This window comes from Balearica regulorum, chromosome Z, assembly GCF_011004875.1.
Source record: "Balearica regulorum gibbericeps isolate bBalReg1 chromosome Z, bBalReg1.pri, whole genome shotgun sequence".
Taxonomy (NCBI): Eukaryota; Metazoa; Chordata; class Aves; order Gruiformes; family Gruidae; genus Balearica; species Balearica regulorum.
The window spans coordinates 72,466,934-72,582,432 of NC_046220.1; the positions used below are offsets into that span (position 1 = coordinate 72,466,934).

Sequence of the window (115,499 nt, forward strand, 5' to 3'; positions counted from 1 at the left end):
TTATGTAAAAGTATCATTATGTACAGGAGAACTTCAGGAAATTTCTTGGCTTTAACAATGCAGATGCTGAGATTGCAGTTTGGCCCAATGGATTGAATAGAAATGTGCAAGTGTTCATAAAAAAGACTGCTAGTTTTGGTTTTTATCTTACATGCACTTGTTCTAGTAGGAAAAGGATTCCTAAGATCTGGCTCTGTCTTGTGTGACAAGGAGCAGCAAGAGCAGGCCACCCTACAAAGTAGGACAAACCAAGAGCAACCACAATACACACTGTGCCCTCACCAGAGCACAGGTCCATCACAGCACAACAGGCTGGGCAGAATAAGGCTGCTGCTAACTGGTTCTATCAACAGCTCCACATGCAGGGAGGTGGTGAATGAAGTCCAGGTTCCATCCAGGGAGTCTAGTCAGAAGCAGCAGGAGACGGAACCAGACAGATCTGTAAACCAGGCTACAGCATATGTGCAAGAGTGATCTAGAAGGTAGAGCTGAAGGTAGGTACACTAACAACAGAGCTCAGGTAGGGAGTGAAAGACTCCAAAGCTCCAGGTCTGAGCTTGCATGGAGCTCCTGGGCCTTTGGCAAAGGGTGGAAGTTGCAGCTGGGGCTGCTCAGAGCAATTGAGACCTATTGGTACACTCACAGTCCTGACAGCGTGGTCTTGGACGAATTTCTTAGTGCCAGATTTTTGAGCTGTTTCATCCAGTTCCTACCTCCTTCAAAATTAGAATTGAATGAGCTGTTTAAATGTCTTTAGAAACCTGGCTGTAAGTGTAAATGACACTTAGCTGTTAGACACCCAAGAAGCTTTCAAGCACATCTCTGAGGTCAGTAAGGCCATTTATTTAGTTGGCAAATGTTTGTACTGCATTTTAGCTTTAATCCCTCTGTCTCTTAGCTTTGTTGTCTTTAAGATAATGTTCTCATGAGGATTAATTAGTTCACATCTGTATTGCATGCAAGAGCAAAACTTTCTACAAACTGCAAATTGTTATGCTGAGGGTTATGTTACATGCCAATCCTAACATTAGAATATACATTCATACCATATAGGCTGAAAGATAGAAGAGATCCAGTAGAACCTATTCATACTTCTCCACCTCCATGTGCTTGTGCTTTGATCAGTTTGTTCTGCACTAACAAGCATGTGGAAAGTCAAAACCAGAGAAGTTTCCTTATAGTGCTTCAGTAGGTAAGATAGAGGAGCAATGGCAAGGAAGCATGAACCTCAGATGTGTGAAGTTTGACAGATCTGTAGGGGTTTTGTAGTAAATAGTCTGAAACCTTATGGTGCCTCATGAACCATCCAAGAGAGCCAGAACAGAGGACATGAGAGCACAAGTATGAAATGAGGCTGAGTTCAGATTGAATGCACTTTGTAATGGATAGGGACTGGTCTTCAATGTCCAGGGGACAGAATCTATTGCACTATTGATCTTGCAAATTCCAAATGCCATCATCTCCTTTGACTTGAGAATTGCAGCTGAGACATTTGGCAGGGCATCGAGGGCATCTGTGGGAGAAGAGGAGGAGATTGTCATACTTTAAAGTAAAAATGCTAGGGAATACAGATCAACCTCTAAATGCATTCCTTGATGTCTACATCTAGCAAGTACTATGCACCTATTTGTAATTTTCAAGGCTCATTTTGGATTTTTAACAGTTCAGCTATGTGGCTGTAGATCTGAGTTACTAATTTTGTCGCAGAGCTATCTTTGGAAGCTGAGCCATTACTAGCTGATTGCTATAGCAGTATGTTGAGCCAAATTTACCCTGACATGACTGCTTTGCTAAGGGCAGCCACACAGGTCTGTTTATGGGATATCCAGACAGCAATTCACATCCTCCCAGTGCCGAACAGTTTCTATTTCAGGTCTGTGTATTAACGCTTGGCTCACCACTGCATTACTCCACATTTATGCTGGTAGAACTCCTTTGGACCAGTTGGTATAAAACTGGAAGAACACAATGATAAAACAGACTTCCTATTGTAATTGTCAGGACACTAAGACTACTTCCCCAAGATAAGGATGAGCAGACATATCCTCTTCCAATTTGCTGCCTCAGCATGTATTTCTTCACTTGTTGTTTTGGATCCTTGAAGCTTTTAAGTATTTGCTGTATGTTTCTGAGCACCCCTATTGGGTTACTCTGATTTTTTTTTTCCCCACAGAAAACAGGCATTAAGTGGTCCTTTTCCCAGCAATAATAATCTCATTTACTATAAATTATTTTATTTGTATTACCTTGGAGACACCCTAATGCTTTTACATAATAAAAGAACCATTTATTTCCAAATATTTTAAAGATTGTTTTAAATGTTTTTTCTCATTTTTAAAGTGGAAGTCATTGAAATTGATGGGAAAATAATTACTATTACAAAAAATATATATTTATATACAAGTGTATGTGTAACTTCATGTGAAGGGAAAGAACCAAGGACACACCTATTTCTTAAACATATAAAGGAAAATATGAACTTTGTGTAGATAACTAAAATGAAAAGTATATGAAACAAGTAATCTATGCTGGAATGAGCTTTCCATTGACATTTACATTGAAGTTTACAGCTGTCTGCATGAAAGAGATGTCTGATAATAAGGCAGTTATTCGAAATCAGACTTGCACCAGCATGACTTTGATTTTTAGGCAAGTCTAGCTAAAAGGAAGAAACTTTAAACCCCAGTTTTAGAGGAAGGGTGAGGTAATGGTAAAGGCTAAGAATTTGCATAATCCTTCTTACATAATCTGCACAACAGAGCAGTCAGGTAGGGCTGTTCAGTGTACACTGGCAAGGTACCACAGCAGCCTAAAAATAAAGAAAAATAATTTTGGTTTCCTAGTATTTATGGAATATGTTCCAGATATGGAATTACTCTGTGACCCTCTAAAGGTCCCCAGTGTACCTTCTGGAGACCTGAACCAGCCAGCCCAGTCCAGCCCCATGGTTCCCAGTGAGGGAGCTGGGACCTGCTTTGGCAGCTTGTGCCAGGGTGGGATTTCCAGGGTGTGCCTCTAAATAAGCCTTCCTCTCCAGCTACATACATGACAGCCAGGAGGTGGAAAGGATTTAGCACTGTCCCATTAGCACTTCTTAAATCCAGGTCAAGTGTAGAGCAGACGCAAATATTCCTTCTCCAGAAAGACCCTGTGGCCAGTGGCTGTGTGATGGGAAACAGCACGCCCAGCTAATAGACCAGGCTGCAGGGGGCCTGTGGGACATCATATGGAAAAGGTGGATTGTGTAGCACGGAGATGCTGAGCAGGGTCTGGGCCAAAGGTGTTAATGCTTTTATGTAAATGCCACAATTTTTATTTCTGATTATTTATTTTTGTTCCTTGTAGCTGCCTTCAGTTCAAGGCTTAGGTTTAATATCTAGGAGAGAGCATGGTAAATGTGTGCAAATAAGCGCATACAGGTGTGAGTGTGTGAAAAAGATTATTGATCCTGTTCAGCAAATATACTTTATTCCCATCTGGCAGGAATGAAAAGCTACCACAGACAGAGATCAGTGGATTTGATGCCCTGGGTGTGCAGAACTTTTTTGGGCCATTCCTAATTCAAGGACACTGTCCCACTGGTGGCAGTCAGACCTCTTCCTGTGTCAAGGGTGTCGTGGTTTTACCCCAGCGGGCAGCTGAGCACCACGCAGCCGCTCGTTCACTCCCTCCCCATCAGGATGGGGGAGAGAATTGGAAGAGTTAAAGTGAGAAAACTCGTGGGTTGAGATAAAGACAGTTTAACAAGTAAAGCAAAAGCTGCGCGCACAAGCAAAGCAAAGCAAGGAATTCATTCACCACTTCCCACGGGCAGGCAGGTGTTCAGCCATCTCCAGGAAAGCAGGGCTCCATCACACGTAACGGTGACTTGGGAAGACAAACGCCATTGCTCCGAACGCCGCCCCCCCCGCCCCAAGCTCCTTATAAACTGAGCATGACGTCATATAGTACGGAATATCCCTTTGGTCAGTTTGGGTCACCTGTCCTGTCTATGTCTCCTCCCAACTTCTTGTCCACCCCCAGCCATCCCGCTGGCAGGGCAGTGCAAGAAGCAGAAAAGGCCTTGGCCCCGTGTAAACACTGCTCAACAGTAAGTCCATAGAACAAAAACATCTCTATATTATCAATGCTGTCTCCAGCACAAATCCAAAACGTATCCCCACACTAGCTACTATGAAGAAAATCAATCCTCTCAGCTGAAACCAGGACAAAGGGCTAGCAAAATTGAAGTCAGAGTTACAAATCAACGTTTACCCTGTGGGTCATGGTACACATTACAGATCAGTATTGAATCATGCTATCAAAAAACCTGCTTTTTCTGAACTGGCAGTAAGGCTTAAAGAATAATTAGTAAAAGGTCAAGATTGCCCAGGTTGTAATGGTTTTTCTTTGGTCAGGCTACCTTCCCATGACTTTGATGCTTGTTTCCTATGAACATTTGATCACTTGTGTCTTATGGAAGCAGTTGTCAGCATTTATATTTGTTATTGTTCTCAGGTATGATGACACTGGCTATTTTTTAAACAATTGTGTGTGTATTTAGAGTGTTCTGTTACACTTGTAAAGCTAAACATACCATACGAATTATAAATAATTACTGGTATAGTTTGTCGTCCTACATACTTAGAGCAGATGTGCATTTTTCAGGTTAACCAACGTGATTTTGTGTTAGAGAAAGTACATACAAAAAGTAATCAGGAATAGTTTTAACTGGGACTGAAGTGGGACTGAAGGATTTTTATCTGTCACTGGATCAGTTTCACAAATGCTCAGTGTGAATGACTGATGTTCAGCAACTGTACAGGCACATGAAATAGCAGTGGAGACGCTCTTCTCTAGGAACATGCAGTACACAAAAAATAGAATCTCTTCTACTTAGCCAGCAGTAGATACTGCAGATGCCTATAGTGGGCTTTTTTACTTTATTGAGTGCTGTCAAAATCGGGTGCAAATCTTTACATTGAATATACACACTGCACGGAAGCTACAGTTAACAAGAAGGGCCCTATTGATTTTTCCGGTAAGAATTCTATTTTTTTTTATTCTTAGCTCTCTGAGATCCAAGTTATTAGCTATCAGTAGAGGTTGCAGGATGTTTGAACTCTGCTTTTTAGTGGCAAGAAAGTGAGATTAATGGGAGTTCTAGTGTCTCTCTGCTGACAAGAAGCCCATTTCCATTTTTGCTTTTAAAGGAAAGTGCTGCATTTCTCGTAATTTGCAGGAAAGCCATCAGCTAGATATAAAGAAAAGAATATATATTCAACCTCCCTTCTGAGATACAACGTCCTGGTTGTCACATTTACTGGCAAATGAGCATGCAAAAAGCACTGCACTGCTGCGTTTGTTTAGCAGTTAAGGGCAGACTTTAGTATATTGCGACTTCATAAACTGCCCACTCCACCCCCTCAGTCAATTAACGCACATGACTTTGCATTCTCCTCCTGGGCTTCTGTCTTGCATGGTTTTCCTCTGTCTGCTGCAGATAGTTTCACAGAAACCAGTGCTGAAACAGGGTCAACCCCTGTGTCCTTTGTCAAACAGCTTTTCCCCAGTGAAGCGCCTTTGGGACCTGTGGGCTGTGGGGAGTGAAACACTGTACAAACCATTCTCTGCCTTCACTGGTTTCTGTGCACAGAACTGTAACACAGACTTGTATTTGCCCTGAAAGCTTGTCTGGCACCTTTTCATTGATTGTGCAATCGTTAATTTCCTCCTTTTCTTTTCCCAATCCACATGTACCAGCACTGATAAGAGGCTGCGCAAAGCCTTTTAGCATATGTGGTTTCTGTAATGTAGTGTTTAACTCCTAGGCTCCTGTAGTTCATAAAATCATAGAATATCTCAAGTTGGAAGGGACTCTCATTGAGTCCAACAACTGTGCCCTCGCCGGACTACCTAAAACTAAATTATTTCACTAAGAGCATTGTCCAGATGCTTTCTTGTGAAGCATAGAGGAGTTCCTAAAAGCTGGTATCTTGTAAGCCATTCTTGGACTGCCACACCTAGGTTGTCCAAAAACGGCTTGCAATATATTACTTAGACTCTTCAGCTGTAGTTTTTATGCCAGTCCTGATCAGACAGCATTAAATAAATTCCATTGTTTTTCTCTGTGGAGAGCAAGAAAGAACTGACTGAGGAGGAAGATAGTGAAACCAACAATGTAAGGATTTTCCCCTCTTCAGCTAGTGCCAGGGGGCATTTTGGTAACAGTATCTCCTCCTCTAATCCTCCAGCTTTTTGAGTAATAATCAGTTTGGAAGACTTAGACCTGGCAAATTTAAAAAATGAAAATGTTTGTTGAAAAGATACTTCTCAGATTTTGTTTGTTTGTTTTTTAGTTTGGTTTTGATCAGAAAATTATGTTCTGCTCTGTTCTGCTGGAAGGCAGGGTAGAGCACACTCTATCTAGTCTAGGCACTTCTATAGGAAGGCAAGATTCCTATGCTCTGAATAAATGCACTGTGATTTCTGTCTCATTATACCTGTTTCTCACCTGTTTCTAGCTGCACAGGTGTCTTCAGTGACGAACACTCTGTCATAGATTGCTGCTCTGTTCAAAGCCAGAGGCAGCTGAAAGGAAGCAGGCCCACTCTACTGTCATCCTGATGTACATGAGAAAAAGTAAGTGGGCAAATTTAAGCTTTTATGAGATCTCCTAAGACAGAGAAAAAGAGAAGCAAGTGGTAGCACAGCTGTTACTGTGGAGGTAGGCAACAGCAAATGTCTGCCAAGCAGTGCTTCTGAGGTCCACAAAATAGTCTTAACTCTAGCCCAAAGATGGCCAGGCAATCTAAGCTGCATGCTTTTCTGGGGAAAACAAGGATTTTCAACTTTTGACTGCTGTGGAGCTGGGAAGAAGGAAACATTGAATTTGAGGATATTGGGATAGATGGAAAAAGAAGGGATCTGATGATGAAGACATTTTTATAGGAACTGAAAAGGTGGAGTGGAAGGGAAGGACATGTTTGTTAGGAAGTCAATAAGCTTTGATCAGGTTAATTAAGGCTTATTGGTGCACTCATGGCCCTAACAGCCCTCTAGAAATATTATGGTAGTAGTGGTGAGTGCTGCTGAGGAGAAAGGAGACGTGTGAGACTGTTGCAGCAGTGAAGGCAAAGGGTGAGTTGTGAAGAAGGAAAGCGATGCATTTGCTGTAGAAGGCAGGCAGTAGGAGGACAAGGGGAGATCTGGAGAGAAGACATAACCTCATGCTGAGAGCTTGCAATCTTTAGTTGCTCAACTTGTTATAAAAAAGCATCAGTGAAATACTAAATGAAACACCACCATAACGTTTACGGCTGTTCCACACTGGACATCTTATTTGCCTGACTTTGGTCTGAAAAGCTTATCCCTCTTCTGTGCCAGGAGATGCTGCAGAAATACAATGTTTAGTACGATGATCAAGGTCTGAAGTAAAGTCAATGTTTTCTGATTTTGTGTCATTGAGAGAGCAACACACAAGTTGAAAAACAAAGCCATGTTCAGCCAAGTTTCCTTATTTCCATACACGTTTTCCACAGTCACTCTCTGCACTAATTTTAGCCCTGTAAAACAATGGGAGGAAAAATGTACATGACGGAGTATTGTATGAGGCAGTAAGGAGACTTTTGCAGCCCCCCCCCCCAGCTTCTGAGTCACAAACTGGATGTCCAAATTTGCCATTCTTTAGAATCCCCTTCTTTGTTCGAGTATAGCTTCCCTGACACTGCCTGAGCCTGCAATATTACTTTCTCCTATGACAGTGTTATTGCTACCACCTGATAAATCCCCGTGGCTTAATATATCTACGTAATCTGCTTAACATCAGTTTTGATACATTGTTCTAAAGCACCTCTTACTGCATCTCTTACTGCAGTCACCGTTACTCAGAGAGTAAAGTGGTCTCAGACTACCCCAACTTCTGGACTATTTTAACTTTCCTGTTATAATTGAAGAGGTATAACCCAGGCTCTTCTGGCTTTATTTATAGTAGTTATAGTGGTGCACTTCCTTCCTTGGGGAAAAGACACATACACTGGCAAAAGAGTTACTTTGCTGTCACTGCCTTCACCGGTTGCTGGAATTCAATAGCTTTACTGATTTTAAACTGGCACGACTATGGCTTTAGACCTAGGGTCAACCTCAGTGAAAAGCAGCTAATTTGAACTACCTTGCTTCTTGTGTGGGCAGAGCATACACAGACAGCTACAGTTATCCTGCAGAAACTTGTTTTGTCTATCTAGGGACACCTCTGGGGTGTCTGCCAGCACAGTCGTCAGAGAGGTGTGTGATGTTTTTTCCCCACACTCTTAACCAGCATGTCTCTGCCAGTAAAACTTCCAAGTTTAGACTGGCTGAAGTGTGAATGCAGCTGTATCATTAAGGCTTGTTTCTGTATTAGAAGAGGACAATGTTGTACCATTGTAAGTAGCTTTATCATCACACTTATATTAGGGGCTATAACAGCATAAGCACTTTGGTACAAGTGAGAATTAGGCCAGTTATCTATCACACACCCTGCTGCTGATGAAAGGGACCAGTTACAACCAGCTCTGAACCTCTGAGGAAAAACTGCAGGATTTGCGGACTGAGACAAGTTCATATATCTCTGGAGAGATTCAGTGTCATGCAGTTGCAGTGATGGTTTTGGAAATAAGTATGGGAGCCAAGTGCTAAAAATCCAACAATTGCCATAGCAACCTGATGGGTCACTGCATTCGTGGCTGGTGGCATCACCCTTGTTTGCAGGGTTTGTTGGGCTGGCCAAGGCTTTTTGGTCTTGATACTTCATTCGGTTCTTAATGAGATACAATTCTATGATCTCTTCAAAGGTTTTCTTAAGTTGCAGACAAGGCTACACCTAGATTTCATGCATTTTATTTTTAATAAGATTATTCAAGAGAAAAAATGCTGAGCTGACAAAACACTGGAACGTACGAACAGCATGACAGGATGAAGAGACATGCATTAACATGCTTGCTAATGAAGCTATGGCCCTGTCATGTCCAGCTGTGTAATCATAATACCTTTTCATGTTATGTCCCTTATCATTTGTTGAAGGACACATCATGTATGTGCTTTTTATGCAGACTGTGAGGAATTGCAAGGTATGTTACTAGACATTCTATGTACCCTGCTGTTGAGTGGGAAATGTTTTCTCCATTTTCTGGGGAATTCCAGAAGTACAATTTAAGAATTGTTTCCATCACAAAACAGAGTTGAAAGTAACCTGCAAATATCTTCCAGGGACCAGAATTGCCTGAGATTTGCCTTCACCTGAGAACATCTAGCCCTTCAGCTTGGAGAGTTTTCTGTCAAGGACATCCCTTTGTACTTAGGTTGGTTTCAGTAAGACGTGGAGATGCTGAAGGAGGCAACATATCTGTGTGCATCAGCACTCGCATGAGAGGGTGCATAGAAAGAAGGTACTTGCAGCAGTAGTACCTGACTGCCCTCAGAAGAAAGATTTCTAAGCCTCTTGTAGTACCTAATGTATAGACTGCAGAGATGATGTCTCTGCTACTACCTGAGACACCCCACCCTTCGCTGTGTGTACACAAAAGATTGCAATGCTTTTCTTACCTTTTAATAGCGTTGTGAGGAATCATCCATTCCTCTTATATAAATGCTTTGCAACATGCCAGTGCAGGGTCCTGGAAAATGTTAAAAATTTATTGACTCTTGTCTCTCTCAAGCAGTAGTAAACTGTTTTGGATGGACAATAGCAGGGTTTAAAGGCAAAGATTGCCATTGAGCTGAACTGACAAAACTTCTGCCATAGTCCAGGATGAAGCCAGACACAATCCTGTGTGGATTGTAAGCCTGCAGGCTCCCACCTCAGCACCCCAGGGCAGGCTGTGAGGTGGCCAGGCATGTTCTTGCTTTGCTCACAGAACTAACATAAAACAACTCTATCAGGAGAGTTAAAGCAAAGTGAGAAGCTGAAATGGATTTGCTAGTATTTCAGTTGGGGTGTTTGCTGGTTTTGATTATTTTTATAAGAAAAATATGACAGTCTAGTTCTTCTTTAGATAGACCAAAAACAAATGATGAAGCCTCCAGGACTTTTTCTCAGAACAGAAACTGTGTCCAGCATGTACAACAGACTAGGCAAGTTGTCTCTGGATGGCTTTTTTCATGAATTCAAGAGCAAAATTCTGCTCTGTCTTACATAAGTTTGCTTCAGAGGCAGAGACCCTCCAGTTCTTCCTAGGCTTTGGTAAATGCATGCAGTAGCAGAACACCCTGTGTTTCTGGTACTGTCTCTGGCACTCAGGTGGGTCTCAGCTCAAGCACATGCTGATAGTCCATCAGTAAAAAAAGGCAGTTAACAAGGCAAGCTCCCATGCCTCCCTCTTCCTCTCCAGGCCTTTGCACACATGGCTCTTTTCAGAGGAGCAGCGTTTGAGAGATCATGTTGTTCCATCTCTTTGAACCTCAGTGTTCTGTATGTCCTTGGAAACCTTCTTTTCTTCATTGCACACAGCTTCCAACGCATTTCCATCAACACATTTGGTGGAGGAATCTGCTCTTTGAGTCTCAGTAAATATCACCTATCTGAACTTTCAAGATGAGTATATGTTTAATCTCAAGTTCTCCAGTCAGCTTGTCTACCCTAAACCCATTTCTCAGGGGATGAAGTGCAAAAAGCAGCAGCTAGTTTCTGTAAATGTCTGGAATTGGTCCGAGGAATTTGGTAAAATTTGGGGGATTTGAATATAAAGGGTACAGTGTGTTTTCTGCTTTTGATTTTTCTGCCTCTGCATTCATCTATAATTTGTGGAATCACAGTTAAGTCATGTTATGCCACTGACATTTTTGTATGGTGTAATCATTCCTGATTGCTGTCTCTGCCCTTTGCTAGCTGGTTTCTGTCTGCAGTACAGCTCTCTTGAGAGACCACAATTAAAAAAAAAAAAAAAGAGAGAGTACCAGCAAGGCACTTTATTTTCATCTCTGAATGTTTGAGTACAACAGGTCTCTCATGCAAAATGAAGCCAAATGAAATGCTGAGATAAGTTAATATGCCACCTTGTCATCTCTCTTACCAATTTCTTCCAAAGCAACAGGAACTTGCTCTCATCAGCAAGTCTTAAGAAGCATTGGTTGCTGGAAGGGAAGCAGTCCACATTCTAGTAAGGCATGTGCCTCACCATGAAGGGAAATAAGGCATGATTCACATGAAATCTGTCCTGTTTCTGCATTGTACTATGTGAACCTCTCTTGACCTTCTGGCAGACCCTAGCACGTGTACCTTGCTGTTTCTATTTATTCTCAGCATGCCTGGGTGGACAGGTTGTGAATAAGGCCTGTCCACCCATACAGACAGTGCATTCCGCCAGTTCTGCCCTGCACTGGCCTCAAACAGTGCAGCAAGGAAACTGCTTTCTGAACAAGCTATTGCTCATAGGGTGAATGAAAGGCAGTGTTGTGGCCTGGTGTTGGAAATGTCAGTTGAGGCTAGCTGGCTGGGAAATGTCAGGAAGCTTCCTCTACTCTGGCCATATGCCCACAGTCTCCACCGCATGGTACTCCCTGTCCAGATACCTGCATCTTCAGGTCAGGAAATCTGTAGATGATACCATCCTAGAGCCAAAAGTGTTTGTTACTTTGGAGGCATTGCTTAGAACATAAGAACAATGTTCCAGTAAGGTTTTTACAAAGGCATCCACTTCTGTGTCACTGGCATATTGTCTCAGGAAGCATTTAACTCCAGATCAGTTTTAATGATTACTACAGCATATCTGGCTCTGAGAGGACGAAATGTAGTGCATGAAGTCTTTTCATTCAGATTCTACAAAACGGTGAGCCGTGTATGAGATCTTTTCAAATATACTTTTAAACAAACACATTCTGGCCAAATTAGTGATACTAACTTCAGCCAAATGTCTGCTAGATTCTTCCTGAGGGTAACCATCTCTTCAGTCTCAGCTCGTTTAATCCGACAAGCCATTAGCTGGTGCATTTGTGAGACAGGACTGTGAGCAGTGATGAGAGAGGATTCACTGACAGCTTACTGTCGGTATCTTACAGGCACTGGCTATACTTACGATCTTATGCAAATCATTAATACAGAAACAGGGAGTCAAAGGTGCTGGAGTTCACTATCACAGAACATTTCCCAGCAGCTTTCTGCATGGGTGTTGTATCATTTTAGTTCTTCCTATCCTCCTTCCAGTGCTACGATCGTGGTCCATAAAACAAAAGTGTATTTGAAAAGCATTAGTTTCCAAGCATAAATATCAATATCTACAAGCAAAGAAACAAGTAAAATGGAACAAACTGAAGTAAAAAATGAACATGCAAAGTTTAGGCTAATTTTCATTAGTCAGAATCTTATGGCAGCTCTTCCCCATATGTGTTTTGGATCATTTGTTTTATGAAAAATGTGAGATGTCTCTTCATGAGCTTATTTCAAGATATATTTTTTATATGAATGCTCTATATTCTTTAAATTTAGCTTTTGGAGGTTTCTAGCCACTTTAATTTCTTCTTGTAAACTATAATATCTTGCATCCCCACTCAGCTCTATTATCTGTACAAGAAAGCAATAGGAACGAGTCTTTTACAGAATGTGTTATGTAAATCAATCCCATGAAATTTGAACATACTGTCAGTCTTTTGTGTATGCTTGTGCCTATTACCACACACAAATTCTAGGGTTATGCAAAAAATTTTACTGGCAATTTAGGCCCTTACATTTGAAAATCTGATCTTGACTATATCTGTGCATTAGGTCCCATTTGTAGAAACTATGACATCTAATTGGCCTCTGCAAATTTTTTCAATTAATAGAATTCAAGTCTGGATGGGACCATGGTAATTATTTAATCTGATATTTTGCAGAAGACTGACTGATATATAGAGCTTTCCACGACCAGGGAGAATTTATTTTGATTCATGCAGTTAAGGAAGAAGGATAAACGCTCGTCCTTGCAGTTGAACTATACCCTATTTTTCAGAAAACACATCAGTGTAAAGACTACAAGAGTGAAATTTGTCTTACATGATTTGAGCTTTAGTCTTTGGTGTCTGTGTTGGTTCCCTTTCCAGTCAACAGAGAAACAGGCACACAGGCTGACATGTCTAAGCATGATGGGCTCTGTCACCTCCAAGAGCCATCTCTCTCTCCCCACTGACTCTAGAGTGGACCTAGGCAATTAGTTGAGGACAGACTTTCATAAGCAATAATAGTAAAGTAAATGCGACACCAAGTGCTAGTATGGAGATATACCATCAGCTCTCTGATAACTAATATTACATATCACACTTTATTTTTAATTTTTTCAAAGTGTAGCTTCCCACCACAAACACATGTTTGGACTGCTGATAGATTAAGTTGCCAGTTAGGTAAATGAGAATGCTCCTCCTTGTGGTATATCCTACAAGACAATGACCCCATGGAGTTTCCAATGTCTTTCACAAACTTAGATCGATTTCTTTTTAATCTCCATTAATAAGCCAGATTTTTCAGGCCATGAGTCATCTCTGCTAAAATGCAAAGAATCAGAAAATAATCCTGCAAAGAGACCCTTGGAGGTTGTTTGGTCCCTCTCCTTTTCCCAGGGTAAGTTCAGGTCCTTCCTCAGGACAGAACATTTGTCATTCCTAACAGATATTTGCATAGCCTGGTCTTAACAGCCTCCAAAGGTGAAAATTCCACCTTTGGATTCTGTAACCAAGCCATGCTAGAGCTTCACTGTTTTTCTTAGAAGAAAATTTTCATTAAGATTTAAGCTTCATCATTGCAGCTGCAATTTAGAGACCATTATTACCAGCGTTGTAGTCTTCCACTCTCTGGGTATGGAACAGTAGTGGTTTTCTCAACAACATATATGGAAAAAACTTTGCTTTTCCCATCTACCCTTGTTTCACAGAAATGCAAAGAAGCATGAGTATTTGATCTCTTTTTTGTTGGGGTTTTTTTTAACCTCTGTGTGGAACATATGTGTTACCTGACAATCAAACTGCTAACATAATTCCTTGTTAATTTTATACTGATGAGAAACTGGGGTATATACACAGGTGAAACCATTCTCCTAACTTTGGGATACTAAGCATAGACAAAGCATGACTAATGGTTCTTACTAAAAAAGAGCACGCTCAAAATGTAATCACCAGACTAAGTACAGAGACAAAAGGCATAGCTGTAGGAGAAGCATTCTGCTGGTGGGTTCAAGTCTAATTTCTCCAGATTAGAAAAAAGCATCAGACTGTAGCAGCTGACAGGCTATTGTTCTTTCCAGATACAGAATCTGCTGAGACAGGAGGGTGAGGAGATGGGTAGTTAAGTTTTAACTTGCATGCAAAGCACTGCCAGAACAAACAAGCTTTCTGGATCATTTCCTAACAAGGAATCAGGGATATCATTTTACTTCAGGGATGTATTAACGACAGAAGACTGCTGAACTAATGATCTCTGTGTCATACAAAATGCCACAAGCTTCCAGAGTTGAAACTATCCAGTGAAAATTATGGTCCTGTTCAGCAGCGAAAATGCTTGACTGTAGTCAGCTAAGGTGCACTTACACTATTTGGCTTTTCTTTCTGCTGCTGTGTGTGATGTAATTGGAAATCACCACTGTTTTATAGGGATTTAGGTCAGAATCCTTTCCACTGTGCCCCTTCTGAGTGGTTTAGCAGCTGCTAGTGCATACAGAAGAATATAATATCTCCTCAAGTCCTCCATTTTTTTTGTTAAGAAAAAATCTTCTTATAGTTATAAATCTGCAAGTTCTCCCATTCCTTCAACCTTTAGCCTGCATGCATACTGGCATGGCACAAAGTCTTCTAGACCAATGCCAGACACCCTGTGTGTGCATCATAGAAACACATGACCTAAAGAGAGATGGTACTTGCTATAACTGGAAGCATCTTGGAGTATACCTGTATGTCAATAAATATGGGATACTTGTAACAATTCCCAAGTAGGACTCTACCTTCTTGATGCTCAGTTTAAATCTGAATGAGAGCCTGAAATGAGAGTGCTGACTGTAAATGCTACTGTGAAGTATCCCATTGTTTAATTATTTGGAGACTCAAACCAGACATGCTAGAAAGAACAAAGGAACAAGGGTTAAAAGCTGTACACATACAAAACCTGCTTTCAAATTCTTTCAACTTTAGAGAAAAATAAAATAGTCTTTCATTGCATTTTTTTTCCTTCTCAGTCCTCATTTTCTTCTCTGTTTGTCCATGCTGCAGTGTTACTTATGGTGCTTCTGTCATGGAGAGTCTGTTTGATTACCAGGGTTATGGCTGAATACCTTCATAACCCCCTTCTTTAGAGCATGTGGTGAAAACAGAGCATGCAATAGCTGTGACCATTTGTAATGTCTCTATTTCTGAAACAGTTCTTGGCTGGAGCCTCCATTCAAATATTTGCTGGTTGAAGAGCCCTCTTGTGTGATGCAAGGCTGATCAATCATGAACAGTAATACAACAGATAAGCTCAATACACTGAAAATAATGGTAGGGTCCAAGAACAGTGTTATAAGTGCATGGTGAAAAAAAAATTTCTTTTGCTACTGAAAATGAATTGTCTTCCAATAATGTCAGTATGAGAGTGAGTGAAGGCTGATGAGAAGGCAGAGACAGCAGCAGTGAGTAAAGCTGCAGTACAAAAATAGTTAAGGAAAAATTAGGTAACACCTTTATTACATTAAAATTACATTATAATTTCATTATATAAATAATTATATTACACACATTTTAAATACTATACATGTTATACCTAAAATATACATATTATATATAAAATATCATACTAACAGATGATGGATTTAGGAAGAACTGTCTCCTCATACATACAGATTCAGGAGTAACAGACCGAATTACTCAGCTAATCTTCAAGACTGTGGCTACTGAGACTGGATCTTGTCAGTCCCCTGGGTGTACCCATAGGCCTTAATTGCCAGGACCCCACCTGTGGCCTCCACCCACACCCTGCCCTTGGAGCCGAGTGCCTCTTTAACCTCGTGTCAGGGATTTAGTCCCTGATGGAGCTATGTTGCAGGAATACTCACTCCAACTCAGCCACAGCCCAGCCTAGCAGCATATCCCATTGATCTTGATCCGCAGATTGACTTCCTTACTTGTTCTCAGACCTGTCTTGTCCCTGTGGATCTGCTCCCTGAGCTGTGTCTCACCTGATCCTGGTCCTGACCTGTGGATTTACTTCCTGGCTTGACCTCAGACCCACCATATCACCATGAACTCACCTCATAATTGGGACCCTTTGTTGAACTTGGCTACCATCTCTGAGTCTGTCCTGCTCACCTTGCTTGGGCAGTGTGGGGTCTGGGCTCTGGCTGATGAGGCCCCTGCCCTGCCACCCATTTATTGTGCTTGGCTTCTGGCTCCCCTTCCCTTTGGGAGCAGCCAGCCCTCACAGTGCCCTGAAAAAATCTATCCAAAGCACTGTTACCACTGTAACTTCTCCAAATGACTCTGTTCAGATTACAGGAAAGCTCAAAATATCTATGCTACATTTCAAAGACCCTCTGAAAGGACGTGATTGCAATCTCTTTTCTGCGTAAAGTACTGTACAGACTTTATTGTGGAATATTTTAATGCTTTGTAATGCATTAAAATACTCCAGCACAGAATACTTCCGTATTCTTATTAACTCGTATGGAGCTAAAACCAGTGCATCTTAACTCTTGGGCTGAGTACTCTGCTAGGAGGTATGAAAATGGCAAATCTGTTTCCCAAAATGGTTTTACATAGACTTGATATATCAGCTCAGTGGAACTAGCTTAGCTCGCTATGTTATGTTGTGCAAACTTGACATCCCAGGTCTTCCATATTACTAACAGATCAGTATTTTAGTGTGAAGATCTCTCTACTCAGTCATATTAACACATGTGTTTACCAAAGGCAGTTGTATGGAGGACTTGCTTGCTTAGATGTATATTCTTTGCTAACAGATCTGATGTAGAGTGTTGCACATGAACAAGAACTTCATGAGGTGGAGAGCAACCTGCATAGATCCTCATGAAGCGTGAATCATGACTGAGTGATCCTCATTCACTCCTCATGAAAGTTTCATTCATTTCTTCCAAAGAATGTAACTTTAGAAACAAATTTGCCTCTGTTCAGGTTAAAAGTTAGATCTATTAATGGTAAAAGATTTCCAAAGCCTCCTGCAAGAAAGGAAAGTCAAATAGTTGAAGTAGAGGCCTGAACAAAACAAAATCCAGTTTATAATTTTTTTTAGGAAGGAATGAAAGAATCATTTTTATTAGATCTCAGACAAACTCTAGGACTGGTGACAGTTTGTAGTGTTTTGTTTTTCAAAAATAAAATGGGTTTCATTACAGTCTATGCCATTCTTCTACAATCTATGCTTCAAGTTTCATGGAACAACAATTAGACAATGGAAGGACCCAAATAAATGTGTCCAATTTTTATATATACACATCCTTTGCCCATATTTGGCATTATTAAAGAAGTAACTGGTACCTAAATACCTAAAGATATTGATAAGTTTTAAATTTTGCAGAGATTAATAGCCTTATCTTTTTTCTTCTTTTTTTTTTCCCCTCCCAAATATATAACTCTATGTGTGCCTGTATGTACAGTAATGCAGGCCCATTTTTACAGTCAGAATCCTACAGCTGTAGTTGTTCCTACATCTGTGATACCAAGAACTATGCTGGCAGGATGGCACAAGTTTCTCAAATGAGAAGGGGGAGATGAAACTGATGGCCATCTACTGGCAAGTGGTTGAGCAAACTACTGTCCGTACTTGAAAAAAGAAATTATGATACAGAAACATGACAATATAGTTAATCTCCTTGAACAGGGAGAGCAAAAGCTTGCCTGTTCCGTGAATAGTGTCTGACTATACTGGGAATACTCGGGTTTGACTCTGAAAGCTGTGGCTTCAGCAAGCACAAAGTGATCACAAAATAAATAAAGAAATGAAAATACACACATTCCCACACACGCAAGCAGAACAGGGAAAAATAGAAAGGGATAAACACTGAGTTCAGTTTATTTACTTGGTTGTGAATGAAAGTCAGTGTCATGGCGAAGAACAACATGGGCCTTGGATTGTTTTTCAAATAGGTGAGGTAGTCTTTCGGGTAGAACTAGAAGAGAAGTCGTGGTTTGAGACAATGTGCCTCAAGAAATGAGCCAGACTTTCAGAGTGCTTGTGCCTTATTTAAGTCAAGTCTTACTTAAGCCTGAAGGCTTAATTAAGTCCTTATTTTACGGGCATTACTGGAGACTTCTAAATTTAAGTATTTGGGTCTAGTAATTATCCAAAGTCATTTAAGTCAATAGCAGTTTCATGGACTTCAGTGAACTTGAGATCATGTCCTTAATGAGAGTATTTAGTTGCTGTGTACATATACACAATAAATACACAATATATACATGATGCAAGTATTTCTACAGAATAAAGCTATATATTACATACAGCTTTTCCCTGTTTACTAACGATTAGTAGAGAGGGTTAAGCACGCCACATCTCTTCCCCCCCCCCCCCCCCCCCCCTTAAGGCAATCTATTTCAGATATGAACAATCACGTTTTTGCAAGTTAACTATTACACAGTGAGTTATTAACTTTAAACACCCTTCACTCTCTACCCTATGTGGTAGAGACATTTTAGTTTGGGGCAACTCCTCTTTCATGAGCGAGTCTTTCTGCCAAGTTATTACCTCAGATGGGATTTATGTTGTAGTTGAATGTTTATACAGAGATTTCTCCTCCTCACACAACAAAGGGCTACTGGAGAGCTCAGATGCCCAGCATATGGCAAAGGCAAGAAGGCAGTCTTGTGCTTGATAAAACCAAAAAGAAAAAACTCTCCAAAAAGAATAGAGAAAAGAAAACCAAATGGTGAATTGTAATCCTGTCTCCTGTGGCGTCCTCCATTCCTGCTGCTTCCAGCAAAAGCAGAGATCTCTTGACACCTTGCAGAAGCTCAGGAACACCTGGCTGGCTCTAGAGGGTAAGTCTAAACTTGTCTATGAGTTCACTAGAAAAGCACTAGCATGTTTTTCTCTTTCCACCTGATTTTTCTTTTCAGTTTACCTAGAGAGGCTCTGGTCAATGCTGTTTCTCAGAAATTCCACCAAACAAATGCTGATATGCTTGGCTTGCAACTTAAAGTGCCAAGTTAAGCAGCTGTCCTGAAGGTCTTGGGCTCCCTTGGGTGCCTGAGGTTTCTATGTCCTAGCAAAAAGAATAGAGAAGATGACATAAATACACACTCCTTTATTTTTCTCTTTTCACTGCTTTGCTGGTCTGGGGACAGCATGTACTAGCTAACAAGTTCTGCGCTGTGCTATTGTTATCCTAAATTGGTACTCTTTGGTCAGACAATTAGATCAGGCAATTAGAGGGCTCTGTTGTTAGGCTCCCTTTTAACGTGTATTTAGATTATGGGCAGCCTAAAAAGACTACTGTGGGTGTCTGGCTAGAGCCATACAATAGGGTTCGGAGCTACTCAGTCAAATTCACTTTCCCCACCCCAGCCAGGAAAAATATTAGGGTATCTAAGCGAGAGGAAAGTGAGGGGTTTCTCACTAAGCTGTAGTCAAACTATTAAGGAGCATTGTCTATGAATGAACTTAGGGAAGGCTGAGAATTCTTACAGAAGAAAATTGCTCTGGCCCGAAAAAAAAAAGGTGTGAGCAAAAAACCTTTCAGATGTTGGCTTCCTTCCCACTCCCACTGGAGTAAGTGAGAATGCCTGAAATTGATTTCAAAGGGAAAAAAAACATGCCAGCATTTGCACAGAAATGCTATTTTTTGTATACTTCAATATGCGGGACCAAAGTTCTGGCCCTTCTGTAGCTTATGTAATGGAGTAACCTCCAAGGAAAGGGAAAATTGGCTGCTATATAGATGTGGAAACATTCATTAATCACTGGATCAGCACTCTAAACATTTCCTGTTTATATCCAGAGTGACACTTCTTTAAATGATATTGCCAGCTCCAATTTGGCATCAAAGTCTTATTTTGTAAAAACAAGCTGTTATCAAATTTAACAGAAATGGAACAGTTTCCATGAAGAAAGGGATTCTGAATGGCCTTTGGTTCAGATCTTGTTTCAGAAAACAAACTTTCTTTAAAAGTTTTGATCCAGTCATCTCAGACTGAAAAACTGAAAGGAATCTGGCTGGAAAAAAAAAAAAAAAAGTTTGTAGTTGTCCTGTATTGTCCACATCATGAGAAAAACAAAAATGAATTATTATAGAGATTTCCAATTGCCTGGCTCAGGTCATGGTAAATGAGCCTCTGATGGATGTGTTTCTAAAAAGAAACTGCAGTTGTACTGCTCGCACACCCAGAAACGTCCACTCTGATTCTTGCTGTTTGTCACTCATGCTTCCAGAATTGCCATGATCAACAGTTGTCTCTCCGCCTCTCTCTCTTTCCCCTCCTCAGACCTAAACTTACCTACGTTTTCTCTTCAGGACCCAAGACCACTGCATGAGAATCTAGACAGCTTTTGCAGGGACGGAAGGAATTGGGGAAAGGAAAAAAGCAGCTGAAAGCCAAACCTCCTAATATTCCATTTCTATCAGTTGCCTTCAGCATGGCAAGGCCAGGCTTCTCAGGCTGAATGTATGCTAGGGAATTCCTATACTAGGAAACAAAAAGGATTCTTTGGCACTGAGTTTAACTGGCGCAGAATAGCTGTGTCCATGCTCTTAAGCTCTTTTGCCCTCCAAAATGAGTTGGCTGTATCCAGACTACCAGCTGGGACTGATTCCTGGAAGCATGCCTGGGAATTGTTTGGGAGAGCCCTACTTGGCCTTGGCCAAAGCCATACCCCACCGTTCGACTGCTAAAGCAGTCGAACGGTGAAGGCAGTTGATTGTCAATGTGCACACAAGTTTCCTGGCACTATATAGTTTACTAGTATAAACATAACCTTATTGTCCCCTGGACTGTAACCACTATGGACACTATACTGGAAGAAAAAGTGCAATAAAAGTTTAACATTCTGAGTGCCAGTATCTCTGTGTGGCAATCAGAATTTCACCTTGACACTCTGACGTATCTACTCTTCCCCCTACATCTACCTAGCCAGGGAAGGACCTATATGGTAGGATGTTAGGGGAGGTGGGAGGAGGCAAGCTCTGTATTCCCTAGCGCATGCATGGCTTATAAAGGAAGAGGGAAAGGTTGTTTTCAACAAAGATAGTGAAGCAATGCATCCAGACTTCAAATTTTTCCCTTGCCTGTGTGTCTGAGCCATCACATCAATGCATGAAAACACTGTTCTCAAATGTCAAACTCCCATATCTCTCACCCCTTGGAAAATAGATGGGTGAGTAATTCACCTGAGACAAGGTTGGTTAAAATATAGTAAATACCAGAACACTGTGTCTGTTCCTACTTCTTATCTGGTCTGCTGTTTCAGCACATGAAAGAAACAGGGTTTAATGGCATATAAACTTCTGATGGAAGTGTGAGTCTCTTGTCATATTTTGTGTGAAGCAATTGTGATTTTCTGTCTTTGGTTTGCAAGGCAAAATCTCTTTAGCAGTCTCAACAGAAAATTATTCTTGATGCTTCAGTGTCTTGGCATTTCTAAATCAAGTCAGATGATACATTTCAAGAAGGAAGGTTGTAGTTTAACCCAAGCAAATTCAGTTCAGTGTAAGAGAAACTGTTTGAAGTTCAGTGGGTTGTATCAAAAGAGACTACAGAATAACTTAATCTAGTAATCATCTGTTAAGTGGTTTTAAGTTCAGGTCCCAGGATATTGCCAGCAGAGGAACTGTAAAACTTTGGCTTTCTGTTTAGGCTGTCCTGACATACATTACCCACAACAAAGCATTCGGCCTTTGCCTCTACAACACTGCCTTGTTCCGTGGCAGGGCCAGGAATGCAGGAATGTGGCTCCCAGCCAAGCTGGTGGGGACAGAATTCCCTCGACCTGGAGTATTTCAGCTCTCTCCACGTCTGCATCTTTTGTTCGGCACTTTATGCCATTTGTAGTGCGTGCTTCTCTGTGCTGCCCACAGCTGCTGTTCTCCCTCCTGCATCTGCCGTTCTCACACTCCCAGCCTGGGTGGCCGTGCTGGGTTTGAGCATTGTGGGCTAGCCAGGATGTGGCTACTGAAAGGGCAAACGTGGGGAAGGCCAGAGCTTGGCTATATGTACATAATATCAAGTCAGTCAATGTTCACAGGCTGAGAATACCACAGTGTTTGAGCTAAGGAAAGCTCTTTGTTTGCTTTTCCTTGCACTAGCGACTGGGTTGCTTCAGCCTACTAGAAGACTCTTTCTTTTATGCTCTGTGAACCTGACCCATCACAAATCAATTACAGAAAGCCTATAGGTTCTTCCTTCCTGCTCCTGCCAGGAAGGGCAGCTGAGAATAATTCTTGATGAATAAACTTGATAATTCCCAGAGGACTGTATTCAGTGAGCTCAAAGTTTTTCCTTCTGCTTCAAACTCTAACTAAAAGAGAGAGATGTGTTTCAGGTGAGGTATTGGTGGTAGAACAGGGCTTTTATACTTTGTCTTCACCAGTGGGCAATTCCTGACTGAATCTCTGATGTGCTCTGTAACTTTGCAAAGCACCGTCACCCAGGGTCCTCTCAGGAGGTGAAGTCTGCTGAGCATCATATGACTGCAAAGTAGCAGGGCTCCAGACTCTTGCTGATACAGAGATGGGGTTTTACGTCACAGTTCTCCCTGGAGTCTGAATGTACCAATTTCTGGGAAGTTTAGGGTTAAAGAAGTGAGTGGTTTATGCTGTTGTAAAGACAGGAACTATTGTGAATTTCTTCTGCGGCTCTGGGTCCAGATGTTAATGTTGACTGGGGCCCACCTCTCATTCTAAACTCAGTGGTAGTCTACAGAGGGATGAAATTAATCAACAAGGATTTAAATTACATCTTTTTCCAAAGCCTGTTTATACTCTGTGCTTTAATCATACTTTCATTGGGCCAGCAAATAATAACATTGTAATAACATTGTGCCAGATAAGCCACTTCAAAAACAGGAAGAAGTAGAAATTACAAACGCTGAACTGGCAGAGAAGATGACCACTAGAGATTGCCCAAATGGTGCCGCAGTGTCTGCAGACGTTTCAGGGAGACAATAGGAGACAATACAAGGGGGTAGAAACTGGTTCTGGAGGCAGAGTGTTTGTTCAGGGGATGGAGGATCACAGCCTCTGAGATGTGTATTTGATGTGCCTTATTGAAAGACATGTCTTAAAAAGTATTTAAGTATCTAAAGAGTAACTTTGGTATCTGTGGGATTTCAGATGGGAGCTGAGGATGTAGGTGCTTTTGAGATCTTCTTAGTCACCATTCTGCTGCTTTAAATACTATAAGAGTCTGGCTTTTTGAGACTGGTTTCTCAAAAGCACTTGGCTTCACTGAGGGATGAAACAATCAAACTTGAGGGATGCCCAAGACTGTGTAAGCATTGAGTAGCCTTCACTCCCATTCACACGGGTGGGGGTATGGAGATCCTGTCCTCTGCCTCATGGCCCGTTACTTAAAATCCCTAGGCCCAAAGGTAAGCTTTGACCTACATGAGATTGCTCCAATAAGTGATGGTTTGTTGCCAGCTTTTTAATTTCCTTTCCACCTTGCAAGAGTGTTGTGATACATAATTTGAGTTTGCAAATTGCTCTGGCAGGAAAGCACTCTGACAAGCAATATGTTGTGTACTGCAGAGTTTGGTTTTAGTCCAAAGACACAGAAAGGCAGTAGGAAGGAGGCCAGAATTTTATTTAATCCTCTGTATTTCTGAATCCATGCAGAATGCAGCTAGATGGGCCCAGAAATCTCCATATGTTGGACAACCTGTGAATATGCTTAGTTGCTGGTTTTTTAAACTGTATTGGAATTTTTCTCATGCCATTGTCTCTTGCAGGTCCAACACATTTAGCATCTGCAGTCTGAGAGAGGAGCAGCAGTGAAGTTCAGGCTGAATAATGCAGATTGAAGAGATGCCTCTAGGTATCAAGGGTGGCTAAGACCTAGCACCTTCACTTCTTTAGATATGTGTGACTGCAACAAGTGGAGTAATTCACAAGGCATGGGAAAGGATACTTAGTTCACTGTAGTGTGTATAGTGGGGGAGATAAGAATGTTTGTGCAAGAAAAATACACAGCAAACACAGCAGTGTCTACAGCAAACAACCTCTGACTCACTATATGGTTATTAGCTAACAACTTCAAATTTCCTCTTAGTTAAAGGGAGAACGTTAAAAGTTTGGAGTTTGTACATTTAACGGGGCTTACAAGGTGTGCTTAAACTGCTTATGGAGCATGGATATCCAAGGACTGGCTGCTTTTTATGCTAATTCAAACACTTGGTGCTGCTTTGATTTTGTGGTTAGCCAGTCCCAACTATTAAATGCAAGGAGAGAGCTGCTGCTAGCAGTTGAATCTTCTGCTATTCGCTAGCTGGCAGGATGATGGAGGGCTTGGGCAAGAGAAGGAAACCTGGTGTGTTGGGCAAGAGAAGGAAGCCTGATCTGTTGCCTTTCTTCTCAGCTTTGAAGAGCCCACATGATTTGTAGCACATATCATGGTCACTTTATAAAGAGAAATTTTCTTTGACAGGAAGATCAGAGATGAGTGGGCTTATACATGGGAACCAATACATACAGACATGTATATTATCATGGAATTAAAGTGTGTGTGTATACACATATGCATGTGTGTGTGCATATGCACACACATAAAAGCAACAGTGTGACAATGTCTTTGCAAGGAAAAGCAGGGAGGAATTCATAGCTATCTACAATACAGATGTCTACAGCTGAGCTAGTCACTCCACACTTCCTCACAGCCAGTGGTGAGAAACAGGCACTTAGCAGAGCACAGTTCATCTTATCATCTAAAATTAATTACATTTTTTAAAGGCTGGTTTCCTCCATTATCTGTAAAGTAGCATAGGGCAACATCTTCAGCTGCAGAGATCCATGTTGCAGAGCTATAATGTGAAGTGAGATGAATCCCACTTTTCCTGTCTGAGCTCTCCAGAGTATTCCACGTACACTTTACCATATTACATGTTGCTTACAAAGCTTTTTGTGTGACCTGAGTGTCCACTTGCCAAAAGCCAATGACTAAACCTGACCTGAATCCACCCGAGAATTATAACGGATTTCTGCACACAACCGCCCCAGTATTTATTACAGTGCGTAGTAGTTTCTCAAATGCACTCTTCAGTCTAAGAGATCTTCAGTTTTTGGAGGCTTCTTTTTTGAATTAAGTTTGTTTATTGATCTAGATTATAACATGATCGCACAAACAGTACTGTTAGCACAATAAAAAGAGCTCTGTGCCATGGCATGGGGCAATGGACAAGAATCTCTTAAGCCAATATTTCTGCTAAAAATTGTTAGGACAGAAAGTGTGAAGGACTAGTTTGGCACACAGTTGTTACAAGCTGAATGAGTTTACTTCATCAGTAAAATAAGTAGAGTAGGTACTTGTCTCCTGCATAAACACCTGGCTAGAATGATAGATGTCACTCCCCAGGAGGAGTTAAATAAACTGTGTGATGTAAATGTTCACATTTCAGTAGCATCTACACTGACCACAGTTTTGCATGACATAAGGTGCATCTCTGAGATGCTTAGGACAGTTCAGGTCCAAATTATGTGGAGAAAATATCAGATGACACCAGCCTGGTAATACGTCTTTTGCTTATTCATGCATAACGATGTAGGTGGAACACAGGGATTTCCTGAGGTATACACAGATTCACCCTACCTAGCTTCAGATGCTGAGATGCCCAAGTCAGAAGTCTAGCTGTCTTAACTCACTGTGGAGTTAGTGTGGAGAGAGAAAGGGGCATCCCCAGAGATCGATTCAGATTCAGATTTAAATTGCTCTCCATAGGTGCCTCTCTTCACTGACTATAGAAGGATATAATAGATAGAATAACTAATCACCAGATGTAGGTGCTCCATTTAAATGGATGAAGGTAGGTGCTATTTCTGTCAGCTGCTTAGAAGTCACTGTATGGCATTCATAGGTTCCACAGCAAGTCCAGATTCAGATCTGCGTTTGGTATGTCAAGGGAAGAGCATGTTTTTCCCTAGTTACTCAAGCACAGATTTATCAGTCAGCAGCATGTTGCTGTGTTTGCTGATAATCTCAAGATCTCTTTCCTGAGAGTGCTGACAGAGGGGTACGTGGTGTAGATTTGCAGGCTGTCCTAGCTAGAGAGAACAGTACTTACAAACAATTCATTAACTACACTTGCATTAGGTACTTACACAGCGGATGTTTACTGGCTGTCTTGGCTGGAGTTGTAATAGCAAGTGGTTGCCAGGAGGCAGGAATGGATTAATCCTAAAGAGAAAGGAAGGAGAGAGAATCAGCTTTTCAAAGGGAAAAGTTTTTGTCCCTTTAAAAAGAGTCACCTGCAAGTACTCTGTCATCTGAAAAAAGCCTATGACATCCAGTTAACCAGATCAAACCTGCTGCAGGTGCTAGGGAAAATTTGAAGGTGTGGCACTTGGTATTCATAGATCAAACCTGCAGGATGCTACTTTCATGCCTTTAGTTTTGATGGCACAGTTGAAAAAAACAAAACAAAACAAAACAAAACAAAACAAAACAAAACAAAACCAAAAGAACCTGTCCTGGCTAACATTGCAAAGAATGAACATCTACTAGACTGACTTGTGAAACATGATATGTTGGCAGGATTTAATGCATTGGACCTAGGAACATGTTTTCCATTTTGATAAATCCTATAACCAGTTTCAATCAAAAGGTTAAGCTATCCTATTTGGAAACACGTACCATGTTTTCTCTGTTATTCTTGGAAATTTTGTAAAGAGCATTTACAATGAAGAAGTAGGTGAACTTTCTGCAAAATAGTCTTTTCAAAGCAAGAATATTCTCAGAGGCAATTTTGTGACATGGCGGGGGAGGCCGTTGAGGGTTTTTTTTGGGGGGGGTGCAGGGTATTTGGTGGGGTTTGGGAGAAGTATGTTGGTTGGTTAGTTTTTTAAAGGGATTCTACAGTGTTGGAGAGTAGACCACTCCATCAGGGGTTGGAAGGCACTTTAATCCTCCCTTCCACTGTTGAAATGAATTAAAAGGGAATTCTAGAAACCCTACCTCTTTCAGCATGTTTGTGATGGGAAGCAGGACTTCACTGACCTCATAGGGTGCTCTTTGCTATTGCTGAAAATAAAAAAGCCTTGTGCAATAGTTGGTAGAACCTGCATGCAGCTACTGGAGAGAGTTCAGAGAAGGACCACTAAGGTGATTAATGGATTAGAGCATCCCTTCTCTGAGGAAAGGCTGAGAGAGCTGGGGCTGTTCAGCCTAGAGAAGAGAAGGCTCTGCGGGGATCTCATCAATGTGTCTGAAGGCAGGCTGTAAAGAAGATGTAGCCAGGCTTTTTCCAGAGATGCCCAGTGACAGGACCAGAGCCAATAGGCACAAACAGAAACATGGGAGGTTCCAACAGGAAACACTTTACCATTTTACTGTGAAGGTGACTGAGCACAGGAACAGGTTCCCCAGAGACGTGGTGGAGTCTCCAATCTTGGAGACTTTAACAGCCATCTGGACGTGGTCCTGGGCAACTGATGACCTGCTTGAGCAGGGGGGTTGGACCAGATGACCTCCAGAGGTCCCTTCCAACCCCTACCATTCTGAGATTCTGTATATGCAGGCCTGGAGAGCATCTATGGATTTGTGGTTGTCAAAGCTCAAGGCAAGGAAGCTGCCCCTGCACATGTAAGAGGACGTTAACGAGGAAGAGATCACTTCCAGCTTATCTTCGGATGTCACTGTCCTCGCAAACAGTTGAGGAATTAACACACACAGTAGCACTAACACTCGCAGGACGTGGGGTCTGTGCACCAAGCTGAGCCACATGCCTCCTGGGCAAGAGGAATAGCTGAGAAAAATTGTTTCACTGTTACCGATGCTTGTTTGCATACCCTTGAATTAGCTTGCTTTGGCTTCTTTCCAACACCAGTACCCAGCTGCCAGCAACCTGGTTTGGGTTCGGCTCTGTCGATCTTTTGTTTACTTTTTATTTTAAATGTCATAGACCCAGAAGGTTAAAAAAGCAAGGGAGAAAACAAGTTTAATAATAAGAATGAATAAAAGTTAAGTAGATTTTCTTTCATATGTGGGATGTGGATGTTCATAACCAAGGGTGTTTGGTAAACACCTGGTCTATATTCTCCTTCTACATCATGCTTGAGAGAAACCCCATGCATGTAGGTTGCTCCTCCTTCTCAAAAGAGACAGTCTGTGATCCAGGACACATAGCACTAAGGAGTCCTGCTGGCTTTTGTGAGTGACCCTAGATCCTTTCCATAGCCTTTCCCTTGCAAATTCATCAGATAAAATAATAAGCCATAATTGTGCCTATTTAATATGAAAAAATAGTTTTCATAAAGCTTTCAAGTAAGTTGACATTCTATTTGTTTAGACTCAACAGGAGAAAAGAGATTATGTGAAAATTACCTAGGCCTAAATAATTTTTGGGATTTTGGGAACACCCTGGTATGAGGGTGTAACAGTCTTTTTACTGAGCAGAAGCAGAATAAAAATGGTGGAAGACCTCAGATATTTATGGGTGAAATAACCTCCAGGTGCTGAACCCAAACAGTCCTGGAAAAACACAACTCTGCTTTCATGGTCAGTTGCTCTCAGAGTTACAGTTTTCGTGCTCCTTGATCATATCTATATCCTTTGCTACAACAGGATCTTTTCAGCATGATACACAGCCCACGTTGTATTCAAAGACCTTCCCAAGCAGTTGCAGCAGGGTTCCCTAATATGGAAAGTGTGTTTTAAGAGTGGGCAGAAAATGAAAATGTTATGCGGTCCAGAGTCCTCTGTTTTCAAACCTAATCTTGTTGATATATATATAATGTGCCAAATCTGGTCCCTCTGTATGAACTGAGAACTGTAAAGTTACTATGATTTGTGTAGGGTAAATGCTTCCTGTTGGCATTTTAAAGAATACAGTGGTAGGCTTAAAATAATGCACCAGCCCAAGAAGTTCTTTAAATAGCACAGGAAATGTGATGAACTCTGAGTCCACCAGTGACAACACAGGAAAAGGAAAGCCAGCGATCAGATAAGACTTTGGTAGCAGGAATGATGGTGGGATAATTTATTCCTCCAGAGGTTATTGCATGTTTGATACAGGTAAACTCTCACTAATAAAGAGGATATTCTACCATGATGGGTTATATTGTCCTAATTATGGAGCTGTTTCTGTGGTAACAGAGAAACCACATTTACCTTGGTTTTGATGGCTTACTGCATGTATATCCTTAATAGTACACTTCCAGAGAAATAAGCAGAAAGCGAACAGTGATTTGTAGAAAACGGACAACACAGGAACATTGTTTGTCCTGCTGCCTAGCTTGAACACACTGGCAAAATACAAGTTGGTAAGAAGATAATTCTGGCTACTGTTTAAAGAAATTTCCCTTATAAACTCAGAGCTTTGAGCTCCAATGTCCTTGATATGCTGGACAGAAAAACTTGCTATCAGACAACACAATTACTTATAGTTTTAATTATAGTCCTACAACTAGAACAGTATTCCACATTGGGGGGGGAAGCCTTATTCTTATTATTGATACATTGTTGCTATTAACAATTACTGCAGAGTCCAGCTCCCTCCCCTTTGTCTGTTGATTTATGTGGGTGTTGCCTCACAGAATTAGTTGATAATCTCATTATAGCTAATCCTGTTTGCTCCTTCTACAAAACAATCTTGCCATGACTGGCAGAGCTCCCTTTTGTTCCTATTTCTCTTTCTCCTCAGTTATTTCAAAGATATTCTCTAAAAAGCATGGACTTTCAGAGTGAATGCTTATCCTGTTTACTGGCCATAATTCCACCCTATTCGCCTCCCCGCCCTCTCCCTTTCAATAAATATTTTCTTTGAGCTAAACAGTGTACAAATATTAGCTGTAGCTCCTTCATGTTCATTTCACATAATTGCACTATTCTGAAGAAATTAAAGCTTCTCAAATTACGTTTGGGGTTTACATTATTTTTTATGCCTTTAAAAAGTGGTGTCCCTTACAAGGTTTCTTTATGGGCAACAAAGTAAAGAAGACTCAAAGCTGCAATTGCCTACATATATTTTTGGTACTTGGATACTAAGTTGCTTAATAAGGTAGATTCACTTAAGCCAGGATATTTCTAAAGCATAACTAATCACGAGTATATTTTTGGTGACTAGCAGCTCTTAATGAGGTTACTAAAAGCATGTAAAGTTGTTAAGGTGAATACAAGAATTAGGAGCATGCGCACAGTAAGCATAACTCTAAACAGCAGTTGTAAAGCAAGGTGAGAACCATAACCACATCTACCTATTTACCTTGTTATGTGCTAACTGCATTCAACTATAGCATTCCTGGCTTGATGATGATTTGCACAGATATGCTTCATATTTTTTGTTTTCCTTATTTAGCGCTTGTGAGAGGTGCTAAGGAAAATGAAGACTTTGTGCTTATTTATATGACCTAGACAGTGAATAAACCCATTTCCTGAGTTTGTTTTAATCAAATAATCCTATTCGGAAAGGATTACTTTCAGAAGTACTTCAGTACACCCTATTTAGCACAATAGGTTTTGGAGATAAAGAAGGGTCACAAATTTCTTAATAGTACCTTTTATACAGTTCCAACAGGTTTAATATAGTTAGTTACACTGTAGTTCTTTATCATTAGTTGTGATAGAATTGCTACACTAAATGGGTCAAGAATTGTAGGGGAAAGTAATGTCTCATTTTGATTCAGCCTGGGAAAAGCAGATAAGCTTTTTGGGCATGTAATTGAGTTGAACTTTTGGACCAAGAAGTACACAATAAGACTATTTACGGCCTTAACACTACATACATCTTAGTTTTATTGTGCATGAGAAAACAATTTCAGCATAGTTACACAAGCTGCAGTTCCATCATCTTCTAGTATCCAATATCTCAAGACTGTCTGCCCAGAACTGCCACACAAGGCAATAAGCATTGTTCATTCCCTATAATTATTTTGCATTCAACAACACCTTGAGGCTTTGATCAGGATCCATTAAACAGACAATCATCAACACCAGCAACGTTTTCTGTCTAAATAGGAAAGATCACCCGATTATGACAATGCAGAATCTCACTGAAGGAGAAGGGAAAATGTCTCAGCACAGCCTCTAAAGTCACAGCAATTAAATTTATGAGGACAATTAAGTGCCTATATATTAGGGTCCATATTTCAGTACCATATTACCAATAAGAACTTCTACAGCAGAGTCAGTTGCATGTAGCTGTCTAGCTGCTTAAAATCTTTGACTTCCTGCCTTTAATATTTCTGAGCCTTCTACCATTAGGCATTAGCCTCTGCATTGGGCTTCACTCAAACGTCAGGCAGCAAGAGGAGGTGCCTGTAAATGGAAGAATTGGTTTACATCCTTACTCCAAATTGTTTAAAGAAGAAAGAATTTAAATCTATTCCTGCCATCCCCCAGCTGAGCACCCTTGTCAATGCCTTCTAAAGTGCATATTTTAGACTAGTAGATATTTTATACTGTTCAAGTTTTTCTACTTCTCATAAAATGCTGAAATACCTGCTTGGAGCAGGTACAGGAATCCCAGTGCTCCAGAATTGTGTCCTAAGCATCGAGAGACAGAAGCAGTTCTCTTTTTCTTGCCCAAAGACTATTTCAATAATTTGTGTGGAGAGAGATAATTTCTACAGGAGGAATGGAAGAAAATTACCCCATTTGACATAGGAAAAAACTGCTCTCAGATTTGAACCAGAGGAGATCCCAGGTCACAGTCTAGGTGCTTTAATTAACTGGCTACTAAATTATTAATGGAGACCATATTTTCATGACAGCAGCTGATCTGGAAACAAATGGATCCAGCTGAGATACTGATGAGCAGAAATAGGAGGTACACACACACAGACTCTCCCATCATGTCATAGGAAACATGTCCCACTAAATGGTACCAGTGTGGGAGAGAAGGAGGCTTCCTTACCAGCCCAGTAAATACACATCCTCTTATTGTTTCCTCTTGGGCATGTCTAAGCAGCTCCAGTACTCCTGGCTCTGCGTGTTGGCTTCTGGACCTCCAGTTCTTAGGTCTGCCACAGGCAAAAGATGTTGGGTGTTCAACCAAAGCCTGTTATTTCTGTCTAGATGAAGAAGGAGTTACACATTCTCAGTGATGAGTGTTGTAGTATTCAGCATCAGTGATGTCCTCAAAGATTTACAGCTGTGGAGGTATGTAAAACTGAGCCCAGATCCATTTTCCATGCTAGTGTCTTGTTCTTTACAAGGTCTCTTTTCCTCTACTCATCTGTTGCCCTATGGAAATTATTAAACTAGAGGTGACAGATTTGCAATCAAGTATCTTCTGTGGTGATATTACAGTATAATAATTTACAATAAGAATCCATTAGAAATGCATCTATTAAAATGACATAGGAAGTGTCCCAAGTACTTACCTGTTTCAGAATTTTCCTTGGTTTCACTGGTTTCTCTCCTTTAAAATCTGAGAGCTTTTGTAGTGCAGAACGTTAGCAAAGCATATTCCCTGGGTACTTCATGATGTTGGCCTGTGAGGTAAAGGCTTTTTCAGACAGCTGCTCTGCCTTCTGCTGCCCTTCTTGCTAATCCTAGCCTGTTTACCTCATCTCTGTTTACTTTTACCTGCAGGAGTCTTGCAAAACTCTGCACAGTTGGGCAGTTCAGGGACAGAGCCAAGGAAACATGCGAATATCCTCTCCAATTCAAGCCTGGGAGACAAATACAGAGAGTCACTCTCCATGTGCATCTTTGAGGTATAACTTGGTTCAGGCTACTGAGTGCTCTGTAGGAGGACTTCGTAAAATCTTCTGTATCTCACAGGACCATTATCAGTTTTGAGATAATGATGCAGCAGGGCATTTCGGAATAAAGCTATGTTTTAATTCTACTCTCAAATCCATCTGTGTTCAACAAAGAAACTAAATATCCACTCACATTAAAACTTGCTTATATAATTTGCTGAATCAATCCTTTACAGGTGGTCTGCTTTTTCTTCAATGCTTCACTTCCTACTTCATTGTAGCTGTGATCCTAGCATCTCAACAGTGGGAAAGTATGGCTATGCCCTAGTATTACAAACAATGGAATTTGAGATAAACACATTCTGAGGAGAAATTCTAAGTCACAGTTTCCTTTTAATAGTCAAATTAGACCTGCAGTGGCAATACCACCCTGCAGATACACATAGTTAGTCATAGACATATAGACAGATATCCAGAGAAAGGGCATTCATGCTGGTTTTACTTAAAAGGACACGTAGGGGTTTTTTGCTTTACAGGAATTCCCGCAGACTTCTAGACGCGACATTGATGAGAGCATGCTGTCTCTTGCCTAAACAATTTCAATTGATTTTATTAAGAAAAAGGAATCTTGGAATAACATCTGCTGTAAAAGACAATATCTCTCTTTCTTATTCTGACATAATAAGTGCTGACAGAAAAGAGCATAGAAGTATATCTTCTGTAAGATGTCTCAAAGTCTCTGACAGCTGCATTCAGTGCTGTGTCTGGGCTCTAATTTTCAAAGGAGTGCAAGGACATAGGTACTCAAATTCTGTGTGAGTTGGGGCCTTTGTTTTTTAGGTGCCTTTGAAGTTTAGACTTACTGTTTGCTGCAAGAAATACTCTTTGCTGCCTGGTAATACTTACCAGACATACAAGGAAGTTTGATACCCAGGCCAGGAGTACTCCAAACTATGGTGCAGCAAATATAGAATGACATGGACATGATAGCCTTGTTAATAAATTTTATGAAATCCATGCTGGTTTACTCAGACAAGGCAATCAAGAGCTTAATGGTAATAAACTTGATGGTGAGTGGTGCCATAGCCATGGAAAGAGAGGTATCATTCCCAGGTGGTCCTTAAGGGCTCTACCAAGTGGAGGAAAAGATGCACAAGGCTACTTCTGCTTCTTAAGAAGGAGTATCACTGTTTATTGTGGCAGCAAAAGTGCTGGAAGAAGGTCAAGGAGGATGAGATTGTGTCTCTCTATATCTCCACTGATATATTATCAGTCCACTGAAATTATATTGTCAACTTCTCTAAGCTTTGATGGCAAAACCAAGCAAACTGGCTGTATCTTGAGCTAGTGAAACGTCCAGTACATTAGGAATAAACAAATGTGTCCACAGCAAAGAAATACCTAACATAAAAGATTAATTCTGTGCTGATTGTGATAATAGTCTTCAAGAATCTTGCAAAGTGTGGCACCAAAATAGTGGTGGATCTCTGCAATACAAAAGTAGAAAAGGAAGATGTGGAAGACAGTGAGAGGAGTCTAATAATTATCATGTAACAATTAACAATGACATGAGATTAACTGTGTTTGTCACAGTTAAGGATACAGTTGAACAGCACAGAAAGTTTCTTAATAAAAATGTTCTCAAGCATATTCCTTTATCTACAAAGGTGGTTCCTGGTAATCAAATTTCATATTTTCTCTCAATATGGAAGCAAAAGATTGGAAGCATAAGAGCTGATCATAGAGTGACAGCACAAAAGTGATAAGAAAATTCAGTAGACAAGTTACAGCCATAACACAGCATCCTGGAGGTATCTGAAAGACAGGCTGGAATATGTGGCAATTAAAACCAAGCTTCAGGAGATATCATGACTGAACAAAAGAAGATAATTTAGAAGAATTCTAAGTATAAGGAACAAGGTATCACTGAACAGCTCATGGAAGAGTAACTGGAGACAGACATGCAACAGTGAGAATGTAACTTCCAAGCTCATCTCGTGCTACGAGTGACAAGACCAAAAAGAGACCTAACGGACCATGCAGAGTTTGTATGATTTTGCAGACCAAATGGAGCAAGAGGAAAATGCAAATAATGTGGGAGGATTTTATGAGAGCTACAACACATGGAGACAAGAAGATCAACTGTGAGTGTGATAAAGAACAGAATTCAAGAATACAATTATGGACAGAGGGAGGGAATATTGGGAATTTTAGAACTGAATTATTGAAACTGGAGAGATGATGGAAAGGACTTTGTAGGATGGTGGGATAAGATAACTACACAAACTGACTTTGTTGGACTGAAAATAGTATTTCTCCAGCATTTTTTAAAGTATAATGAAATAGACAGTAGTAAGTATCACAAAACTTCTTGCTCATTACAATTCATAAATTCCCATTTGTGACTTTTTATATACTCATCCCTTGCACAGAAGAGATAACAGCTGAATAGCAATGTGGTTTCTGGAAAATAAAGAGTAGACAGAAAGATTGACTTTTGATGTCTTCTTAAGGTGTCCTGGGAATCATGGCACAATTACAAAATTTGCTGGAGGAACTGAAATTAGATGATCTTCACCAGTTCTTCTGACGTTACTAATGATTTTGGTGCCTACAGAAGAAAGAAAATAAGGTACAAAGGATAACTGGAGACTTCAAGGAGGTAGAAAGAAAATTGGACTTGAGATAAATAAAGATAAGACCAACTACTGACTTTAATCTGACAAGAGGATTTTAGACAAGGTCCTCTAGCAGCTGATAATTGGAGATACCAAAACTTTTGTAGCTGAAGAAGCTCAGAGCATTGACAATCAGAATATCAGTGAGAACACTGATATTAATGCCAGTCTTAGGAGATAAATGAAGTAGCAATGTTTGTTCCTTTATTTTAAAATCAGAAGACCAGAGTTTAGGACATACCAGATCATTGTAATACATTATGTTTTACATAGAAGTCACACCTTACTAAAAAAGACAAAGAAAGAAACTAAGTAACTTCAGAAATAAAATACTGCTCAAGGATGTGTGAGTAAGAACTAATTAGGAATGATGGGGGAGTCAATAAAGAACATGAATAGCGATTCAGTGGGTAAAGTGTGTGGTTAGAATGACACACGACAGACCAAGAAGCATCTGGGGAAAGCCCTTCCACTGCTGCTTGAGGCTGGTCAATCAAAATGAAGCCAAGTGGAAACAGTAAGTTGAAATGATGTTCTTAACACATGTGACCAGCAACACAAAAAAATGTGCCCTAACAGAAGGAGTTGGGGGCAAATTGAGGAGCCATGAGTCATCGTGATCTCTACAGCCATGAAGAGGGGAAGGAAGCAAGTACACAGGAACGAAATGGACCACCAGCAGAGAGAGTTGTGCTTTGCAGGCGTAGCCACATGCAATAAGAGACAGCCGTGTAACAGACAAGTACACTGTGATTATGGTCTGCCCAAGGGTGAGCAAACCAAGTTGTAAGCCATATCACCATTTACATCGTTCCTGAGTTTACTCATCTAGATCTCAAAACAAACAAAAGATGAGCCTCATATTTTAAGAGGTTCTACTTCAGCTTGAACAGAAGTTTGAACATATTCCCTGAGTCCAAAAAGATGTGGGGAATGTCCAGCTGCTGCTAATGCCAGTGCCTCTGAGGTGAAAGTGAGCTGGGTTGTAGGTGCTTACAATGCACGCTGTACTGCTGGGCTAGCCACACACAATATTGAAAGGAATAACAAAAATTGGCATGTAGCTTACTGCTCATTTGTAATACGCTGCAGAAGCTGTGCAAGAAGCTAATTTGCCCAGAATTATCAAGCAGGTTGTGGATTTCAAGATATTTAATTGCCATTATGAAAGAAAAATCTTTGCCACTTATTTTCTGGAGACTCTATCTTTTTGCCTAAGTATTTGAAAATGCACTACTGCATAGTGAAAAATCATGCTCCTGCTTCTTGCATTTAAAACATTATCCCTGGAGCCAAATGATACCTCTGTAGCAATTTGAACTATTAGCGAAGCAGTTACGTTGTAATTTTTCTAATACAGCAAGGCCACATTCTTGAAATCAGGACAAACAGAGGTTTTTTTCCTTGAAGAGCATGTGTAAGTTTTGGACGTTCATGTGTGAGGATGCTTCCCAAGGTGCCTAAAGCAGGTGCTTATTTTATTTCTTGTCTGCTCCAATGCAGCTAACCACCAGTGATTCCCAGACTCTTCATTCTGTATGATTTCATGGAACTGCAAAGAAAGTCTCATGGTTGGGCTTGGAAATCTAGAGAAGGCTATTTCCCTCCTATAAGTGATTTTATAACAGAATTATTTTTAACTAGCAGTTTTCTTCTATCTACAATTGAAAACAGAAATAAAAGATACACTTGTGCCTTCTGGGAAGAGTCAGTGGCACAGAGATAAAAGAAATTATTTTACAAATATCTTCCAGATTTTAAGGCTGAGTGCATCAAATGTGACCATACAAGCCAAACTGAATTTGAAGCTAAATCTGTATTTTAAGAATACAAAAACAACTTGGGGTGAGTCACTGGGGAGGCAAAAGTAACCACAAAGTTTGTGCACAGTCTATACAGTGAGCTTGACATAGTTTCTGAAACCTTTAATTTCTGTTGGTTTAGGGGAACTAAACACATCCTTTAAACAAAATGCCGTGTTTTTGCAAAGTTTATGCTACGTTACTGAGGACATTAACTCTTCAGTGCTGTAATGTCAGCGAATGTGGGAAGGATACTACTGAAAACTTGCACATAGGTCGCCTTGGAAATGGATGTCTGAACTACAGGCCTGCAAAATATTAGCTGAAGAGAAGGAATTTTTTAATCTTTTTTCCTACTGGAGAGAATCCAGCGGAGGGCTACAAGGATGTTGAGGGGACTGGAGCATCTCTTGTATGAGGAAAGGCTGAGAGAGCTGGGGCTGTTCAGTCTGGAGAAGAGAAGCCTGAGAGGGGATCTGATCAACGCTTATAAATAAAGGGTGGATGTCTCGAGGAAGGGGCCAGACTCTTTCCAGTGGTGCCCAGTGACAGGACAAGGGGCAACAGGCACAAACTGGAACACAGGAAGTTCCATCTGAACATGAGGAAAAATTTCTTCACTTTGAGGGTGATAGAGCACTGGGACAGGCTGCCCAGAGAGGTTGTGGAGTCTCCTTCTCTGGAGATATTCAAAACCTGCCTGGATGTGATCCTGTGCAACCTGCTCTAGGTGATCCTGCTCTAGCAGAGGGTTGGGCTAGATGATCTCCAGAGGTCCCTTCCAACCCCCATCATTCTGGGATTCTGGGATACTGGGCTTTGCCTGAGCCGTGAGTGCACTATCCCCTCTCTTCAGAAGGGGAATGAAAGTCTTTCACACATATTACTTCATAAGTGGAAAGCCTGTATAAACTTTTGTCAACAACTCACCAAGACTGTGTCAACTTGAACTTAAGTTTCAGTGTTTTTTATTGGGATTATTCAGAGTATATCCTATATTTTCAGTGCCATAAGTACTTAAAAGTATAAGTGCGTCTCTGTCTTGTGTAGACTGAAAAAGAAATAGTTACCTAAAGTGTCCTACACATTTGGCTCAATGAAACTGCATGTACGAGGTAGGTAATTCCTAAAGCAGTGTGTATGACAGGGGCAATAGATGTCTTTTTCACCCTTTCTGTGAAAGCTAAGTCACTCTGTAGAAAGACTTCAAGTCTCATCAAGCAAGAAAAAGACTGAATTAGTGCCTGAAGTGCAATAATTGAGGCACTTTCATGGACTAATGGAAACCTGGGTTCTTGTACTGCTTAAAGAACTACTTATGTAAAACAGTGACTGGATTCAGTGCCAGCACAGTCCTTGCAGCAGGGCTTAGAATTCAGATCTCGCTTCTCTTACAAGTACCCAACTTAACACATTTAAAATGTCATTCTCATCATCTCCCCCTATTTTAGTAGGTATTGGGACAAATCTGTCTCATTCATGTTTTGCATTGGCTATCTTTAGGAATCTTTTGCAATGAGAACACTGACCTAAGGCAGTTCCTTGCACTCAGAGCTGAGAGAATCAGTTATGAAAACTAAATGCTCAAGGGCGAGGCCATGTCTGACTTTGAAAGAAGTAGATATTGGAAGCCAGGCTTTCCAAAAACTCATTCAAAGCCTCTTCTAGGCTCAGGTCTGTTTATCTCAGTAGGCATGGGAAAATAGCTCACAGCATCTGGAACAGAGTAATTTCCTGCAAACTAATATTCAAAATTGTAAACCTACACTCATGTATTGTTACTACATGTACGACCCTCTTGCTTATAAAGTTCTGCGAGTTAAGGATAAGACTGAGAGAAAATGATACAGATGCTGTTTAGAGTACAGGAGGAAATATGCTGAAATAGGTCATTATTTGGCTATTATCTATGTAATGCAGGGGCCAAAAATGTTGAAAACAGATTATTTCTCCCTGTGTATATTGAGGAAGAAAAGGTTACCCAAGGTTTTCTATGCATTTGGCTCAAGGATGCTGCAATACAAGAACATGTGATTTGTTAGGGAAATCCTATGTGACTCTTCTACCGAAGCTAACCAAGTAAACAAGAAGTGAGCTGGAACTTTCTGTACAAGGACTTTTACTGGAATCGTTCGGAAGCTTTTGAATATACTCAGGCTTCCTCGGGAGGTTCCCTCTGTGTTAGAACTGTTGCTGCAGGCATCATCTCTCAAACAAATGAACTTTGAACAACTTAACATTTTGGATTTCAGAAAAGGGTTTTCACCCCTTTAGAAGTTCAGGGTCATGTCATCATAGTGGTTTCTATGTAAGTTGATAGACTTTTACAAAATATGCTCTATCCTGACTATTTTTTAAAGGAAAGAAATAGCATAACCTTCATTTAATAAACTTTTGACCATAACAATCTTGCTGATAATCCTCATGCACAATATGAGTATCTTTATAAGGCCAGGTCATCTTTTTGCATACCTCCATATGTGGCTTTTCAGACATTCAAGCTGGCATCTGTCTCTGTCATTAAGTCTAAAATGAATCAAAATTTCCTATCTTATTCTAAGCCTTCATCTATGAAAACCACCAGTGTAGTTCTTTTCTTGACTCCAATGAAAAGCATATGGGCATCACTGAATGCTGAAAGCTCAAGTCTATCATAATCAAATTATGTTTCTCAGGAGAAGTCAATGTCAAAGTGTTCTTAAAAATTCGCAAGCAGAAGACATAAAGGGTATGATTATTGCTGAAGAAGTTTTAACTGACCAAAGCACCTCAGCTCATTCTTATAAATGATTTTTAGCCCTCATTCTGCACTGACATTTCCAGAGGTACATCAAGATCTACACAGTTTCTGTAACAGAATATGGACATTAATTTATTATTATTATTATTATTATTATTATTATTATTATTATTAAATATATTTTCCTTACTCTGATATGAAAGTGGTTGTATTCAGAATTTGGTGATGGGGCATTTGGGTGTATTTGCCCCTCTTTTGTTCCCTGTTTCTTCCCACTTGTTTTTCTTGTGCAAGCATTTCCACATTATTTCAGAGGAAGGATCTCAACTCAGAACTGTTGGCTTGTGCTTGAAGAAACAAGCATGAATAGTGGGCGTCCATAACCTCTAAAATTCATCTCCTCTATCTTTACTGACTATTTGACTATGCCGGTTGGGCTATGCTCAGTGACAAAAACACAGTAATATTTTATGCCAAAATTTGGGAACCAGTGGGTTTGCAAAGCCGTGTCCATTGTCCTCAGACTAATCCTCCACCTTTCCACCTCAACCACTAGAGCCCCATGCTTTCCATTAGTTTCCTCTACAGAAATCATCTGTGAAAATTATTTCTCATGCCATATACACTGACAATTCTAAATTGAGTGAAGAATAAAAAAAAACAACCCAAAGTTCTTCAAATCTGCATGCTTATACAAGATTTACTTGTAGATGAAGACTGGACACTGTTTGTGTATTTAAGTTTTCAGGTTGGTTGCCTGCTCTTTAGGCTGTAGAAGGATAAAAGTAAAACATCACTTTGTACTTTGAGCAACTGTTCAGTGTTCAGTAGTTATACTTTGTATACTATCATTTTGGGTAGTTTTGTATGAGCCTTCCAAGCAATATTGCCTCTCCTGCCCCCCATTTCATTTGAGCAACTAAGAAAATGCAGGCTGTAGTAGATGATTCCCATTCAGAGAATGCAATAGTGATAGACTCAGACCTCTTGTGATGTATTCTACTTTACTTGCAAGGAACCTAGTAAGCCTGTATCCCTGGGTACACCTGACTCTAAGAGGTGGAAACTCTTACACTGCTTGTAATTCCCTGTTTCTTTCAGCCAGCACTCCCGGGAGCTCTCATCTAACTCTCTCAGGTGCTTGTGGTAGGTGCTTCTGCAGTGACATCTGGTATTTCCATGCTACTTTCTCTTCCTGCTCATTCCTTTGTCAGTTGGCTATATGGACCTTCACAAATATATACCAGAAGACTCCTCCTAACAAACCTTTAGGGTACAGAAAATATATCTTAATTGAAACCACTTCCTGCTGGTTTTTTACAATGTAACAGTAGACTCACACTTTTCCTGGACAATTTTTTGTTTCAGTTGTGTTATTCTGAAGTGGTGGAAAACTGGATAAATACGTTAAGGATGCTAGAACACCTCAAGACAGTCCTGTGACTTCACCTGGAAATGAGGAACACAGTCTTTTATATGGCTTTTGCAAATCTGTGAGATCGGTGTAGAGATTCCAAATTCTTGTCATCAAACCCATGTCATTAGGATCACACTCCCAAGAGCACTGGGGAGGCAGATACTGCTGATACGTAAGGCAGCTCTACGCACTTTCTTTTCTCTAGGTCTGGATCTGCACATCCTCTCTTGCTTTTGACAAGCCATCAACACCACAGGTTTGCCGGTAATACAAAAATAGTGTAATGAAGGTCCTCTTCTGCTCATGGAATATCACAGATTCTTCATTATCTAAGTAATTGTGGATTATTTTAAATGTTATAGATTCCTTCTTTTGAACTGATTAGGCTCAAATAGAAGATATTGACGCTCACAAAAACCATAGACTGGAAAGGTAAAATTTGTGGAATATATTCCCTTGAGAGAGTTAATTAATTGTTGCCTGTGAGTTTTGTAAAACCAAACTGAATACTTGTATAATAATAAAGCAAAAGAATACAGAAAATGTACCAGCCTGGAACTAAAGGAAAGATAACTTTTGTAATTAAAGGAACATGTGCAATTTAGATAGGCATTGTACACAGATTGGTCAGCAATTAATACTAATGTATCAAGATTATTTAGGAGCTACCCAATGTTGTTTCTTGTTCATCTAAAAAAGAGGATTTCATGCATAAAATCCTTCCTCAAGAAACACCAAAATGCATTGATCTTGAAACTTGTAAAGATTAGTCAGTGTTGCATTCATTTCAAAAGTAAAATTGCAAAATCACAAATTATGTGTTAATTACATTTGTTCACAAGAGCAAACATTAACACACATCTGTTAAACATTAATTGGCTTTTAGGAATAAAATTATGGGGGAAGAATGAGTCATAGTGGTAAAGTATCAATCTTTCTAACGATAATGTCACTAAAGTCATCCTCTCTGCTCCATTCATCTTTTTCAGGAACAGCTTTGTGAGGGCATAGGTCATATGGTAGAGAGTTCAATTTTTTTTTTTTACTAAAACTGACAGCAATGGTTTGCATTGACTTGATCTGCTCCTGCATGTGTCAAAGACAAGGGATTCATAGTCATTGTGCCTAGCCAGGTTTGATATTAAACATTACTGCTAATAAATATGGAGCTGTTTTATGTCCCTTAATAAAATTTAACAGTTATGTAGCTTTATCTTTCAAAACTGCTGGAAGCTGCAAATGACTAGCTAAACACAAAGATAACCTTTCCTCTCTAATCTTTAGAGTCCCATGCTTCCCATTTGTTTCCAGCACAGAGATTTCCTGTGAAAGTTATTTCTCTGTACAGTGCTGCAATTAGAGGAGAAAATATAAGGTGTCTCTAGGAGGATGTTTAGTGGGTTGGTTCTGCAGCCTGTGGTTTATCTCAAAAGGTAGGAGTAGCATCACATGTGGTCAGTGACTGCTGCAGTATGAAATGAGGGCTAGTTCTCTGGAAATTTCTGCGACACTTGGGGCCACAGAGGGTAGCCCTCTGTAAGAGACTGCAGGAGTAGCCCTTTAACAAGCTTCAGAATAATAAAAGGAAAGACCAATGGGAGGGGGAAGGGAGAACATAAAAGAAAAAAACACCAAACCAACCAAAAAAACCAGCCAAAACACAGAGAGAGGCAAGAGCATTTGCAGAGCTGTAGCAAGACATTTGTTTGGCGTTTGAGGTAACACTGTCCCTCACTTTTTCTTCTTAAACTGAAATGCTTGCTTCTGTTTCAGTCTGAGACTGTGCTGAGCAGTTCCCACTGAAAGCAGAACTTAATCTTGTTCTTCCTCTTATCAGCTGTGGGAACCCATCCCACAGGTGAACTGGTACAAATTCTCCCCGAAGCCTTTGGTACACTCCCTCTTTCTGGAGCTGGAGCCAGCTGCACTATAGGACAGACTTCACATCCATGTGCAATAATAACAGCCAGCCTGCAGTGTCTCTGGCAAGAACTTCTTGCAAAAAAAACCCCAATGATTTATGCAACCACTGTCATCTGTGGAGAACATAAGGTTGTCTCCTAATTCCGGAATCTCGCTCTGGAGTTGTGGGCATGGAAGCAGTGAGATGCCTGCTTTGGTATCACTGCAGGACAGGGTTGGTCTGTACTTCCAGCTCAAAACAGTATAATCAGCCCTTACTTCCTCAGAGTCACCTTTTCTCACTGCTGCTGAGCTTTGTTTGGCATGTACCAATGGCTACTGTAGATCCTGCCTCCTCCAGATGTGGAAGGTTTTGGGGAAGTTTTTACCACTTGGAACTTAAAGAAAAACCTGTTACTGGCACAGCTTATGTTATACTGTAGAAGGAGTGGAAACTTCAGCAAGTCTTTCTGTCGGGGCTCTCTTGTGTGGGTTTCTCTGTGGGAGGAATTGGGCCATTCTGGAATAACTTGACACAAGGACTTGTGTTCCTCTGAAGTCCGGGAAAGTGGTAGGATTGCACAAGACGGGTCAAGGTTACTGCCTGTAATAAGGGACAGGGTGAATCACAGTGGGACTGTCATGGGTAAATACAAGTTCTGTCCCAACTTCCTCAGCAAGCCTAACTGTTCTGTGCAAAAAATACATGGCTTTCGCACCTGAATACTCAAAAAATGTATGCCCTGGAGCAGGGACCAGAAGTTTTCACTTCCCCCTCCCTACCCAGGCTCTATTGTTTGCACAATCACTTTCACTTCTGCTCCAGCCTCTTCTGCCTCTGTAGCTTGACTTTTGTTTTTTTGAGGGATGTCCATGCTTCAAAAGCAGAGTGGACAGTGCCCTCTAGCCTAATGAGGTGGTCAGAGCACCCTATGGACATGGGAAACATCCTCTGCAGCACCCTCGCACATTGCACCCAAGTTCTTCCACTTCCCAAACAAGTCTTTAGCCACCTTTGTAGTTGGAGGTGATGTTTTCACTGACATATGATGGCATCTGTTGTTTCTCCCATGTGGCTTCGGAGAGAGAAAATCTCGTGTGTTTAAATCCAAGAGGGTTTCAGGCCACAAACGCCAGCTGGGGAGGCCCGAGGATTGTGAGTGGGTAGCACAAGATGTAACACAAAAGATCAGTGTTAATGCCATCATCTCCAAAGCCAGGAGAGACTCTATCTAAATGTGACTTCACACAGTGTGTATATTCTACATCTTAAAGCTCAAGATTTTCAAAGATTCTTCCTTAGCGTCAGTCTTGCTAATTACAGGCATGAGAAGGAAGACTACATGTAAGGCCAGGGGTCTGGAACAAGGCATGTTGGAAGTGCTGCCTGTTGGCACATATCAAAAGAGAGAAGACAACAAAACCTCAGCTTACAGAGCTGTGTAGGAAAGCAAAACTGAGAAAAGAGATGAGACAACAGGAATTTCCTTTTAGCTAGAACATGTGCCCTGTGCTCAGCACTTTGCTTCCTGTGAGCCTTTTCCCCTCTTCACTAGATGCCTGTATGGATTTGTAATTATATATTTTCGGTTCAGCAAAGAGTGTGTCTGGGCTTCGATTTTTTGAGTGCTCAATTTTTCTTTAAATGAAGGAGGACTAGCAGCCTAACCAAAGTGCGAGGAACATTAAAATGCTGAGTGCTGCAGTGCCCATAACTTACGCATGATCAGCTCCAGGCTGCACTCCACAGCAGTGCCATGCATAAAACACGGAAGAGGTGCAGACTGAAGAGGCATTCAGCACTTGGGAACTTGCAACAGCCAGCATGACAAAACCAAACACCTTTACTGGGGCTTCACTGAAGTACCTCTAAAATTGGAATTAGGAGCCTAATAAAGGCTTCCTGGATGTTCTCCTGAAAGCCAGGTACTCCTCCCAGGCAATGTAGTTTCCATGTTCCAGTGTATACCCAAATAACTTGGTGCTAGAGGTTTGCGGAGGATGAGCATTGCTCTCGTGCTGAGATGCGGGCTCACAAAGAGCAGAGTCCAGACGATCTTTGCAATTAGGGACACAGCGCTGCTCCCTCAACTGTCACCATGTTGCTTCTGACAATGGACAAAAGGCAAGTTCCCTTTTTTCTTCAGGTTCCTACTCTCACTCCATCCTGGCTATTGTGAGTGTGCTTGGGTCCCTGGCCATGCCTGAAATACTCCTATCTAGTGGCTAAGGCACATAGCTGAAGGCTGAACTCACCACGTCTCCCAGGCTAAGGACAGCCTAGAGCCCAGGACTGTGGTTTCACACAGGGCAGGAGTGCTCCTTCAACTTTTGCCCCTGGCTGTTTATTTCAGCCCTATAGCCCTTCAGGATTTGCCCTTGGCTGTTTATTCTTACCTCCTACCAGCCTTCCAGTGGCTTGATATTTGTTTTCAGTGTAATTCACAGCAGGGGAACTATTCAGTTAAAAAATACCTTGAGGGGAGGTTAATTAAGGAAAAAAAAAAAAAAAGAAAAGTAATTGTTTCCTTGATCTGTCTTACTGTGTGGATGTGTGCAAAGATTTATGCTAACACAATGCAGTAGAGGATTATAAAAGAAGCAACACAATGGATGCTCAAGTTCATACTGCTGGCAGAAAAAGTACCTGTCAAACCCTAATCTAGGCCAACACACGTGTTAACAAACCCTGTGCCTCATGCACTCACAGTATCTGTCTTCAGAACGTGCTTTGCAGCCTCCCTGGTGAGCTGTGCTTCAGAGCAGGGAGCACTGAACAGAGCCAAGTGTGAATGTGGATCAGTTTTAGCTCAGTGCTGACAAATGGGGTTCTATAACACAGGGATTCTGCATCTCAGGTGACCCAAGTGGAGAAGGAAATTGCCTAGACATCCAGCTTGGCAAAGATGGGGAACAAGACAGAGCATGCTCAGTCGCACAATTTTCAACATGTATGTACATTTCTGGTGTCTCCAGTGCTGTCCACACATGTTCTAAGAAGTGTTTTACAGCAAATAGTTTTCTGCCTGAAGAAGCTTAATCTTACAGCCCTGATGCTTCAACAAATCATTCCTTGAGTGGGCAGCATCCTTTACTAGGGATGTGCAGAGGCAGATTGAGATCACCGTCAATCTGCAAACTAGTGAAAGCAAAGGTGCTTGTCACACCAGAAGGGAGGATGTGAGGATGTACGCAGATACGTAATTAAGTGGGTACTAGGTTAGGATTCTATGTCATTGGTAGAGATGTTTTTGTACAAAAATAAACACACAACAGGGGACAAAAATAGGTCCACATTGATGGAAACTCCTGGAATGGATACAGAATTTGCCACAATATTTAACCTAATGCAAACAATTGCCTGCTTTTATGAAAGCATCTTTCAACCTGACTTTCAAATATGCTTCTTTACTAGCATCAAAATTTCTGGTTTATGTGCAAATACAGACCTTTTATTAGCCTGCAAGAACTGCGGTTAACCAGGACAACTGAGACACACCAAACAAAAATATTTCTAAAGTCAGGCTAAGAAAGAAAAAAGTTGCTTCCAAGAAGTGGATTTTGCCATTGTGTCCTCCAAGACCACACCTTAAGACATCTTATTTGCACATTATTTAATAATATCCCAAGCTCTGAAGCACTCTGTTAAACAGTATTGAAACCCACATCTGAAAAATAACATGGAAAGGCTGACAGAAGGAATGCCATGAACCTTGTAAATACAGAACTTCATATGCTCCTGAAAAGCATTTGTTACATATCTCCACCTGCTCTTCGGCTGAGCTGTCTTTCTCTCACTACTTTTATGCTGATGCATAGAAATTTGGTTCCAAGCAGTGAACTGCTTACAGCTCAGTCCAATGATAGCATGGGAGAAGGTGTATTTATTTCCCTGGATACGGTTCAGCAGCGGGGAGAGAGGGTGTTTCTGCATGGAAACTTTGTGCAGGGAGAATTTTGAAAATTCTAAACAATTATTCAGCATTCACTGAAGCTGGCAGCTCAGCTGAGTTACATGAATACTGGTTGAATGGCTCCTGTTGATGTAGAGATCAGCTCTGGAGTGCATGCAAAGTTCATAACAGCTTAGGGTGCTTCAAATTCATCAGACATGTTCAGGCCATGGACTGAAGCACAGAAAATCTGATGCATCAACTTACTAAGCTTTGTAGTACAGTGGACATATCTTTGTGGTATTTCATAGAAATAGAGACAGCATGGCAATATCTAGGTGATAAATTGGTGAGCAGAAAGGTATGACTGACGGGAATGGCACTGCATGGGAAACAGTGCCAACACCACAGTGACAAGAATTGCTACATAAGAAGCATAGTTAAAAGTTGCACAGAGCAAGGCAGTATGTTTGAATGTGATACACTGACGCTGGGGAGCCAACGGAGGGCCTTGGAATATTAAGAGTATATGAGTGTCTGAGATGTTCTCAGTATCTTCTATTTGCAGATTTCCATGCTTCTCTGGCTATTACAAATCTAAATTAGCTTCTGACTCTCATAAATCCTCTTTTTCATGGTGTAATTAGGCTTTCCACTACTGTGCAAAGTAAGCCTCTTCAATTTCATATCCTTAAATCAGACCTAGTTCTAGGACTGGTTCCACCAACCTTTCCATAGTTAGTAAGATTGTTACTATTTGTTGGTGTTTCTTCAGAATATATATTTAGCTTCATTTTTTTTCTGAGAACTATGCTGTATCTTATTTCACTGACCTAAAGACTGACCTCTCATGTTACTGTATGGAAATCAGCAATGGGACACATCCAACATGATGATTAAGCATGTGCTGAACTTCACACTGCCAGTATAATCAACTGCAGGATGGCGCAAATGTTTAGGTTGGGAAGCACGCCTCCAACTGCTAATCAGTTTACAGCATGTAAGTTGTTTTAGCAGAGGAACTTCAGCAGTAGGTCCCTTCTCAGGCATTTGTTCACTCTAGCTACTGTAGACATTTCTAACTGAAGTATTAAGACTCATCTGAAGGAAGTATGAATGGAAATGCTGGCATGTGGAAGCATCAGAAGATACACTAAAGCAAGGGTGAACAGAACGAGCATTAATGGACATGATGGACATGTACGACAGCAGTCAAATCAAGGAATGGTTAGGAGTGTGTTGTTTATATCAAGACCACAGGACAAGACCAAAAGTTCAGTCCTCTTGCTCTGATAAAGCCATAGCATAGGCAACTCATCACCCTCAAAACCATGCTTTGATAACATGGTCTCAGATAACACATTCCCAAAAGGACGATAGACAGTAGCCAGAAAGATGGCAGAATGAAGGAATAAGGTATTGGGCAGAAACTTTTCCAAAGGTTCCTGGAGGCTAAGGCAAGCAAGGGTCAAGCATCACAACTGTTTGACTCAGGAAGATATAAAAGACGTGTTCCAAAAAATTGCATGTTGTTGCCAGTCAAGACAGACCCAATGTACTTAGTGAGGACTCCACAATTGCTGCCCCTTATCCTCTGTCCTACATAACAAATGACCCTGGCCAGACCACTTGGACACAAAGACCTTGACACTTGGCAGTGTGTGGCAATGAGATCCACCTGCCAGCATCTCTGTACTGCGCAGAAGAAGCTTCACCTTCACTGCTGACCGTAAGGGTCTTATTACTGGTAGTGAATCCAGTATTTCCACACCATGTATTTTTCAGGCATCTGAGATATAGATGTTTTTCCAGTGAAAGGAATGCAAGTGCCTCCAATTTAATTGGTTTTGGCAAGTAGTGTTCTTTCCATTTCTTTTTAAATTCATTGCACCATCTAAGTTAGTGCAGGTCAGTAGATCAAAGACCTTCATTGCTTCTCCCTGCAAACCCAAAAACCACAATAGACCGTATGGCTTTCCTGCAGAAAGGGGAGACCAGGGACTATCTTGAAGCCCTTTAGCAATATATTGCCAACATGTCACTGGGTTTACAGGCATAGGTCCCTAATGATGAAGAACATTCTCAGTTGGGCAATGTGGTCTAGTGGAGGGTGTCCCTGGCCATGGCAGGGGGGTTGGAACTATATGATCTTTTAGGTCCCTTCCAACCCAAACCATTCTATGATTCTATGATTCTATTTGAAAAATATTAATTACAAGGCGTTTATTTCTCTGGAGTCAGTGTACTCATTTCCAAGAATAGCTCTGTGCCAGCTTGACAGCACAGGGATGCTTCCACTGAGATCTCATAGGAAAGAGCTGTTGCTTTGTGGGTGCACCAAAACACATGCACTATCCACAGTACTTGAGGTTATTTTGGCATGAACAGAGCCTACTCCTGCTCTTATCACAGCCAGTATGAGTTTTGTTATTGGCTTTCCTGAATACATTCAGTCAGACCCAAGTTTGCTTTGTTGGTTGTATTACATAACTATTTTTTTTTTAAGAAAATAGGAATAGATATTCCATAAAAGGAATCATTGGCAGACCTTTGGTGGCAATATTATATATTTACAATCTCTGGTGTTTGTAAACGCTGGTAGAAGTACTGCCTCTCACGCTTCTGTTAAACTGTATGGTTTGTAAAATGTGCGCACAGCTTCTCAGCAAAGGAAATTCTTTAATATTCTTTATTGACTGGAGGAAAGTGGGTGCCAAATACAACTGTGAAATGGGAAACAATGCACAAAGGAAAAGTTCCAGAACATCAACACATCCGTTCGTTTTCTCTGCCATAAATAACCAACACACCCTTAAATACAAGACTAAATGGCTCCAGGAAATTCTCATTAATGAAAACGTCCTAGCTGGGCTTCTCACTTTCATTTGGAATTTACATGCCCCAAGAAGTTTTATCTGACCTAGACTGCAGATATGCTGTTCACTAAGTAATAGTAAGCACTGAGATAAACTAAGATAAACTAAAACTAGCCTGCTATCTGGAGAGACTTAAACCCTCCTCTCTCACTGGCCCAAGTATTAATGTTGAAAGGCACAGCCCTGCTGCTGCTAAAATCAATGACAAAACCCTACACTAAGTATATAAAGACACAATGTGTGTTCCAGCATCTGTCCCTCAGTTTTCTGGAAACTAGAGAGAGATAAGGCAGGAAACTAAATAAATGGCCTGCATATACCTACTACATGTAGATAAGGTTAGTTATAAAATATAGCAGCTATGACATTTTACAGGGCAGGTCTGATGATGAGACAGGATGCATAGATAGCATATTTTCTGCAGATAAGAAGTAGTAGATCAGTCCTTTTTCTAGGGGATATTTATGTTAAAATTAGCATGTTTCACTGTATAAAAAAAGAGATAACTGATACCAACCATCTGTAGCTTTATCACCTTGAATATAGAGACTTGTCTTAAATAGAATCAGATCTAGAAAGTTTCTTAACTTCCAATGGAGTCATTAAAAATTGAGTCATTAATACAATATAAGAACCTTAAAATAACTTCAGAAACTACCCCTACCTCTGATTTCTCCTGGCAGCTTCTTCTAATTTCACAATCACATTTTTCTGCTTAAAAAAAACCCATCCACCCCTTTTTCCCCAGTTCCTCTATGGAATCTCTGTGAATTACAGGGAAGTTGCCTTGCTAATTAAAGAGAAAATAGTAAAAATTACTATTGCTTGATGTCATCATACAGAAAATGAGCCAGATCTTCTGCAATTACTCATGGTAGACACAGTACCATGTACATGGTACAGGGCTTCCTGACAAGTGAGATGCCTATGAGCCTTCACTAAAGGCGAAATAACATAACCTGCAGAAAAGAAAGGCGGTACAATTTCATTTTACATTTTCAATGCCTTTCAAAGAAAGTTGCTTTGTTGCTTTCATGGATGGAAGTCTGTCATCTAAGGCACAGGTAGAAGCTGCATCCTTCTCAGCCTTGGATGCAGACCCAGGGGAGGGCACCAGGCTCCAATTAATGAGGTCTGGAAACAGAGGCAATCCTCCCTTGGATGGGTCACGTATGATGAAATGACCACTATCTTCCCAAGACTTCTGGTGCTATGGATATTCATAGAATCATAGAATCATAGAATCATAGAATGGTTTGGGTTGGAAGGGACCTCAAAGATCATCTAGTTTCAACTCCCCTGCCATGGGCAGGGACACCCTCCACTAGACCACGCTGCCCAAAGCCCCATCCAACCTGACCTTGAACACTTCCAGGGAGGGGGCATCCACAGCTTCTCTGGGCAACCTGTGCCAGTGCCTCACCACTCTCACAGTAAAGAATTTCTTTCTAACATTTAATCTAAACTGAGCCTCCTTCAGCTTAAGGCCATTACCCCTTGTCCTGTCACTCCATGCTCTTGTAAACAGTCCCTCTCCAGATTTCCTGTAGGCCCCTTCAGGTACTGGTAAGCCGCAATTGGATCTCCCTGGAGCCTTCTTTCCTCCAGGCTGAACAATCCCAACTCTCTCAGCCTGTCCTCACAGGAGAGGTGCTCCAGCCCTCTGATCAGCTTCATGGACCTGCTCTGGACTCTCTCCAACAGCTCCATGTCTCTATTGTACTGGGGCCCCAATCTCATTGTGGTTTGGCTGCTGTTGCATGGAAAGAGGGCAGGGAGGGCTTCTGGGCTAGAATGGGAATAGGGAAGTAAATTCAAAAATGGTCTTAGGCAGGTGACATACCAAACCTCTTGATGCCTGGAGTGAAGTCTAGACCTCAGAATTAGGAATCCAGCAGACCTTCCCACTGGGGAGAGATTTGGGACTGTGAAGAGCTGACTGATGTGCTGGAAAGGTAACTGTTTAAACTTGCTAGATAGAAGACCCCTAAGAGAACTCAAAATCTGCCCGTCCTTGGAGTTATGAATGTTTCAAAGCGCATCAGGAGAAGACATAATCTTCTGCTTGGGATTCACAGCCCAGGGCTTCTCTTCATATGCTGTTTAAAAACCCCTCTTCTTTCCCAAGAATGATATGTGTATAAGGATACTCAATCCTTCCTCTTGAGAAGGTGACACAGGTCAACGGACAGACAACTGTCTCAGGATACAAGGCCTAAAGTCAAGCGTGCTCTTGAGTCAGAAGAGATCTGAACTCATGTTCAGATGCATGACCTAACCACAAGGTTCATGCATCTCTTGCTGGCCTGCTGAAGCTTCAATTCTCTGCACAAGCAAAAACACTGGAGAGGGGAGGAAACAGTGGAAGATTTCTTCTCTACAAAATAGCTTGTATTCACTTAACTTGAGCAGGGAATGTGCAGGCTGGCAGGAGACTCTGGCTTTGGGGACCTGAGATCATCTACTCAGCCAAGGTGGGACACAAGTCTGGACCAGAACCTCCATACAAGTATTTGCAGTTCTATATCATCTAGGTTTTGAGAAAAACAATCTACAGCAACTCGGAAAACTTCTGTAGGAAAATGTAGGCAGAAAAATGCAAGGAAAACCCAGTAGTCACTTTTTCTCCCTGTTCTGCTGTAGATTACTGGAGAACAAGAGAGGACCACAAGCTTGCCAACTCTTCTGATTTTATGGGCCTCGTGGTATATGTTTTTTTTAATTGCCTGACTCTTGAGACTGTGGGATTGTGAGGTTTTCAAGTTTTAATTTAAAAGAGAGGCTGGCATGTAGCTGTTGTGGCTTCAAAGAAATGTTGGAGGTCAAGTCCCAGACCTCAAAAGCAAGAGGCAAATACAAAGATAAAATGAATCAAGAATCTTCTGGGTTTGTAGGACCAGGCCCACCACTTCAAACCCTGAAGGGCTCACAGCATTGGATATCCAATATACATTTCTAAGAAGGATACTTGACCGTGTCATGGAGACAACCTGAAATGATCAGATCAGATCCATGACTTCATCCACCCCCACAGCACACTCTTAACAGCCCACTGGGGACTCAGCGAAACCACTGGCTACTTCAATATCTGCAACAACTTACTCCCGGCAACAGAACTAGAGGATGTCAGCCTGAAATCCCCAATAGCTTCGGCCCCATAAAACCAGGACTGCCTACCGGCAGCGCGCCGCCGACCGAACGCGGCCCCAGTAGCATGACCCGGCCGGGCCCGGCGGAGGGAGACGGCGGTGCTCGGGAGCTGGGCCGTGGATGGTGGCGGCGCCGGGCGGTGCCGGGCGGTGCGCGGCGCAGGCTCCTCCCGCAGGCAGCCCGCCAGGCCCTCTGCTCCATCCCTCTCTCCCTCCCTCCTTCCCTCCCTCCCGCCCCGGCTCCATCCCTCCTTCCTGTCGGCGCTACGCACTGCTGCCCGCCGGAGCTGGGCCGCCCAGGACCGTGCCGCGGGCAGCCCCGGAACACCCCGCGGCATGAGGCTGCCGCAGGGCACGGCGAGGCGGCGGAGGGTGAGTGCCGGGCCCCGGGCCGGACGGCTTCTCCCGGCGGCGGCCCCGCGATGGGGCTCCGCTCGCACCTGGGAGGGGGCGGCCCGAGGGGCGCGGTGGTAGATGCCCCCTCCATCCCTCCCTCTGCCCGCCCCGGGGAGGTACCGGCGAGGAGGGGCGAAGGGGGGCTTGATAGCCCAGCCACGGCCCCGCCGGGCCGCGAGGGGTTTCCGAGCCCCCCCGCCCCCCCCCGCCTCCCGCCTGCCTCCCCGCTTTCCTGCTGCCGCGGGCGCTGCGGCTCGGGGCTCGGCCGCGGGTGGGGGACAGGTGGCGGCGGCTCCGGGGGCGCGGCGGGGTCGCATCGCAGCCGGCGCGGGCGCAGACCGCGGCAGCCTCCCCCGGGGGTACGGGCGAGAGACCGGCGGCTCCTCTCTGCCGCTGCCCGGAGCCTGCGGTTTAAATAGAGGCTGTGTTTTGTCAACAGCTCATTCTGCTGGCCGGCAGGTTGGTTCAAGGACTGAACTGCGGGTAAATAATATTTATGCCTCTTTTTGTGCTTTTAAATTGATTTCTTTTTTAAAAAAATAAGTAGCACCCTTCCAGAAAAGGGAAGCTTGGGAGGAGAATCCAGAGCCCCTTCTGCGGTTGGGGAGCATCCAGACCTGCTGGGCACCTCACTGCACGGTGGCTACGCAGGGACACCATTGCAGTGGCAGCTTGCTGTGTCTGTTTTGAGTGATTGAGTTTCTAATGTGTTTAGAAATTGTGTTTAAAAAAGATCTCGCTGAGCCTCTAAGGTAGTTCTGGAAAGAACGTCATTCCCTTGTTAAAATTCATCTTGTGTAAGTAAATTTGAACAGGGCACGAGTGTTGCTTGGGTGGGAATTGGTGCTGTAAGTGGTTTGTTTGGTTAATTGTAATCACTGGTGGATGCCTGTGAACTTTGTTATAGATGGGAGTAAAGCTTTGTATAGATATTATAATCATCTGGTGCTGGGGAGAGTGAGGTTGTGAGCTTGTTGCGTAGGAATTGTCACTGTGATTCTTTTCTACAGACTTTCACACTTAAAATCTCCGTTGCAAAAATAGTCAAATATTCATGTTCCGTAATCAAGCTGGCTGTGTCCTGTCAAATTCTCTTCAGGGAAGCATGGGCATTGGGTAGCTTTCTGCTATCTTTGAAACCTAGCTTGTTACCTAAGTAAGGCAATGTGACTTGCATTTGACATCTCACCTGGAAGTCCGTTCTGCCTTTTTTCCTTACTGTATAAGAATTCTTTAAATTCTTCTTAAACCCTTAGTTCGACTCTACAGCATGGATCCAGACTGTTAATCAGACTTAGCAGGTTTAGTAGCTGTGCGGGAGATTAAAGTCTATGTCATGCCATGTTCCCTCTCAAATCATCATGTGGCAATGCCTGCTGAGACAGTATGTTGTATAATGTAGATCCATCCATCAGTGCACATGTGCTTTATATATAAAGCTTTGTATATCCTGTAGGGAAGAATGCATGAATGCCTTGATTTGCAAAAAGTCTGTGCTTGTTCTTAACTTCTCAACCATTTAATGCTGTGTGGCTTTGCTGATAAAGATAAGCTTTGATTTCTGTGTGGTTTTGGTGATAAAGATAAGCATGCGCATAGAAGTTGCCTGGATTTGGCCCCAGTATGTATCAAGATCAAAACAAAAATTATGTTTGATGAGGGGAAGGATTAGGATGTGGAAGAGACAGAAGCAAACACAGGGAGTGGATCCACAGAATAAGTAGTGCTTCATCTGCAGTTAGTTGGTACTGCTTGGCACAGGTTACCTGTCGTTAGCTGGATGCTGCAGGTTACTTCTGAGTGGTCTGCTGAAGTTACAAAGAAAAGTCAGTCTAGTGTCAGTAGGTGCAGGGCTATGTATGTAACCTGGAAAATGTTGCAGAAGTCCATAAATGGAAGAGCTTAAAAATCTTGGAGCTGGTTTGGAGTATAGCTTTCAGGCAGTCAGTAGATCACCTGATTTTTTTTTTTTATTTTGCTTTCTGCTTACTTAGCCTTTGTATTCTTTCAGCTTATTAATGTTTCACCTATTCAAACTTATCAGCGTTATTAAGTGATAACAATTTCCATTGTGCACTGTCCAAACATACCGCTTTAGTCACTATAGAGCAACCAGTGGCAGGCACTATCTGAGAGTTAGATTGTGCAAAATCCCTTTACAGGTGTGCTGAGGAAAGGGAGAGACTTAACCTTTAGTTGAGGGCATTCTCACAGACTTGTCAAAGGCAAGTCAGGAATACATGGGAACAGCCATATGGGTGGAGATGGTCTCCAAAAGAAAGAAACTTATTTTCACAGGTGGCAAAGCTGCTGCTGCTACTTTAGCAGGGAATGCATGCGGCTTTAATTTTTAAGTGCTATGGCTGTAAGGTCACATCTGTTTCAACATCATGCAGCTCAGAGCTTTAGTAAATGCTCAAAAAAAATCTGAATTTATTAATATCCATAGGTAATGCAGGAACAGAGTCTGTAAATCTATTAGAAACAGCTCTCTTGGAGCATGAGAATTAGATTGTTTAATTCAGTGGGTGACTGACAGCAAGTTTTGTGCCTTATGAGAAGATGTATTTAAACTCTGTATGTTAGTAAGAATTCCACCTGAAAGATGAAACAGTACCTCAAGAAGAAAGTGTCTGGCAGTCTTAAACAATCTAGATGTTTATAAATACTGAATCTACTTTGCAGAGTGCAGTGCATCACCAGGCTGATGCAGATGTATTATATTTTTCTGCAAATGACCCAGTAGATGATATGACCAGATAAATGAGGTTCTTTTCCACTTTCGCTGTGTGCTAGTGCTCAGAGGAATGCAGAAGATGCTAAATTCAGCAGTTCCTTTTCTGTTGATACATTTGTTAGATGAAAACAAAAATTATCTGATACAGTTTTAAATGATAGTTTATATTATCTTGTAAAGAACGTAGATGAGCTGTTGAAAGGCAGCTTTTGGATAATGGAAGGGAAAACAGAAAAAAGAAATCAGGAAGCTTCTTGGCTTTAGTTTTGTTGCATTTTCAGTAATACATACTGATCTAGGACACAGTTATAATAGAAACACTGGGATCTTAGATTTGGACTGATGTTGAAATATAAGAGATAATTCAAGTGAAGGGATGTTAATTAGCAATAGAAGAAAAGATCTGATGAGCGAGGTTTAAAGATAAGTGGAAGGATTGATAACTCAAACAACACACTGGTGGGGCCAAGAAGTCTTTGAGAGGGAACACTGTTTTTCTGAGTTAGACATTGATTCACATGCAGGGAGACAGGGAGAACTGGTATGAAAGTCAATTTTACTCCTGTTACCACAACTAGTTAGCATTAGTTGAAATTATTCATGTTTTGGTGCATCTTTTCCCCTGAGATTTAGTTATGGCTCCTTTTTGACTGTTAGGCGTCAAATTTCAGTCTAAAAATAAGAAAAATAAATTACTTCTAGATAAGGCTTGAGAGGTGCCTGTGCTCTATGCCCCAAAGCTGGTTGATGAATTTCAGTCCATAAACAGTTTAATGTAAAAGATATAAATAATCCTTGGGAACAGGACCTGGAGCCCGTGGTCCCTCACTTCCATTGAGTGCCCTCTCACAAGGACACGGAGTCCTGCTCCGAGTCAGTGGTTACTTAAGCTGCAGAGTGAAATGCCATCCTCAGAAAGTCTGGAGAGAAAGTCTCCATCCTGACTTGTCTGTTACTTCAAGTAGTCCCTGGAGTGGTTGGAGATGTTTCCCATACCCCAGCAAGTGCTGCAATGGCTGGGCTGCCTCAGAAAAGGGAGCACCGCTGCTGTTTTCTTTTTCTGACTGTGTCTTTAAACAGAAGCAATGGCTTCTGCTTTTTGTGGGGAACCTGATTCTATGATTCTGCGCACATTTTATCAGCAGACACAGGCAGGGAATAATTGCTTTGTGAATCTTGAGTGTCTAAGCATCAGGCGAGTGTTGTGGCCCTGTCAAAGATGAGACTGTGCATCTGTGCATGCCGATGCCTACAAAATTTATCATCACCTCTCTCTTCCTTTTTTTTCCCTCCCCCCCCCCCCCCCCCCCCCCCCCCCGATACTTAGCTGCAGCTAAATGGGATTTTGGAGCATGTTTCTTTCAGGTTTAAGCATCAAAAGGTAAGTTTTTGTAGGTGTTTAAATGTCTCCAGGGATCATCTTCCAGAATCTTATGGATCTCTTCCAGAGTCATTAGCACGGCAATGATGGGGGCCATATAAATTCCTAGATGGCCAGAGCTGTTTTCTTACCTGCCTTTGAGGGACTGAGGGGCAGCTAGGATACCAATCACCAGCAGACACAGAGGTTCCCATGTTCTTTGCCTTCCTTACTGACTTACAAAGTAGCAGATGGTAATTGGAATTAATGATATCTGGAGGTTCTGATCTGTTACTGAGAAGGATATCCAGGCACTGGTTTTCACACGCACCATCATTTTTTGCCGATCATTGCAGTCCTCCCTCCCCTGGAAAATTTGCAGCCCCTAAATTTGCAGACTGTGGGAGCCCTCCTGTTGTGTGAAGGTCCATGTGCTTCCTACAAGCATCAGAAACTCTCAGCAGGGGTTTTTGCCACTTTGCTGCTGTCTGCCTTTCCCTGCTGCCGTCTCTTGGAATCACTCCTAGTAGCAGGTTTCACTGCAAGCAGAAAGTGCTTAAACTAAAAATAACTCCTAACCCATCGGTATGAATGTTGATCAGGGTGTAAGGTTTTGAAGGGCATATGTCTCCCCTCCTTTCCATGCACTGTCTGGAGCTGGTATTGGAGTGAGGTCAAAGACTGTTGCTACAACAGAAGCAGCTTTGCCTTATCCCACAGGCAGAGAACTGCTGAGTTGTCAGCTGTTGAGTCCAAATTATGCCTTTTACCTCAGGGAGCACAAGTTATAAAAGCACGTGTCATGGAAACAAGGACAGCACTGTAGCAATTCCCTGCTCCTTCTGCCTTACTTCCTACCCTGCCAAAAATCAGACCCAAAAATCAGCAGAGAATGGGCAGCATGTGTTGCCAGCTTGGTATTAGGGGAGCACTTGGAAGCAGGATGGCTTCCCCCTCTCTTGGACCGTGTCTTGTCAGGGAGCAGTCTCTCCTTTCTTACTTGTAAACCCAGCAATTTAGGGACAGCTTCCTGCAAAACCAAGAAGTGCAGCCTTTCAGCCAGGCTTGCCCTCCTGAAATTTCCTGAAGGTAGATAAAGTAGTGGGATTTTTTTGGGTGGCTTTTATGCTGCATCATTTTCCTCGCCAGCCAAATAGTTTCACCAATACGGTAACATTGGTTAGAGAATTACTATGGGGTTTTGATTTTTTTGGGGGGGCTGCTTCTATATTGATAAGCAACATTATACCAGCGTTCTCTGCCAGTATAGCTTACTGCATTTTGATCATCAGTCAAAGATGATCAAAAAGTCAAAAGATCACTTTCTTTTGGAATATAGATATATTCCTAAAATAGGGGTGTATGTTTGTGTTTCCTGTATACCAATAGTTACACCAGTAATAGCTTTGTAATATTGACTGAACCTTGATAGCTTCATATCAAGGTAGCCTGGAAGTTTGTAGTGCATAATCATGAAATTTAAATAGAATTATAGAATCATAGAATGATTTGGGTTGGAAGGGACCTCAAAGATCATCTAGTTCCAACCCCCCTGCCATGGACAGGGACACCCTTCATTAGACCATGTTGCCCAAAGCCCCATCCAACCTGGCCTTGAACACTTCCAGGGAGGGGGCACCCACAGCTTCTCTGGGCAACCTGTTCCAGTGCCTCACCACCCTCACAGGGAAGAATTTCTTTCTAACATCTAATCTAAATCGACCCTCCTTTGGCTTAAACCCATTACCCCTTGTCCTGTCACTCCATGCTCTTGTAAACAGTCCCTCTCCAGATTTCCTGTAGGCCCCTTCAGGTACTGGAAGGCTGCTCTCAGGTCTCCCCGGAGCCTTCTCTTCTCCAGGCTGAACAATCCCAACTCTCTCAGCCTGTCCTCATAATAGAGGTGCTCCAGCCCTCTGATCAGCTTCATGGCCTCCTCTGGACTCGCTCCAACAGCTCCATGTCTCTCCTGTACTGGGGCCCCCACAGCTGGACTCGGTTTTCCAGGTGGGGTCTCATGAGAGTGGAGCAGAGGTGGAGAATCACCTCCCTCGACCTGCTGGTCACACTGCTTTTGATGCAGCCCAGGACATGGTTGGCTTTCTGGGCTGCAGGTGTGCATTACTGGCTTATGTTGAGCTTCTCATCAACCAACACCTCCAAGTCTTCTCAGGGCTGCTTTCAATTCATTCTCTGCCCAGCCTGTAGTTGTGCTTGGGATTGCCCTGACCCATGTGCAGGACCTTGCACTTGACCTTGTTGAACTTCAACAATAAAGCAATGTATTTGTACAATTTTTAAGGTGATAAACACGGTCTGAAAACTATGCTGGAATGCTTCTTATGCATGTATAATTTTGTCATCATTGCACAAGTTGCTTAAAGGTGTAATAAAAGTACAAGTAACAGGGGTGATTGAAGGTGGTTTACATTGTCAGTATGGCTCAGAAATGGTCCGTGTTCTACTTCTGGCCCTCAGCCATCCATCTAAACTAGTTTTGCTCCCTGAATAAATTAATTACTTCCCTCCAAGAGGAAATGCAGGCTCAGCTGACTAGATAGCATGGTTAAACATTTGTTCTGGATGGTGTGGATATGGTCTATGGCAAGCTTGGTTAGCATGGTGAGCAGAGCAAGCCAGTTCTATCCCAGCTAGCTTTATGCCCTTGAATGCCCCCTGCATTGTGCCCTTGGGCATGCCACACATTTCAGCCTAAAGCTTTAAAAGCTACTTTCTCTTCATTTGAAGCGCTTTGAATGTAGAAGCACAGAAAAAGCTGGTTTGGAGCTAGATGGTGACCTGGGCCACTTGCTGCAAAGTGATCTATTCCAGACTTGGACATGTTGGTCCCAAACAATGCAAAGGCGAACCTGTCTGCAGCATTTAGGGTAGGGGTGACGACACCTCCATGTTGCAGTCCACCAGGGTGGTTTGAGCATCTGATATTTATGCTTTCTGTAACTTTACAAGCTGCATTTCAAATTACTTGCATATTTTAGAGTTGCACAGAATATCCCACATGTCTTGGAGAGCCCAGAGGAGAGGGAGATTTGGTCAAGTGGGAAATGAGGCATGGCTCTGCTCATTGTGGGTCTGGCCTGGGCAGGCGGTTGCCTTGTGGGGCAACTATCTGGTGTAATCTGGTAGCCCTTCTCCCTTCCAAGCAGGACTTACAATGTGTTCACCCAGAAGCTCTTGTGCCAAGACAGCAATGCTTCTCATCATGTGATGTAACCCTGTTTGTATGGCTGACTACGGATTTGCCCTTCTTGAACTGAGTGATCTAATGGCCTCTCTTAACTATAAAATCAGTGAGGACAGAGCTTCAAAATATCTTTCTCAAATAATTGGTCTTAATATTACTGCAGGGCAAAAATGCTGCTTAAATCAAATGAACTTCAGAAGAAAATTATAGTAGTCAGTATTATAGGTGGGGCTTCTGCAGACTCTGAAGCCCAAAGGTGAATGTAAGTTATAAGTATTCCAACTACAACTAATTTTCACGATATTTCATGTTTTGGATCAAGTTCAGCACTTGCAGCAAAAGAGATGTTTGACCTCTGAGGTTTTACAGCTACTCTGGGGCTAAAACCAAGGAGATAAGCTTTTAATGTTTAATCCTAGGCAGAGAGAGAGCAGGGGAGAGAGAAAAAAACAAAACAAAAATGTGATTTATTTATATTTTAGACTTCAGTGTTGCCTTGAGTTACATGCAACAGGCTACTATGTGTGTGAGATGCACATAAATGTCAAACTCTCTTACTTCTGCTAGGGTTTCTGCTGGTTCTCAGGATAATAATATCTGTTCCCTGGAGTCTACCTGTTCCTCTTCCTTTTCCCCTCTTTCCCCCTGCTCCATATTCTTTCAAAGGTCATGGCTATGAGAAGTCTTTAGTGTACAGGTCTCCAGGCACGTAACTCATCATTCATCTGCTAGAACAGTATTGTCATGATTCCCAATATAGAACAGCCTTCTGCTCCAAATTAAATGTGATTGGCCTGTTTCTTTTTCAAAATGCTGGAAATTTTTGAAAGAAGATATTTTTGACCAAATACTGCTTCATGTTTCAAATGACAGGATCAGTCTGGATGTAAATCCAGCAAGCTGTCATGTGACCCTTATTTTAAATCTTACCTCAAAATCTGTAGTTTGTGCCCTGTATATTGTCTTCCTTTACCATTAAAATGCTTATTAATGTGAGATCTCTGCAAGATTTATGCTAATCTTGTTGGATGTTGGTATAATGTGAACCGAAGACTTTAATCTGGGAAGATTTGTATTGAGCCCCTATTTACAATTTTTTTAGGAATGCATCCAATCTTATTTTTTATTTCAATTAGTTTACCCCATCCTTGAAGAGCTTTGCCAATACTTAATTAGCTTTACTTTTCACAATGTGCATTTTTCAGTGGAGGTGTACCACGTGGCATTGACTCTTGTATCTCACCTATTGTGGGTTAGGTTTAAATCCTTTCTCTGTAGGTAATTGAGAACTGTGATCAAGTAACCTTATTGAACTAAATAGTTGCATTGTTTTAGGCTTTGCAACAACAGACAATCTCTCAGACTCAAATTGCCCTAAGTAATCATTTGATCCTGTGTATAAATCAACTTTGTACTGGATTAAACCATTTCCACTGGTAATGAATGGCTAGTTTTGTGCTGTTGGATCCAGTACTTTTGTAAGGTAACCTCATCCGTACAGAATAAGTTGTGAGGACTTTTATTTTCAGTCACTTTTATTTATGTATTTATTTGCTTGAGCTGTGATAACTGATACTTTGAAAATTGAATGTTTTCCGGTTGCTTCCCCATATTTCAACAAATGAGTGGTGCAGCTGCTGTTAATATGGCAAGAACGTATCCTTGAAAATGTTAGAGTCTTGTCTATTATCCTATTTGTTATTCTGCTGTATGCATGCTTTCTAATCAGTAGGTAACTGGGTTGGAGTTTGAGCAGTGATTACTGCAGACAGAAATGGGAGCAAGCACTCAGCATTACAATAGCTGCCCGTAGAATTAGGTCACTAACAGGCTTTCAGCAAAATAGTGTTAACTTTCCTCTCTACACACTTAACCACAGAAGGTACATTTATAATTCCACATCTTTTCTGAGTGATCCTCTAGTGTAGCATTCTTCCCGATGGATTATATATGAATCTTTTAACTTCAGGTACCCAATGTAACTGCCCAGTTCAGCATGCGGCTCTCCCATACTGAAGACTAAGGACCGAGCCTCTCCCAGGCTCCTGCAGCTGGGCTCCTGCTAACAGTGCAGACGTAAGTTTATGCATACCTTTATTCATAAGACAGAATTAGTCATATACTTATGTGTTTGCATATTCAGGAGCAATATGTGTACACACGCGGTTACTGAGGCTTATTTATCTTGCATAAATCAGCAGTTAGTTTGTCACGAGCAGCACTCCACGGCTTTGAAATACTGTCTCGTCGGAGAGCACAGGTGATCTCTGATGGCATTTAGCTGCTTCTTTCATGAGACTTGAGAATTAAGATGAATAAGATGCTGCAATCTAAACCCAGATATTTGCTGAACTGATCACTTTAATAAGAATTTAGCAAGTATTGGTAATAATTGCCTCCAATTGATCTCTTCTTTTGAAGTAATGTGCATTAATTTTTACCATCTTTAATGATAGTCGATTGTTGTTGGGTTTTTTTCTTTTTTTTTATTAAAAAAAAAAGATACTTGTCACTTGCATTCCTAATACGTATATGCACCTCTTGTCTTTTTAGTCTCTTCTACCACAGCTCACAAAGACTTTCTGTATATATTATTCTAAAGTCAAATATTTATGTCCCTGAGGCATATGCATTATCATCTAAATATGTTTTGGAAATACGATCCTTGCCCAGATCCAGCGTATAGCTCTTTAAGATGGAAAATTTCAGAAATGGGGAAAGCAGAGTACTCTCCAAAGATGTTTGAAGAGGTGTTATTTTTAAATGCTATGTGGGTTCTAATGACTTGCTTCATGGTGAGATTGGCACAAGCTTTAGTAGAAGAGGATTTCACAAAAGGAAGAAAAAGTGAGACTTTGGTGTTTTAGACTATGAAATTTACATTAGAGGTTTTGCAGGTCTCTGGATTTAGATTTAGGTAAGCTTACAAGCATGTGCTTGACCTTGTGAGTCACACACTGTATATCTGGATGGGCTTGGTGAGATGCATAAAGAGTAGAAATTTTCCTAAAGAATAAAATACTGGAATAGAAACTAAAAGTAAACTAAAGCAGAACATGCTATTCGTATTTCTACACCAAAAGATTAGTTGTCCAATTAACTCTCTCTTCTCTGCAGTTAGGTTTCCCATTGCTCGCACCTTCTCCCCCCATGCCTGGGCACCTCACTCTGCAGCCACCAGAGCGACCATTGAGAATTGTCGCACGTCTCTCGTTCCCACAGTCGGACTTGCTCAGCACTTTGGAAACAATAGCTGCTTCATTGCTGAGTTGTGAAACAAAAAAGTTAAACATATCAGCAACAATGCATGAAAAATGTGATGAACAGCCTTCCACAGAAAGACATTTTTCCATGCCATTGTGTAGGTGTACAGGATTTATTGGTGACAGAAGATAATAAGTAAGAAATCCTTCTTCTTTTGTACATCATCTGCCAGCTCAATACTGAGAGAAGTAAACTGTGAGATTTACTAATAATAGCAGGAAGGAAGAACCCTGTTAAACAGAGATAGCAAAGTTGGAATGACTTGTGTGTGTAAAATCCAAGGTTGTTTTTCCCTCTCCACAGCCCTTTTTCATAGTCATAGGGAGGATTGAGGGAGAAGACGCAGATGCAGGTTATAGATGATATACTGATGATCATGTGAAAATGATATGAAAATGTGAGATGAAGTGCAGTCGTGGCTTTGAAAATTCCTGTTTTGTATTCTTATTCTAAGTGTGAATTGGGTCAGGAGAGATTTACGGAACTGACTCACTATGTCCTATTAGTAGCAGTCTCAATTTTGTATGAGGTGCTTTCAGTTTTAAATGAGGTGTGGCACCATTAGCCTTACGGACACTGCAGTCACAGCACTTGCTGGTGGGACTCAATTTTGCTTTTGCTAAGTTCTAAAAGGAATGACAGAAAAGCATTGCTTTATTTTGCAGCAATAAAAAAGATACATATGGGTCCTAGCCATCTTGCTTATTATTTTAAAATGTTTAGTTCTTCATTGCTTTGTTCCTTTTGCTGAGCATTGTTTTAATTATTTTAATAATTTAGTGCAGAGTTTGCTCAAGTGTTTATCTATCCCCCTGCAAAGTACTTTACAGCAGTTATTTCCCATTCTGAGACCCTCTATGAAACAGCTTAAGAGCTGCTAGTTTTTTTACATCAAGCAAAATCAAGAAATGTTCTAAGATAGATAAATCCAACCAACAAACAAGATGTAAGCTTCTCATTTGGAGTATTCTGAATAAACTTAGGAACTTTTTAGCATCTTTTTCACTCTTGTGGACTGAGAGATCTCAGTCTATGTTTGAATCGGATTTGAAGTCATTTAGCAGAAATTGAAAATAAAATCTGAATTTTTTTATATGTTTTGTTTTAAAACAATGTTCTGCCTAAACTGAATATTCAGGCTAAATTATTTGAAATGGAAAACCAGGTGTTAATTGTAAAACAACTACATCTTGTGCCTTTGGCACTGCAGTAAGTGATTTATTTCAGTTAGGGCAATACAGTAAAGTGCCATATGTTTGTAGAGCTGGGGATAGCGTGGAGGAGTACACTGAAACAGCTGACGCTGTCTGTAGTTTGGATGTGTCAAAGTCTATTAGAGGGGTAGAAAGGATAACATGAATGAATCAGTTTGTGTTGGGGCACTGGGTTACTAGCTGTGCTGCTATGAGAACTGATCCACAAGTGGACCTTGCAGGGACCTGGAGACCTTTGTGAGAGGAGCGGAGCAGACGAGGAGGAGGAGTATTAGCTTCAGACAGCTGGATTAGGTGTGCCTGCATGTCCATGGCTCCAATGAAGGCTGTGAACGGCCAGAGAACGAGAGGGTACCAGTACTGTGAGCAGGCATGTGTGTGGGAGAGAGAACGAGTCTCAGTTTCCAGTAGCTGTGTCCATCCATGTACATGCATGCACAAGTGCAAGAGTTAATATTTATTCTTTAGAGCCTGGCTACGGTCTCTTGGGTCTATGAAAGTTAATTAGGAAAGAGACCAGCTCTGATGCAACTGTAGAAGTCAGTATCTGTATTTCTGAGTACTTAATTCCTACACTTTGCCGCCTTACAAGGAGGATATGCATGTATATGCATAAATGAAAAGCTGGAGGGGAATAAGGTACAACTAAAACAGTATGTGAAAGAAAGAAATGCCAACTGCTATGTAATTATACATGGACAGATTTGTTCTGATAATGTCATACTATACTGTAGACCTTCTGTCTTTGGAGAGGTTGGAAGGGGAATGGCAGTGCTAGAGTGCCCACTTGGGAGTGGGGCTGAGGGGAAAGCATTTGCTCACCCCAGTGGAAGGGTAGCCCACACATGATGGCATGCTGCAGTATGTCTTCATGTGACATGTCTGGTACTTACCGAGAGTGGAAATACAGGAGGGCATGAGAGCTTTTAAAGTCTCAAGAGAGATTAATACAATGGGAATCTATCAGAAAATATAGATATATAGTTTCAGGAATTACCCATTCCCTCGATTACTAAAAAGTCAATTTATTTCTCGTAAGTGACTCTCATTCCTTACATTCACTCTAAAAGGATATTGCATAACTGTTGCTCGTTATTCTCAATATATTATTTAATGTGAAAGCCGCATTTCAGCATTTGATCTATTTATATGCTGTTTGTACACATGAAGACAGACCTTCTTTGGCTTTGGTTCATTGTACCTTAAAAATAATTCGAATACCACAGGTTTCATTGTAAACAATGAAGGATTCCAACCCTCAGGTCATTGCCTGTTGTTTAAAAAAAAACACACTTGGAATTGCTTCAGTAATTATCAGTGTTCTCTTATAAAACTAAATAGGCTTTTCCTGTGATGGAAAGAAGATTAAAGGTCTTATAGTTCAAAATAAGTTTTTGGACATTGCCAGATTAAGGAAAATAAACTCTTTCATTAATAAGGTCAACTTCTTTAATGTTTATTAGTTCGTAAGGACATACAAGCTGAAGAGAACTGGCAGGGACAGAATTATGTAGATAATGGGACTCCTCTGAGGAACCGCAATTTTTTTCTGCAGCCTTATTTGTAAAGTCTGAGTGACGTAGTCTGGCCCTTGAGTCTCACGTTGAGTGAAGCAGAATTGCCAATGTGGGCAAATGATGTTTTCCTCTGAAGTTACACCGTCTTGAGAATTACACAGAGACTAACAGTACCCCCCAAAAAATGAAATGTGCTTTGGAATATTTGGCTTATGTTTTATTTCAGTTATATACCAGTAAGATGCAGCAAGCACTGAAGAAGTGGGAAACCCACTCTGTGTATTTTCATTTGATTCTAGGTTTATGCACTGCAAAAAATGTGAGTACACTTGTTTCTATGCTTTGTACCTGTATTACGTGTTGAAAAGGCACAGTGGGATGCCACAGCATTCACGGTAAGAGGGGTTTTTTATATATGCGAAGCAATCGGACTTGTGTGCCTTTGCTCAGTGTACTTGTTTCATGCCACATTGCAAAGCGTAAGAATTCAAGGAAGTGTGTTGACCATGAAGTCACCAAATTCAAGCATATCAGGAAATGTGTGTAGCTGTATCAGATTTATGCAAAAACATAAGTTGAATCCTTCATCTTACTGCAGTATTAATTTGCCAGTTGTAGTAAGTACCAAGAAAAATTTTGAATGGGTTAAAATAGGAGTGTGTAAATGACTCGGAGCCGTTTCCTTCTCCTGCAGAACACAATAGCCTAGAAGATCAAAATTTCTCTTTTGGCCGGTAGTGTCTCTTAACCTTCACCCCTTTGCTTTGTTCTTTGTTCAGATGATTAGGTGTTTTCCATCTGTACCTCTATGGGAGAAGAATCTGTGCTGGTTAATTTGAGCTGACTTCCTAAGGAAGTCAGGCTGATCTGATAATGTTTTGTCTGTCCTTTTACCCCTGCAACAACCTTTGAACATGCTGCCCAGGTTCAGCTCAGTCGGAATGAGGAGGTGAGGTCTGAGCATACTACGTCCTTACAAGCTTGATTCAACTCTGCAGCTGGATGGAGAGACCCTACTGAGGAAATAGCTGCCAAGTGAAGTCAGCCTTTGCTGAACTGCAATCCAGGCTTCTCTAGCATGCCTTCTCTGATGTCTAATAAGTCTTAGGGGGTAATCCGTAATAACATTTGCCTAATATGTAACAACAATAAATTGTGAACAGGCTTGCAGATATCCCAAAACATATTTAGTCTATTTTTGGTGGTATTAGGATTCACTGTGTTTCTCAGAAGAGTTTGTTTTCTGTTGTTACCATCTGGAGAGCAGTGCTGTGTTCCTCGTAGTGATGGATATGCCTTGTATTTAACCATGTACTCAGTGGGTAATTGATATGGACTTCAAAACTCAGGAGACAGACACCTGATTTTCTTTTGAAAGTGTCTTTGTTCTTCTGAAAAATCTCACACTAGGAATATCAAATGCAATGTCTGCCTCGGGGGCCACTCTTGCATGGTGTTCACTGGGCAATGCATGGCAAATGACTCCAGTAGGACTGACAGTTTCCAAATTAGCATATGGTTTAATTGGAAACAGGCATAATTCAGTGAGAACAAAAGGCAAAGTGTGCAAAATGTATATTTAGCTTGAAAACCAAAAACATGTCATCTAAGAAGTTCAGTTTTAATTGTAGTAAAAATAAATCTTCGATTCCTACAGTGTCTCTTTGCTTTATCCTGCCCTTTCAGTCCACCGCTCTGCCTGACTGCTCTGCCTCTTCAGTATCACTGCACTTCTTTTTTCTCTCCAGCCCAGCTGTCCCAGCAGGGATATTCTTCCCAATTTTCTCTGTAAGCCACCTGGCTTGTTCTTGTTCTGTGGGTTTGTTTTCATTGACATGAGTAACCTGAAGGAGTCTTCTATTGTACTTTCCAAATCCTTCTCAAAATTGTGTATCCATTGCTATGATTAAACTTTTTGACATCTGCTTCTGTATATTTTCCTTTCTTTCTAAAGGCAAGTCCTCAGGGTCTCAGTTTCTGCGTGTGTGTCTTGTGCTGTCCGACGGGTACTAAATGCTTTCGTAAAATCACCCTTGAATCACAGAATTACGGAATGGTTTGGGTTGGAAGGGACTTTAAAGATCATCTAGTTCCACCCCCCTGCCATGGGAAGGGACACCCTCCATTAGACCAGGTTGCCCAAAGCCCCATCCAACCTGGCCTTGAACACTTCCAGGGATGGGGCACCCACAGCTTCTCTGGGCAACCTGTTCTAGTGCCTCACCACCCTCACAGTAAAGAATTTCTTCCTTATATCTAATCTAAATCTGCCCTTGTTCATGCATTTCTCAAGCAAATTATTTCAAACCTTTCTGATCCCTGTCCTGTATGTAGTCTTCAGGCATCACCCTCCCCAAGTCAGGAAACCTCATGCAAGGAGTATTCTCTCATCTCTTTGCCAGATGAGGGTGCTTCTCATGCTAATCGCTACCTGGAAATATCCACCAGCTCTCCCAGTCTGCAGCTTGATTATTTGCATTTCCATAGTGTTTGACAGTCCTGAGGCTGGAAGAAAGGAAGAACTGGAAATACTGGAAAGCAGGTGCAGCTGCGCATTGGCCTTAGACTGAGCTAGGTGAAAGATTTACTCCAGCTGGGGTGCACCTTTACTCTTGTTGGTAAAGTTTATTGCCAAAATGCTTGCCTTTGTAGATGGTGCTCATGACCAGAAGCTTTGAAAATTAATTTGTGAAAGTGTCAGTCCTTGTGTTGAGCTTGTGTGTTGCATCCTGACATCTCATTTCACCTTTCAGAGCAGAAGCAGCCAGGAGTGGCTGCAAAGTACCTCCAGTGGCTTCCCAGCATCTCAGATGTGATGCTGCTGTTTGGCAGCTAGAGGAAGCAGCAAGGAGGGAATTTTTCTCCTTGTGCGTGACAGGAAAAGAAAAAAAACCAAACAACCAAAAACTAATCAAAGTTTGCCTCAAAGGACTGAAAATTTCGCCTTGTGCAGTCCTGCACATTTACTATATAATATCTTAACACCCTGTCTTTGTTTCCTTTTCTTCCGCTGCAGATTAGGAGAGTACTTCTGTTGTAGATAGGCAACTTGAATTATTTTATCAGCTTTCGGAAAGAGAAATAGCAGATTCTTAAATTAATTCCTCAGAACTGGGGAAAGCCAGATTCCCAAATGGGATTCAGCCTTCATTTATAAACGAGTTTTAGTGATTCATGTCCTGCAAATCTTTTATAACATGGAATGCTGCCATGTTATAAAACAGAGAGGGAAAGCCTGCATTTAGATTACCAAAGAGAGATTTTTTCCCTCAATGTTGGGAATTTTTTTAAGGAGGTGGAAGAATGTACTCTACTGAAAAACAGCCAAACCCCCTCAAATAAATCTTACTAATTCTACTTCCATTTTTTTATTGCTCAGCTAGCTTTAAAGTCAAAGACTGAAGGCTGTGGGATCAGCAAAACTGTTCTAAAGAAAATCAGTTCATCTTGTGTTTCTGTGTTCATTGTCTTTACTGCCAGCTGTATTGGCTATTTCCTTGGTTTCCCAGAAATGTGTACTTCTGGCATGGTCTTTCAGATAGGGGAATTTTTTTGTAAGCTTTCTGTTGGCAATAGTAGGATGTGTAATTTGATATATGTATTTTTATCTGGATATAGATGCGTTTTCTTTCACTTTGCATGTTAAATTAGTATCTTAGGGCAGAGACAAGTAAAATGAGTGTTCTCCACCTTTTAAGCAGAGTAATTTTTATTTTAGCAATAAGGTTTTTGATGTAGGCACATACTTAGCACCTGCATTTCTGCCTGGCTGTATTTGGGATGATGGCTGTTCGGCATTGCCAAAAATGCAGCCTGCCATCAGTCTCTACAATTTTTGATGGTGTGCTATATAATAATTTTCGTTGAAAGCTTTTAATGTACCATTTGGTGCTAAATTGTTATAATGATACCTTTAACTGTAGAGAAAAAAATAAATTATAACTTGAGAAAATTTATTGACAAAAAGATTTCTTCTATTATGTTTAATACATATGTTTTTCCTGGTTTCATTGGTATTCTCCACTTACAGATTCCCTAACTGACTTTTGTATAAGCTGACTTTTTAATAATTTCTTTTTAGGTGCCTGCTTGTGGAGTACAAAAATAGCCATAAAAAGTGTGGCCGCTGATCCTCAATTCATAGATTTTTTTTTTTTTTTTTTTTTTTAAACAAATCTGAAGGGTTTTGACTGGCAGATCAGACTGCAGGCAGAAAGCAGGCCAGAAAGATTTTTGGGTTTTTTTTAATCTGTTTTGTTTGTTTTCAAAGTGGTTTCCAAGCACTTGACAATGAAATACATTCGGAGACCAGAAAACTCAAAAGTAGAACAGAGCTTTGGAGAACTTATATGCTTAGAGAACTGAGCTGTTACAACAGACTAAGAAAATACTTTCTTTTTTTCCTTTAAAGAGAATCGAGCATTTGATCAGCTATGCTTTAAAAGAAAGATACACAGAACCAGTTAAGCCAAGAAATACATAATACGAAACACAGTCAGTAGGGGAGATAACTGGTATCTTCTGTTTTTCCCTTTAAGAGCTTAAGTCTAAAGAGGCTTGTAATGTCTTAGCATGTCACTGTCAAGCAGCTGGTGCTGCCCTCGTTTTCTCAGCTTGTCACAGAACCTTTAACCTTTTTACGGCTGACAAGCTTTTGAAGGAAAGCTGTCCACAGATATTTTCCCAGGCACACATTATTGACTTGGAATACTTTCCCTCTCATATCTTTCTGATCAGCAGTAGGTGCACTGTATGCATCGAAACATCTTTAAAAGTCATCTAAAAGTCCAAAGTTCACGTTGAGCTGTTTTAATAAGGGCCACCATCTGTTGGCTTCAGCGATTAAGAATCTGGATCTAATTGTTCCTTTGTTAGCTTATCTGCATACAGATCAATTTAAAATTACTTCTTTCTGACCGCAGGCGCAAGGGTCAGTTCTCTGCACAACATAAAGTCCTGAGCAGAAGTCGGGACGTTTCTGTGTACTGTAGCTTCCAACAGTTACTGTGGGATCCTGGTTTTAGCAGCTGCTCTTAAATATGGGCAATTACATACTGAAGCCTGCCATGCCTTTTCTGTTGGTATGGCTTAAATTTGCACATGAATACTTTTTGGATACACACACAGTGTTGTTCCTTAGCATGGATTTATCAGAGGCTTTTTCCTTATTTTAAAATTTCAAAAGTGAAAGACCTTTTCAGGCAAGGCCTTTAAGATGAATTTGCTGTGCAAATATACTCACACTAAGGAGGCCGCAGTCCATTTGGGGCTGAGATTCGAGTCTGAAGTACTAGATAAACAGCTACGTGGCAGCTTCATACAGTAGTATCTGGGGCTGGATCACATGCTGAAATTGAGTCAACAAGGTCTGAATGTTGAGAGAAAAGCAAATATGGCATGGGCTGCGTAAACACATACTACGCATAGGTTTGTCTTCGAAAAGTTCCTTCATTGTGCTTGGTAATGCTCAGACCTCAGGGGGCAGAAATATTTCAAAGCTGAGGATACAGCAGATTTGGTCCACAGAGAAGAAGTTGTTCCAGGAACAATCAGAAATCTAGAAACTGAGACTTGGAAATGGTGGGAAAAAAATTGGAGCTTTTAAGGGAGGAGCTAGTAGAGACCTGGTATCAGTCATCTTCTATGTAAGAGGTTGCTGCAAGGCAGAGGATAAACTGTTCTTTGTCTGCTGGAGATAGGAGAAAGTAATGCGCTTAAAATGGAGCAAGAGAGAGTTGTGTAGCACATTGGGAGCACTAATGATAGTGCCAGTGAAGTGACAAGAACAGATTGCCCTAGGAAATGAGGTTGTTATGGGTTGTGCTATAGCTGATGTTTTTTAAGATGGACGTCTGTTTGAAAATGGTTTAGTTGCAGTTGCTCTTTCTCGTGGAGAGAATGGGCTGACCACCTTCACCTCATTTTTTTAAAAATGAAGATTTACAATGTAAAGACATTTACACTTAGTAGCAACTGCTCCTGTTGCACTCCAGCCAGCCCTGATCAGGGTTTTGCCTTCCTCTGACAATGCTGAGCTCTCTTGTCCTAAATAAATATCTCTGACTTATATTGTCCTATCTGTCTTAAGAGTACATCTGCCTAGAAGATAACATGCTTTTCATATCTCTCCAGGGTATGAAAAATCTTCCATGACTTGTTTGAATTAGTCTTGAACTGATGGAAAACAGCTTTCATCCAAAGAAAGTGAACTTCCTATTTTTAAATTACTTCAATTATTTTGTAACTTTATAATTAAAACAAGCCTATGAATGGGGAACTTTTCTCCTGGCTAATGGCATTTAATTATGTGACATGAGGCTTCAAATTGCCAACTTTTCAGCAAGCTGTAAAATGTGTATGAGAAGACCAGAGCCAGGGAGTCTACACTTCTTACGAAAGATTGTGGTTTACAAGACACTCATCATGCTCTGCATGAAAGTACATAGGTTCCCTTCGGTGCCTGACTCTGAAACAGAAATTAAAACTGTGCTTGAGTTAGGAGAATTTGGTATGACGCGAATTTCTTGTAATTCACTGCTATGATGTTACTCTTAAAACTTCTACAGTAGAGGGACTGCTCAGTAAGCTCACTATTGAAAGACCATGCAGAAAATCAGATTTTCTTGAACCACACACATACACACATACGTGTAGTTGCTGAATCTGCCTCGTAAACCTGGCATGACCAAACAGGTTTTGCACAATCCTGTACAGATAATGTGTTTAGAAAGTAAGAGGCTTAGGATTTAATTAGCTTCACAATGCAGTTTTCTCTCCTTTAAGTGACATCAGTGCTTTCCCTTTTTTTCATTCTTTCCTTGGCTTCTGCTAGCTGATAGGGGACTGTCAACTGATTCTGATGTAAAACTTGAAATTTTGATTCTGGGCTTTTCTGCAAACCAGAAGTGGCCTTTGAAGAAGTACTCACAAACAAACAGGTATAATTTCATGTACCTCACAAATAGAAATCAGTCATTTTATTCATGTAACTCCCAGGTCTGTGAGTAATCTGCATGTTTTCGATGAAGTGAAAGGTTTGTGAGGAAAGTTTAAACCTGGAGGTAACATCCCATATTTTCATTAGTAACATGGACAACTAAGACATGAAGACCCTGATAGACACCAAAATGCAGTGGGGGACTTCTGGCACAGAGATAATTATGTTTTGTGTGCTGGCGGGTTCTTGATTCATGTTTACCTGAACATGGATTTATCAAACTTCACTCTTGATTTGGCCTTTAACAAGTTGCATGGCATGGATATTACAGTTTAGGAATACATAAAATGAAGAACTGAATGTGTCTGGGGCTAGTATAGCTTCAAGTAGCATGTTTCTAGCGAGGTCTTCAGGTGGCCTGAGAACATGGTGAAAACAGTTGTTAAGTTTTAAGGGTGTTTCTTCCCTCCAGATGTAACACTGGCCTTTACCATAGCATCTCTCTCAGCTCCTGTGCTGCCTGGGCCTTTCTCTTAGTGTGGTTATTGCAGACTGAGAGAAAGAAGTGGCCCCTTGTGAACAGCTCTCGATTATTTGATACAGTGCCGATATGTTTCTCCTCACACAGGACAGATTGGTGAGGGACAGAAGAGCGTTTTGGGCATTCCCAGCTGTCCCCTGAGGGAGAATTCCTTAAAAAAACGTTGTTAAACCCATATGGTTGTATTGCAGGGATGAAGGACTGTGCTTCCGGTGGCACAGAGGACTTCAGTGCAGTGAAGAGAAGTTTCTTCTAAAATTACAGAGGGTTTTTAGGCAAAGTCTGTTATTCTAACAATTACGTACATCTAGCTTTAGAAGAGATTTCTAAGACAAGGTCAGGAGCCTTTTCACTTGAGACTTTTGAAAGAAGTAGCCTGGACAAAATGTGAGTTTTAGAAAACTGCTCTGTAGGAGAGGCTGGCTCAGCTATGTTCTTACGTGAACATGTCCCAGCTCCCGCTGCTGGTCACTGAGAGAAGGCCCCTTGCTACATGGGAGTTACGGTCTCTGGGAGGGTGCTCAAGTCGTCAGAGCTTTCAGGTGACAGGGAAACAACGCATCAGGGATTGGGTGGGCTTTAGGGTAAGCTTTCCTGCAGTTTTCTTTTTGAGAACAAAAACTGATGGTGGCCGATATGTGGGTGGAACTGAATGTGTTCCCCAGACCCCACTGAACAGTTGAACTTCTCTTTAGAAAACATGCAGCCCATTAATCTGCAAAGAGCACATTAAACGTAATATTTAAATAATTTTTACCTTAATGTCATAACTTACAGCAACAAGTATCTTTTGGTATAGAAATGGCTCTCACTTTTTCCCCTTTTTTTCCTCCAGACATTATTACTTAACAGAGGGTTGAACCAGTGATCCTGGGTGAGCAGATCTGGTTCTGCAGTGTCTCAGGCATCCCGTAGCTTTGATTAGCTGCGGCATGAAAAGTGAGCAGAGAGAGGAAAATAGATGGGTTCTCCTGTCACCTTAAATCCATATGCAAAGCAGGGGACATTTCCATTCATGGTATATAAGACCCTCCATGAATGTGACATTTCATCTAAGCTGAAGAGATCTGTTCTAGGGGAAAACCCTGCCATGTCTATTCTGTTCTGGCCTCAGATAGTCCTGAAGGAGGCCTGTGGACAGTTTGGCTTTGAATGTCTGTGATTCTTGAGGTTCTGTTTGAAATATCTTGCTGAAAACCCATGCATCAAGGAGTGGTTGGGACAGTGAAAAGGTTTGCTTGCCAGGTAACGAGGAGAAGGGAGTTGCTACGCCTGGGAGCAACGCTGCAGAAGAAAAGTAGGTGGAACAAAAAGTGGTGTTTGTGGAGTACCAGCTCTGGAATTTCAAAGTTGGTTTTGTTTTTAATTTTAGAACTGACCAGCTTGTTGGAAGATGACATTTATTCCTGCTTGAAGCTGCTGTTCTGAAAACAAACAGTAGAAGAATGTGGAAGAATTCAAGCCTCTGCTGCCTTTTAGCGCTAGCTATTTTATGTTTAAGAAGCTTAATATGTAGCCAAGAGATAGGTGAGTTTATTGCCATGTAATTCACTAATTACTTTTTTTTCTTTTTGGTAGCTTCTGTACTGACACCATCTAATTACATTGTTTTCCTACTATATGTATGTTCAAAAACTGTCACCTCTGTGGTCCCACATCGTCCTGGGGATGGGGGTCCTACCAGGCCTGCTGTCTACTTTCCACAACCAGTGGCATCTTGTAAACCAGTGCAAAACTGGGTGTTAAATTCCCTGTAATGCAGCTGTGATAGTCTGCATATGCAGTTGATGTAAATGTCCACATCGAGGCCTTCTTGCTGTATATGTCAGCTGTCTGCAACAATTTCACACATTATCATTAATTGCCCTTCAGTCATTAATTGCCCTCCATGTGGGATGATGGAGGAGAGCAAAAAACTCTTTATCATCAGAGCTTGCGGTTCTGCCATTGGCCCAAAGCCTGCTTATTAGGCTAGACTAGGAACGTACCCTCGTATAAAGAAACAGCTGCCTGTGTCATTGCACACAAGTATGAACCCAGATTTTAGGTACTTATAGAAATCTGGCAGTCTGTGGCTGTCTGTAATCAGGCACACAAATCATTCAACAGTTTTAAAATACTGGCCAGACATGCATGCAATAAAAATGTAAAAAGAATAGCTATAGAGGTGAGCAACAGCAGTTGTGTTTCAGTTGGTCATTTTTGACCTGCAGTTGATGACTGTATTTCTTACATGATTTCAGGTTCTCTGGGCCACGCCCAGAATTTGAAATGTTTAACGCACAATTTACGTAAAATGATCTGTACTTGGGATGTCTCTTCTAAAGGAAGACATGGACAAACTGACTTTTGCTACACTACCAAGTAAGTCCCCTGTATACCTGGTTGAAAACTACCAAACTGTGATGAAAGTAAAGTCATTCCTCAGTCACTGTGCATGGAATTTGTGATGATGATGTTTCCCAGCATCTCCCCATCAGTTTTCCTGGGGTGGTGCTCCCCCCAGGCACTGTTAACTCAGGCAATGGTGAGGTTTCTGGCAAAGTCTTGTTTCATGCTAACAATTCTCCTGCCAAAATCTCCTGCTTGCTGTCTTCAAAGGACTGGAAGATGCTTTCATTTACTCAGACTTCTCTGTGTGTCTGCCTAGCCCTTGCTTAGAGTTTTCATGAGGGACGTCTTCATACCAGGTTCAATCCAAAAGGAAATGATAGTTGGAAGAAGCGAATCCTGATGTTATGGGCCAAAGCGGTAGAATATATGACATAAGTGTTGAGATTCACATGCGAAAAAACATGAAAAATCTCTTGGTGGCTGTCTTATAGTCTTTATAAATTTTAAGCTGTCTGGAGAGCATTGTATTAGAGGAAATGTAAAAATTATTCCACAATTACAATAGCTTTTCCGAAATGAATGCAAGTTGAAAATTTTGAGAAACATTAAAAAAACCCTAAATCTTCAGTGTGTTTTTCACTAATGAGAACTACATGTGCAATTCCCCATGCTGTGGGTCTGCCAAATACTTATCATGTGCTAGGGATGAGTTCAAATCCTTTTTGCATCTCGATCCTGCCCCCAATCCAGATATTTGTACTGTCTTTTTTCCTGTAAATTCTGCAGACAGCCCAGACTTTTCCTTGGGGTCCCAGGGCTTGGCTGTACTTCTTCCACCTACATGTTTGATTTTCTGTGTCTAGTTATTCCTCCTGCATTGCCAGCTATCATTTCTTTACCAAAAAAACACGCATATGTGACATTGTGGCCAGAGTTCAGGAGTGTAGAGTTCACAAGGTACTGCCCTCTAACCAAGAACAGCCATGTAGCTGCTGCTGTTTCTCGTTAGCAAAGTAGAGCAGGCTTGGGTCCCCAAAGCAGAGAGGCTGAGGGCTGAGTTTAGTACAGACCTCCCTGAGGGAAAGAGATTCTGTTTTTCAGTTGCCCAAACATCCTTTAATAATATCTCAGTACAGAAGAGGAATAGCCATTCTGAGCACTCAAGTCTCAGCTGGCCTTCGCTATCCCAGGGTACTGCATGAATCTTAAAAGTTCAGCCCAAGCTTTTGACTCCAGCTGATGGGAGCTCCAGGGTCCTGTTCCAGTTCATAAGCGAGTAACAGTCCCTCAGCAGGAAGTCTGGCATTGTTCTCTTTGCGTTCCTTCCTCCCATCGTTCCCCCAAGAGGAAGATAGGGATTTTTCCAAACTTTTTGCCTTTCTACTTGTATATCAATGATCATGAGCAAAGGGACTTAACCCATCTATTATTGTTTCCTGTATGTATCTATGACTTCCAGACAAAGTGCAGATCACGTTGTGCTGAGCACTGCACAAACATTATGTGCAGACTGTATTTCCATCTGGGATTTTAGCAGTTCTCTCCCCTGCCCTCTGCTTTTTCCCTATGAGCTGAGCAGCAGAAGGGAGCTAAAATATTTGTTCTGAGATGGGGACACAGATGGGTGAAGCTGCTTTTTGCACCCATATGCCATTACTTAGAAGAAATGGAGAGAAAGGGAGTCAGGAATCATAAAGGGAGGGGGAGGTACTATTGGGTTTTGGAGGATTTTATTTTGAACTATTGATTCATGGTGGCTGTAGGTATCAGAAATGTGTCTTTTGGTTAAAAAGTCAGTTTTTCACTTTGAGGTGTTCTCTTAACAGCTAGGTAGCTGCAGTATGCAGCTAGTACACAGGGAGTGCCTGTTAATCTGATACTAATCAAAGCCCATACAAGTCTTACTCCTTCAGAGACCTGATGTGGAGCTCTCTTGTTATATTACAGAGAATTTGTGTTTTATTAGTGTCCTAGGAATATGACTTAACTTGCCTTAGCTTCCTATCAGCTGAAATACCTGCTTAATCCTCTCTGTCTTTTCAGTGACCTCCTCCCTGCAGTGTGTCTTAAAACTAAGGAGAAAAGGGTTGAGATTCCAGTCCCAGAGAGCTCTGCGACAGTGACAATAACCACAAACAGCATTTCTGGAACTGCTTTCGCTACCAAAGAATTTGAAATTCACAAGACAGACATCTGTAAGTATCAGGTTTTATGTGTGTACATAAGGCATTTATGCCAGGATTAACAATGCTTCAGAAATGTATATGCTTGCAGTTTTCTTTGACAGTGTTTGTGTATGTAAAATGTTGATGTGCTGAGTCCATATAAATTACCATATATAACAGGTTGTTTTCTTTCCCTCTTCATGGGAAAGAAAACCCCCTCTTATCCACAGATCATAGCAGAGAAATCAAGGGCAGAATGTGAGGAGAAAAACTAAGTACACCACTTACATCCCCCTAATCACTCTTTGCCTTTTTTTTTTTCCTAATTGCAAATTAGGAAGGGTTTGTAAACAAGTTCCTAATCTACATATTGAAGTACCTGCATGGAGCATAAAGTGCATTTGCTCAGACTTGACTGGGGAATGGGACAATAAACTTCCTAGTGCCTGTTCTCCCTGCTATGGAATTAAGTAGTTTATTCCTGCAATTTCACAACATTTTAAGGGCAGTTATATGTCACTCCTGACAGGATCATACTTTCTTAATATATGCCCAACTTACCCATTCTGTTCAAATGTAGATGAAACTGAGAAAATACATGTACGCTTGGGAGGTAGGCTGCGTCATATTGGAGTCATAGATAAGGTAGACTTTTTCCCACCTCCTTCCTCCTAAAGGAGGAAGTTGTAAGCTGAAGATGGCATTGACACCATCTTCCACACTTCCTTATAATTTAGTCTTTAGGCTTAGTTTGCCTCTTTAATCTTTTAATGCAGTCAAAATCTAAAGTCAGTAGCACTTCTTATCCACGTCTCAGTTTTCTTTTCAGCTGAGAGCAGCTCAAGGACTTTAATAAAACACAACTCAAAAATATTGGTCAACGCACTGCATTCTGCAGGATCTTGCTGACTCCAGGCAGGATGAGTCTATCAGGTTATCCCAGGTAGTGTGTTGACTGTGCTGAACACTTTGCAGGCTCTCAGAGCCTTGGCCAGGACCGAAGTTGGATAAATCATGCAATTTAAAAACAAGATTTATCCTGCACCAGGCCCAGTGAACTGTCATAACGCTTGAACTGCTATAACCCTTGCCTGCTTCTCAGCCTCTTGCTTCACCAGCACCCATTTGTAGAAGAGATGCTTCTGTTTAATCTCTCTGTCCTGTCCCCATCACCATGTCATGCCTTTAATATTTCTTGTAGCTTAAAATCATATTCCCCCTTATCCTTTTCAGAGCCTCATGTGAGCTTTTTCCACCCTGTGCTTCTGCTCTCCTTTGTCCGTACTCTAGCTTTTGTCGCAAGTCCCCTCTTCCCTGCTGGTCTCCAAAACCCGCTTCTGCTTTTGGGCGATTCTCCATCATCCTCCCTAGATGTATTCTCCATCATCCTCCATAGATGTGTTCTCCTGTACACTTCAAAGACTATCACCATGTTTCCTTTATCTCTGTGGCGTTGAATGAAGGTTGTGAAAGATATGATATCTTCCTTACTATGCAGTATGAAGACTCGTGATCAGTTACTCACACATCTGCACGTTGAGGTGTTAGAAGAAAATGCTACCTAGTGACTCATCAGCACCTGTGCTTTCCTGGGAACTTTCATGCTCAAGTAATGACAGGGCCCATCTTGTTCTAATTACAGAGGTTGAGTTACGTGTTTGTATGGCTACTGGCCAGTTGAGAGAAGAGAGATGTGGCTGTTAAACACCTGTAGGGGTGCTGTTGCTGACTAATGACTTGAATATGGCTTTTTTCTCTCTCTGTTTTTCAAGCATTTGTTCCTCTTACTCCACGTATTCTTAGTTTAACACCTGACTTTTCAACTTCCACATTAAATCTGAAGTGGATTGATAATGGATCAGTCTTCCCATACGGACTGGATGCCTTTTGGCAGATTCAGATACTCCGTAAAGAAGTAATGGAAAAAGTCACACAAGTAAGTCCTTTACTTCCTTTATGAAAAATATATGTACAATTTTTACCCTCGGTAATATTCTGGGAGGTCGTTTGAAGAAAGCTGACAATAATGAAGGTTGTAGAGCTTTGCAGAACCTGAGTGTAGTCATGCTTCTGGTAGGTAACTTCTTGTTAAGTTTTAAAGTTATGAGGACACTGACTACTATACTGTCAGTACGTATTCAAAGTCCAAGATTTTTTTTTTTTTAATCTAGTACAGGGTTTTTTAGTTAGAACTTGCCTATGAATTTGGCAGATATTTTACACTATTATCTCTGCTTTACTTCTCCAATAGTGTCTGAAGTCTTGGTGGTCTTTAAATGTTCAGTTTGCTTTTTTTCTTGCAACCGGTTATTCCAGGCCAACTTATAGCTCTGTTCTGTAATTTTTAGGAATGAAAGAAAAGATAAGATGTGCGGCCTGGGACTATTAGAAGACTTTCATTTTTGAAAATTTGGAACATTTCCCTGTCTGGGAGAGGCCTAGGATACTGGGATGCAATATATACGTTTTGAAATGCTTGACAAGCTTCCTGTTCTCCCTCAAATGTCTGCCCTCTGCTATTTCTGGCTGGCAGTCTACCTGGCTGGTGGGCTGTTTAGCATCTTAGGCTTTTGTCCAAGTAAATTCACAACACAACTGAAAGTTAAGTGGGACACTCCAACCATCTATCAGGATTTTGTGATTTGCTCCACTTAATTTGCCATTCTGTTGACACCTGGGAGGTTATAAGTCATTGCTAACAGGTGTTCATAAACTCTTCCTTGGTTGTTTTTTGTTTTGTTTTTTTTTTTAAACTTTGTAGGTAACTTACTATTCAAAACTGACTCATGAAGACATCATTCTTTCTTGGAACTGGACATCAGATATGCCTTTGGAATGTACATCACATTATGTGAAGATTCGCTGTTATATTAATGTAACACAGTTTGTTGGCCCCAAGGACTGGAGTGACTGGAGCCCAGTAGAAGAGGTCCCTGGTATGTTTGTTCCCTTGCCACTACATGGACTTTGATCGCATTATGAAAAGTAAGCCAAAATCAGAGGAAGAGCATTTGGCAGTGATGGGCTGCTGCTTTTGGGTGTGTTTTCATGAGAGAAATCATTAGTTAATGAAACCTAGTAAACATTGATTTGTATGCATTGAAGTGCTCCCTAAGTCACATTTTAGCTTATCAGCACCATGTTTATAGCAAATTGTTCATGTGCGGTTTTTTTGTTTATTTTTGTTTTCTACTCTTCCATCTCTGCTAGGAAAAGATACCGAGCCCAATGTGAGTGGGGTGTTTCCTCAGGACACCGTGGTGGCAGTAGGTTCAGATGTGACAATTTGTTGTGTCCATCAAGAAGGACGGCAGATAAAACAGATGAAGTATGAACGAGAAATATACCCAATGATACATCTGAGCAGTCGGAGCAGTGCAATCAGAGTGCTAAATGCCAGTGCTTCACATGCCAGTGGGACAAATGTAGTGTGCGAACTGTCCGAAGGTGATATGGATGGAACTGTCTTGTTTGTAGGATGTACGTATCATTATGTTTACTTACCTTAGGAAAATCAAAATAATTTTGAGACTCTTAGGGTTCTGCTAGGAAGCAAATACTATTGTGGCTTTTTTTCCCCTGGATTTTGGTTTCCGAGGATGAACGAGCATTGTACTTGTTTGATTTCACTGTGGAAACTCCAGCCCATGGAGAAGACAGCAAGGCTGTGAGGATGAGATCTCTTTTTCTAAGGCACTTCTTCGTTGTCTGGAATACTTAGTAGTTTATTGCCATATGAAGATTCATCCTCAGTCTCTACCACTTTAGGTTTACATCTGTTCTAGTTTGGCCCATGACAAGGCAAGAGTAAGAGCAAGAATTGTAAGTGAAAGCGTTAATTTACCAACCAGTCAAATGAAGACAATAAAACAGTTAGACTTGCAACAACAACAGATGCTCATCTAGGGTAGTAGCTCCCTGGGAGCTTATTACAGCAAAGAAACCTAGCTGACGGTTCCTCTTTCCTGGAAAATGTTATAAACATTCTTTTAGTATTTTCTTTAAAGATACTGAATCACTGTGTATCTTCTTATATAACCATGCCAGCCTGAGAAATCTCTTCCAGATACAGATACCTCTTAAAACAAGCTACTAAAAGTACCTGGTTCTTCTTTCCCATAATTCGTCACTTCAGAGATTTGTGTGATTTCCCCACAGGGGTTTTGAAAGTTACCATCTTCCAGTAGCTGCCTGTTCCCATTACAAATGCCTGCCTTTGAACTTAGGGTCCTTGGGGTTGAGAGACTAGACTCAGTTTGAAATTGTGTTCCCAACTCCAGCCTGTGTCTCCTGTCATTGACTTTGTGTATTAAGTGTGTGATAGCAAATGCAAAACAGAATCCCAACTGTTGTGACTTCTCAAGGAGATGCCATTTTTACATTATTTCTGCAGTATTTGCTTTTGTGGGAGAATCTTCCATGTAAATAAGTCAGTGGTTCATGAACGAACACTGTGATAATCCCACAGGTATTTCCCACACAGTGGTTTTTGATGAGCTGGAATGTGGTGAAGTCTGTTTCCTGCCAGTGTTTCTTCTTGTGGTACCTACTTAGTGGGAAGGGAGAGGACTTCTCATGATGCTTTTGATGATAAGAGATATTTGGGGAAGAAAAGGTAGACCAAGTAATTGTGTATGCATACCACCTTGGCTAAGCTTAGGTCTGGCAAAATAAGTGTTCTTTTTGGCCTGCTGCTTATCACTAGATCTAATCCTGCCACTGTTGCCTGTTGTATTAGTGCCCCTTCTCTAAGGCAGCTACGTGGATATTATTGTGCTACCTTCTGGAGAAAAGTGTGTGAGACTTGACATAAGTGTTCTACTTAGTCTCACCTTAGCATGGTTACCCTCTCTGTTGGCAGCACTGCCCATCTTGTCCAGGAAGGCATTCAACACTGCTCTAGTATGGGAGCAAAAAACAAGGTTTAAAAGAAAAAGATGGGTGCTTCCAAAGCAATGGTAAAGAGGACAAGCCATTCAGGGCTTGTTTTAGCTTTCAGATTCAGTGTGGAATTCATTCTAAAGGGAACAGCTCCTTGACATGACTTGCTTGGATAATTCAAAGCAGTGGAGGGGCTGACATGTAAGAAGATGTGACGCACAGCCGACAGCGTTCCTGCATTGCTCAGCAGCTAAACTGATGCTCAGGATTTTGAAAAACTCTTGGCAGAGTTTCAGTGAAACACTTCCAGGTCAGAGCCTGGAGCTTGTGAACATATTTGCATGTGATTTACCAGATTACCCACCCACTTAGAAGCCTAGAGTCAAGTGTTAGTCAGATGGGGCTGATAATAATTATCCATCTGTTTTATTGGCATTTTTTTAAAGCATATTATTTATATGGTTGGAGCAAAACTATTGCCATGTATGTGTGAGGCACGCAATTTAGACCCAGCAAAAATGAATGGTGATGCTTTCAGGAAGCTCGTGTCCCAACTGTCACATAAGGATAGCAAAACGTCGGCTAACTGTTTTGGTTTCCTTTCATGCTACAGATGCCCCTGATATTCCCCAAAACCTCAGCTGTGAAACATCCAACTTCCTGATAATAAAATGCACCTGGAAACCAGGCAGACCCAGTGGACTATATGGAGAACGAAAAACAAAGTACAGTTTATTTGAAAGGTAAAATAATTCAGCACTAAAAGGAGAAAAAATGGTGGAACTGGAATATATCCATTGCTGCCTGTGACTTAAGGCACCATGCCTATTTAAATGAGAGTCTCCATTGTTTAGAGCCTAAAATACTTTTCAAGAGTTTGTGGTAGTTGAAACTAAACTAAACTTGGAGAACCCTTGTCCAGCTTTAAAAATTGCAGTGGGAATTAAGGATGGCTTTTTCCAAAGACTTAGGCCATTATGAACTCATGAGAAAATAAAGCACTTACGTAGTGTGTCAGGCTACTGCCAACATGTAGATAAGACCAATATGAAAATACAGGGAGATAGTGGGAGTCATTCACTAATTTTTAATTTATTTTTTTTATATGCAACCTGTGTCAGAACATCCCTTGGACATTTACTGAGCTTCTGCTATGCAGGATGACAGAAACTCACTGAGGAACAATTGTAAGACAGGCCATGGGGCATTTCCCAAATGCTACTAGTGAAAATAGCAATAAGCCTATGCCAGTTCTCCTCCCACCATTAAGAGCTAGATAGTGTAGAGCAGGCAAAGTGCATGCTACCTGGAAAACATTGAAAGGGACAAATAACACTGGCATCATCCACAGAAAGAAGTAAAGACTGGTATCCCACTAGTTTGTCATACATGACAGGCCATGTAAAGCCTTAAAAGTGAAGAATCATTGTTTTGGAATAGCGCTTGCAAATGGGATTCCTTGGTGGTTGTGATTAGAACTTAGTGAGGAGTTAACAAACTTCCTGTGGCGAGGAGGCTCCCCCGTAATGCCAAAGGAGCAGTCAGGGAAAAGCCAGGAGAGACCTGAGTCACACAAACCGATGGGAAATGGAGTCTCATGGTGGCTTTGAAGCAAGTCAGAGGCAATGAGGATTTAGTTATGGTCACAGATGTCATCCAGGGTGCTAGTGCTAAAAAAGCCATTGGGTAGGGTGCAAAGAGGTGGACAAACAGAGCAGGTATTCAAAGGAAAGGAGCTGCAGTCACTGGCTGCCCATATCCAGCTCATAAATGAGGATATAGTTCAGACTTGTTTTACTCAGCCCAAAGCTACGAGAAGATTAATGTGATGCAGTTCATGCTAAATATTCTCATCCTTGTTCTCAGCCCACACTGAGCTATTGAAATAGAGACTATGATGTGGAGAGAGCTCAGAGCTTAGCTGGAACACAATAAAAAAGCCCAAAGGAAGAAATTAAACTTGTGCTACTCAGTGAGAGGTTTACACAAACTGTAATTAAAGCAACTTCTATATATGTACATACATAGAGATACATACTTTAGATTTTACCCCTGAGGATGTAACTCTGGTCTTGGCTGTTACCAGACTGCCTCTCTTGCTTTTGATTTACAAACAGCTGGGACTAGTGGATGTATCCCAGGTAACAAACCTTAGTTTAGATTGGCAGGGCTGATAGAAAGACACACACGTTTGTGTGTCACATATCCTTAGTTCAGAAAGCAATTAAGAACATTCTTTAAATGCAAATGTATGCTGATCTGAACAACGATACTTTAAATCAGAATCTTAGTTGTGACTTGTGAGGTGGTTTTACAGGACCTACCTGTTTTCCAGGGTTTTGAGAAGTGAGAGGATGGAAATGTTATGCTAGTGGAAGAGGAGAGTTTCACGTGAGAACAGGGCAAGTCATGACTGATGCCACTTTAACCTGCGTTGTGGTGTTAGATATGCCTCTGCAATCAAATCATTCTGTAAGCCGTGTGTCAGTGGACCCATCATTCTTTAATGTGTTTTCAGTCTAGACTTCTGTCTGTTGATAGAAATTATTTTACTCAAAAATTAAGTTGTTCCCCCTTCTTTTTACTTGGTAGAATATCTGGTAAAAATGTTTCATGCGAAGTCAATGAAATGCACAGAGAGCGTGCCTGTGACTTTCCAGTACTGGCTGATCAAAAAACCTACGATTTCATATTAGGCGTCTCCAATCCTATCGGGCAAACAGAGTCATCGCTTTTGGTTGATTTAACTCAAAGAGGTAAGACTTAAGAATTACAAGGCAAAAAGATACGTTTACTGCATGCTAACCATTTGTTTGGTTTGGGTTTGAAGAACTCTGACATGGTATACTTGTCATTATTTTGCTTTATTGTCACCAGTATTTTGCCGAAAATAACGTAGGACATGTCCTGAGGCAACAATTAGTCGTACAGGCAGATGCCAGTTCTTGACAGCAATGCTACTAGATTGGATACACTGCTGCGTGGATAAATGCTACTTGCAATCTAATAATTAGCCAACTGCTGTTTATGTATTACTTCATGTTCTATTACACATCAATAATTAAAATTTAGTTGTAACTTTATGAACTGTAAGTGACCCTGTATTTCAGTGTCTGCTTGTAGGGCAAAATATAATGCACTTTTACAACAGCAGGATATGGAGCCTAAAAAAGTAGCACTAAAAGGTGGAAGGTAATAGCAGGAGTATTACCTGCTATTGGTAATAGCCATGATCATCTGCTGTTGTGGTTTGTAGAAAGAACTATCTTCCTTCACTAGACCTTCAGTTTAAACAAGGAAAGGGGGAAGATAACCACCTTTCTAGTGCTGTCTTGCCTGTCATTTTCCATCTGCCTCCAAAACCACAGCTGAGGATTCAGGGGTTCCTTATGATTACAGCATTCTGCTGTTCTCTCTGAAAAACTGAATTTAAATATGAAGTTGGTGAAGGGTTTTTTTTGTCCATGTCCCAGTTCAACTAGCCTGAGATTAGAACTGTCAGAGTAAATTGGCAGGTCCTAGAAAACCATAATTTGTATCTGTTAATTATAAACTGGGCCATTTTGTACCCAGTTGATATGACTGCTATTTCCTATTTGTTTCCTTTCCTTTCTTTCCTTCACTGTCCACTTAATTGCCAACATAGAGTGCATATTTCCTTAAGGGCAACTGGACCAATTCCAACAGTAGAGATTTTTTTTCTCTGATAGCTATGAACAGTAGTACTGAATATTACTGAAAAATTCCATGAAGGGAGTTTTGGGGAGGGAGAGATCATTTAGGAGTCCTACCCTGTCCTAGTCTGCAGATTTTAAGTTCTAACTTAAAAAGTTCCCAGAAGGTGAATGAAGTTGAGTGAATTTCATCTGCCACTGTGATCCTCTGAAATAGCTCGTGTTTCGCTTTTTTGATAAAGTCAGTGGGAGGGGAAATGTTTTTCTGTGTCTCCAACTCCTTATCCCACATGACAGTACGCTCAGCCTTAAGCAAATCTGTTTCCATGTTTGATAGCTGAGAACAGCATCAGGAATGAGACTGCTTGCGGGTGCCTTCCCAGCACCAGCTGTCCTAGTTGCTGATGGGATCACTTATTCTCTTTGATCTTTTAAAATTGTATTTTTCTGAATTAAAATGAATGGGGTTTGCTTAGAACTGAGGGTTTTTACTTTGTTTTTTAAGTTGATCCAAAAGCTCCAGAAAAGTTAACTGTTTCTGGGAACAGCTCTACAAGCGTCCATCTGCGTTGGTTTATTAATGGCAGCTTTGCTGAGATCAGACTTCTGTGTCAAATTGAAATTAGCAGTGGTCACTCTGAGCGAAAATTGGTAAGTATTGCTTTTAACGGATTTTTTTTCACTGAACTAATCACATTTCAAATTCTTTTCTCTCTAAAAGCATCATTCTGATCATCTTATTAAATGATTAATTTAGTGATGACTAGAAGTTCTACTAAAATCAGAAAAAATTCTGCTGATCTCTGTTGTTGCCTGCTTTTTTTTCCGTTAGTTTTAAACAATTTAGAGGAAAGTCAAATTATCCACCATATTCTTTGGTACTTGGAGAGGGTGCATAGTGCTTTATGCTGACGCTTTAGGTAACAGTCCTTGTGCTTTGTCCTTCCTGGTGCAAACGGTATTAACACATGCTTGTTCCAGGATGTGCGCTGCCCTGCAGACTTCCACAGTGATTGCTTTGGATTGCCTCTTGCAGTCTGTAGTTTAATTTCTTTTTTTTCTTTCCCCCCACCCCTCAAAGAACACTTCATTTGCTTGCTGGCAGCGATTGACGTGCATGTGGCTATAATAGGGAGCTGCTAAACCTGCTTGTATGTCAGTGATGTAGCGACAGGATGGGGAAGGATTCTGCCACTGGGCATATCAGTAGGTAATCCCCAGTGAAGAGCTCTGCAGCTGGAAAGAAGGTGGTATTTCTGGGTGGGGTTTGGATTTTCCAGCATTCGGGCTTCCAGCGGCTGCCCAGCTTTGATGCTCTGCGTCACTGACTGGAACTGCATATTTACTCTGCTGACTGTCAGAGGAGCTTAGGACACTAATGCAGACACCAGCATCAGATACCGAGTGTAGGTGGTGGGAATATATCCTCTTCTTCTGTATTGCCTTAGTGTGGGGTGATCTGTGTCACGGGGGAAGCCTAATGGCAGAACCGCATGTTCAGTTGGCCTGAGATTTACCCCCAAATTCTGTGTTTATGTGTTCAGATGGAGTATCTCTGACCAGCTTGGGGAGGCACATGCTGAATTATTAGGTCTCAGTACGCAGAACCTGAATTGTAATGTGAGCACATCAACCTCAGAGGCTGCTTTTTTTACAATTTTTGTTTGATTTTTTAGCAGTATTCTATTATCCACTGCATTTAGTTACCTGTTGGGCACAGCTGTTGGATACAGCCTTGAATAAAGTCACTCAAGCTACAGAAGTGATGCAGCTAAGACTGAAGATTATTATTATGTACATTGCTTCTAAAATGATAGGGTAGTAGTTAATACATGCTCTGTAAGAGTATGTTTAAAATACTTGCAAAGCACTTAATGAGTGTGGAAGCCTTATGCTTTTATATTTCCTCTGTAATGACATGTTAAGTGGTACCTAGAGATTAGGTACTGCAAAGAAAATCATAGATATCTTTGGCATTAACAGGGGAAGAAACTGGCTTTTAGATGTACATAACAGCTCTGAGAGACAAGCTGTCTTGGATTTTGGTGCATAGTCTGAGATACCATCACCCACAGTTGTCTGCATTTTTCTGCTGCCAACATTTACTGCTTCTGGAGCAGTCGGCAGGGGAAACGAGCACCCAGAGTGCCACCCACCTGCAGCTCAGTTAGCTTAAACTGCTAAAAAAGTAGGTTTGCACAGTTCGATCTAACCAGAGTTACGCTACTCAAAGCCTGGGGCACACACCTGCTTGTGAACTCTGCTGCCAGGTCAGTCATCTGGGGCAGTGGGAGATGGTAAGGTCTTACACTGTTACAGCAGTTCAAGTCACTGTGCCTGTATCTGAGCCCGCAGCTACAGATATTTTGAAGCACAGCAAACAGCTTGGTAGAAGGATTTACAGCCTTGTTATGTTGTCTCTGGTTGCTTAATAAAAAAAACCTCCAAGAGTTCTCTGTAATAAACAAAAGTAGCTGTGAAATTGTTATGGGGTTTTCTATGGCATTTTGAGGATGTTTTCAGAAGCTTCTCCATTCGTATGAGAGATTGTTGGCTTTTTTTATATTTTTCAAGTTGTCATTTGGCTTTAGAAATGCACAATTAGTTGCTTCTTAAAGTCACTTGGAGTCCAGTTTTTGGCAGCTGTGATGCACATGTGTTATAATTAGATTCAGTAAAAAATATTCCCAGGCTTAGGGTTTCTTTAAGTAATCATGAAACTGAAATACTCCCTAGACTCCCACCATTTCAAGAATAATGGGAGAGACTAGTCCTGTCATAAGAGCTGTGAACATAGACCACCTGGGTAAGACCTCGATACTATCTTTTGAAGGAAAAAGGACTGCCTAGGAAGAAGACTGCATGATAAACATCTTGCTCAGACAGTCTGTCTTTAGTGTGCTTCTGTGCATGTGTCTTAGCAAAAAGCCCTCTGTCCACCCAGTTTGATGTGCACTGCACGGTGGAAGTGCAGGTTCTGAATAGCAGAGGTGAAATCCTGGCCTGCCTCATGCGAGCAGAAGTTTTGCTGCGTATGAGAGAGAGGGGGGCTGGTCGGGAAAGATGGGAAGCAACATCCTGCTACTGTGTGCTGAGCTCATCCTGTTGAAGGCTCGTCAGTGCTCTCTCTCCTTTCCATGCTTTACATCTCAAAGGTGCTCCCTACTCTCATATTTCAATTTCTGTGCTATATATGACTTTATTTTGGCAGACCTCTGAAAAAATTTCTTTTGTTTAGGGTGACTACATAGAAAATATTTTTCTTTTTCATTAATTTCTTCATTTTTTTTCATTAATTTCTTCATGTTTTTTCATTAATTTCTTCGTAGGACTTCACTGCAGCCTTTTTTCACACTGTCGGTAATCTTGGGGAAAAATAGTACCTTTTTTGGTGTTGACTTTCAGCATAATCTAGGAGCAAAAAAATATACATGTATCATGTCAATTTCTGCATATTTTTAACAGCACAATGTTTCCATGCCTGGAGGAAAATTCTCCACTTACACAGCTCAGCTGAACACATTGCACCCTTATACCAAATACCAGTTCAGGGTGCGCTGTTCAGCTGCTGACCACTTCTGGAGGTGGAGTGACTGGAGCAGGATAGAAGAGCACACAACGTTGGAAGCCCGTAAGTTTATTTAATTCTTTGTGGATAAAATGGTGAACTTGTGAAGCCGTATATCTTAAATTAACCATCTAAAAACCTAACATTTTAATAGAAATTTAAGTTGTCTACTGTGCAACTTGAAAAAAACAAAACCAAAACCTGTTTTGTTTTGTTTTTTTTTTAGCTCCTGCAAGAGGTCCAGATATCTGGAGAGAGAGAAGTCCTTCTGGAAAAAGTCTAAAAATCTTCTGGAAGGTAGATAGGACACTTAGTTTTAAAATATGATGTAAAGTATAAATGAGTGAAGTTTATAGTCAACAAATCGGACTGCTTTTTTTAATGAACTGTCCATTGAGACAAGCATTCTTCCTCAAATGATAATATTATTAAAGTTTTATAATTTAAACATTGCATTGAGAAGCATTTCACATGAAGAATTAAATTTTTAATACATCCCAGCTGAAAATCAAAAACTTACAAACTTATGTGTTAATTCCTAAAGTCACACTACAGTAACTATCTTTTCTACCTTGTAGTTCTATACAGTCATCAGACTAGATCAGGACATTAAATTCATATTATCCTATGTCTGGTTTTGTTTATTCCATTTTGGGTTAACTCTTTGTCTGTTCATAGCCTTTATCCCTTTCTGAAGCCAATGGAAGAATAGTGTCTCATGAAGTGTCTTGCTACCTGCTAGAGACAGCACTGGAGTCCAAAGAAGTCACCGAACCCTCAAACAGTACTGAGATAAAACTTGGAAAAAATGACTGTGTAATTAGTGTTGTAGCCAAAAACCATGCAGGCTCGTCTCCTCCTTCGAGGATAACAAGCGTGGAACTTCCAAGCGGTGAGTGCTCCCAGCAGAGAGCTAAACACCTTCAAAGCTTGGGGAATACCTGGGCGAGTTCGTTTATTGAAAAATAAGATAGATACATGCTTTGTTTGTTTGTGTTTGGTTTCTAGTTTATTTCCCCACCCAAATCTACTGGGTGGGGGAAGAAAAAAAGTGCTGCTTTGCTTTTAGAGCAGCGACTCGCCAACTAATTCTGCTCTCTGTATAAAAGGAGGGTGATAGTGTGCAGTCCCTGCAGCTATTTGCACTTTTCTGGACACCACCCAGGAACAACAAGGATAAGGCTTCAAAGCATTAGTGTCAATCTCTGATGTTTACGGAGCTCAGTTTATTTTTGTGTGTTCTTGTTGAGACGCTGAAAAGTATTACATGCTAAAGAGAATCAGAATAAAGTTTTGGGGGTGTTGTGTGGCTTTTTAAGGGGAGAATTGTCAGTTCAATGCCTGTGAGCTCTGCAGGAGAATATTAATTGGGCTGGTTGGTAGAGTCTTGGCTCCTTGTGCTAGGAGCCAATGTTAGAAAAGGAGGTAGGACTTAAGCTTCCCAATTAAACCACTGCTATTTTTGCTGCAGGCTTTTGTGAAGGCAAATAGCTGAGCCAGATAATGATTTTGTGCTCCTAACACTGAGCTTGGGGAGAAGATAATACTGCATGTGGCCATGTTTCCCTGTGTGGTGGGTTGACCCTGGCTGGAGGCCAGGTGCCCACCAAAGCCACTCTGTCACTGCCCTTCTCAACTGGACAGGGGAGAGAAAAAACAACAAAAGGCTCAGGGGCTGAGATAAGGACAGGGAGAGATTGTTCACCACTTACCATCATGGGTGAAACAGATTCAACTTAGAAAAAACTAATCTAATTTATTACCAAGAACACAGAGTAGAGCAATGAGAAATAAACCCAAATCTTAAAACACCTCCCCCCCACGCCTCCCTTCTTCCCGGGCTCAACTTCACTCCCCATTTCTCTCCCTCCTCCCCCCACAGTGGCACAGGGGGACGGGGAATGGGGGTTGTGGTCAGTTCATCACACGTTGTCTCTGCTGCTCCTTCCTCCTCAGGGGGAGGACTCCTCACACTTTGCCCCTGCTCCAGCGTGGGGTCCCTGCCATGGGAGACAGTCCTCCACCAACTTCTCCAACGTGAATCCTTCCCGTGGGCTGCAGTTCTTCACAAACTGCTCCAGCGTGGGTCCCTTCCACAGGCTGCAGACTTTCAGGAGCAAACTGCTCCAGCGTGGTTCCCCCACGGGGTCACAAGTCCTGCCAGCAAACCTGCTCTGGCCTGGGCTCCTCTCTGCACGGGTCCACAGGTCCTGCCAGGAGCCTGCTGCAGAGTGGGCTTCCCACGGGGCCACAGCCTCCTTTGGGCATCCACCAGCTCCAGTGTGGGGTCCTCCACGGGCTGCAGGTGGATATCTGCTACCCATGATCCTTCCTCCATGGGCTGCAGGTGGACACCCTGCCTCACCATGGTCTTCACCACGGGCTGCAGGGGAATCTCTGCTCCGGCGCCTGGAGCGCCTCCTCCCCCTCCTTCTGCACTGACCTTGGTGTCTGCAGAGTTTCTTACATCTTCTCACTCTGGCTGCAAAAGCTGCCACTGGTTTTTGTTTTTTTTTCCTCTTTTTAAATATGTGGTCCCAAAGGTGCTACCAGCATCACTGATGGACTTGGCCTTGGCCAGCAGTGGGTCTGTCTTGGAGCTAGCTGACATTGGCCGGCATGGGGGAAGCTTCTGACAGCTCCTTGCAGAAGCCACTCCTGCTACCAAAACCTTGCCATGCAAACCCAAAACACCCTGCATGCCAGGAAGAGTGTAATGTCCCAAAGCCCAAACCTTCAGCTCCAGATCTAGCTGATGTTCTGCAGGGAGGACAGATTTTCACAGAGCGGTTCCTCTCTGCTTGTCTGCCAGGATCATGTATGGTGCTGTTTCTCCTTCCCACCCTGAGAACAGGTATTGGAGTTGCCTGTCTTGCACCTCAGGTTCTGATAAGACAGGGCCATCTCTCATGGGAAGAACCACGATTTGACTGAGATTCACAGTGAGAGAAAAAACGAGTTTGTTTCTATGTGAAGGAAAACCATTGCTCTTAATGTTTCTTGTGCTTCTCCAAAACACCAATACCTAAAAGTATTTTCTTAGTCTGCTCCTTGGAGGGAAAAGTAATTGTATGGGAGAGTTGAATGAATGAAAATGCTTTCACACCTCTCCTTCAGCAGTGAAAGAACAAGACTCTGGGAGTTGGGGAGATCTCTGTAATAGTTTTGTGGTGTGGGACAGCTGATGGCAGCTGGAGCTTTGCATTCATTTATAGCTTTCTCTTGGATATCTGAGGTTCCCTTTGGTGTTACTCAACTTGTACTTGTTGGAGATTTGCTCCCAAGTTGGTATAGGAATTATCTGAGTCACTGACTGGAGTCATGAAAGATGACTCATTCCCTGAACTGGATGACATTTCTGCCCAAACATCTTTTCTGGCTGCTTCCTGTGTACAGTCTGTAAGTGCTTTTAATGTCTGTAGGAGAGTAGTGGCTCTGAAGCTTGAGATCTGCTGAGGTTTTGTGAAAACTGAAAACACAAACAAAGGGTACTCTGCCTTAATTAGTTTGTCACTGTCTCTGAAAAGTGCTCTATAGAGAGTGGGGGCATATAATCTGTTTGTTACAGGCTCCCCTACCACAGTGTGCTGTAGTGCTAGTAGTTATTTCTGCTAGTCTAGGTTGCAGCTATAAATACACCAAAATGAGCAGTACTGCCCTGGGTGAATTTCTACTCATCTGGCTCAGGAAATAAAATTGAGTGTGGTGTATTTAAGCATTTTTTAGAGAGTATGTGCTCACTGTCAGTAAAACGTCTTTCCCATAAATAGGAAAATTAAAGCAGCCTAATTAGAAATACACTGTCTTCCAGCATCATAGAAGTGTAGTTTCACTGGATGCATAGTAGTTTTTTAGGGAAAAGACTTCTGGAGTTGACTTGCTTTTTTTAATTATGTGTGTCTTTTTTGCCACGAGCAAGCTAGAGAAGGATTGTACACTCAGCTGCATGTTAAGATTATCTAGAAATAGACAGTCTTCGACATTCACAGCATGTCTGCGAGAGTAAAGTGTTCACAGCACTAGTTCTTAAAAACTGCCCTTGCCCTTCAGCCTTCCATAGTTTATGGCTTTAATAACATGAAATAATAGACTCAATGGGGAGCATAAATGAGAACACTCAAAAAGGAAAAACTGAAACCCTGAGATTGTTTTTGCAGATCTGTTGTGGGGCCACCACTGTTGCAGTGGCCTTTGGAAAACATCCCTTATCTCGGCGGGGTCCCATCTGATGGACAGTCGTGGAGGGAGGCTGCAGGAATCAGAAGTCATTCCCAGATCTGATCACTTCAAGGGCAGCTAATCCTTTGATAATCAGAAACAAGAAAAATAGACCTAAGGCAAAGCTTTTTTTGTTTGTTTTTAATTTACCCTTGGTATACTGGAGCCTCCATAAAGTTCACCAGGGACTTGACTTTTGCTGCTGATTCTTGGTGAAAAATGGTTGTCTGTGGTCGGGCGAGTGACAGCAAGACACCATGAAAGAAACACAAAACAAACTCTTCGATGAAATGACAGCAGGAATTTATAGCTGGAGGCCCCTGCCAAATTGGTGTCAAGTCAGATTTGAACCTGACATCTGTTGTAAATCCTTACCTTGAAAAAGTGCTTTTTAAGCCAGTCCTGAGCTGCAGCACTTATCATCATCATACTTAAGGCTGGCTGAAGGATTTGCTGCAGGCTATGTCTGGTTTCCAGCACTTCAGAAAGCATAGCTGAGTGCACCGCTTCGAATTTCACTGTACCAGGAGCACGCCTCTCGTTCTTAGAAATGACTGCAGTTTATAAAACCTTTGTGCTGTGGCTGGAGGGCTTTCTTCCAGCTTGGACTACAGATAAGTGTCTGCTCTCTGATGGATTTTTGTGTCGTCTTTGTTGCAGACAATGTCAAAACAGATCGGGCCGTGGCAATGGGGAATGGAATTTATATTTCTTGGAATTCTTACCCCAACATAACCTGTGGCTACATAGTAAAATGGTGTCATTCATCTGGGTCTGAACCCTGTAGCGTGGACTGGCAGAAATTTCCTTTAAATACAACAGATGCAGTGATAAAGTCTGGTAAGTCAGGAACAATTTTTTGTGGGTCTTTCTGGTTGAGAGCCTGAGCAGTGAGTGGAATGAGAGCAGCACCAATGCTATAGGTTGAAGATTGTTGCATTGCTGTGTGCTTGTGTATATAAAAGAACCCCTTCTTGGTACTGTGTTTATTTTAATTTCTCACACAGCCTTGCCAAATCCAAATATCTGTCTTGACTTAACTGTTATCATCCTATGTTTATTAACTGTTTTGAAATTACCTCTTCTAGCTACACCCAACAACTTCCTAACTCAGCCTAATGCATAATGGTTAATCTAGAGTTTGGGGCTTTATTTGGATTCTAAACATAAACAGTGCTGCTCAGGATGGGGGAAGACTAATCCATTGTTTTTACATGAGGCAGATTTTTTTTAAGTGTGACCTCCATGTGTTGGCTTGCTGTCAGCAACTGAAATTTCCTGGAACAGGGCACATTCCAGGTCTCTAGATGCTGGTGGGCAGATCAGGGAAATGAAACTCAGCTGTGATGGGACCAGTAGAAGCAGAAGAGGAAAGAGAGGACCCAAGAAAGATGTAGGATTTTTCTCTGCTGTCTAAAGGGATATATATTTGCTTTTTAGAAGAGTTTAGTATACAAAGTCCCCATCAGAGGAAACAACTTGGAGCTGTGTACACGGGAAAGTTGGGGGGAGTGGGACCTGGGAGGGGGAGCAATATGTTTTCCTGCCTGTAATTACAACACTGTGTCCATGTTGTTTTCGTTTGTGCTGGCTTGCTTTTTCTAAGCAGACAATACTATGTCTGTATAACGATGCACTGCTGTAGTCCTGAGCTCTTCCCAGGGATGCTTCTTGCAGCATGTTGTGGGAGTTACCCAGCTGCTAGGGCTGGGCTCAAGCTGGCAAATTCACCTCTGTGCTAGGAGAACCTCTCAGGCTGGACCTGAACTCTTGCAAAACCTACTTGATTTCTGTAGGGTTTCACAGTGGCATCTTGTTTAGAAAAGATCTTGAAAATAGTGTGCACCGCTGACTTGAGAAAATCCCAGGAAGTGGTAAATTATTTACATGTTGTAGTATCAAATACCTATGCCTCCACCAAAGACACATGAAGCGAAAATTTGATGACTGTGTTTTGTAGAGTCAGTTCAGGCCTGGAGTTTATTGCTAAACTGCTTCACTATCACTTTTGAGGGTTCTCTGAATTTCCTTTGTACTGTTGCTGTAATAAGCCTGGGTATTTCAAAATGCATTTGTATTTCTGAGGAGGAGGCAGGATCTACATGACTGCTGTGGGAGGAAAGGAAGGGAATTGTTTCTGGTAACTTCAGTTTGTGTTTCCCCATGGAAAGAGCAATTTGTGCAATTTGAGTAGCTTGTTTTGAATCCTGCTTGTTTAGAACCAAAATTTCTGCAGGAGCTAGATTTGCTTTCTGCTTCTAAACCGCATCTGATGGCATAGCTTTTATAGGATTTACAAGTAGGGATAGTATTTATACCTAACACTGTGGTCTAAGACTTTGTAATTTTTTAATACATATTTATGTAAGTCTGCATCATGTGAAAGCTAAAAGCATCACTCTTCGTAAGTGAAATATTCTTACAGTGATTTTCTCTTGCAGCTCTCTTTAGACCTGGTGTGAGATACAACTTTTCACTGTATGGCTGCAAAACCAGTGGATATCAGTTATTGAAAAACATAACTGGGTATATGAAAGAGCTGCGTAAGTGCACTTTATCATTCAGGATCTTTACAAAGTGAATTTAGACTGTGTCTGGTTTTAGCTCATTGTTGGCAGAAGAAGATTGAGACCAGAATCTCCATACATTACTACTGACTTCTGCTTGTTCTCTGTATATAATAGTAATAAATTTCTCCGGCCACTTCTAGTTCCCAGTATGCAATAACCCCTCCCATACCAACCTTGTCTGGGTAACTGTGGTTTGATTCAGGGCTGAGCTTTGCTTGCCTGGAGACGCATTAGTGTCTGAATGCTTTCTGTTCCCGGGTATCTGAACATGGCTTTACCCTTTAACATCACAACTGTATTGTATTGTAACTGCAGCACCCATTTCACTTTGAAGTTTAATGTTTTTTCTGCTAAAATAATATGCTTGGAAAACTGAGCTGCTGACATAATCTGAACCCTTGGAAATGCCATTGTTTATTCCATTGCTAAGGTTGAAGGTGAGGTAAAGACAATTTTACCAGAAACTCAAATTTCAGCCATTTGTATGTCTATAAAAATCCTTAACATTTCCCAGAAGGTTTTTCCATATGTGTTCTCAACAGATTGGAAGCTTTCAAGGTGAAAGGATAAAGACTTTGGGAGACTAAAAATGCATCAAACGTACAGAAGAAACTTACTAGGAACTGAGAAATGTATTGACTTTGCACAAGAGCATAGATTCATTCTAAAACTTCACATTTGCCTTTGGACAGATAACCATCAAGACAAAAACAGATGCATTCTTAAACATGAGTTCAGCACTGGTAGATCAATGCCAAATGTCAAGACTAGGTCCTGATGCACATGACCTTACACAATATCTGCAGTAACACTTTCAGTGGGGTACAGGTATTGGAATAAGGACTTGTGATGCCTGATAAGAGTAGTTCTTCTAAGCTGAGAGAGATTTCCATGATAGGAATGTGGAGTTTGTTTAGTTTAAAGACAAGCTATGAAGTCACAGAATTAAAGCCTTTGAAAGCTAAGTAATTTGTATGCTCTGAAAGTTTATGCAATCTTTTGGGGTTTGTTGCAGGAAGAAGGGTTTTTACATGTATAGGTCTTTAAGAAGGCTGTCCAAGGAGAGATTTTTCTTTCAGCTTCTGATAGTAGATAATTAATTAATTAACTAATAACAGTGAGACTGACATACTTGTATTTTTGTAGTGTCTCCTGCAAAGTCTTTTCATGTGTTCTTGACAGTGAGGGTGAAGTATTCAGGAAAAAGTTGAAAATGCTAGCCCTGACATAAAACTGATGAAACACGTGGATTCAGCATTTAATGATAACATGGTTTCTTACTATTTTTTTCCTTTGTAATTCTCCCTACAGCTCCAAAGCGTGCACCAAATTTTACTGTAGAAGAAACTTCTTCAGATTCTATATTGGTAAAATGGGAAGACATTCCTATTGAAGATTGTCAGGGGTTTATAGAGGGATATCGTCTTTCCTTTGCGAAAGGTGAAAAAAATGCTTTAAAGCCTAGGCTTTCGGAATCAGGTAAATGAAATCTACAGATTGCAACTTCCTTACTTAAGCTTTTTTTTTTTTTAAATAATTTAATTAAACTTTAGAAAAAGATGCTTTAATCATAAGTCAGTTGCATTACTCAGTGGAATAATTGGCCCCTGATATGTGACAAAGGCCTTTGAAATAATAAACTCCTTGTATGGTTAGCACAGTTGTTTTTTAATATAAGGCAAAAGTCGGAGAATACCCTGGCTCACTGAGGCCATAAAGCTGTGCAGTGACTAAGTGGCAATGTGACACACTGCCCTGTGTACAGATACCCTGGGTAGATGAGACATGGGGGAGGTGACATGGCTATATTTACTTGGGTATATTCTTCCAGTACCCATCTTGTAAGGACATCTCTGTACAGAACTGAAGCCTGACTCACATTAATGTAAGAGGACAAGCAGGAGTGTAAGAAACTGAAGCCAATCTGCAGCAACAATACACTCCTGTGCTGTTTGGTGCTGTGTCAGCAAGCAGCATTGCTAAGAGTCTTTATTTCAGTTTTTCTTTACACAGACTGTTCTTCAGGTTTCATATGCTGACCTCAGGAAAGTCTTGCTAAAGCTGAGGCTGTCTTTGTGAATCCTTTCTATCAAAGTTACGCTTTTCTTAATGCTTTCCAAACGAACAGGGAATCCAGAACTTAAAGTTAAGAATATCACTGACTTAACAAAGAAGACTTTGAAAATACTTGATCTTCAAGGCAAAACAAGTTACCAACTGGACCTACAAGCCTACACTGCTGGTGGGTTGAGCCCTCCAAACAGCCTCTATGTGGTGACAAAGGAAGACTGTAAGTTGAATAACCCTGTTCGTTAATAGTCTTCAGCACAGGGACTGTACAAAGTGTAAAACTGAGTTTTGTGTTTTGTTTTTTTTTTTTCCTGGTCCTTTTAGGTAGTTTGGGCATACAGTCTGATTTTTAATTTATTTAATTGGTTGTTATTTAGTTGGCTATTTTTAAATACCAAGAATGGCAGAGTTCAGGGTGAGGAAAAGATCTCTTCTTATTACAGCTACCCTGAAGTTCATGGTAATGTATGCAAGAAAAATAACTTCTAAACTATTACTAAATATAGTGGAGTCTGAACTTAGTCTTCTGAAGCAGCTAGTTGTTTTTGTCAGGTTTCCCATGATGAATATCTGCTAATACATGGTGGGAAGAAAGACATTGTGGAAATATTTACCAGTTTCAGAATTATAAACAGATGCCTCTCTGCTTTGAATTCAGTTTTATCGATCCCCTGACAGAAACAAACCCAGAAAGACAGTTAGAAAAAAAGAGATTGACTTTGGAGAATGAGGGGGAAAAAAAGTATTTTATATAAAAGACTAAACACTAGGATGCAACTAAAATACATGAAAAATCCAACTTGAGGCACTTAACGTCAATGGAGGAAGGCAGTGGGAATGTATTGGAGCTAAACCCTGGGGATTAGAAGCATTGTAACCCATATAAAAGGCAGTGTGGTTTGTGTAGTAAGTTGTTGGCCTATAAGAGCCATTATCAGAGATTTAGCCAGCTCAAGGAACATGTAAGTGCAATTCCAGTGCTTACTGAGAACAGAATTGCAGTGGCAATCAGTCTTGTGTTGCACATGAAGCCTTTCGCAATTAAGCAATTGGAGAGAAGTATCTGCTGATTCCTGTAGTTATCACTGACTCAGCTCTGTTTATGGATGGACTTTTGCCCTTCCAGCAAAGGAGAAGTGTATGGTATTGGTCACTGTTTGCAGACCACTGTTAGATGAGTTTAATGAAATGGTCTCTAATCTGGGGGAATGTTAGAAAAGGCATAAAGCTTGCTGGTAACTTTGGAGATACATATTTACTGTCTTTTCTTTCTTTGTCCCCCAGCTGTAGGATTAATCATTGCAATTCTCATCCCTGTGGCAGTGGTTGTGCTGCTTGGAGTGGTGGCCAGCATCTTCTGCTACCGAAAGAGGGAATGGTAAATGCCTGCATTCAGTTCTGATCCTTTCCTGGATGTGTTTGCTTCAGTGCTAGAATTTTCCATGATTTTAGTTACTCTTTGTTTTCTTCAAGTACCCAAAGATGTCAGTGAGCCCAAAGATGGGTGGTAAAAACACATTGTAGAAGGTGAGGGAGAAATTGAGTTGGAGAGAGGTCAGAGTGAGGAATGCAAAAAAGTTTTGCAGGAGCCTGTTTCCCACTGAGCACCGTTTATAAATAGTTCCCGAATGGAAATGAGCTGGCGACATACTGTAATTTGTGAGCCGTTCACAAACACTCAGGTAGACATCCCATCTTCGACTTTTCGTAAACATGGCATATCAAGTTCCCCAGTTTAAAAAAAAAAAAAAAAAGGTTTGCTGTTTTTTCCATTAAATACGCAGTGAAAGTGTAAGACGCTAAATCTTTGGGCCAAATGTCTTCAGTATTTTGAATTAAATGGACACATCCTGACTCCTTTTATGTATTCCCAATCTGTTTCAGGGCTTGGTAACTTTTAAAAGTTTGTTCTTTCCTCTTTAAAGGATTAAAGAAACATTTTATCCAGAGATCCCGAATCCTGAGAACAGTAAGGCACTGCAGTTTCAGAAGAACATCTGTGAGGTAACCCTCATCTTAAATCTAGTATTTTAAACTTCTGACAGGTATTGCAAGTAAAGAATTCTTTTGCAAAATTTGAGCCTTCTGCTACGGTTATAGAAAAAGCTGTGGCAGGAGGAACAGGACAAGTTACTCAGTAACTTTTGTCAAGTGCTATCTAGAGTTTTCTTGTTCATGTAGTTACTTGCAGTGTTTGAACTAGGAAAGGACTGCATTTCTCTCCTCCCGCACTGAAAAGAGGTGTCAGTACATGATAACAATGTGGGAGTAACATACCCATCTTTGTCATAGCATTAGGAGAAGCAGAAAGCATAGAAAAGTGTACATGCTGTATCCCCAGCCTCCTGGTAGACATAGTAGCTGGAACTGGCATAACATTTAAACAACTTTCTGGAATGGGTTATACAAAGCTGACATTTGGGGAAAGAGTTCTCAAACGCTTACTGCAAGATCTGGAGTCTCTTTAAGTTGGCTAAAATACTTTTGACATTAACATTAATATGTGATGAGCCAGAAAATGAGAATTAAAACTTTTTTTTTATATTGTACTAATGGCAATGGGATGAGTGCAAGCCACAAGCCAACATACTGGTTTAACTTGAGCAAGTTGTTGCTTTCAGGTTTTCCAGGTCTTTTGGCTTAGTCTTTCCCCCTTCTCCTTTTTCTCACTGCAGGGAAATAAGACCCTTAAAACACTGGAAATGAACCCATGCACCCCAAATAGTGTTGAAGTGGTGGAAACACGGTCTGCAGCTCCCAAGATTGAAGACACAGAGATGATGTCCCCAGCAGCAGACACCACGGTGCCTGAAGATGGCTCTGACTCAGAAACGGAGAACCATGTGGTTGTGTCCTACTGCCCTCCTATCATTGAAGAGGAAATCTCAAATCCCCCTATGGATGAACCTGTGGGATCATCTCAGGTGGTTTACATTGACATCCAGTCAATGTATCAGCCTCAAATTAAATCAGAGGAAGAGCCAGAAATAGACTTAGTGACTACAGCAGGCTATAAGCCACAAATGCAGCTGCCTGTCAGTGCTCTGAAAATAGAGAGTCACTCACCTGCAGAAGAAGAATTAGATAAAACCGCAGGTTACAGACCTCAAGCAAACACAAATGCCTGGAATGTGGACACTCCAGACTCCCCTGGATCAGTTGAAAGCAACAATGAAAATGGATCTTTTGGGAGCCCATGCTCCATTAATTCTCGACAGTTTCTGCTTCCCCCAAAAGATGATGAAGACTCTCCCAAACCTAGTAACATAGGGTGGTCCTTTACACACTTTTTTCAGAACAAACCAAATGATTAACAGCCAGTCCTCATCACACCTGAAGCTGCCTTCTAAATAAGCTCTTATTCCTGACGTTGTCAAGAAAGGAAGAAGAAAACTGCAAAAGGCATGAATTATTCTTGGAGACAGTCAGCAGAGGTTCTAGTGAGCTGAATGTTACCATGTTTAAGTTAGCGAAAGTGTTAATGTTCCATTTTAATAGAGGCCAAGAGGCCTAAGTATAGCAATTTAGTTATTACTCTAGTAGAATATATTGGATATAAGAGGTATTGAGTTTAGAGCTCCTGATAATCATAGTCAAAGAACTCTGCCTACCTTCACATAGTGCTCCAAGATTAATATGGTCTCATGCAACGTATGACTTGGGAAGATTGCTTTGCTTTGTTGTAGTTGTTCTCAACTGTGCATACGCAAATGATGCAGCCCCAACAGGTTGCCTTACTGAAGGTTTCGTTTATCACAAACCTCAGCTTAACACGTGGAAACAATGTGGTTGGAAACTCTTGAGTTCTTTTAGCTAGTTATAAACTAAGAACAAATGAGAGTGCTATTTCTTTTTTCTTCTCCCATACGGAAGGGTATTGTCACTGTTTAACACTTCTGAAGCAATGGCCATTCAAATCTGTTGCTTTTTAACTAGACACTAGTTTCTGTACCTACTGTACAATGTTTATTCAATGTTTGACTCAGGGGTACAAACTTGGGGAAAAAAAGTGTAACACTGATTTAAACCTCAACAAGAACTGCATAAAGTTAATTTTTTTTTTTTTAACTTAGAATGCTCTATATTTTTTCTATCCTTTGTTTAAGGAGTTAAATCTTTCCTAAGGTATTGCACTAATGCATTTTGTATTTCATAGCTTCAGCTCCAGATGTCCTGCTTCAAAGTGGTACAATACTCCATTCACCCGCAGTGTTCAGCAGTCTTTGCACTATACAGTAATGTAAGCCATGGGAAATCTCTGTCTACTAACATTAGCTGCCCAAGCAGTTTGGCACACAAAATTAGAGGTAGTAGTACTAGCTCCTTGAGAACAAATTGCTCTTTGGATGGTCTGTATTGTATTAGCTTTGCCACTTGCTGCCTGGGTGTTCTCCAGTGCCTACTCAGCAGGACTTTCTCTACAAATCGTATCTGGGAGTACAAGGTGGGATTTTGCTACTGCAGGGAGGAATCCAAGGAGGTTTTAGTGCCGCTAATTCTACCTCTCCTCTACCAGACATGTGATGCAAAGAAAGCTTAAATGATGTACATTTGTGTGCTTAAAGGAGTGTTCAGAGCAATCATCTTTGAAAATGTTTGTTTTCACATACGCATCTCTAGGCAGCTGCAATTGTAACACTTCACTGTTTAAACTTCAGACTGTGGCACGCATGAATTTCACTAGCTTACAGGAGAAAGTACTTTCTACCTTACCTGTTCCTTACTGCAAAACACAGTGGTGAGAGGTCAAATGTTAAAGAGCTTCATCAAAAAGGGTGTCCATAAAGTCCTAATCTTTTTTTTTTTTTAGATTTCAATTTCCTTAGCTACTTTGTGGGTGTTTGAGTAAATAAGATGGGGAAGTGTTTTTCTATACAAGATCCCAAAACAGATAAGGAGGCTGAATTGGCTAAGCTGCTAGTTGTAAAGGTGTGAGAGCCGACCAGGAGGGCAGCTAGCTTGACAGGCATTTGGTCTCCAAACCACATGATCTGGTCATCAAAATAAAACCAAACATTAGGTTAAACCTAATCGCAGCAACAGATGGTGCAATTTCAGATGTTGGTATTTCTCTGCCATCTCCATAGAATGAAAATACAGAGGGATTTCAAAACTGACAAAAAGGCAAAACACTAAACAGCATGCAAATCATCATCAGTAACAACTACCTGTGTGTGTCTCCTGGAAGAGTGAACCGTGAAGGCAGTAAAAATAGATCCGTCTGCAGACCTGAGAAAGTGCAAAGTGTGTCTGGAAGAACAGAAAGTGCAGATACGATTCTGCTTTTGAGGTTGAATCTTGGAATTAGCAGAGCTATGAGTGAAAAGACAGACAGTGCAAAGAGCTGGTGTCCATCTGTCACCAGACATCACCACAAGAGAAAGTTTAATGCCTACTCTATTACTGCCTGTTATTCAGAACACTAATATATAAAAGGAAGCAGTTCTGCCCTTTGTGCTTGCTAGCTGGGAGGTGGCTAAATCCTGATAGTATCAACTCTTTCTCACAATGTCTTTTAGAGCTGATTTCGCTAGTGGAGATTTGGCTTAATGTGTTTATCTCCTAAGATCACTTTTAGATTGTGCTGCCATATGCTTTTAATTGAAAGCAGAAGATTTCATGGACAGAGTGTATGGGTAGTGGTTTGGGTTTTTTATGGAGCAGTTTCTCAATGCAGAGAAGCAATTAGTATTGTGTGGTGATCCGAACAAAAAAAAACGTCTGTAGCGGAACAGCTGATCATAAAGAATAACTGTGCTTTCATATGGCTGTGTACTGCAAGTAACAAAACCAAACTGAAGTTTGAGATTACTAGCAATTTTTAGTTTGGCAGACTGGAAGCCAGGGCAGCTGCAGAGAAGTCGCAGGGAGCAGCCTAACAGCCTTCGCAGTGCTCCTGTGGTGAATCACTTAAACACAAGCATCACATACTCAGGTTTTACTTTGTGCTGTTCTTCCTATTCAGTAAAGGCAACAGCATTTTAAATTGCTTCATTTCTTAGTGATTAAGTAGGGGGAAAGGAGTACACATCATCTTGTATCAGTAGCAGAAGAGCGGGGCAAATGGGGAGAGACACAGGCTTGTGCAGTGTATGTAGCATCATTTACTGTTGCTTAATGGTTATGAACCAGTAAGCAGTTTTCATTCCAGCACTTGAAAACTCCCCTGCTTCACCTCAGTGGTTTCCTTTGAGCCTATTCAGTACTGCTAGTGAGGACACCTTTCAAATGCCTATCTTAAATCTTCAACAGCAAATCCAAATACCAGATAGGTAGTGAGAGATTGTGTGTTACTTTATTGATCATGTGAAGACCCCTCTAGGTGCATGGAGCAGTAAGAATGAGTGACAAGGACTGTCAGGGAACGGACTTGCTTTCTGAGCCCAAGTGCCAAGTTAAACCAGTAAAGCGTCTTTAGGAATGTCTTCATGCCAAATTCACTTTCAAAGCACTGTGCTGTTTAGCCTCTAACTACATTGATAACAATTGTAAGACTAAAACTTTGGGCTTCAGAGGGGATCGGACTCCTTGTACTGGTGCCTTCAGGCTTCCTGGTGAGCCTCTTCAGTCAAATTGTTTCTGAAAAACGTCTTAGGAAACTTAAAGTACTGCATTTCATAGCCATCATTTTCTGAAAGATCTTAGTCCTTTATTGAACATCTATTTTGTTAGTTCTTTTGGCTTTTTGCTTTTTTTCTAGAAGAATAGAAAGTTCAGCTTTTTAACAAAACAACTTCCAGAAGGGATATGACCAGAAGGGATTGTGTCCAAAACCCTGTTTCTCCTAACTCAGTACTTCAGTCCTCCAGTTGGATCAGTGTTGAGAAATGTAGGGTGTTAATGCCAAGCAATTTCTTTCTGAAGCAAATCATCGGTGCTGCTGCTTTTTATTTTTGAGCCATGCCTGTCATATGTGACAATTTGGGGTTTGTAATGGGTTTTTGTACTGTTCACTGTATATGTGGAACATCAGTCATGTTTGATGTAACATCGTGCACTCTCCTATTTGACACATTAATTATTTTTGTTGTTCTGACATGCAGGGGGATATGGGATCTTGGTTTTGTGTGTTAAATTTTGAAATGGTAGATCTGCATGTGATATACCTCACAGAACTACTAATTAATATATCAACAAAATAGTAAGCTAATATTACAGGCAGGCAGTGAATTACCTCCCTGCTATGCAGTGGCTGCATAGGCAGACTTAGGACCCAATGACTGACATTTGCTGTGGTAGCTGTCTATATTACCTGTAGTTGCTGCTTTCATGGATAAACCATTTCCAAAGGGAACCGGTAGCCGTTTTATCCATCACGGCACAATCGGCAAATGTGCCGTGTTTCTTCATCTTTGATTTACGTGGGGGACCAGAGCTTTCCTCTGCTGGGAACACAGCAGCAGCAAGCTCCTGATGACCTTGAGTTTTAGGCTGCTCTGAAGAGTCACGTTCAAGCCGCTTTTGGGGTTTTTTTTTGATATGTTCAGCTGGGTAAAGCTTAGGGCTGTGGTGTTTCCTGTGATCTTGTCCTCTAGGACACTCAGTTGAACATGAATAGTAGCAAAAATGAAGGCAATTGGATGCATTGGAGTGAGAAGGTGTTTAGACATCACTCTGAAAAGGCAATGAGAAATCGTGTGCTCTATTTTTAGATAAAAACTGTTTTGTAAATAGAATATTTGTATACCTACAAGTAGATAGAAATATAGTAAAAGAATTTGAAATACATAGAAAAAATGTAACATTTAAAGAATCAGATTGCTAACAAGGCTCCGTGTACCATAAATCTATCAAGAGCTTCCTACGTAAATAGCATCTTCTGTTCCGCCACAGACTTTCGTGAAGACTTCAGTGCAAATGGCATTAGTATTTTTAACACTAAGAAAAGTCTTAACCCCTTATACACATATGTGCTAACATCATTATGTGCCTAGGTGCATATTGCAGAGAAAGTTGGCTTGTAATTCCCAAAGTGATTTTTTCGGAGCCCTGTACTTGAATATATGCCTTCTCAGATGCAGTTTCATCTGGAGGAAACAGCTGCACTCCTCCCTACACTGCATTTGTGCTGCTGTGCATTAAGCAGTGCCCTGTGTGGCTGATGCTCAGAGATGCTGTTGGCAGTTTGCAAGATTTGTCATTGGCTTTTTCTTTGCCTTTTCCTTAGCAAGCCTGGAAACACAGATCCAGACCCCAAATGCCCCAGATTCAGAAATGTTGGAGTGTTTAAAAACTAATTTCCTCATGCTTAGGCCTGTCTTAAATTTTTAAGTATCTCCTTAGAAGCTGGAAAACAGTTTCTTCCCTAACAATTTTCTTTCCTCTCCTCCCCCATTTATATAACTCTGGATTTTCCCCAGTGTTTCTAAGATAGCCAGTGTTTGTTTCCTTTTTGCATGTTATGCAAACAAACCTCAGACGATACTGGCAGGGGTTTCTGTAACTCTACAAGTTGTCCGAGGGTGCATGACAATACTTTTTCCCCCACAAAAAATGTCTATTAATTCCTTCTGCTTTTTCAACAAAAAAGTCTCCAGAGAACTTTTGTATGTCAGAGGCAGGGGCTCAGCATCCCTTTGCAGGTGAGCTCATCTAATGGCATGGTGCTGCTGCGTGAGAGGATGGGGTTAATCCCTCTCCAGCCTCACCCTCTCCTTATGCCAGAGCTCCCCGGGTGACTTTGTGGTGCAGCAGAGCAGATGACATCCTTATTTTTTAATGTGATACCTAACAGAATCTCTAGGTAGGTTTTTGGACGATCCCAAATCTGCACTTCGACTGTTGTAACATGAAAGCAGGCTCCAGTGGAAGTGTATGTACGACTTCCACAAGAAGGTTCTATACCATTGCAACTCATTTGGTCTCATGTTGTGAAAAATGTAGTGAGTGAAACTTACCCAGGGACAAAGCAAAAATTGAAATGTTCTCATTTTCATTATTTGGGCTGAGGAAAACTCAAAAAAAGAAATAGCTTAAGCAGGGCAAAGTAAAATAGGAACAGCCAAGGCTTCACGCTTTTTAGTAATACAACAAAAAAGGGAATCCTTGAACATCACTTTGTTGGTTTCCTTAATGTGGTTCAAGAGTGGCTTAGGATGATCAACACTTTATGCTTCATAGCATGTCAGAAAAGTTTGTAAAGCAGGGGATATAGCAAAAAAAAGAAGATAACTGAATCGACTCGTGTATGAAATCTTACTCAAAGGTAACAGTAATTTGAACTTTGATCCTGTTGTGGCACAGAAAACAGCGGAGCTGCTGGAGTCATACAGATCACCTGAAAAAAAAACACATGTTGTACTATAATGCTGTAACTTTTAAAATATATACTGTGAACAGGTTCAATGTTTTTTTTAGCTCTTTTTATACCATATGTTTTACAGCCTAAATAGTTTGTTTAGACATGTTTTTATGTTCTGTTTTTACAAAGATTTTAATGGACTTTTGTTTAATACTAGTGAAAATATTGATTGCCAATTTGAAATAGTCATCTATAGAAATTGAGAATAAAATCAATAAATCAAGCTGAAAAAATAGTCTACCTAACACACTAAACCTAATCAGTTATTTAATGTATTTCTGTTACTGAGTGATACTGAAGTTTTCCAGCTTCCAAATCTGCTATTGAAAAAAATATTTCTTTCACAAGTTGAGCAAAATCATCACAAGGCACTTTAATGAAGTTGTAGCATACCAAGTAAAATACTGACTCAACAAACTGTATCAACATGAAAATGTATTAGCTAAGCAGTTAAACAAATGCATGCTTGATAAAGGAAGCTTGGGATCATGGGGAATAATATTCCACTGTGGCGGATGACTTTTAAGCCTAACCTAACACTAAGATACCAACTTTGCATATGTTTTAAACCTAGTTTGCTTGGCTGTTGTAACTCCTGTTGTATTGCTTGGGTGTCTAAAAATACGCATGTATTTAACAATTTTACCATAGTATTGCCATGGAATTTAATAAATATATTTTCTTACACTCTTATATGTTTTCATATTCCTTGCTTGCATGTTTATTTTTAAGTAAGAGTTAAATTCTGCTCGTGCTCCAGTACAAACAGAGTTATTTTAATTTTGTGCCAGAGTAAATAACCACAGGATCTGGCAAGCACAGCCTTGGCTTCTTGATCGGCAGAGCGGGTAGTAACACAGATATTCCCTGAGCAGCTTCTCCTAAGCACAGCATGCCGTCGTGCGTACAGACAAGGTTTGCTGAGGCCCTTTTCCTGCCATGCGATGCGATGATAGGAAGGCGGCCAGCTGACTTACCAGTGTCCTCGGCTTACGGCTCTAACACAGCTGGGGTTTTGAGATGTGATTTCCCTGCAGGCTTGGGCTGAGGGCTTGCAGAGATGAGCGGCTGGTGGCTCTCCATGGTGGACAGGTGTGGTGGACATCCCTATTCCAGGATGAAGGATGTTGCGGCAGGAAGAAGGGGTGCAGGCTGCACCTTGTGGGGATGGTTTGGGTGATGCAGGACACTTTCTCAGTGTGTTTTAGTGGAATGGAGATAATCAGCTTCTATGGTGGCTGTAACATGGACCTTATGTTTGAGGCCAGTTATGTCACAGCACTCACTTCTTGTCCTAGCGACAGCCAAGGAATTTTGTGGCTCATCTAACCACAGCACCTGAACTACGGAGTGTCACATGGGCTTAGCAGTGTGCCACATCACAGCACGTCACGTGAAGCAATCACTGCACGGTGACACTGTGCCCTCTCTGTCTCTTTGGAGGCAGTCTCAAAAGTCAGAGAGACAATTCCTTGTCTTGCAATAGCAGATTGGTGCAGTTTGTCAGTATGACAGCAACTAGGCAGGACGTGTGATCTCCACTGAGTGCTGGGGAGGTGCAGGATCAAGGGTACGAAGTCCTTTAAGCAGGACTGAAGAGTACTGCTCTGAAAAGACTCAAATGCATAGAGCTGTGGACATGAGACGCTTTGATTGTTCCAAAGGTGAAATCCCACAGCTGCACTCCCGAGTCCTGTAACTGCTTTGGCCAGCGGAGGAACAACAGGGATGAGATCAAGACAGGTCTTATTCCACCATCTGGGCTTCAGGTCTAAAAGAAGTAAAAGTATGATGGTTTTGCACTATATTTTGAAGATATTGCATGTTGTTCAGATATAGCTTGCTCAAATCTCGGCAAAACCAGACTAACCCTGTTGGGTTTTGTATTTAACACAGCTCAGGGACAGCTGGGGCTCCCCATCCGTTGGTACAGAGGTACTCATGCCACGGCAGCACCAGAGGAACATGAAAGTAGTGGGTTTCTTTGCAGGGACGGGGCTGTGTTACGTCCACAGTGGGTGCAGAACAGTTAGCCTTCGCTGTGCTCTTTGCTGCAGAGCGAATGTGCAAGAGCAGCTGAGAGCTCTGGCCCTGGGAGAGGCGAGGTGGGTCTCACCCCTCCATGGACACCGCCGTCTCTGCCCTGGCATAGGATGCCCAGCCGTGGCGAATGGCCCCACCACATTCCCTGCCCACATACAGGCTGTGCTGGTGGGGTGCATGGGTGTGCAGCCCCATGCCTGTGCTGATTCACCCCCAGGGAAAATCGGGGGGGGGGGGGGGGGGGGGGAGGGGGTGGTGTGTCTATTCATGAAGTCAAAGCAGAAATCAGTTGCTGACAATATCCTGCCATATCGTATTTGCAAAGCACAGACACTGTAGGTGAAATACCCTAAGCCAGCTGTGAGCTGGAGCTTTTAATTTTGGGTGCATTTATGAGGTATGTGGGAACTATAAGTACAGGCACTTGTACAATGGAAGTAGTCACAGAGACTGAGTTTCACATAGCATCGTGGCTGTTCAAAGAAAGAAAATAAGTTGTGCTACAAAATCACAGCAACTGACTTCAAAGATTGGGTAATGGCGGAGTGTATGGATTTTTCACCATCAGGATGAGGCTGGGGAGAGGCATTTGTTCTTTAAAAAATAATCTGTGTTTTAGTAAGAGCAATCAGTTCAAATGAAAACTGCCTAAACATGATGATAAATTGGTGATTTCATTTTTGAATTCTTCTTTGCTGACACCAAAATTAAAAGCTGTAGTGAGGAAAAAAATGGATGCAAGGGAAATTGTAAAGAAAATATTAAATATTGCCCCTCCGGTGTCTTCAAAAGACAGGAAAATTGAGGGAAATTCCACTGTGTTCACGAAAAGTGACCACATATGCTGCCACTATTGCCACTAGAAACTATTTAAGCGTTGGCAAAACAAACAAAAAAAAATTTGGCAAGCAGCTGGTTTGTGAGCCTGAACATGGGGTGTTTGTGCTCAGCAGTTCCATTTCTTCCACGCTGTCCCCATACGTCACAGTAACATATGGTGCTGGAAAATGCAACCTGTAGGGATGGGTATTGAAAGAACCGGAACTGTTGTTTCCCTAGAAAGGAAGACTGAGGGAAGCTTAAAAAAGAAATAGCGGGGGGAGAGGAACAACGCCGTCTTTGTCCTGTCCACAATAAACAAAGAAAAATGCTCTGAACGGATATTCGAGAGAAATAAGGGCGGGCGGGCGCAGCACGGCCAGGCAGTCTCTGTTGCAGGGGGTTTGGGAAGAGGGCACTCTCAGACGAGTCGGGTCCTGTCCATGGGGGCGGAAAGCCGGGACCTCGCAGAGCTGCGGCGACCACAGGTGCCGGCGCCAGGCTGTTAGTCATGTGTGACATGCCCAAGTGCAGGGGTGGGGACAGATCATCGCCCAACGAGGGGACCAGGGGTGCCCACGGTGAGTCAAACGGATGGAAAAATGGAGTGGGAGGGAGGGACAGAGGGATGTGCTCACTGGAGCAGGCGGTGCCCTGACTCGGACATCAGAGCAAGGTGTTGCTTTGGAGAAGGGAAAACCCCACTGTGTGCGCACACACACACACACACACCCCTCCCCCCAAGAAATAAAATGCTGATAAAAAGACACAACTGGCTGATGGGATGTGGCTGCTGGTCTCCGTGAGTAAACCAGAGCTGCATTTTGTCTAGTCCTTTAAAGTGAGGAGCTTTGCCCCTTGAGGGGTGATGCCGCTGTGGAGGGAGTGGCACATGCAGAGCTGGAACAATGCCTTTCCCACCGGGCTTATTTTGCTTTCCCAAGAGAAAGAAAATATTTTCTCAAAAGCAAAGCCTGGGTGACAAAATAGAAACTTTTAACAGGCACCTGTGGCAGGCTAATGTGCCAGTGGGAAACAGGCTACTTCCCAACCCTGGCAGCCCCCTCTCCTCTTCTTCATCTCTTCGCTGCCTGGAGGCCAGGCTGGGAGGACTGGGATGGAAAAGAGCTTCTGGTCCTTTACCTTTGACCACCCAGGACACACCAGTGCAGCAAGAATTTGCCTACCATAGGGACCATTGCTAAGTCTCATCCAGCTGCGGTTGCCCTTGATGTCTCTTTTCCTTGTTGTTTGGGTTGTTTGGGGTTTTTTTTCCCCCTTCATTATTTTGCTTTAGGATGACATGAGTAAACCTGACTGCTGACTCCCAAGTGGCTGGTCCCCAGGGAGATGGAGGAGTGGTGGAGAGCAGCGAGATGCCCTGGGCAGGGCGAGGGGCAGGCAGCAGCTCTGCCCAACAGCCAGCGCCCACCACAAAGCCTGACTTGGCCCATCCAAGGCTGCCACCAAGGGGGGTGTTTAGCCCTAGAAAGTGGAGGGGGTTGTCTTTTGGGATTAATGTGGAAAACTAGGAAGAAAGCTAAGAGCTGCAATTTTAGGAAGGTGATGAAATTGCAAAGAGAGGCACAAGCACCTGGGACTGCTGGCTTCATCGCTGGTTTGCACAGGTACCAGTGCACAAAGGGCATGGCTCTGTCAGCAGGCAAGAGCTCATCCTGCAGTAGCACCAGGGTCATGTCAAGCATCTGATATGGCCCGAGCAATAAATAACATGATAAATAAGCAGTTTCGGAGACAGTGAGCAGCACATCAAGGCCAGTTCCTGGGAAAATGACTAAGCACTCTGCCACGCACTATTAGCCTTTCCCCTCTCCTCCCCTTGCCTAGCATCACAGGAGTGGGGGGTGGCTGAGCCTCCACATCTGGTCAGATGTTCCTGAGTTTCTGGTACCTATTTCCTGCTCAGCCCCTTGACTGGCAACCCCTGCCTCTCACCCAGCCCCAAGCTTCACCAGGGAGACTGGAGCTGTCAATGCAGGATGCTTCCTTCTTCGGAAGTTTCTCAGACTATCTTTAAAAGGATGCAGAAAGGACTTTTTTTTTCTTTAAAAGATTGAAACCCTGCAACATCCCCCCCTCCCCCCCCCCACCCCGGGTCGGCACCACGCAGCTGTGCTGCTCATGCTCAGTGTATGCCGCAGCGGGGTGATGCCGCCAGCTCCGAATTCCCGTGTGGTGATACGCACTGCTGGAAACAGGCATTTGGGGAGCTGCCGTTTGTTGCTCTTCTTTTTCCACAACAACAATTGAGGTATTTCCTACCCACACCCCCCCCTACCCTGTGTTTCAAAGAGCAACTTTTGTTCTGGAGAAGTATTGCCTTGTACCAAAACGCCTGTTATTCAGCACTGAATTATCTTAAAATAGAGACCTCTCCTGCCAGATGTTTGTCTTGGAGCCGCTCTTCAAACCCTGTGACAGAAATGAAAGGATGGGAAAGGCAAGGCACAAACGACAGAGTGAAGGCTGATGCTGTTTCTGGACCAGCGTTGTCTCCTGTCACCGGGAGCACAGCAGGTCCCCAGGACTAGGGGCGCTGCCAGCCAGATCTCCCTACCCCACGCCAGGCCAGGCCAGGTGACTGCTATCTGGGAAACCCCTCGAGATCATAAATGTGACTCTTTCCCCCCCAGCAGCCAGTGGCTGAGACGCAGCCTGAGCGCAGGCTGTGTCTGGCCACTGCCGTGGGGCTGCTGCAGTGAGCAGCCAGTAAGACCTTCAGCCTCGAGGTTTTAGTTTTTAACCCTTTTCAAACTCCGTACATTTTCCTTGTACATCCCATGGCATCGAATTCCATTTACTTTCATTTTAAAGCCACATCTTGATCATACACACTTTATCCTACTTTTTCCAAACCATGAACAGGTTTGTCTCTCCCCATGGGGTTCGCCAAGCCAAACAAAACTTCGCTTCTCCTGGGAGGAGACCCACGAGTGTCTCCAGATCCTCTGCAAGCTGCCCATGTCTTCTATAGACAGTTTTTCTAAGGTGTGATTTGAACAGAGGGCAGAGCACAGGTGCACTTTGCATGCTGGCACCACCATGCATTTTTCTGTTTCTTTCTATTTCTAACAAGTGCCTGTATTTGGTTTTGACCACTGGCAGCAGAAGACTTTCACCTGAGTGATCAGGATGTCCTCTTCAGCATGCACAAGAGGAGCTGGGGTCCCCTTCGCTATTACCCACATGTGCCATTATCTAATACCAGCTACTATTTTTTCCACTCAAGCCTGCAGCTGCCCACAGTGAGACAAGAGCTGTGAATGTGTTTAGCTATCAGGGAGCTGGGAGCACCCTAGGCACAGTAAAAATGCAGCAGAAACCTCCTGATCTCCATTGCTTTTGCCACACCAGGTCCTTTTAACTCACAGGCGTTCAGATGAGCCTCCGCTGCTGAGGAGGTTTGTGCTTCTCCTGCTGCCGGCACATGATGAACCAGGGAGCCCCGCTGCACGGT

General features: G+C 41.6%; 1 protein-coding gene and 1 long non-coding RNA gene across 8 annotated transcripts; one reads left to right on the forward strand and one right to left on the reverse strand.

Moving 5' to 3' along the window:
• Positions 1–842: 842 nt before the first annotated feature.
• Positions 843–32,072, reverse strand: LOC142599426 (uncharacterized). Its single transcript, XR_012832989.1, has 3 exons — positions 31,958–32,072; positions 26,208–26,283; positions 843–1,513 (listed from the first exon to the last, which is right to left on the reverse strand). It is a non-coding gene; the product is annotated as an uncharacterized LOC142599426 (long non-coding RNA).
• LOC104634817 (leukemia inhibitory factor receptor) lies at positions 18,728–108,871 on the forward strand. 7 transcript variants are annotated; one of them, XM_075739898.1, is made up of 22 exons: positions 53,341–53,579; positions 54,043–54,086; positions 62,875–62,981; positions 75,751–75,905; positions 76,622–76,742; positions 78,756–78,907; positions 80,650–80,813; positions 81,639–81,813; positions 82,088–82,357; positions 84,372–84,501; positions 86,351–86,514; positions 87,938–88,083; positions 90,898–91,063; positions 91,227–91,297; positions 91,679–91,892; positions 95,879–96,058; positions 97,660–97,761; positions 99,100–99,267; positions 99,917–100,078; positions 101,143–101,236; positions 101,784–101,862; positions 102,534–108,871. In XM_075739898.1, the coding sequence occupies exons 4-22, from the start codon at positions 75,824–75,826 to the stop codon at positions 103,170–103,172; spliced, it is 3,279 nt and encodes a 1,092-aa protein (XP_075596013.1). In that variant the 5' UTR covers positions 53,341–53,579; positions 54,043–54,086; positions 62,875–62,981; positions 75,751–75,823; the 3' UTR covers positions 103,173–108,871. The 7 variants fall into 7 exon arrangements, with proteins under 7 accessions (XP_075596015.1, XP_075596013.1, XP_075596016.1 ...); XM_075739901.1 differs by lacking the exon at positions 54,043–54,086 and adding an exon at positions 64,023–64,266; XM_075739902.1 differs by lacking the exon at positions 53,341–53,579 and adding an exon at positions 64,023–64,266 and having other exon boundaries at positions 53,836–54,086.
• Positions 108,872–115,499: the final 6,628 nt, after the last annotated feature.

Coding starts and splice junctions, on each gene's coding strand:
- LOC104634817 (XM_075739900.1), top strand. CDS start 75,824: ATGTGGAAGAATTCAAGCCTCTGCTGCCTTTTAGCGCTAGCTATTTTA. Junction 91,064..91,226: donor GCACACAACGTTGGAAGCCC/GTAAGTTTATTT, acceptor TTTTTTTTTTAG/CTCCTGCAAGAGGTCCAGAT. Junction 91,893..95,878: donor AAGCGTGGAACTTCCAAGCG/GTGAGTGCTCCC, acceptor TCTTTGTTGCAG/ACAATGTCAAAACAGATCGG.